General features: G+C 45.4%; 5 protein-coding genes and 2 long non-coding RNA genes across 12 annotated transcripts; 3 read left to right on the top strand and 4 right to left on the bottom strand.

The window, feature by feature from the left end:
• The first annotated feature begins 18,898 nt into the window (after positions 1 to 18,898).
• Positions 18,899 to 26,545, top strand: AMIGO1 (adhesion molecule with Ig like domain 1). The gene has a single exon (XM_079981966.1). The coding sequence runs from the start codon at positions 19,002 to 19,004 to the stop codon at positions 20,577 to 20,579; it is 1,578 nt and encodes a 525-aa protein (XP_079838092.1). The 5' UTR covers positions 18,899 to 19,001; the 3' UTR covers positions 20,580 to 26,545.
• Positions 26,546 to 44,747: 18,202 nt separating this feature from the next.
• CYB561D1 (cytochrome b561 family member D1) lies at positions 44,748 to 51,155 on the bottom strand. The gene is made up of 3 exons (XM_079981965.1): positions 51,005 to 51,155; positions 47,988 to 48,025; positions 44,748 to 45,332 (listed from the first exon to the last, which is right to left on the bottom strand). The coding sequence occupies exons 1-3, from the start codon at positions 51,138 to 51,140 to the stop codon at positions 44,835 to 44,837; spliced, it is 672 nt and encodes a 223-aa protein (XP_079838091.1). The 5' UTR covers positions 51,141 to 51,155; the 3' UTR covers positions 44,748 to 44,834.
• A 5,288-nt stretch (positions 51,156 to 56,443) lies between these two features.
• On the bottom strand, positions 56,444 to 79,021 carry ATXN7L2 (ataxin 7 like 2). 4 transcript variants are annotated; one of them, XM_079980287.1, is made up of 11 exons: positions 78,832 to 79,021; positions 75,014 to 75,082; positions 72,555 to 72,659; positions 70,260 to 70,464; positions 68,461 to 68,759; positions 67,321 to 67,403; positions 64,743 to 64,987; positions 64,039 to 64,231; positions 63,371 to 63,492; positions 59,706 to 60,582; positions 56,444 to 56,588 (listed from the first exon to the last, which is right to left on the bottom strand). In XM_079980287.1, exons 1-11 carry the CDS (start codon positions 78,971 to 78,973, stop codon positions 56,574 to 56,576), a joined length of 2,355 nt encoding a protein of 784 aa, XP_079836413.1. In that variant the 5' UTR covers positions 78,974 to 79,021; the 3' UTR covers positions 56,444 to 56,573. The 4 variants fall into 4 exon arrangements, with proteins under 4 accessions (XP_079836413.1, XP_079836412.1, XP_079836414.1 ...); XM_079980286.1 differs by having other exon boundaries at positions 59,706 to 60,585; positions 78,832 to 79,020; XM_079980288.1 differs by lacking the exon at positions 78,832 to 79,021 and adding an exon at positions 78,465 to 78,605 and having other exon boundaries at positions 59,706 to 60,585.
• Positions 79,001 to 87,075, top strand: LOC307218329. Of its 2 annotated transcripts, XR_013839905.1 has the most exons (3): positions 79,096 to 79,118; positions 79,923 to 80,040; positions 85,368 to 87,075. It is a non-coding gene; the product is annotated as an uncharacterized lncRNA (long non-coding RNA). The 2 variants fall into 2 exon arrangements; XR_013839904.1 differs by lacking the exon at positions 79,923 to 80,040 and having other exon boundaries at positions 79,001 to 79,118.
• Positions 87,076 to 90,216: 3,141 nt separating this feature from the next.
• SYPL2 (synaptophysin like 2) lies at positions 90,217 to 108,233 on the bottom strand. Of its 2 annotated transcripts, XM_079980537.1 has the most exons (6): positions 107,904 to 108,233; positions 107,636 to 107,707; positions 102,804 to 102,928; positions 96,672 to 96,876; positions 95,547 to 95,738; positions 90,217 to 93,675 (listed from the first exon to the last, which is right to left on the bottom strand). In XM_079980537.1, the coding sequence occupies exons 1-6, from the start codon at positions 107,970 to 107,972 to the stop codon at positions 93,547 to 93,549; spliced, it is 792 nt and encodes a 263-aa protein (XP_079836663.1). In that variant the 5' UTR covers positions 107,973 to 108,233; the 3' UTR covers positions 90,217 to 93,546. The 2 variants fall into 2 exon arrangements, with proteins under 2 accessions (XP_079836663.1, XP_079836664.1); XM_079980538.1 differs by lacking the exon at positions 107,636 to 107,707.
• Positions 108,234 to 121,165: 12,932 nt separating this feature from the next.
• PSMA5 (proteasome 20S subunit alpha 5) lies at positions 121,166 to 137,766 on the top strand. The gene is made up of 9 exons (XM_079980551.1): positions 121,166 to 121,355; positions 123,135 to 123,201; positions 127,357 to 127,483; positions 129,128 to 129,195; positions 130,403 to 130,510; positions 130,618 to 130,676; positions 133,323 to 133,425; positions 133,959 to 134,045; positions 137,487 to 137,766. The coding sequence occupies exons 1-9, from the start codon at positions 121,327 to 121,329 to the stop codon at positions 137,562 to 137,564; spliced, it is 726 nt and encodes a 241-aa protein (XP_079836677.1). The 5' UTR covers positions 121,166 to 121,326; the 3' UTR covers positions 137,565 to 137,766.
• A 213-nt stretch (positions 137,767 to 137,979) lies between these two features.
• Positions 137,980 to 141,914, bottom strand: LOC307218344. The gene is made up of 2 exons (XR_013839926.1): positions 139,595 to 141,914; positions 137,980 to 139,262 (listed from the first exon to the last, which is right to left on the bottom strand). It is a non-coding gene; the product is annotated as an uncharacterized lncRNA (long non-coding RNA).
• Positions 141,915 to 142,384: the final 470 nt, after the last annotated feature.

Below are 142,384 nucleotides of genomic sequence, written 5' to 3'. Positions count from 1 at the left end.
AGCTGGCTAAACACTGGCTGAAGGACCATAGGATGTACCCTCAGTGCTTTGGTTCTGCAAGCATAGAGGTAACATCAGTGGTAGGAATGGGGTGGTGATGTTTAATGCCAAAGAGAAGGAGAGGATTTTTGCTTTTGTTTTGGAAAAGGGGGGATGCTGCCACCACCACAAACCTTGTACCATGACTGAAGCAAGACATCAGGGCTTAGGAAATGGTGGCCCCCTTGCCTTCAAATTCATTGGTTAGTCAATTTCTGTGGACACACAAACAAACTGCATCCCTCCCTCTGTCCATGAGAATAGCAATTATGTTTGTTCTGCACCTCAGCTGTTTTTTGAGACTTAGTATAACCATACCCCATAATATAAGGAGAAAATGCTGGTTCAGAGGATATTTATAGAGTATCAATAGCTACGGCAAGGGCCTTAGTTTGGACTGGACCCATGGTCTGGAGGGAGGTTTACCTATCCCCCTGCCCCCCCCCAAAACTGCTGTTGATACTTTTAAAAACCATTTAGTTTGGACCTTTGACCGAGTTTCTGTTGGGGAGAAGAAATTGGAAAGAGCCCTTTGCCTGTTTGTTGGTGCTCACACAAGTTCAACTAGGGTGGAGAGCTAATGCTGTTGTCCATCAGAATAACAATAATAAGAGGAAGCATACATTATTTTTAATCTATAATGAAAGCACTTTGATACTTCGATTAACAGTTGCAATGATTTCCTCTTGCTCTTTGCAGTTCCCAGTTGCTCTTAAAAATACATCAGCGTGGGGGGGGGGGGACCATAGCTCAGTGGCAGAGCTCATGCAGAAGGTTCGAAGCTCAATCCCTGGCCTCTCCCATTAAAAGGTTTGGGTAGCACATAATAATAAGAAAAAAACCCTCTGCCTGACACCCTGGAGAGTCATTGCCAGTCAGAGCAGACATAATTGGGCTATATGGACAGGCAGCTTCCTGTGTAGATCAGTGCTAATTTGCACAATGAAAATTCAGAGAACAATCCTGAGACAACAGCCCTGCCTACATGAACAAGGAAACCCATTGTGTTTCACTCACAAGCCCTTTGCTGACTATCCTGGGTTATTCACAGGTCATTGTGCTTCTCTATGCCTTTGGTATCTCGCCATGGTCCCCTGGCCTCCCACCCAGTTTTTATTCTTTCTTAAAAAATGAGATGTTTTGGCTTTTTGGTTGGATGGGGGGATGTCTCTCTAGGGGAGCATTTCCTGTCCCCTCCCCCGTGTTTGACTTGCTTCTGGAAGTTTAATTTTGCCTATTTTGGGGGTGGGAAGAGCATCACCAGTTTTTCTCCAATGAAATGGGTACTTTGTGCTGCCCATGTCTGTTTCCTAAATATCCAAATGTGTCCCCAGGCTCAAGAAGGTTGGAAGACCCCTGCTCTATGGTATAGATACTACAAACTGCACCCACCTCTGCATTTCAGAGGAAGCAACCCTGCTGTTCTTAAGATTCATGATAATTTGCTCTGGGTGGAAAAAGAAGCACTTCAGCAGCCCCTGACCTTGCCCACCTTTTGGAATGTAAATAAATTTAAGGTTTAGGAAAGTCCAATAATTATTTTCTCAGGATAACTGATCACGTGAACAGGCCTTAGTTCCAGAGAGTACCTGATCCCAGAGGCGAAGGAAAGAAAGGGCTCATATCCTTGTCAATGAGGTTGCAAAGCAACTCTGTATGCTACTGTGCCTTTTGATCTCTTGTGGATATTGGTGTCTGGCTCATCCTGGAAAGTCAGTCTTGACCTTCTCAGCTGAAAAATAACACCCCTGCTGCTGGAAAGCAACTCTAGCTTACAAAAGAGGTTAGGGAGAGAGAGGTAAGCAGGAGTGGGTGCCTTTTTTACATAACAGGAATTATCCACACCCAAGCTGGATACTCCATTTAATTAGAATCCTGTAATCGGCAGTGATCATCCCCTTAAGCTTGTTATGTCACAGCTTGGTGGTTGGATCCCTTAAGCTTTACACACACACACACACACACACACACACACACACACACACCTAAAATGTTGACCTTTCATTGACTTCCAGAGATAGATAACTGAATAGAGTATCTAGATCCGGGTAGCCAATGTGGTACCCTCCAGGTGTTAATGGACTTCAACACTCCTGTCCCAACCAGCAAGGTCAGGGGTGAGGGGAGCTGCAGTCCAGCAACATCTGGAGAGCATCGCGCTGGGTATCCTTGCTCTAGATATGAGAACACTCTGCATTTGTGACTGATCCAGTCTGCATATTGCACATGCATGAGCCAAATGTATGCAGCCCAGTTCAAAGTTATTTTCTATAGGGTCCTTTCTGTGAATTGTAGGGGGGGGGGTCTGAACTGCATTTCTTTCTTTGCACACAGGGATCAGGTCCAACCATGGAAATTAATATAGATACTTTTGCAGGCAGAGGGAACTTCCACACCCACCTATCATTGCTATCTGGGCAGAGATTTTTAGTGCAAACCAGTACATTAGTGATTATTTCTCTCTCTGGATATAAGGGTGGTCAGGCCTAAGTCAAAGTCACTGCAAGGATTTATGGTAGCCTTGTGAAGATGTGGTTGGAGCAGGGGAAGCAAAATGAGGGGCAGCAAAATCAGACCTTGCTTAGATTCAATTTGTGGTGCTGTGCAACTCACAGGAATACCTGCATGGTAGCTATCTGCATTAATGGCTGGATGTGATAGCACTGGTAAAGGTAAAGGTACCCCTGCCCATACGGGCCAGTCTTGACAGACTCTGGGGTTGTGCGCCCATCTCACTTAAGAGGCCAGGGGCCAGCGCTGTCCGGAGACACTTCCGGGTCACGTGGCCAGCGCGACATCGCTGCTCTGGCGAGCCAGAGTCGCACACGGAAATGCCGTTTACCTTCCCGCTGGTAAGCGGTCCCTATTTATCTACTTGCACCCGGAGGTGCTTTCGAACTGCTAGGTTGGCAGGCGCTGGGACCGAGCAGCGGGAGCGCACCCCGCCGCAGGGATTCGAACCGCCGACCTTTCGATCGGCAAGTCCTAGGCGCTGAGGCTTTAACCCACAGCGCCACCTGCGTCCCTGATAGCACTGGTAGTGGTCTTTAAAAAAACAGACATCTTTTTACATGGCAGTTCCTATTGAAAGGAATAAGCTGTCTGTTTGAAGGACTGCATAACCTGTTCTGGTTCTAAAGGCATCTATAACAGTGGGAAGCAACCGTCAGCACAGACTGAAGTCCCTAGAGTGGATAAAGTGTAGAGACTTGGACGTGATGCTGGAGAACATCCAGTTCCTGAAAGAATTGCAGAGGGACTGTTGAAGCACTCAGTAAGACCCATTCTCAAGTTAATGCCACCACCAGCTCCCAAATAGATCTAATATACCCTAGAGAAGTTCAATACAGTAAACTAGTGGTGGCCAAACTCGGCCCTCCAGCTGTTTTTGGACTACAACTCCTATCATCCCTAGCTAACAGGACCAGTGGTCAGGGATTATGGGAACTGTAGTTCCAAAACAGCTGGAGGGCCAAGTTTGGCCACTACTGAAGTAAACACTGGGCATTGTTGCTTTCTGCATAGCTGACCAAGAGCCATGCCATTTTAGGAAGAACACAGCAGCAAAAACTTGTTCATTAGAGCTGCAACTTGATTTAAAGAAAATATATTACTTGATTAATTATGAGTTTTAATAAATTAACTGGTCATCCATTGAATGTGCATGTTAGTGAAAGCAGTATTTTTGAAACATACTTTCTTTTTGATTCTTGAATAATATGCACATATATCATAGTGCTCTCATTTCTGTAAGTCCTCCATTTTTTAACCATTGAAATCCACTGCCAATAAATCAGGGTACTTTTTAGTCTATTAAAATATGTAAATGATTAATCAAACCAATTGATTTATTAAACATCACCCTAATAGTTATGTGTATGCACCCAGGGCCCTACATTGAACCATCTTGGAGCCCCCAAACCCTCAGTCTTGGAATTCGCTGCCTTTCCTAGTTACCAACTGTATATTCCAGGCATGTCCAAAGTCCGTTCGATTTAATCCGGCCCCTGTGGCAGTATATGCTGAAATAGCTCAGTTGGGAGAGCGTTAGACTGAAGATCTAAAGGTCCCTGGTTCGATCCCGGGTTTCGGCAACAGTAGTTTACGTTTTAGGGGGTTGGACTCGATGGCCCTTGTGGTCTCTTCCAACTCTATGATTCTATGATTCTATGTCCTGGGGTAAAATCCTCACCAATCCTTACCATTCTTGATGCAGAAGCTTTTCAGCAGTTTTAGGAGCATTTAAAACAACAGCTTTGGTCGGCCCTCATACATGTTCACTTCATCAAATCTGGCCCTCTGGCACCCCTGATATATTCTATATGCAAATGTAGTGACTTCTGACTAAGTCTCCATCACCTGTAGAAATTCCAGCAAGCATGAGACTCAGTTTAGAGCAATGAGGTTTTCTTCAAACTATATGTACATGAAAACATAAATTAGCAAGGATCTAGAAGCAGACACAGCACCACGCAAACCTCCTACATTTATTAGCATTTGTTGTTCTTGGGATGAAGCAGCTCTGCTCTGGAAGGTCATTCTGGTTTCCTGTGGCTGTTGTTTTTCATTGCTAATGCTGCCACCCAGTCAATAAAGTGGAGCGACAATTCTTTCTGAACAGGGAGAAAAGAAGATGCCTATTTCTCTTTCCTTTCTGATTGCTGCAAAATAATTGGTGATGCAGGAAGAGCAGGAGGGTGGGGAGGCAGAGATGGAAAAATAGTGATGTTGTTGCTGGGGAGAGTTTGGTAGACTGGGCTTCTCCTTGGGAAAATAGCAAGCATTTGAGAAAGAAGGTTTTGCTGAATATAATTTTTGGGACCTCAAGGAGTGATTACGAGAAGGGCGGGCAGCCAACAGGCTCTTGCAGCCAACTATAGGCAAGATAAAATAAGTGGGGAGAGCAAATGAGTGGTGAAAGGATGTGGAAATGCAGAGGAAAGGAAGCATTATCATTTAGCAAGGACTTCAGGGCCAATTTGGAGCTAGTGCCAAGAGGAGAAGGTTGCAGTAGAGTAGTTGGAATATAAACCTGAACAGAGCTCAAATGAATTCCCTCCCGCCCTGCTCTTCCCCGCCCCTGGGCAGCAAGTCTCTCCTCTGCAAATACTAGTGCCGAATCTTATTCAACAGATTCACCAAGGCTCAGATGGTGACTATATATTTTTGTGTGTGATGTCAGTATTTGATTTGACAAGATTTGAAATTTGATTTCTATATTCTATATTTGACTGCTAATTTTGGGTATGAATCCTCTCAATCGTGTAAATCAATGGAGTCAGCAATGTCTGCATTGGTTTGCAAAGGGAAGGGAATATTGCACCCCTAGAAGTGGGTGGGGGAGGTTGAAGGGGCAAGGATCCTTGCTGTAATGGTGGGCCTGGGCCTCCAGCCCCCACTAGCAACGTATTGGCACGTAGCCTTTGCCTGGCTGCAAAAGACCAAAACAGAAGGGGGTTGTCATAGGAAGCTTAGAGGGCACACCAATCAGGAGGCTAAACAAGAACTGAAAAGTACTTTTTACACCAAGATACAACGCGGGTGGCGCTGTGGTCTAAACCACAGAGCCTAGGGATTGCTGGTCGGAAGGTTGGCAGTTCAAATCCCCACAACAGGGTGAGCTCCCATTGTTTGGTCCCAGATCCTGCCCACCTAGCAGTTCAAAAGCACGTCAAAGTGCAAGTAGATAAATAGGTACCGCTCCGGCGGGAAGGTAAACGGCCTTTCTGTGTGCTGCTCTGGTTCGCCAGAAGTGGCTTAGTCATGCTGGCCACATGACCCAGAAACTGTCTGCGGACAAATGCTGGCTCCCTTGGCCTATAGAGCAAGATGAGCAAGCAACCCCAGAGTCGTCCGTGACTGGACCTAATGGTCAAGGGTACCTTTACAACTTGGTTCAGAGGCAAGAGCTGTGACTCTCAGCCATAAGGAGACTTTTTGTAACTTTTGGGTCAGTCCAGTTCCAGATGTACGTTGCACAGAAGAGAAAATACCTCAGGAAAGGAGACTTGTGGCTTTGTGTTCCATCACATCAACCCGCAACAGCATTGTGAGTGATGGCTCTTCAAACACCTGCTTACCAATCCTTACCATTCTTGGTGCAGAAGCTTTGCAGCCGTTTTAGGAGCATTTTAAAAATCCTAATGCTAGTGTGAAAGTGGTTTTTTCCGGATTGGACAGGAGAGCTTGAGGCTGTGGTATTTTCCCCGCTCTGCCAGCCAGGCAGCAGTCACTAAGAAGAAGAAGAAGAAGAAGAAGAAGAAGAAGAAGAAGAAGAAGAAGAAGAAGAAGAAGAGTAGTTTGCATTTGATATCCTGCCTTTCACTCCCTTTAAGGAGTCTCAAAGCGGCTAACATTCTCCTTTCCCTTCCTCCCCCACAACAAACACTCTGTGAGGTGAGTGGGGCTGAGAGACTTCAAGGAAGTGTGACTAGCCCAAGGTCACCCAGCAGCTGCATGTGGAGGAGCGGAGACGTGAACCTGGTTCCCCAGGATTACGAGACTACCGCTCTTAACCACTACACCACACTGGCTCTCTAACTAACACCTAAATGACTTCCAAGAACAATTTGACAGAGACTCTCATCCGCTCTCCCACACATGCATTTCAGGCCCCTTTCGTTTTGTTTGAATGCCCCGCCCCCTGCCCATTTCTGTACCTTCACTTCTTCGCTTAAAAGATGGAGCTGACTTGAGGCCCTCCTTTTATATATACATGAGCCAGTACCTTTTTATCAACACCGTTTTACCCAGCAGGATCCTGAAAACAGATGACAGCAACCTAGTAACAATACAGCACTGCCATGGCAACCGGCTCCGCGCAGGAGGGGTGCAACAGAATCCTTGCTTAAGATGGGACTGAAGACCATTAAAAAAAAAAAAAAGTGTCACAGACAGTGACTGTTTAAAAAGGAACACTAAGCAGCTTAAATATTCAGTGATGGGGGGGGGGACCCTCAACCAAGTGCAGAATTATGGCATAACAGGGCCTCCTCATTTGTGAGCACCAGAGGCATTATCAGGCGTGGAGCAGGCAAATGATGAGGAGCCAGACACAGGGCTTAGAGCAGAATGGGCCTGTTTTCCCTCTAGGAAGTAAAATATACCTTGTGTGAACTGCGCTATTGCAAGAGAACCAAATGGCCACCTAGTAGGATAGTCTGAACAGAAGACAGTTTATCCAAGCAGAAATCCCTGAGAATGAATAAGGCGGAACTGCTGCCTCTAGTTTGAGGGTCGACAATGTGTTGACCTCCCACATGTTGTTGGATTACAACTCCCACCGTCCATGCTGGCTGGAGCAGAGGGGAGTTGCAGCCTGACAACAAACGATTGGCTACCTCTCCAACAGCGTATAAAATAGGGATGGGGAACCTGTGGCTCTCCAGACTTCAGATGCTATTGGACTCTCCATTCAGTCGCAACCGGCTTGGTCAATGGTCAGGGATGTTGGAAATTGGAGTCCAGAACCATCTGGAGGGCCACCGGCTCCCCATCTTTGCCACAGTTCAAGGGCACTGTGTTCCAGCTGCCTGTACCTTCTTTCAGAATATTGCTCCATTCCGTTCACTCTCCGATTTTCCACTCCCCTTGCAACATTCAGCATACCATGCCCACTGAGCATGTGCAACACTTAGTTCTCATTGCACCATTCTGAGGTTTCTTTTCTTCCTAGGGATTTTTCTCTACTTCTGCAAACTTTGCGATTTTCCCAAGCCTGCTGGTATATCTCATAGAATGTGATTCTATGGACCCATTCCAGCCAGGCAAAACCACTTGAGAGGGGCATGGAGCAGGGCTGGTGAGATGTGTAGCCTAGGAAGGGCAAAAAGGTCATGGAGCCAGATGTCAGATGAAGAAGCTTGGATGGAGGGTCATATTTGACTGCTGGGCCTGACAGTTGTGGACCTACTTTTGGGGGGCCCATTCACAACCAGCAACAAGGTCTGGCTAACCCACTGTCTTCAATGGGGTTGTTCCACAACAGACCACCACAAATTTTCCACGAGTTTCCATTTTTGGGTATTCACTTAAGTACTTTTGTGAACTCACTGTTATTTCTCTAGGGTCTTTACCTCTGTTAAAAAGGGAAAACAATTACATTAGTCACAGTAGAACAGCCAACATACTGCAACGCCAACATACCTTTACAACATCTGTGCTACCGACTCAAATTTGGGGATTGTTAAAATATATACCAAACAAATAAATAAATCAATTTGAGTCATGTGACTCAATTTGGGCCTGCTCAACTCCAAAATTTTAAGCAATGTGGACTAAAGTCTCTTCTGGATCCCTCTGGGATTGGGTCCCTGAAGCTTCTCAAGCTTCATTAGTTTCATAGTAGTTCAGTCCCTGGGGCCTGAATTTTCCCCACCCTTGGGCTACAGTAATATACATATGTACTGTAGTTTGGTCCTCAAAGGTAGAGCAAGCATAGGTTTAAATGTTGGTGGAGCAGTAGCTGCTCCATGCAACAAGTTCCACTGCCTTGTCCACGTTACACTGAATATTTTAAAAAAGAGCTACTCTTGATAATCACAAGGGGATGCTGACAGTCTCATACACACCCTAACCTGTTTATGCAGCCAGAATCTCAGTGGTGCTTAAGGATACACCAAATAAATTCCCTGTGCTGTCTCATGCTGGTGTTTCCTTCCCAGCAGGTTACACTGCAGTTCAGATTAGTTGTCTTCTAATACTCTGGATTCATCTGCTCCATGTAAAACCAGCCAACTTTCACATCCCAGTCAAGGGTAGCATATTTCCGTGTTTTTGATCACCAGGGGGATTAGCCGAGGGGTTGGGATGGAGAGCAATGTACTAACTCTTCCTCCTGTAATTTCTGGTCCCTGTTAACTTTACATAATCCATCCTCTAATCCTGCCTGCTGAGCTGCACTTTCTCCTTATCTGTCTCTAGCCACACACACACACACACACACACACACACACAGAGAGAGAGAGAGAGAGAGAGAGAGAGAGAGAGAGAGCAGAATACCTATTTTCTTGCCAAAAATGCAGCATACAGGAATAGGGATTCCTGTACAGAGATAATTAAAAAAAAAAAATAATACCTGCTGAAGTATTCAAATATGTGTCTGAACATCCTTTTCCCTACCCCGATCTTTTCACCTGAAAACAGTATTAAAAGAGAATGTCTTTCATTTCACCCACTTACACTCCTGAAATTGAATTAAAACTTGGGCCAAAGGGGTGAACCCTGAAGGATGCCTAACATGGAATTTAGACTGAAATGTGACTCCCAATATTGTGGATATTTTTATTATTATTGTGTTGTTGTTGTTGTTGTTGTTGTTTTAAATGGTGGTTGGCAGCAGGCTGGCCAAGATCCACCGTTGGCTCTGCCCATCTATTTATTCTCCACACCAGTAAAAAATGTCCCATGCAGCTGTGCTGTGGATGATGGAACTGACTCTGAGGAGGGAGCATAGAAAGGCAAAGCCTTCTCTCAGTGCTCTGAAACTTTAGCATGTCAGGGATGGCAATGCACAGGTCCCCTGGAGAGGCACAGCAGTTCTCCTCTTATCCCAACTCTCTGGCAGATTCTTTTGCTCCAGCTGAGTGGTGATCAGGGAGATAATTATCTCACTGTTATTTATTCTGTGCACTAATCAGGAGCCTGCTGATAACATAACACGATGAACAACAGGCAGAGCTAGACTCCCAGGGGTTTCCTTTGGTATCCAAACAGCTTAGAAAGCAGGAAAAGATCTACAGGGCTGGGATCCAAACCCAAAGCTTGGGGAGGAGGGGTAAACAGTCTGGGCTCTGAAGATAATGTGCCCTCCTATTCCTAAAGCTTCCCAGATGGCACCCCCTGTGCATTTCCCCCCACCCACCCTCAAACAGGGATGGATTTAGTCAATATAGATGAATGGCTTTCTCATCTCAGTTTGTTCTGCTTCACTGGAGGCAAATCCTCGCATTCAGGGCAGGCCTTAGAGAAAGTGACATTTATTAGACTGCAGAGAAGGGTGACCTTGAGAGCGGAGGAGAGATAAAGGGGTGGGGGGAGGAGAGAAAGGGAAAGGATGGGTTGTAGATGAATCCAGAAGAGGAGGAGGGAATAGAAATGGGGCATGTGCAGAGCCCCAAAGGAGGAGGTGCCAGGGAAAGAAGAAGGGTGGCTTCTGTGTAAAATGAAAGAGACAGAGAAGTGCAAGAGACAGTGAATGAGAAAATACAGAGCAGGGGGAGAAAAGCGGGAGGAGAAGGGGGTGGTGTGAAGAGCTGGAGAAGGAATATTGGGGTGTGTGGAAGAGGGGAAGCCAAAGAAGAAATTATGGGAGGAGAAGTGGAGGCCATCTCCTGGAAAGGAGGACACAAAGATCTGAAGGAGACAAGGGCTGGCGGGACCCCAGAGTTCTACTGAAGCTTTTAAACCAGAAAAATTCCTCTATACTGGGATGATTCACACAGTAGTATTTCTTGACCAAGTAAAAACAGTATCAGTGGATCTCCCATCCTACTTGGGTACCTTAAACCTGTGTAAAGCATCCTACTTAAGTACACAAAAAGAGCCTTGCTGGATCAGGCTGAAGGCGCATGTAGTGCAACATCCTGCTCTAGAAGAGACCAACCAGATGCTTCTGGGAAGCCCTGAAGCAAGTCCTGAGTGCAACCACACTTTCCGCACTTAGGATTCTGAGCAACTGGTATTCGGAGGCTAAATTGCCATCAGCATGGAGGTCATTGGGGCTCAAAGCCACTGATAGCTTCATGCATTTATCTGGTTGGCTAGCCTCTGTCTCAGCAGACAGTGGAGGAGTGCGCCTCCAAGCTGTTGGAGGTTTTAGTGACTTCTGAAGCTGTAGGGACAGGAGAGACATGTTTTGTTGCAGCTGGGGCAGATGAAGGCATCTGGTTGTGCTGCTGTAGATGCACCATGGCATTTCTTCTCTCTGCCCTCTTCCTAGCAGTCATTTCTCCTGTGGTCACTGCTATGGATGCACAACTTGACTGCCTGTCTCCAGGCATTGCGGTCATCTGTAATGGATTTCCACATGGCAGGGCTGATCTTGCCAGCCTTCTTGTCACATTGGCAGACATCTTTGTGGCGCAGAGTTGGTCAGCCAATTGGCCAGAAGCTAGCTCCCCATACAGCATGTCCTTGAGGATCCTGCCATTTATCTAATCCTCTTTTAAAGCCCTTGGTGTCCATCTACTTCCTGTGGCAGCAAATTCCACAGCTGAACTATGGGCTATAAGAAGAATTACAGTGGTACCTCAGGTTACTGACTTTTCAGATTACAGACTCTGCTAACCCAGAAATAGTACCTCAGGTTAAGAACTTTGCTTCTGGATGAGAAGAGAAATCGCGCAGTGGGGGCGTGGGGGCAGCAGGAGGTCCCATTAGCTAAAGTGGTAAAGGTAAAGGTAAAGGGACGCCGACTCTGGGGTTGCGGCGCTCATCTCGCTTTATTGGCTGAGGGAGCTGGCATACAGCTTCCAGGTCATGTGGCCAGCATGACTAAGCCGCTTCTGGCGAACCAGATCAGCGCACAGAAACGCCGTTTACCTTCCTGCCAGAGCGGTACCTACTTATCTACTTGCACTTTGACATACTTTCGAACTGCTAGATTAGCAGGAGCAGGGATCCAGCAACAGGAGCTCACCCCGTCACGGGGACTTGAACCGCCAACCTTCTGATCGGCAACTCCTAGGCTCTGTGGTTTAACCCACAGCGCCACCCACGTCCCTAGCTAAAGTGGTACCTCAGGTTAAAAACAGTATCAGGTTAAGAACGGACCTCCAGAACGAATTAAGTTCTTAACCAGAGGTACCACTGTACTTTCTTTTCTTCCAGCATTCCTCTTCATAAGATGGCTCCAAGCTCATGGGAAGAAATACTTCTCTTTCCACTTTCTCCACAATCGTATACACCTCCATCATGTGCCCCCATCACCCTTTTTCTAAATGTAAAAGCCCAAGGTGTTGCAACCTTTCCTCATAGGGAAATTGCTTCATCCCTTGGATCATTGTTGTTGGCCTTCTCTGAACCTTTTCCAGCTCTGGAATGTTCTTTATGAGGTGAGGAAACCAGAACTGCAAAACAAATGACCTCAAGTCTGAGCTCTGTTGGGGCAAATAATTTGTTTTCAAGTGGCTCAAGCTTTATTGAAACACTCTTGCTAAAATCTTTGCCTACAATTCCTTTATGTTTTGCCAACATCCTCCTGGGTCTCCTAAACCTCAGAACCACCCTGGAGGCTTTGCTCATAAAACTTTGCAGGCCTTAAGTCATCAAAATGGTTCAGCTGGAAGAACAAAATCAATCGGCAGATTTTGTGTTATTTGGCAAGTGTCCTGTCGTGGCAATGGGGACTGTGGGTTGCAGGAGGAGGGGGTTATGATACTGGGGGCTTATGTGTGGTTCATTCAAATGGTGTGCTTTCTTTCAGCTTGGAGATCTTTTTTCGTCATTCACCAAAACCTCTTTCTCATATTTTGGACTAAAGAACTTCTTCAGGAAGATTTGCAACTAAAAAGAGGACAGAGAGCCAAGGAATAGAGCGACTTCTGGGGGGGAAAGAGGAAGAGAAAGGCAGAGGTAAAGGAAAGTAAAGATTACCAGCGCTTAGTTGCAGGTGCACATAAGGGGATGCTCAGCAGACAAGAGTGTCTGCTAGTATCATGTGGATCACTTTATGTGAATGAGCAGCTGTGCTCTTCATTCTCCTGCTGCCTGTTCTCAGGCTCCAAACATCTGGTCTCAGAAGATTCACTGTTCATTCATAGCTGTGTGCATGCTGCATGACACTTTAGTATGGTCAGAGTAACTGCATGGCTGCTGTGAAGGTTCCACTGCTCTGATAGAAATTTAATATCCAGCACAGTTTGTGGTGTCCTTCTTTACCCCAATCATGAGTGGCACCACTGTATCAGGAGCTCTCTGATAGCCTGAAGCTCTATGTAATGTAACTAACTGCTCCTAGAAGATCTCCTAGTGATCCCATCATTGTCTTGGGTACAAGAAAGTGGTGTTTATTTACTTAGAATCATAGAAGGGAGTTGGAAGGGGCCACGAGTGTCACCTAGCCAACCCCCTGTGCAATGCATTAATCTTTTGCCCAACATGGGACTCAAATCCACGACCCTGAGATTAAGAGTCTTATATCCTACTGACTGAGCAATGCTAGCAACAACAACAACAAAAACAACAACAACAACTTATTTTTACTACCCCACCCATCTGGCTGGGTTTCCCCAGCCACTCTGGGCGGCTCCCAACAGAGTATAAAAAATGTGATAAAACATCAAACATTAAAAACTTCCCCAAACGGGGTTGCCTTCAGATGTCTTCTAAAAGTCAGATTGTTGCTTATTTCCTTTGCATCTGGTGGGAGGGCGTTCCACAGGGCAGGCGCCACTACTGAGAAGGCCCTCTGCCCGGTTCCCTGTAACCTCACTTCTCGCAGTGAGGGAACCGCCAGAAGGCCCTCGGTGCTGGACCTCAGTGTCCTGGCTGAACTATGGGGGTGGAGACGCTCCTTCAGGTATACTGGGCTGAGGCCGTTACAGACAATAGTTCTATATCTCTTATTAACAGAAAGTTTACTGGGTGGTTCACACATAAAAGTGTGGCTTATTGTGTAAGAACCACTCACGTTGCTTGTTCAGATGATTACTAGTGAACTGGATTTTTGGAACTTCCAGTTAATAATTCCCAGGACACAGCATGCGCACACAGGCAGGCATTAGCAATTACTGTACTCTTAATGCGATTCAGTCTTCAGCCCTCTAGTGCAGGGGAACCACTTCAATTATCTTTCAGCCGGGTGTTTCATTTAAGAAGATTATTTCATGGTATGCACAGCAGCACCGGTAGGTGGCATGCACATATATGCACATTTATCCGTTTAGCAGATTTATCCAGCAGTGGGTCATCGGAGCACCACCACCAGCTGTCTGTTGGACGGTGTGAGCTTGTTTAATTCCTCAGTCAGACACTCCATTGCAAAAGTCTACAAGGGGACAGCAAAGATTAGCAAGGATTTCATACAGGGAATCATCAGTCAACAGATGTGCTTCCTTATTAAAATATTTTTGGGAGTCCACTGGAGTGATTAGAATGAAGATAATCACCACCCAGTGTGAAGGACAAGCTGGGGCATTAGACTATGGCAATTTAAATACCCATCTTTTACAGAGACTGGGAATCTATGGTTCTCTCACCACTCTCTGCTCAATCTCCCATAATGGAAATATCGATTTATATATATATATGATTTAAATGTGCAACTGGAGATAGTACCACAAAGGTTTTGAGAATCTACTAATAATTTTCCTATTTAGAAGGGGGAGAAGCTATACAGTGGTACCTCTGGTTAAGAACTTAATTTGTTCTCATCCTGAAGTTCTTAACCCAAGGTAATATTTCTGGGTTAGCGGAGTCTGTAACCTGAAGCATTTGTAGCCCGAAGCATTTGTACATGCTGTACATGCAAAAACCTCTGTAGCAGATGCTGGGAGGAATTGTTACAATAAGAACAGAAGGAGAGCCTCCTGGATCAGGCCGATGTCCCATCTAAGTCCAGCATCCTGTTCTTACAGTGACCAACCACCATATGTCTGGTGATAGGACCATGTTAGCTGCAGCCTTAATCCCAGTAACCTGGGCTTAAGCCCTGCTGAATTCAGTAGGATTTACTTCTGAGTAGATGTAGCTAGGATGGGCCACACCCATGACAATGACAGGAGCTTCCTAAAATGTCCCCTTCCAAAGAGTGCCAAGGATTTTGATTTTTTAAAAAAAAGATTTTCTAAGAGACAACACCCAATATTGACACCAGACATTGTATATTGGAGGCTCTAAACATGGCAGCCTCCAACTATAGGCAGAGTCAAGCACCAGTGCAGCTTCCATAGTAAAACACCAGCAGGAAAACACATCTGTGGGGAGGAGACAGTGAGGTGACTGGCAGCAGCAGCCGCACCACACCACATGGGGCTCTGAGGGCAGCAGTACCAGGCAGGGCCCCAAGTTGCTGCTGGATAAGGTCCCATTGGTAACACCATGACAATAGCCACTAAAGCATGGGTAGGCAAACTAAGACCTGGGGGCCGGATCTGGCCCAATCGCCTTCTAAATCCAGCTCACAGACGGTCTGGGAATCAGCGTGTTTTTACATGAGTAGAATGTGTCCTTTTATTTAAAACGCATCTCTGGGTTATTTGTGGGGCATAGAAATTTGTTCATCCCCCCCCCCCAAATATAGTCCGGCCCCCCACAAGGTCTGAGGAACAGTGGGCCGGCCCCCTGCTGAAAAAGTTTGCTGACCCCTGCACTAAAGTCTGGCACCAAGCCTAACATCCACCATGAAGTCTGTCACTCTCCTTCTCTATTCGCCTTTTATAGGGCTTGCAAAACAACATCACTTCCATTTGACCTCCAGATCACCAGATCGCTAGTATATTTGCTTTATCCGTGTGGTTTATTTTGTTCTTTGCAGATTTTTTTGTAATTGTTTCATTTTTCTTGTACACTGCTCTAGGCAAACTGGAAAGGTGGCCAATAAATTACTTTTAACAAATGCATGATGAATAATAAATGCTGATGAAGGTTTCGTATGTGGTACAAGATAGGGCACCTGCTTTTTGCCTACTAGCGCTTGTATTAAATTCAGTTCAGAAGCTGTGGCAGCGAAAATTATTATGGTGAAGACCTGTCAGTTCCTGAGCTGGAATGGGAAGTCTCGATGTAATGAGAGAGAGGCCATTTCGCACTCTGCGCTTAAGTATTTTGTTTTGGTTTTTTTGCATTTTCAGCATCTGTAAATCAAATGAAGGGGCTTGGTTGACAAGAGCATTCCATTTTAAAATAGTTCACTTCTCCCATCTGTACCTTCTTAACAATATTCAGCCTTCATGACACATTCCAGACTAGAAAGGCATTCTCAAGAGTTATTTGTGAAAACACCCGGTGAGATAACACATATCTTCCTTCCTGCTATACAAATCCTGATGCTTTCAAGAGATTCTAAAGGCAGGTTTACACATTGCATTTGAGTACACACATTTACAGCTGTACGACACCACTGTGCCACTGTAGGCAATTCCACCACAGGCAGGAGGATCACACATGACACTTGTGTTTGTGTTTGTTGTCGCTCTGTCTTTGTTGTTTTGCATGTATGAAGGGACACATTTTGTACATGTATGTTGAAAAGACACAAAGTGAGAGGCAGGCCTTGCAACACCTTTTGGTCTCAAAACTACCCCCCCACACACCCACACCCTGGATTTGCTAAGTAGGGATAAAAAGTAGGCAAACACCATTTTAAATTGAATGCACACTCTCTCGGCTCCCCTTATTGGCTTATATAGTGTTATGTGCTTTGCAGTTTAAGCAAAAAACTGAAGAAAAGGGACAGGTCTGTAGCCCACAGACCTGGCAGCCCGAGGTTGACAATGTAAAAAAAGAACAGAAGGACTGAAAGGCAAAGATAGCAGCAAGGGATGAATGTAACTACAGATACGCTTTCTATTGTGGCTTGAAATGAAGAAATTACAGCCAATGTTAAGGTTTAGATTTGAATTGTAAATGTGGCATGCAAATCCACATTAAGCATCACTTGCAAAAACAGCCTTAACCCTTTCTCTCACCTCATCCTTATGCTTACCTGTTATCTAGGACGAAAATTCCAGGTATGTTTTAAATTATTTAGAAATAAGTGAACCCCCGGTTTGGATGGGGTAGTATTCCCCCTTAAAAGCAGATTTACTGCTTGGGGCAACTCTTGTATTGAATACTAGTGCAACCACTAGGGGCCAAGGTCCATTCAGACCCCCCCCCCATAAAAATATTTGAAGGGGCTGGGCCCTCTCAAAGTTGATGGACATTGCCATTCAAATGGTGTGCGTACACCATGTCATGTGATCAATTATGCAGAGCGGGGCTTACCTCCCCCCCATTTTTTTTATTCAAGTGTCATGCCTGCTTCTTGAATGCCTGCACGAAGCTTCTGCAGCCAATCGGAACCTGCGTTGGACGTTCAGGTTCCAAAGAACATTCGCAAACCGGAACACTCACCTCCGGGTTTGCGGTGTTCGGGAGCCAAAACATTCTATGCTCAAGGTATTTGACTTCCAAGGTATGACTGTACCTTGGATTCTTCCCACAAACCGGAGCAAGATTGCACTGCTCTGCTTCACAAGAAGCAGCTTAGTCATGCTGGCCACAGGACCTGGAAGCTCCCTGCGGACAAACGCCGGCTCCCTTGGCCAGTAAAGCGAGATGAGTACCGCAACCCCAGAGTCCTTGTGGACTGGACTTAGTCAGGGGTCCCTTTACCTTTACCTTAAGTGCAATATACAATATGACACTAGATGGTGATAGTGAGCCTTATGGAAAATTCAATGTATTTTTAAAAACGCTTTAAAAACAAGCCTTTTCAAAACGGTTTTTATATGTGTGTAGATTCCACCCCAGTAATTCCACGTTGCCCGTCGCAGCGCAGGCTTCCTGCGCTCCTGCAGCATCAATAGCTAGATCTCCTGCCGGGGGTTCCTTCGCTACCAATTCGCCGGTTAAAAGCCTGCCCCACTTCCTTGGCTGGGTAGCTCGCCTCCAACCCTTCGAACTCGCGCTTCCAGAGGCAGCATCTAAGCCGGACTGGAGGTGCGCTTCCCCATTCCTGCATTTCCCCCCACCGTCCACCCTCAATAAATATCATGTTTCTCAAAACAGTATCATCGCATGATTCAAACGACTCTGCAGCGGCTTTCTTTTCTGGAGGAGGAGGCAGAAGCAGCATCCCCTCCTCTAGCGCGCAGACGCGGCCTTGGCGAGGGGAGCGCTGGCGGCTCTCGCTCGTCATCTCTCCAGCGCCTGCCAAGGAGAGGTTTCCAAGCGGACCTCGGGGCCAGCAACGAAGGCGGGGAGGACCCGGCAGAAGGGCCAGGGGGCATCTTTCCAACTGGCCTCCCCTCGCAGATCTAGGGTGCACATCACCAGCACCCCCCCAGAAAAACACACACAGCTCCTTGCACGTTGCTATAGAGAGAGGGGTGTGTGCGTGTAGCAGGGGGCAGCAATCTTCTCCAGTAACTGTGTCTCGCGGGGCCAAGCCTCCTCTGCTGACAGGCTGTGGGTGGGTGTGAGTGTGCCAGGAGCTGGTGTACAGGAGGAGCATCGCAGGCTCTCATTGGACGCGCGCGCGCAGCCAGCCAGCCAGCCTCCCTCCCTCCTTGCACTCCAGCAGCCTGGCTGAGCCTTGGCTGGTGCTCCTGCTCGTCGGGCTTTCCACTTCACTGCCGATCCTCCCCGCACCGGAAGCCTGAGGCTCCGCCTTCCTCGGCATCCAGCACCGGGAAAAGCCCCCCTGGGCACTTCCAGCGGGAAGCGCAGCACTACGCCCGGCTGGGCAACCCCCTCCTCGCCACTTGGCGGCGGCGGCGGGGCTGCGCGGGATCCGTCCAGAGCAGCGGCTGCTTCGCCTTCCGACCCGATCGCGCTCTCGTCGGGCAGGAGAGGCCCCCGCGAGCCGGGATGGGCTGAGCGCCCGGGGAAGAAGCAGCCGAGAGGAGCTCGTGGGCCGGCGAACAAGTGAGTGGCCGGCCGGCTGGTTGGTTGGCGCTGCTGCTCGGGGAGGCTGTGCGCTTGGTGCAATGCAACACCGCGTGGCCGCCTGCAGGGCTCCGCGGCGGACATGCTGAGCAGGGGAGGAGCCGGCGGGAAAGCGCCAGGCGAGCTCGGCGGCTCCGCAGCAGGGCTGGAGGGAGCGGGCGCCGCCAGCTCGGCCTTCGCCTTCCGCAGCAGGTGGATCCCGCAGGCGCGGCTCCGGGGATGAGCCCCGCGGGCGCGCCGCCTCCTATCGCCCCGGTCAGCACGCGCTCGCCGCCGCCGCCGCCAGGGTCGGACCCTGCGCTCCCCCCGATGGTTCCCGCCCGCCTGCTTCTCTGTGACAGGGACGTGACCTTCCCTGGCTGAGCCTGACGATGTGGGGTCAGGATGCCTCGGTGCCCCGACGTCGCCTGGCGCAACCTTGCAGGGGCGCTCCTTGGCTGCTGGCGCTGCTGCTGAGCTTGGCCCTTGCCCGGAAAGGGGGCTCGGCGGCACACTGCCCCAGCAAATGCGTCTGCGCCAGCAACATCATCAGCTGCTCCAAGGCCAACCTGAGTGTCTTCCCCCATCCCCTTCCCTCGTACGCGGCTGCCCTGGACTTCAGCTACAACCAGCTGACGCGCCTGCGGGCGGAGTGGGCGCCTTCCCCGCTTCCCCACCTGCACTCCCTGTTCCTCAGCCACAACGGCCTTTCCTTCATCTCCACGGAGGCCTTCACCAATGTTCCTCACCTCAAGTACCTGGACCTCTCGTCCAATAGCATCCAGGAGCTGGGGGAGAACCACTTCAGCCACCTGGTGAAGCTGGAGGTGCTGCTGCTCTACAGCAACAAGATCTCCAAGATTGACCGGACGGCTTTTGAAGAGATGACCAAGCTCCAGAAGTTGTACCTGAGCCATAACGCCATCAGCCGCTTCCCCCATGAGCTGCTGAAGAAGGACGAGGGGGGCTTCCCGGAACTGGCCTTGCTGGACCTCTCTTGCAACAAGATCAAGGATATTTCCGTGGACGAGGTGAACAAGCTCCCGGCCTGGGTGAAGAACGGCCTCTACATCCACGGCAACCCCCTCACTTGCCATTGCCCGCTCTACAACCTCTTCACCCACTGGCAGAAGCGGCAGCTGAGCTCCGCCACGGACTTCAAGGAGGAGCTCAAGTGCTTCCTCCAGAAAGACAGCAAAACCATCAAAATCTCCAGCCTCAGTGGCCCAGGGGGCTTGAACTGCAGCGAGTTCAAGGAGCAAGTGCTGGAGGTCCATCGCGGGGAAGAGGTGATCATCAACTGCGACACGAGGCAGCGAGGGGTGGTGATCAGAGAGTGGCTGACCCCCCGCTATGAGCGTGTCCCCCAGGAGGGCGACAACAGCTCCATGACCATGCTGACCAACGGGAGCCTTCAGATCAAAAACATCAGCGTGGAGGACATGGGTCCCTATACCTGCTATGCGGTCAGCCAGGTGTTCAACGAGACCCTCTATGTGCACGTCACGGTCCACAACTACTCCTTGCACGGGACCCCGGACACCCTCAACACCGCCTACACCACGCTGGTGGGCTGCATCCTGAGCGTCATCCTCGTGCTCATCTACCTTTACCTGACCCCCTGCCGCTGCTGCTGCCGCAACGGTGAGAAGCAGGCCAGCCAGCGCGAGGACAGCATCAACTCCTCGGTGCTCAGCACCACACCCAACCACAACACCGGTGGGGGCAAGGAAGGGCTGAACCGGCACATGGCGCCTGGCAACGCGCAAGGCCAGAATGGCAAATGCAAAGCCAACAGCTCCCCCAAGCAGGCGGCGAAAGGGTCCCAGAAGGCAGAGCGGAAGATGTCGGATGCGGACTCTGTCAGTTCTGTCTTCTCCGACACGCCCATTGTGGGGGCCTCGCAGGGCGAAGGCGGGAGAGGATCCGGCAGGGATAAGGCAGGGGCTGAATTAGTGGGGCTGCTGTGATCGTTCTGGCACTGGGAAACAAGACGGAGGATGCAGCCACATCCCTTAAGGCATAACACTATTCTCTGGTACTGTTCTCCGACCTGCCACAGTATGTAATGGCGTTGCTTTGTTACTTTCCTCCTGTCAAGCCCACAGTCCAGTGTCAAAAACCTTGCTCTCCCAATATTGCTCTTGAAGCACAGTCTTTCCTCAGCCCTCCGTTTCTTTGGAATGACATGGTTTTTCAGATCGCCCTCATGGGAACCTTTGTGAGCATCTCAGCCACAGGCAAAAGGGTCCAGCAGACTTCACTAGGTTTTCCTGCATCCTGCTGTCGCTTTTGCTTACTTTCCCTGGGTGGGGCTTTCCTCCCAAGTCTCTGTGCAGGTATGAATACCAGAAGAGCAGCCCCGGCTCATCCGCTGCAGCAGAAATGGCAGTGTCACCTTCAGAGACTTAACAATATTAGGGTGGCATAAGCTCCCGTAGGTGGCAGCCTGCTCCATCGGATGTTACAAAGTGGGCCTAGAAACCAAGGTTTTTGTTCGCCTTCATGCAAATTAAATCACATTCATCTCCACAGTAGCTCCAGAGATGGCAGAAACCCCAATTAGCCACGGTATTGTGGGAGTGGGGTGGGGGAAGTTGACTTTTTAAAAATGGCTCAATAATATTTTTTTTATATATCTATATATATATATATATAAACTCTTGCTACAAACAATTATTTATTTATTTATTTTTACAGAAAACAGAGGTTCCCACCATTACCAGGCTTTTTCAGGACATAATTCAAATAATTTTTCTAGTAAGCAGGCAGACCTGTTTTGGAAACCTCTGCTCTCCCTTTTTCCTTTTTTTCTTTTGGTGGGACTATGACAGAGATAAAAACTGAATTTTTAAAGAAACATAGTAGAGAGGAGAGTTTAGTTACGCAGTCTTTCTTCACTAGGAAGCTCTTGTTAAAACATAAAAGGAGCTAAACCCAAACCTTTTAACCTTCGTGGCACCCAAATGCAAGAAGGGAACCAACAGCCTTGGGAGCTGGCAAGGTGGGATTCCTCGTCCCCACTCATCCAAAACCCATCCTGCTTGCTCCAAGATGCAGCAGAAACAAGAATGTGGTGTGGCATGTCCCAGATCTCCTGCTTTCCCCTCTCCGCAGCCTGCTTGGCAGATTCCCATTACTGTGGCCACCCAATGGGTCAAGCTGGGGGTCCAGAGCGCAGCTCTCCGTCTTTGCAAAACTTCAGCAAATTTGGAGACTGTGGGAGGCTATCTAGATCTTGGAAACCCCAAAGCCATTGGGCAGCCTCTTCACCCTGCTTTAGGAGACCAAGCGGTAGACAACCTCCAGGTGCTTGATGGGAGAAGCAGCTGAAATGAAGGTGCCGCTCAGCTCCCGTCAACAGCCATGTTTAGGAGCGTTTCCACCCAAAGAGAGGCCTTCCTGAAATGTGCATGTGCTGCCTTTGAGCCTCGCCCTGTGACATACACCACTGTATGTGACTCAGGCAGTGGGGTGTAGACGCAGCAGAGAAGAGGGAGAAAGACTGAGCATTCAAGATAAGTCTCTGTATTAAATATCTGGAATTGCACTGACTGTGCTCTTTGTGGGGCAGCTGGCATGATGTCACTGGAGGTGAAGCAATTGCAGTGAGAAGGTCCCTGTGCAAAGCAGGGGACTTAACCCTGCACCTATTCTCAAGGAATCTAACAGAGAAGGCTGAATCCCACCTGCTCTGTCCAACTCAGAATGCTCCATTGGAAATGGCTGGATTTGAAAAGCCATGTGGGGTTGCCAAGGATGGGGGAAGGCCCTTGAGACAGTCCCCTTGCAAAGGTTTTCCTTTGATCTGCATTCAGGCTCCATCAGTTTATCTGTTGGCTGAAGTGGGAAATGAAAGGGGAGAGTTCAGGGCTGGCGTGCAGGGGCGACACTATAAGCCATAAGAATGTATTGCACAAATTTGTGAATGGGTCCAAAGCAGCGATAAGTCCTGAAGAGCACAGCTCTGTGCTATAGCCATATGATCCCTGCTCACAGCCCTGAGGCTCATTGCAATCAGTCAGTTAGGGAGACGCCCAAGAACAACCAGAGCCCAAAGTGAAGATGGAAGTCAGCTGTCAGAGGCATATCTCCCATCTTAACCGACTCGCTCTGGGGCTTCTTGCTTTCTCTGGCATGTTATTGGCAAGGAGAAGTCCTCTAATTGAAGCAGCAGTCCAAGTGAGGTGCCTGCAAGCCAGAAGAGGGAGGAAAAGGTGAGGCTGAGGAATTAATAGAATGAGATGAATGAAGTGCAAGGATGGTGAAAGCAGGGAAAGTTTAGCAATAAGACAGCTGATTTTTATAAATCTGTGGTTGAATTCTCTCTAGCTCACCTGGAACTGTGGTAGGTTGCCATGTTCCGACCCCCTTGGTCCCTTTACAGATCTCTTCTGTCAATCTGTTTTCTGAGCAAAATCAGAACTGTTTTAGAGTAAGCAAAAGACAGGACAGAGTTTTCCCTGTGCATGTTTGCTGGATGAGGAAACATATCAACTAGGGCTGTTGATGTAAATACAAAAAAATTGATGACCTTGTACTGTAACAGTATAGGCTACATATTTATTCATGCTAGGACATTTAATAGCTGTGAAGCTCTTATACTTCTCGGGGGGGGGGGGCGTTCAGGGAACGTGAGAGCTCCTTTTGGCTACCTGTTGACTTCACTGCTGCTTAACCCCTTTGCTTCTTGGGCTGGAAAGATCCGTGCTGCAGATAATGAAAAAAATTCACAGATTGCACTCATAGCAGAAAGCTATCTGCCTTCCCCATCTGCAAGCTCTTATAGATGGGATGAAGGGAGAAGGGTTTGCAGCCTGAATGCCTACAGACCTCAATCAGCATATGGCCAAAGGGCCACAGATACATAGTGCAGATGCACCAGTGTCAACTCTCTCATGCGCACAACATGTATCTATCACATTTAATGGGGAGGGGAGGGGACATACAAAGTTGCCTCATGCTGGATAAGACCATCTGTCCATCTAGCCAAGTGTTATCCACTTTGGCCGGCAGGGATTCTCCCAAGGACACAGACAAAAGTATCTGATATCTGCTAATGAAAGATGCCAGGTATTGGACATGGGACTTTTTGCATGCAAGCCTATGTTCTCTTAAGCAGCTGCCCAATGCCCAGTTCTTGTCTACTGGAGATGGGGGAACAGAACGCTAACATGAGTTGAAGCGAGGATGGAAGCAGCCTATGTTTCAGTATGCACATGTGTGCAAGTACGAATTAGCATGTGTGGGTACCCACACTTTTAAACCCCTGTTCAGAACACCTCCTAGCCTCTAATGTTATGCTAGAAAAGCTTGGTGCTTAAGTTGTTCGAGTAGCAGGACTAACCTCTAGAACCTTTCTAGGGAAAAGGGACATGGACTAGTAGGATTGTCGTTGCATGGACAATCTGCTTCAGCAAACCCTTCCCACTCCTGTTCCTCTTTGAAGAGCCATAAATACCCATACTCGTTAATAGAGTAATCCCTTGTGATGCTTTCCCAGGATTCCTTGGTCCACCAAAGAGGAAGCAAAACAGGGACTCTGGGATATCCCCGTATCATTCAGCTTGATCTTGGCAAATTTACTTCTTTGTGTGGAAATGCCCTTGGCAGTGTGAGGCAAGGAGCCCAGAGTTTTAGGCACCACCTCGTGTGACATGAACAGCTCATACTGGGCTATGAACAAGGATTCATTGGGGTGTGTTGTAGGGAATTGTGCAGAAGGAAACCTTGCAAGTGTTGGTTGTCAGCAGCTGACATTGTTGGGAACTTGCTGAGGTCCACACCATTTCTTCCTTCTGAGCCTTCTGGCCCTACCACTCTTCCCCCTTGCTGTCACTGCCTGTTCTCCTGCCCACTCAGAGCACATGCGCAATGGGAAGAGGGAGCAGACGGAGCAGTATCTGCTGTGTGCCTTGCATTCTCCATCTGGGGGGCTGTGTGATAACAGACAAAATAGGCAGCAGGGACAATCTTGTCCAAGCGTATCCCATTCCCGAAACCCAGAGCTAGCACCATTGGGAGGAGATATTTCTGAAAGCTTGGTGCAAGAAAGCCACTGGGACCAACGGTCTAGTGCAGATGTAAGACTTCCACCCCTGAGCCCTGGATCCAAACCTCCCTCCCATCTCTCCTGTGCTTAATTCTGGTTTGGTGGTATTCCTGCACCATGAACCCTATCCCTGGCATTGCAATGCCATAGTGATATATAACAAGGTGCTGAATCCTAGCGAAACTAGTTCTGAGCTTTTCTCTCCCTTTGATTTCATAGCTGCCCTCTTCTGGTGTCCACCGGGGACTGGGTTGGGGACCAACGTCTTAAGAGTGGCAGGACCCCCATCCTATTTTGTGACCACTCAGGTCACTCTGTGCACCCTCTTGGTCAAAGCAGTGAAGAAAGGAGCTCTTTTTGCTCCTGTCCTACAGGTGGATGTTGCTACGCCTCATCACTAAGGCAACCTTTTTATTCCATCGAAACTGGCACAGTCACGAGTGGATGCCACCCACATGGTTTCCCTGTTGTAAGCTCTAGGCTGGGTGTTGAAAGGGAGGCTCTGCCTGCTCTGCACAGGGTGCCAGAACCACTCGCCTCTCAGCAAACCACCTGCTTGTGCCTGCTGTCTGTGTGCAACGTGCCACAGGGTCCCTGCTGAGAATCTAAATATGCTCTGAGTCCACACTAAGCTGCCAGGAGAGAAATATCTTCCTTCCCTTACTGGATAGGGCATCCAAAGGAGTATATATATTTAGTGGAGGTAAGAATAAGGAACACAGCTAGAAATAGCTCCGCTATGGTTGTGGGTACTGAAGTCCTCCTTAGGATCATGCACTGGGCCTGGTATTTACTTTTGTTAAACAGCATAAAGTGCTCAACCTAACTGAAAAGAATCCCTTGATGCCACTTCCTAGCTGCTTAAAGAGAGAGAATGTGAGTGAATTCCCCCCACTGCCATAATATGCAGTGTGCTCCTTCAGACAAGCAGAAAACAAATAGGCTTTCCCCCATTTAGTTTGACCTTCTGGCTTGCTCATTAATGATTGCCATCTTTGTGGGTTTCTAAGGCTCCTGAATGTTAGGCTATTTTAGAAGGTTCATCTATTTAAACCAAGATATGCAAATCGCTACCACTGGTTTCATTTGCTGTCGGCTCCTGCTCCCACGCCTGGGTCAGCTACCAACATTCCACATAAGCATCTTGAGGGGTTTTAGTTGAATGAGACTTCGGGGATGAGAGCTGCGCTGTCAGATCTGCAGTGGTCAAATGTGAATCTGCCCTGAATCTGTCTGCCCTACTGATAAGGTCAAATGTAGAGTGTCAGCACAGTGGGAAGAAGTCAAGCTGCACACAGCACAATCCTCTTTTTTTAAAGGAACCTTTGTATGTGCTCACCATTCCTGGTGCCTTAGGCAATGCGTGAGCATGACAAATGTGCAGTGCAGCTGCAAACATGCTTGGGAAGGGAGATGAAGGGGGAGTCTGGGGCCTAGATAGAATGGCTGGCAGCAGATGGTTTCTTAGGAGATTACTGGAAATCCCCACCCCCCACCCCTTTAAAAAAAATAATGGAGGGAGGGCAAGGCAAGAACAAGATTAGGAATGCATGTATTTACGTATGCAAAACAAAAGGCAGGCTTCCCACTGTTTTACTGCACTTTTCTGAATCCATACAGCACAGCAAAGAAAGCTCCCCTCACACCACCAAGAAAGGTTGCCCAATGCTTGTAGTACAGCATGGCCCCATCTCTCACTCCCCCCATTCTGTGGTTTGCAGGTCAAGCAAAATGTTATTCCAACCTGCAGAGGATGCATACATGCTTATCTGTTCCAGGCAGAGACAGCAATCCCAAAGAGTACCTGGGCTGCATTTCTGTTGAGAAGTCTGTACTCTCCAGCATAGACATAGGTGAAAATAAAACATGTTTTATGAATATGCACCTGCAAGGATCTGTCTCTTTTTTCCACCATTTTCCACCACCATGATGAAGATTGACTTCGGCGTTCTCAATCTGGGCCCAAACACAGAGGCAAGCCTTGGCCATGGATCTTCAGTAAACTTTCATCAGAATTAAACGTAGCTAAGAGGGACACTTTGGGACGTGGTTCCTGGCATATTGTGTATGGCACTGCAAAAAGAGACAGAGAGGAAAAAACTGCTAGGGTTGGGATTGTTCGGGTTTTTCCTGCACAATCAGGCAAAACTCTTTCAGTCGATGCTGCAGTCAAAATCCGCAGACCATGAGAGCTGAAAAGAGTAGGGTTGCAGGTCATTCACCTGGATATGATGTCTTTCCCTTTAAAAGCTCTGCAACACTCAAGGCCTATATGGCCGTTGCACCTTGTGTTATTAGATGGTTCTCTTCACCCACTCTCATACCTGCTATGGACCAAACACCAGGGTCCTCCTTGGTCCAAAGGCTGACTGCTCCTTCTGGGTGTAGATCTGGCATCCCTAGAATACATCAACAGTGACCCAGCACATGTTTTATTTTTTAGGGTCAAATGTGGATCTCATGGCAGCTTCTCTCATGCATGTCACACAAGTGTTGCCCACCAAGCCTCAGCTAGCAAGATCCAACACCACATACGTCCCAGAAGTGCAATGAATTTATAGAGTAGCCCTAAAGTATCAATGGCAGAGCACAGGCAATCCACAGCACGCCTCCCAGGTGTGGACTCTGAAAGACCTCTACCTGAGACCTGCTATCGCTTTAGGCCCATAGTACTGGACAGCTCCCCGATATCCTTGTTTAAGGATAGTGGGCACCATACTTCATATATCTGAACTCAGCTTACTGTGTGGCAAATCTGGGATTGCTGCCTATTTCTCTGGCTCAGTGCCCTTCAGAGCTGCTAAGAGAATAATTTCCTCAGTCACACTACCTCCACCGCCACCCATGCAACACCTGTTGACATAGCATAGAACTATGAGCAAGTAAAATATGGCAAGCTGAACCTAGAGACACAGAGCTAGATCTGGATATAGCATAAGGCCATGCAAAATCGTTTCCATTATTCAAAACGTGCAATCCTTTGAGAGCAAGAGGCTCATGTAGAAAGAAAACACCTGATCTAAGCGGACAGCAATGCTCACCCAAGGGGTGGCTGTATTTATTCAAGCATGAAAGACTATTGTGCTCGCCAGGGCTTTCCATCAGTAAGGTATGAGCAGCCACTAATGAAGTTCGTTCAGGAAAAAAAGCACTTCCTTTCCCCACTTGGCTGGACAGAAGAGATTGATCTGAGCAGACAGTAACCAATCTCGCTGAAGGGGCCACTCGTGCATTCATGGCTGGATGTTGCCATAGGCTAAGTTGTCAGCACATAATAAGGTATCATCTTTTTCAGGCATTTATATCAGGGAAGATAGTACTGTTGTATGCAGTGTGTGTGTGTGTGTGTACTGTGAAAATGCACCTCAACTGCACATGGCTAGGGGTTTCCATTGGAGTTGCCCTCATAATCTTAGGGTGCTTCCACACAAGGGCATTATACTGTAAACTTTCAGATCCAGTTTTTCTGGCACAACTGGCACGTGAACATTCACGTGCTCCTTTTCAGACACAACATTCATGGGCATTCTGCCACTTGACATCCACACCAGTGGGCAGAGCTGGATGGGATGTATCCAGACTGTGGTTTTTTGTTTCATCCTTCCATCCAACCATTTCTCTACCACCCTCCACTGCCTTTTCCTGGGCATGCACAACAGTGTCCCCACAGAAATCTTTAAAGAAAGATCCCAGGAAATGCATACGAGCACAGAAGCAAACACCAACCTTAGTTATTGTGTTCTGCAACAGGCAAAATGGACCTGTGAAATTCCCCTATGAGGAGTGGTTGCAGCATTCAGGATTTTTCAGTTTACCAAAAGAGTAAGAGGCGAGTCAGGCAATGTAAAAAAAAAATTATGCAAGGCATGGAGAAATTAGAGGAGTTTTTCCTCCCTCTCTCATAACACTAGAACTTGTGGACATATAAAGAAACTGAACTTTGGGAGATGCATGAAATACGAAAGTAAGTACCGTATTTTTCGCTCCACAAGACACACTTTTTGCTTCCTAAAAAGTCAGGGGAAATGTCTGTGCGTCTTATGGAGCGAATGTGTGGTCGATTGTTGGCTCCCTTTCTGGCCCCGCCCCCTTGTCTAGGCCTCCATTTTTGAATGTTCTGCAGACGGAGGCTGTTTGTTTCCCCAGCGACATGTGACTGGCTGGAAACTGTAGAAACGGCTCCCTTTCCTTTCCTAAAGAAGCTGCAGAACTTTGAGTTGAACCCCATAAAAACAGGATTTTTTTCCCTTTGCAAAGTAAGCTCAACAACTTTGAGCTGATCCTCAAAAAAGGGGGTTTTCCCCTTTGCAAAAGAAGCTGCACAACTGTGAGCTGATCCTCAAAAAACGCACAGAAGGCAGTGATGACTCACCACCTTGGAGAAATAGAGGATAAGGGTATCAATGACTACTAGCCAGGATGACTATGCTCCCTGCCTTAATGGCTGGAGGCAGCGAGGCTTCTGAATACCAGTTTCTGGAAGTCACATGGGGGAGAGTTGCTCTTGTGCGCTGGTCCTGTTCGTGGGCTTCCCACAGGCATCTGGTTGGCCACTGTAAGAGAGCAGGATACTGGAACAGACCTGTCAGCAGATCAATAGACCATTGACCTGATCCTGCAGGCTCTCCAAGGAGGGTAATGGCCGTTTCATTTCTAAGAATAACCACCTACCCCTTCCCCTAAGGTTCAAGGGAGATTGCAACGTTAAAGCACAATATGAAAAACAGTTCAAAGCAATTTACAGCCACAACAACAAGGTGGATCCTAAAAATACACACTTTGAGTGGGGAAAAACTAGGGTAGCAAGGCGCGTCTTTGGCATTTGCTGGAAGCTGTATAATGATGCTGCGAGATGCACCCCTGTGGGGAAGGAGTTCCACAACTTAGGGGCTGCCATAGAAAATACCCTCTGTTGCATCACCACGGTCCCAAGTCTCCGAGGGTGGTGGAACTAGCAATAAGGCCCTCTCCACAAAACATCTGAGGGGGTCTGTACAAAAGGAGGTGGTCTTTCAGATATTTGGGGCCTAAGTTATTTAAACTTGAAACACTAACATCTTTAAGCACTAACCTTTTTTGCTCATGGGGTGCTAAGGGTGCTTCCAGACAAACCATTTATTGAGCAATCATTCTGATTTGCTTTCAGAGAGATTAAACTACACCAGCTATCTAATATTGCATTCATTCTAATTCATTTGTGGGGAGTTTAGATGATGATGATGATGATGAGTCAAAGCATGTTTTATCACACTGCATTTCCCCCATCACTTTTCTTATCACAAAAACCTGACCTTTTGGGGAAGTGGGTTTGCTGCACAATCACCTATTTAACTGTGCAACTTGAATTTACTGGGGCGAGATTATATCCTACCCCTGCCACTAAAAAGGGGGCAGCCTAACCATCTGGAGCCTAGTAGAAATAAATAAATATAGCTCATGGCTTTCAAAAACAAGCCCCATGTTGACTTTTGTACATACACGTGAACAGACCCATGTGATGTGTGCACCATGGTTTCTGCAGTGGAGCCAGGTAGGTCTGAGAAATTAATGAAAAGGCATCCCAACGGATGAAAAGGTGGTTCAAACAGGACAAAGGAAGAGTGTGAAAACTTCACAGGTATACACAGATTGGAAGCATATATTTGCACCTAAGTTGGCACTAATGTATGAAAATTCCCAGCAACTGGTTCACTGGCTAGCTGCAAATTGATAGACAAAGACTGATGGAAAATAGATCACTGTAAGATGTCTAGTAACAAGGGCATTCTAAGAACGAAGCCAATAGTTTATTCATTGCTTTAAACTAGGATTGAGTCCCTGCAGAAAAATCCCCTGAGCTCATAGACAGGTATTAGAAGGGCTTTAGATTCATCTCCATATGAATGGGATAATAACTCTCAGTTAAAGTATTAAGACCTAATTTATCCTCTCTGACTGAGAGCTTTATGCTACCGCTTGGACTTTAAGACCGGTCAAGCCTTGCAGAGATCACTTGTGAATTAGAAAGCATTGACTGACTTCCTGTAAAGAGAATTAAGAACCTGCCCTTTAATGGTATATATTAGAATACAGTATTGTACCTAGAATTTGCCGAAACGTCCTCTGCAGAAGGCAGTAGAAGCTTGGCTAGCCAGCTTGCTTCTCAGAGACAAACACAGGTGTCACAAGGCTGCTGAATTCGTGAAGATGCCTCCCTTTTGTGATGTTTTCTGGAGCTAAATTCCATCCAAATATTTTATTCACAACCAATATGGCTCTGACAACGCCCTGCTCCAGGCACATGCTGATTCAGAGGAAAATTCAATTCACTGGTCCTTTCTGTGCAAGAGTGGAAAGCACATTCCCATATCACTTGTCATAATTATTCGCTAAAAGCCACAAACCCACCCGCAGGAACTTAATGGATACCCCGTGTAGATAGATTGTGATGAGTTGGTGTCCAGAAGGTTTTCTGTCTTCTATTCTAGTTGATCCAGAGGACCTAATAAATGGAGAGGCAGTGTGGTGTAATGGTTAGAGTGTTGGACCTGGGAGACAAGGGTTCTGTTCCCCACTTGGTCATGAAACTCACTGGGTGACCTTGGGCCAGTCACTGCCTCTCAGCCTAACCTACCTCGGAGGGTTGTTGTGGGGATTAAATGAGGAGGGAAAGAACCATGGACGCCACCTTGATCTCTTTAGAGAAAAAGGTGGGATATAAATGCAATAAATAAATAAAATGCATGCATAGATACCTTCTCAGAAACACATTACTTCCAGATAAGATACCGTAACTTTCCTCCGGGTGGCACTGGTGCTCCAAAATCCCCTTCTAAGGCAAAGCTTTTCAGCAGCTGTTGATCAGCTGGCAAAAATACTGAGCAAGAAAGTCACACAGATGGTCTTTCAACCCCACAGAAAGGGACATGTTTCTGCAAAACAGGCCACACCAGGAGGCAGATTGGGAAACAAAGCAAAAGTCTGAGGTGGCAGATAGACTTACTTGAAGTTTTTGTCACACTCCTCCTTCCCAAAGGAACAGTGAAAACACTCCTCACCTTCTCTAGTTGCAGAAGCAGGTTTCTTATAAAGAGCCTGACAGAGAGGCAGAGAAAAGGAATACGATAGCAGCCAAACACAGGTGAAGACTATCTATTATCTATGCATCTATCCATCTAAATATCTCAATATCCATCTAAATATCTATCTATCATCTCTATGTATCATCTATCTATCATCTATCTATCTCTCTATCTCTCTATCTCTCTATCTATCTATCTATCTATTGCTTTTCTTTACAAAATATAGCCCAAAGTGAATTACAAAATAATGCAAATATTAAAACCAATTAATAAAGAAAAACCAAGCAGAAAAATCCAAAACCACATTTATACATATAAAAGGCACATTCCACCCGCTGAAAGAAGTTGCAGATACCTAGAAACCCTACAAACTAAGAGCTAAAGGTCCGGTTAAATAGAAATGTTTTTGTCTGGTGCCTAAAAGTAGATCATAACAGTGCTAAATGTACCTCATTGGGAATAGCATTCCATAAGCGGGGAGCCACTGCTTCTCCCTCAGAATAAAAAAACCCAAAAGCTTGCTCTCTACCACATGCACACAAGCACAGAGATCAGCAAAGGTGTGGGACGGGACAACTGGCTTGACTGACATCCACAATCATGCAAACTTCCCATGGACACTGATCTGTGGAACTGAAAGAGGCTGCAGGAACATTTGCAGGCTTGTGGTGGTAACAGGTCAATGGCAGTCAGCTCAGGTTCCACACAGCAGCACTTGCCAGTTCCCACTGTTACCACCCTTGTGACCCAAAGCAATTATTTTTGCCCTGACTTGTATCCAGTTCTCTCATATGGGACAAACATGTATTTTGTACACAGTAATGCACTTCATACTTGACCCAGCAAACACCTCTGTCTTAAAAGTACAGAACATTTTGAACACACTGGTGAAACCTATTGGTATGAGAAATGGGATGGATGAATCCAGGGATTCCTGGTGGATTAGAGACAGACAGACAGACAGACAGACAGACAGACAGACAGTTGTAAATTGGGGGTGGGGCTAGGCTGTATGCCTGAGTCCCTTCTAATTCCTGGATCTAGCAAGGGTTAAAATCTAATGGAGGGTTGCGCTTCTTCTGATAGGAAATGCTCTGTGGGTGGGTTGGGAGACAAAAAATGGGGGGGGTTGGAGTTTGAGGAGGGTCAGTTGATGTGGAAGTGAGAAATGTCCCTATTTTCATCTGAGGCATGTTGGAGGGTATGTCACCTTTGTCAGGTATGCCACTACTTCCCCATCAGTTTCCAGTGATTTGGCCCTAAATCACCATGTTCCAGATTCCCTACTGACTGCCCCTCTGAATGAGAGCTACTTCCCCCTTGCCTTCAAAAGGCACACCAGTCAAAAAGCTGGGAGAGAGCATCAGGGAAGGCCGTGTCTGTAAATTCTGTGGAAGAGACAATCAGGTGGCCTTGGGCAGGAATTATCTCATTAGGAAGAGAGAGCAGAGAGGGGTCCCATCACCGGCTAAGAAAGCAGGATGCCCTGTGTGTCCAGAACTGCGTTTGAAAGGAAGGGAAGGCAAAGCATCTGAGCCAGTGCCCCCCTCCGCTTCCCGAACGCGGATGAAAGCAGCTCAGAACTCCCCCACGAAAGAGCAAATTCCTTCAAGTACCACTCAGGAGTCTACCAGGCTGATGAAAGGCAGGCAGCGCAGACAAGAGGGAGCAAAAGATCAAAAACACAAGAGGCCTCCCAAGCACCGCAGCTTTAATTCAGAGCTAAATGACTGAAAAGAAGCTAATGGGCAAGCACCAGTCACTTATGGGAAAGGCCCTGCTGAGCTCCATTGTCTGGCCATCTGTCACCGCATCCACCCAGGCTAACCATGCGGCCTGCTCAGCTCAGCTCCCATCTGACATCCTGCGATGGGGAGGCAGCTGCCAGGCAGGCCAAGGCCACAGAGAGGAGCAGAGAGAAAACAGAGCCCATTGCAGGGGTGCATGTGTGCGCGGTGGTGGGAAACGGAAATATCTGTGAAGGGCTGTGAGGAACATTGAAAACACAAAAAGCACTGGGTATGTTATTCCCTCAGGACCATGTACCCATCTTGAAAGGCTTCTGCAGCTTTTCTAAAATACATTTTAGGGATGACTAACTAGGGAACCAACCTAGCAGTTCGAAAGCACGTCAAAGTGCAAGTAGATAAATAGGTACCGCTCCGGCGGGAAGGCAAACGGCATTTCCGTGCACTGCTCTGATTTGCCAGAAGCGGCTTAGTCATGCTGGCCATATGACGCAGAAGCTGTACGCTGGCTTCCTTGGACAATAAAGTGAGATAAGCACCACAAACCCAGAGTCGGCCACGACTGGACCTAATGGTCAGGGGTCCCTTTCCCTTTCCCTTTAAGTAGGGAACATGTTTCATACAGTGGAGGGGAAGTAACAATCTTGCAGTGCGTTGTTCTGAAATGTCAGTCGCTTCACACAGATAACTTTTAGAGCGAAGAAACCGAGAGGGGAATAGAGCTCCACTAGCCAAAAAGGAGCTCTTTCCCAGTAGACTAGGCCTGGGGAACATCAAGCCCACGGTTCAAATGTAGACTGTGAGGTTTCTCTGGTCCTCCAAACTCTCCCCAGGCTACGCCCCTCACAGATCCTGCTTTGCCCCCCCCCAATGTTTCTGCAGGCTGGAGTGTGAATTTTCAGGCCACATTCAAGGTTCTTGTATTAAGTGACTAGGCTCTTAACATCTTGGGTCCAGGGTACCTCAAAATACCACCTTCTCGGTCACTGAGATCATTGGGAGGAGTCACTGATAGTGTTCTCTCACGGCTCAGAAGATGTACAGCTCATACCCGCGAGGAGCCAGGCATTAAGTATTGTGAGTCCAATTTTGTGGAACTCTGCCCCACTTGAGGTCAGACTGGCACCCTCCCTGTTCCGGCACCTCTCAGGTGGGCTCCATTGCCATTCTAAGAGAATGATGGAGGTATTCATGATGAGTTCCAGAACCTCTTTTCCTAGAAAAATCCATTGTTCATATCAATTGTTTCAGTGAAATTAAGCATGATATTCCCAAAATAAAAAGTGTTCATGACAAACTTTATCCAACAGGTCTTGTATCTCCAAGATGGCTCCATTATATCCCATGATAAAGAGTAGTCATGGCATTTGAATACAGGCAGCGACTGTTGCATTTTATATGTGCGCAACTGCACACACATGCATCATCCACACCTGAAAGTGATCTGAATAATCACAAAATGGGTGGGGCGGGGGCAGAATGAGGTGTTTTCAGGCTTTTTCAATGGTGTTTCAAATAAACGCACAGTGCCTTGGAATGTAACCCCTGCATAAATTGGGAGTTGCCTGTATGGTGGTACCTCGGGTTAAGAACTTAATTCGTTCTGGAGGTCTGTTCTTAACCTGAAACTGTTCTTAACCTGAAGCACCACTTTAGCTAATGGGGCTTCCTGCTGCTGCTGCGCTGCCGGAGCCCGATTTCTGTTCTTATCCTGAAGGAAAGTTCTTAACCCGAGGTAATATTTCTGGGTTAGTGGAGTCTGTAACCTGAAGCGTCTGTAACCTGAAGCGTCTGTAACCTGAGGTACCACTGTACTGTTTAGTGGAATCTCCTGCATGTTTCCATTGAGGAAAGCCTTTACTTTACCCAAAGGCTATTAGCAGTTCAAGACTGCTGTTAACACATTTATTTACTCTGCAACTGTGTTTGCAGAGAATGTATTATAATAGGTACCCCATATTAAAATGTTTCGTTTCTTCCTCCCAAATGTAACGAGACGTGTTTTCCTCATTACTGCCGGGACAAGCTCCTTGATCCAGCCAACAAAAAATGTAATATTTGCTTGCAATACAAGCCAGAGGACACAAAGGTTATTTTGCCCTGGTGGCAACAAGATGTCAAAGTTACTTTGCTGCTCGTGCTGTAAACCGTAAATTGGACAACTAAGTTCTCTGTAGTACCTGCTACTGCAACTGCTTCCGACACATCTGACTTGCATGAGTATTCAGGTTTGGAGAAGCCTGTACCAATTAACACAATTTATATGGAGTGTCTCTCACAACAACTGCAGGAGGATATAGCAGAGACAGAGAATCCAATTTCCACTGTGAATTATTTCTACTGGGATTTTTTTATTTTTTTTAAAAAAATGCTGCCTATAAGAAGCCTTTGCAAATGGCTCCCCCTTGTGGATTTTTAAATTAGAATCATGCACTGGGTGGTTCTTCTACTCTTGGGGATTCAGGGGTTAATATGGTTAATACAGTCAGGGGTTAATACAGCACTCTGGATTCAGGCAATGCTGCCAACCCTTGTGGCAGTTGAGGAGCACGATATATACATAATACTGCAGAGGCAGAGGCAGACATGCATTATAGGATAACAACACTAATGAGGTGGCAATAACACAATCTGCCATGCGTTGGCTCCAAGAAGATCCATTTGACACAGAATGCCCCCAATGGCTTGTGAGGGGCAGGTGGTGTTTTTCCTAAAGTTGTTTCCATGTGACTGTCAATCATGTTTCACGCGTGATCAGTTTTCAAATGCAGAGCCTCTCAGTGTGAGCTCTGGTATTCTACAAAAACGAAAGCACAGCTTAGCTCCATCAATCCCTACTGGAGAGTCACTTGCAAACAAATTGGTACCCGAGCTGACAGTTGCCCAGTGCTGCATTGTGTGGATTGTTTTTCTACCAGCCTGTGAAGTAGCCAGTAGTGTGGGGTCTTCCAACATTCCTTCATTTATTGAAGTGGCAGCTCTTCACATTGAAGGAAACCTCTTATCAGGTTTGCTTATCAAGCATCTCAGGGAAAGTAGCGTTAACAGCAACCTGATTTCTAGAGGTGGGGTATCCTGGCATTTCAGATTGCTAAAGTTTTAACCACTCCACCTCACCTTAAACAAAAAAAAGCACAAAAAATGTTTACCTTCAAAGATAACACCCCCATATTTGTTCCCTGCATTTTGGTAGACTTTGGCATTCTAGCATCTAGAACAGACATAGGCAAACTTGGCCCTCCAGATGTTTTGGGACTACAGTTCCCATCATCCCTGACCACTGGTCCTGTTAACTAGGGGATGATGGGAGTTGTAGTCTCAAAAGATCTGGAGGGCCGAGTTTGCCTATGCCTGATCTAGAACAAAGCATCTCCCAATGTGCCATCTTTGCTCAGATTTTATTTATATTCTGTTCTACTTAGGGTTATCCCCCAACATCTCTATATACTATTTTCCCTCATTAATGAGTTTCTTGTCTCAGCCTCCTAGCAACTTGCATCCAGGGGCTTTCATCTATCTGCTTTCTCTCTTCTAATCATTTGTGAGGGAGCTTCCTTCATTTGCACCCAACCTGGACTCTTGGCTGCTTTCAAGCACCTGCTGGTTCCTCCCTCAGCTATGAAGGCTGCTTTAACCTGGAAGGTGGTTCTTTTCAATCAAGCAGCCATTCCCATCTTGGTGCCCTCTAGATCAGGGGTCACCAAACCTTTTCAGCAGAGGGTCAGTCCCCTGTCCCTCAGACCTTGTGGGGGGCCAGACTATATTTTGAAAAAAAATGATGGTGCAAGAGCACCAAGAGCCCTGGTGGCTGCTTACCTGTGTCTTGCGAGCAGCAGGGGCTGGCGGTGGTGGCGGCGGGATGATGAGTGGCGCGTGAAAGGGCTCCGGAGAGGGGCTGCTTAAAATGGCAGCCGTTCAGGTACTGCTGCTACTGGCACCAACAAAGCCCAGCCCCCTTCCTCCTCTAGGCAGGGCAGGGAGAAGCCAGGAGGAGGGAGGGAAGAGGCTGCACTGCCGTGTGAGGGAGGGAGAGGGAAAGAACGCACGCGCTGGCAATCCATGCAGCGATTCCCGGACCATCTGCGGGCTGAATTCAGAATGCAATTGGGCCTGATCCAGCCCGCAGGACATAGGTCCCCAGATGTTGTTGGACTACAACTCCCATCACCCCTAGCTAGCAAGGCCAGAGCTCAGGAATGATGGGGGTTGTAGTCCAAGAACATCTGGGGACCCACAAGTTGAGAACCGCTGCTTTAGATGGTTTTGGATTACAACTCTCATCACCCCCACCCATTGGTTATGCCAACGGGGAGGTGTAGCTCAATCTGGATGGCACTAGATTGCAAAAGGCAGCATTCCTCCCCCCCCCCAATCCACCTGGCATTCTTTGCATCCTTGTATGAAATCCATTTCTTCTTAGATGGTCCATCTAGATTGGTCGAGTTCGCAATGCAATCCTATACATCTCTATGAAGAACACAAACTTGTTTCTCTAAGGTTAAGTTCGTTTAGGATTTCAGTCACAGCTCCAAGGGCTCATTTATAAAAAGATAACTGTACTCACACATACTCCTTTCTGCAAACCTGAATGTGTGCACTTATACATATTTCATACACACCTGCACACCTGAAATGTGTGCCAAGAAGGGTACACATGGGACTGACTTGGTCCTCAGTAGGACTTGTCAACTTAGTTGTTTCAGAGCACTCTCTCGAAATTCAATACAAAAACCATCGCAGTTACAGGCTAAAAATGCAGATGGGATAAAACGATAGAGCGCTCTTTCCCAAAGAACAGGTATGGCAGCTAAACGAAAGTGTGAAGCAGGGAGCTGCAAAAGATAAATATCAGAAGCAAATGTGCAAATCAGAGATGGATAGGAAAGAGCCCCTGGTGTGAGAAATAAGACACCCTGGTGTCAACATTACTATGCAGAGCGAGCAGAAGCTTGCTGGGGAATGAAGACGTGGAAAGTGTTTTGTTTCTGCTCTACTTCACCTGTAATCCTTACCCATTTTAGTTAAAGGTAAAGGTAAAGGTACCCCTGCCCGTACGGGCCAGTCTTGACAGACTCTGGGGTTGTGCGCCCATCTCACTCAAGAGGCCAGGGGCCAGCGCTGTCCGGAGACACTTCCGGGTCACGTGGCCAGCGTGACATCGCTGCTCTGGCGAGCCAGAGCCGCACACGGAAACGCCGTTTACCTTCCCGCTGGAAGGCGGTCCCTATTTATCTACTTGCACCCGGAGGTGCTTTCGAACTGCTAGGTTGGCAGGCGCTGGGACCGAGCAGCGGGAGCGCACCCCGCCGCAGGGATTCGAACCGCCGACCTTTCGATCGGCAAGCCCTAGGCGCTGAGGCTTTAACCCACAGCGCCACCTGCGTCCCTCACCCATTTTAGTTACTGTGCCGCTAAAGGAGAGTGAATTAGGGTTTCAGCTCAAACATCTATAATCAGAGGAGCTACTCCTTTTTCCACTTCCAGAGTCCTACCAACCTAATGCCAGCGGTGGCTGAAATTTGTTGCTGGTTCAGCAAGATCTAGGACTGTCCATCACTAACAAAGTTATTTTTTTATTTTATTTTTCTTCGACTTCCTCTCACCTCCCTTTTTGTATTCCACTTCTGTTACTTGTTTCAGCAAATCCTTTCCATCTTTCTCTATTTTTATCATTATGAATGTCTTAACATATTTTTAACCTTATTTTCCATTAATACTAAAATACTTATTTATACTTAACTCCTTATAACATTTCTGCTAAAGCCATAAAGTTTCATTTTCAAACACTCATTAATTTTACAATATTTCTATGTACAAACTTTAGACTTTCCCAATCTTCTACCACCATCTCTTCTCCCTGGTCTCGGATTCTGCCAATCTGTTCAGCAGTGACCCAGATCACTCAGGCAATCATCTTCTACATAGCAAAGGAAGCACTGCCTACAGTGATGTGGTGGTGATGCCTGAAGAGCAGAAGCTCAACATAATAGGCTCATAACAACAGACCCAAGGAGTGTCTTAAATGCAGGAGAGAGAGAGAGAGAGAGAGCACAGTGTCATCAAGGAAGGATTTTGGGGCAGAGGTTCAGAGACCCACTCAGCAGAATGAATCAGAATGGCCCTGAAATGCAGCAGGGCTGGCTTACCACACCTGGAAGGAAGTGAGTGAAGTAATACACACCACCAGCTAAAGAGGACTTTATGGGCTTATCCACACTTGGCCTTTGCCCCGTGCTTTCCAGGCACAGGTCTCCACTTTAAAGCTCTCCCCTAGTGCTCTTTTTTCACCCTGGAAACCAGCTCATTAAAGCTGATACACAACAAATGACAATTCAGATTTTCCACAGATTGCTGTTTGCTCCAATTCAGCAGTAAAGAGCAGGATTTTGTGCAGAAAGCTCAAAAAAGAAGAAAAAAGAAGAGTGTTCTGACATGGAGGTTTAAAGCGTGGACCATGCCTGGAAAGTATGGAGGAAAAGTAAGTGTGGAGAAGCCCGAGCTCATTCACTGATCAGAGCAAGGAGGGTCTGTCAATTGCCCTGGCACTCCAGCAGATGACATCACTCCTGCCCTGAAAAAAATCCCAGAGCTGTGTTCCCTGCCACCATTACATGCTAATTAGCTGATGAAACAAGTTGCAAAACGTTGTTTAGTGCTGAAAAAATATGAAATTCCTGCAAGATATACAGTGGTACCTTGGGTTACATACGCTTCAGGTTACAGACTCTGCTAAGCCAGAAATAGTACCTTGGGTTAAGAACTTTGCTTCAGGATGAGAACAGAAATTGTGCTCCAGCGGCACGGCGGCAGCAGGAGGCCCCATTAGCTAAAGTGGCGCTTCAGGTTAAGAACAGTTTCAGGTTAAGAATGGACCTCCGGAACGAATTAAGAACTTAACCCGAGGCACCACTGTACACAACCCTTAAGGAAAGACACCTAGAACGTATTAAACACGGTAGAAACAAATTTATTGTGCAAAATATTGACCAAATAACATGGTAGCCTTAGAAAATGACTATCTGTGTTTCATTTGTCTTGTGAATGTGCATAGAAAACCTATAACCTGTATCTAAAAGCTAGATTTGGATTTTACTTTTATTTCCTGTTTCCAATAATAATAATAATAATAATACCTTAATTGTCAATGTACAACCTGTGTACAATGAAATTAACCGAGCCTCCCTCCCCCCTGCCAAACACTCGATTTCATTGCACTATGTGTGCTTGTCGCTGTTTCCACACAGCTTCTTATTCAAACCACCAGTTTCTCATCGGGAAACCTGCTGCATGATGAAGACCACCCTAGTAAAGGTTTCTTCCTGGCTTCAAAATTGTACTTACTTAGTCCAATTCCACCACAAAGAATTCCCCAAACTGCAAATCCTGGCAGCAAGTGCGTATTCCCAAGCCTCAACCATGAATTCTAATTCTTCTTCTATTTTGGCGATCACTCGTAGCCGAGTAAGATTGTCTTCCATAAAAGCCTAGTTCCAGCTGCTTACCTGTGAGTCAGGTCAAGAAACCTAAGAAAGTAGCACCCTACTAATAGTTCCTTTAAATGAAAAAAGATATTGTGCCACATGTGACGGCACAGGCTGTAGCCTGGGTAGCAATGGCTGCTTACGTAGCAAAAACGCCAAGGCCTTTGAAAGGCACTAGTGGTCAGAGGGGAAATCTCAACAACATTTCTGAGCCATGGAGATAAACTATGCAGCTCCAGAATTTGTCTAACCGACCCCTGGGGAATTTTCTTAACCGACCCCAAGACAGAAGCAGAGGCTATTATAGATTCCGTTAGCTAAACTGCACACTTGTGATGAGAAAGCCTATTCACCCAAAGGACTGCATTGCCTCATGGAGCACTTTCTGGTGGCCACATGCTAATGGTGGGCAGGTCCAACAGGTTTGATTGGCAGAAATGACTGGCAGAATCCGAGACCAGGGAGAAGAGTCGTTAGAAGAAGATTGGAAGAAATTTAAAGACTATCTACAGAAATATTGTAAAATTAAGGAATGTTAGAAGGATGTTGGAATGAAGTTATGTGGTTTTAGCAGTAATGTTATAAAGGAGTATTTAAAGATGGATTATTAACAGGTGAGAATGTAAAGTTATAATATATTAAGATAAATTATTAAGATAAAAGTAAAAATGGAAAGGATTTGCTGAAATAACTAATTGAACTAGAATACAAAAAAGGGAGGTGTGAGGAGGTCAAGGAAACAAGTAAATGAAAGTTAAGATATGGAAAGGTTGACTTGTTTTTAATTGTTTTTACTCTTTGTACTTTGTATTTTTTGTCTCTTTTTCTTTTCTTTGTTTTTATTCTTGTAACTTTTTTTGAAACTTTAATAAATATTATTTAAAAAAGACAACAAAAGTTGGTCAACCTACCGATGCAACTTCGTACAATAGACTACATTCCAGCTATGCAAACAACAGGGTTTCTGCACTAACACCATGCCATCTCTGCATTCAGGAAAGCAAGGGGCACTGCCACCATTCAAAGGGACATTCTAGCCAGGCAAAAGCACCTGAAGGGCAGGTAAGAAATCTAATTTATCAACAACATGAATATTTGGAGAGCAGGAAATTGATGTTCAGTGTTGAGCAATGGGTATTCAGCACAGGCTTGGTGCTGCTTTTGAGGGAGAGCTTAGTTATTACAAGAAATGGAAAATTGTGGAAATTTTGTGATGGAAGCAAATGGGGTGGGGAGGGAGGTGGGGAGGGAGGGTTGTTGTTCACCAGAGAAGAGAATGCATGTTTTCTCTCTATATAGCTCACTATCAACAGAGGTGGTACATTAAGCCAAGTGTGAGATATGCCATTGCTGTAAGTACAGGAATAAAGGAAGTTGCCTTATACCAAGTCAGGTTATTTGTCCAGCTAGCTCCAGCTCAGACTAGCTTATTCCAGAAATCCTTGTCTTAGACTCTGTGAAAGGATTCTGTGGAACTGTAACAACCCTTCATGTGGATCATTGGACTCTAAGAACAGACAGGTGGAATAGATACCTATACATGTATACATGTATGGACCTTATGCATGAACTGACTAGAGAATGAACTGATCCACTGGGTCTTCTGCTTTTTTTGTTGAACTTTATGAGACTTCCATTGAAATCTACAATTTGATACAATGAATAGTATACCTTATTTATTCAAAAGTACACCCGGTTACGTCCTGTGTGTTTATTGAGTATGTTTCACGTAACCATAGGTTTGTTGTTGTTGTTTATCTACTCTGACTGACATCAGCTTTCCAGGGTCTTGGGCAGAAGTTCAGTCAGTAAAGCATGAGACTCTTCATCTCAGGGTCGTGAGTTCAAGCCCCACATTGGGCAAAAGATTCCTGCATTTGCAGGGGGGTTGGCTAGTTGACCCTCGTGTTCCCTTCCAACTCTAAGATTCTGTGATTTGTTGCCTGATCCCTTTATGTGTAGATGCCAGGGATCGAACCTGGGCCTTCTGCACACTCATAATGTAAGGTAAAGGTAAAGGGACCCCTGACCATTAGGTCCAGTCGTGGTTGACTCTGGGGTTGCGGCGCTCATCTCGCTTTATTGGCCGAGGGAGCCAGTGTACAGCTTCCGGGTCATGTGGCCAGCATAACTAAGCTGCTTCTAGCGAACCAGAGTAGCGCACGGAAACGCTGTTTACCTTCCCACCAGAGCGGTACCTATTTATCTACTTGCACTTTGATGTGCTTTCGAACTGCTAGGTTGGCAGGAGCAAGGACCGAGCAACGGGCGCTCACCCCGTCACAGGGATTCAAACCGTCGACCTTCTGATCGGCAAGCCCTAGGCTCTGTGGTTTAACCCACGGCGCCTGCCACTAATCCATGCAGCCAGTCTGTGCTGCTTCTCAGTTCCCAGCAGGGGGAGGCTGCCCTGCACATGCTTAGAGGTATTCAAAATATTTCCACTTTCTCTATTGATTCATTGACTGATTTTGGGCTAACCACTTAACCCTGCTCTTTTGTCTTCCAGTGAAGCAATGACCTCTAACTTCTATAACACATGCACACACATCATTCCTTAACAACAACCCAGCCTTCACCCTTAGGTTCCAGGGCAGGTTACAATTAAAACTTAAAAACAATTTGAAACAACTTAGGGTCACAGAAATAAGGTGGGTCTGCTTCCAGGGACAGTTCAATGTGTGGGATATGACCTATAAAGCCCTACCCAGCTGAGGTCCAAGCTATCTGCTGCTTCAGCTGCTTAAGCAACAAGGTCTAAGAGCACTCTCATGTTGAGTCATCAGTGGGAGTGATGGGAGGCAAAGCTCGTTCCATCAGCTCTGCTGAAAGACAAGCTCCCCCAGGCACCTCCTAGTCTTGAATGACGCCAGCTAGTCATTTTAAGAACTGGTGCCTGAGTTTGATTCCCTGCCCCCTTCCTTCCACATCCTTTTTTCCTTGTGTGGCATAGCATATTCTTTTTAAGATTGTAAGCCTGCAAGGCAGCGTCAAGGCAGGGGCTGTCTTGTTTTAATGGATAATATATAAGCCACTCTGGGAGCCTGGCAGGGTTTTGAGATCTTCGGGGGAGGCCCTTCTCTTGGTCCCATCACCCTCCAGGACAAACTTCGTAGGGACACAGAAGAGCGTATTGCCAATGGCTGCTCCCAGACTTTGAAAAGGTGGTGTTAATAATGATGATGATGATGATGATGATGATGATGATGATGATGGTGATGATGGTGATGATGATGGTGTTGCACTAGATGACCCTTGGTGTCCTTTCCAACTGTACAATTCTATGATTCTAAAAAGAAAGAAGGAACTGGTGAGGGAGTGAAGCACCATGAGGAGAGCACAGGCGTTGGACAGGTGAGGGAAGAACAATTCCAGAAGCACAGAAACCAGGTGAGTATAACTCATGAAGTTCCTAGCTTGTGGGTGGCTACACATCTAATTACTGAAGCATTTCAGAATCTAAGAAACACAAGAAACTATGAAACATTGCTCAAAACCAACCCCATTGTTTCTATGCAACTATTTTCAAAGACACAGTAGTCATGAAGTCCTACTGGAAACATGCAGACAGCAAGTTGTTGATCCTGTTTTCTGGAAAAGCACCCTAGATTCAAGCATGAGGCTCAGCCAAGCACTTGAGTCTACCTGATCAATGAGCTGGAAAATTGAATCAGCATATTTCCGGAATGCTGGAGTACTAGTATTAGCATGTACTTGACCTAAAACAAAACAAAACGTCACTTTGACAAAACATGGCGCAGCACATAAAACACAGAATCAGGTGTCAACAGAAGGCTAAATTCAGCTGTTATAAACACTAAGCATAGGAGAAAACAATGGGGGTGTGATATTGATTCCAGTGGGTTCTGATGGGATCCAAGACTCAAATGTACTGTCTCTTCTTACGAGTTCTAGTAATCTGTTTCACAATAACCAAAGCAGGACAGAAAGGTAACCCCAGGCAGAAGTACCAAGCCACCCCTTTAATCTGGGCCTGAAACCAGTCGGAATAAATGCCCAGGGCCACAGTGAAGGTGGCTAGCAGATAAACTATCAGTCCGTACGTCATGTGGATGAGCCGGAGGCGACCCACGGACGAGATCCTCAGCAGCTGAGGAAAGCGAAGGCAGAATCCACACAAGACCTGCCCACAAGCTGCCAGGAGAGTCAGGAGTCCCAGAACACTGTGCCAGGAGACCAGGTGTGGAAGCTCACTCCGGTTCTTGCTGGAGACAATGAAGGCCAAGCCCAGTGTGGCAGCCACAAGGGCCAGTGTCTGGGAAGTCCAGGGCAGCTGCACTTTCATTTTGTGGGAGCAGGAGCAGAAGAGGAGACCCTCTGGCGAGAAGATCAGGATGGCTTCCGTCAGGCACAGGCAGAACTGGTAATACAAGAACCCATTAGCAACCTAGCAGTGGAGCCCGAGTCACCTTCCCAATCAAATAATCTTCAAAATAACAAGCACAGAAGCACAGCCAAAGCTTTGGAACCAGTTATGTACTTAGTCACAGCAGGCAGTAAGCCTCTTCCTAACTGGCACCACTTCAGAGTGCAGACTGGATGGTTTTTAAGTTAAAAGTGGAGCTATACCCTACACCTTTCATTCATTCACCACTCAGGGCGGCCAAGTGTCAAATAATGCATGCTTGCAATGCTCCAATAGCTAGTAAACTCCCTGTACACTTATGACTAGCAGCTCAGGGGAAAGTATTCAGCTCAGCCTTCTCCCCTGTATGTTGTTTTTCCTTTATCCAGGTATGGGTGTTGATGATGGGGAGTGTTGTTCATTTTTCAAGAGCATTCAGAACACACTTCTCATTTGCAACCTGAATTGACATGGCCTGGTGTGGCAGGGGGAGCTCTTCTGCCAAGTACATAAATGGGTCTCATGAGTTGGTGTTATCTAGGGTGGCTTATAACGTACCAAGAAGAGTTGCACAGGGTTGGCATTGGGAGTTAGCACCACTGGGCATCTGCTGAGGCTGACATCCTTGTGCAGAGGAATGCTGCTGACCCTGAAGTTTCCTGGCCCAGGTGGTTCTCCTCCTCCTCACTGTCCCTGCTGGTTCACCTACCAGCAACATCCTTCCCTTGCTATGCATCCTCCCTTGGGGTGGTTGTGCAGATTGGGCCCTGCAGTGGAATAAGTCATTTTCCTCCAGCAGAGGAAGAACAGAGAAATGAGATGTACATCTATAGTGTATGCTTAAAAGCAGTTTTAATTTGGATTAACTATCACAGCTCCCTGAACACTGGGAAGTACAGCTTTACGGCAACAGCTCTGTAAAGGCATTGCTAGCACATAACATTAATCCTTTGCATATGCACTCACAGCACTGTCTACAGTCATGGTGGGCTTTCAGCCATACTTCTCTACATGCCTGAATTAGATGGCTGGGGGATCTGCATGAAGTGTGCAGCCCTACACATCTAGCTTTGCTCTTGAGATTTGTGGACATCCCACAGGCTGGAGAAAGAAACCAGTTTTTCCCCAGGACACTTTCTCTTTACTTCTTGGTATGCACTTTAGTGCTGAATCAAAAGAACAGGTCACTATCATACTGACCTGCCTTACCAATCCACAGCTTCTTTAAAAAGCTGCATAACGTAAGACGTTGTGGCCTTTATTTGAAATCCAAACGTTATTGGCTCCTGGCTGAGAGCAAGTTTTTCACAGAGAAGCTTTGATATAGGGCAGCACTTTCATTCTTGGCAATGATAGGCATATTTGACTCTTCAGATGCAGCATAACTGCTGAAGGAAGATTTAAGGGGCCAAGCTAGGAGGAGCCATTTTGCAACAAAAGAAAAGTTATTTATTGCAAGTGCATGTAACAGATTAGCTGCCAAGACTCTAGAATGGTTCCAGTCTGGGGTTTATTTATGTTACCATTTTAATCCCATCTTTCAGTTCCCAAGAAACCTCCAAGGTGGCTTGCAAAAAAATAATGCACAAATTAAACACAATAATTTACTAGAATATAGTTCAGTATTATGAGTACAGAGACTATCTGCTAGGGAAATGGCATGTGCAGTCTTAGGTTACGAACAGCTAATCACTTTTTCAGGAGAGTGGGAGGAGTTTCTGTCTAGTGGTGTCACCACTTGTACATATGTAATGCTGTGGGAAAGGGGAAGAAAATCTTTGGCAGGCAATTTGCTCCTTTTGTCAGAGGAGAGACATCTCTGGAGCTGTCCCCTCTTTAGCACATGCATATTATTATTATTAAAAAATATTGAAATAACATACAGAAAGCTTTGCAGAGTTTTTTCTTTCTTAAAAGAAGCACAAACACCAATCCGCTACAGCAGACAAAAAGAATAGGATAGGACAAAAAGAAATGTTATTGCAAGAACAATAACCTCCCCAACTTACCTTTATTCTGTTTGATAGCTTGATAGCTCAACACAATCCTGTGACATAATGGTTTATTTAGCACATACCCAAGAAGCACATGAAGGGGAAAAGTGACTCAAGGTCAGAAGTGAAAAGGCTTAGGGGGTTGGGGTGAAGTGACAAGGAGAATGATGCTGGCCATAGTATGTCATTGTAAAAGTGTGGGGGGGAACCACAAGGATGGGGAACATGTAGCCTCCCAATAGTCAGCAGGGTCACTGGCCAGGAATGATGGAAGTCCAGCAACATCTGGAGGGTCACAGATTCCCCATCTCCGCCTTAAAGAAAACCCCACTAAGCATGTGTAAGAGAGTCCTATTGGAGCCATTATCGCAAACGTGCTTGAAATATAGCCACAACGAAAACACACGTCCATTTAGAAGTGCTGGCAGAGCTTCTGGAGAGCATTTTGGATTTTAGCAAGTACCTCCCAAGGCACTGCAAAAACAGGTTTATCTGAAAGGCTCACTACAGGGATAAATTAATGCGTGCATTGTCAGCTGCGAAAGGAGGACAGAAGCCCTTCCACCTCTCTAAAAGATTAGAGTGTGTACACATCTCTAGGCTTTCTGCTATATTCTCCCTAGGCAAAAACAGACAACATTCCGCAGATGTACTGAATAAGCAGGAAGCAACTTACTGCTATTGACATGAACGCAGGGTGCCAGGAAAACAAACCTATAAGAAAGAGAGAAAATGCTTAGCCAAAACTGTGTTCCAGTCCAAAAACAAACATGACTTCAACAACAGATTTGATTGCAGCTGCCCCTTCAAGCTAGGAAGTCTGATCTATCATAACCACTATCCATGTATATTGTTCATCACTGCAAGTTTTCCAAACATATGGCATGTGGAAGGAACTCTCGTTAATGCTTCTTGCAAGAGTTTCAGATGAGGCGGTGTTTGCCATAGCTTGGACCAACCTGATCTGGACTTATCAGACTCACCTCAATAAAAAGTCAATACCTGTAACGGCAAACAAACTTTCCTGGTAGGCAGCTTACCCATGATGGCCACCGCTACTGCTCCCCCCCCCCCCCGCTATAAGCAACCACAAGGGAACACAAAATGAACTTTTAATTTGTGCAGGCGTAGCCAGAACCCTGTATCTGTGGACTGTGTCCCTTGAAGCATCCTTTGCAACAGTCGGGGATTCTATGGCAGAAGTGGAGGGCTTCTTAAAAAGTCCAGTGAACGTACAAAGACTTCTCCAACCATACGAAACTTTAGAACTTCTGCTCTATAGTAGGTGGATTTCCCCCTCATGTTCCTGTTCTATTAAGACTAGGGTTAGAAAGATGATCTAATTTAAAAGCTGGAAGGAGGAAAAGATTTTTCCCAATGGGCAGGCCTCAGCTCTTCCTTTCTAGTTCAGGAGAAACAAGGGGTGATATCCAACTAAGTTTTACCCAGAGTAAACCCACTGAAATTAATAAACATGGCTAAGTTAGGTCCATTGATTGTAACAGCAGTGCTCTGAATAAAAAACTTAGCTGAATACCACCCAGTCCTCCTAAGTTACAGCATGAACCACTCAAACTCAGTAGGAATCAGATTGTAATTGCATATTAATTGCCTTGTTGGTTTTAGTGGAAGACTTATGCATGTGCTTAATTCCAATAGAAGCTCTCCATTTAAAAGTGCTTAGCTGTGGTTGACTCATGCCCAGTTATTAAAAGCATGTATAAAAAGCTCAAACCTAAAAAAAAATGCCACACTATGTTAACACAGACAGACACAATAGGACTGCCGGATCAAAATTTCAAAAACAAGAGCCTGCAGAGATCTGGTGTGTCTGCCCTATAAAGTTCACTGAAGCTGCTGGATTCTGAAATAAGAAACATCCATTATGTACTATAGAGCTGTCATGTTCTAAAATAAGACTTCCAGCAGCCAGAACAGAAGATAAAAAACCATTCCAGACTTCACTAGAAAGGACTCACAAAAACACCCACACTGGCTATTAATAAATTACAAAAGGCAGCTATAGCATTTAAATGATTGCAGAAAACTAGGCAGAATATAATGCTATGTTAAAATATATGGGAACAAGCTTGAGTAGCTGTACTGCACTATGAAAACGGGCCAGACAGAGTAGCAAGCTGGGAAATTATGCCCAGAATTTTGGCTTCCCATTGAAGTAAATGGGACTGAATTGCTCAGTTAAAAGCTTAAGTCCAATACCTTTCATGAGGTTACAGTCATGGATTTTAGAGAGCCAGAACATGGATATTCTCGCTCTGTTACAATACAAAGCCCCAACTAGCTGTTGTATCCACCTCAAAATATTATGAACTCCTGTACTTCCATGTAGGAAAAGACATATGTATACAGGTATTGTCATATGCAACAGTCAAGCACATGCATTTTCCCTGCGTGTATACGAGCCACTGTGATGTAGTGGTTAGAGTGCTGGACCTGGGAGACTGGGGTTCTAGCCCCAATCACTCAGTCATGAAGCTCACTGGATGACCTTGGGCCAGTCACTGTACGTCAGTGTAACCAACCAGGGTTGTTGCAAGGTTAATATGGAGAGTCATGTATGCCACCTTGAGCTCCTTGGGAGAAAGGTGGAGCATTCAGAGGCCATAAATTAAGGTTACCAGATATTTTTTTCAATGAATCCAGAGACACTTTTCAACTTCTTACTAAATAGATGGATTTTGTCAGGGAACTGATTTATAAATCTGGGGACTGTCCCCAGGAAACAGGGATGTCTGGTACCCTTACCATAAATGGCTTCAGCTTAGCACGGACACACAATAATCAGTGAAAACATGCCCACTGTTGCTGCACATGCAAATCAATATGGGGGCTGCACAATTTTACATACAGCAAACTGTTTTTTATATATTATTATTATTATTATTACATAGGTTAATAACATTTAAGTAGCTCCACAAAGTGGCTTATACAAGGGTGTAAGATCTTTAATCCAACAGTTTTTGAGCTCATTGCAGAAATTGACAGGGATATCTTGAAGCAAGCTTGGTTGGGATTAGTGTTTCAGGTGAACTACTTAGACAATGTTCCATTTAGAATTACCTGTGCATTATTCAAATGTAGGTTGCACAATAATTGTGTCTGGGGGTTGTCTGTCCGTTCACAAGTGTGAAACTGCAAATGGAGCAACGACATATGGCTAAACTGCTACTACAGCCAAGCCAATGCTGTGTGCACATTTGTTCAATGCTGTTTCGGTGGTGATAGTGGCAGGTCTCCTGCCTGTGTGTGTAGTCGCCTTGTTAACATCCCTTCAACCACCCTGTCACATCACTTGCAGTCCGCTCATTTTTACATCAATCATCGACCTCTCCTTGCAAAGATCGTAGAATCCCTCGTGTGTGTAGCCTGGAAAGGTAAGGGGAACCTAAAGCTTTCAACTCTGCTAAAGCCAAGCCCATTACTTTCAGTGGGTCGACTCAGAGCAGGCCTAACCATGGAGGAAACGCAGGGAGCAGAAACTCCAGCGCAAGAGCCCCTTAACCTTGCGAAAGCGAGCCATCGGGTCCAGCAACTGGGTACCCTAAAAACGTGGCCGTGGCGCACGTCTTCCAAGGCGCATCCTGGGCCAGGAGAGGAACCGGTGCTCTTTCCACCCCCCTTCGTCCCGTTAGTTTGCCTTGGGAATGGAAGCGGGAGGGAGAGTCAACTCACGGGTGCCGGGCCTGGAGAGCAGCAGCAGCAGCAGCAGCGCGGTGGTGCCCAGCGCGGCGAGATGCGCCAGGACCCCGCAGCCCCGCCGCAGCCAACGCAGGGCGCGCCGCTCCGCGCTTGCCGGCGCGCCGGACATTGCAGCACGCTTCCGCCTTGGGCTGTTGTTACAGGCGGGGAAAGGAGCGGGCAGGGTGCGGCTCGCTGCCGGTGGCGACGCACACCTGCCGGGGAGGGAGGCGGAGCCCAGGCCACGGGGCGGGTCTCTCGGGGGGAGCTGAAAGGGAATCGCGGAAAGGGCCACTTGTGCTCACCCGTTTCGCCTTGAGGGAAGGCAGCAGAGGTGGCTCAGTCTCTCCCCACCCGCAACCCATCTCCATCATAAGGCTTCTAGGGGAAAGGGTGTCATTTTCGAGTAGGGTGGAAATTCCGCGATTTCTCACCTTAGGAAGGATAGAGTTGGAAGGATACTAGTCCAACCCCCTGCGATGCAAGAGTCCCAGCTAAAGCATCCTTGGAAGATAGCCATCCAACCTTTGCTTAAAAACCTCCAAGGAAGGACCGGCCTCTCACCTTCCGGGAGAGTCAGGTCCACTGTTAAACAGCTCTTACCGTCAGAAAGTTCTTCCTGGTGTAGCTATGCAACCATGGGGAGAAAGGGGGCTCTACTAATGCACTGCCCTATATGTGTGGTTGTTTCCAGAGGACCCAGAGCATTCAAACCTGATTTGCTTGCTAGGTGGGGCAGGCTCTATTTAATGAGCATCTATTCCGATTTGTTTGTGGGGAGGTTAGACAAAATTACAACAAGCAAATGTCGTTCCATACTTTTCAGTGCATTCTCCCATTACCAAAAGTTCAATTTTGGGGGAAGCGGATTTCCATTCTGAAGATACCAGAGAACTAAGGGCACTATTGTGGGATCGGTGCTGCTTATGCACATGGGTTTTTCACACTGTCCACGTGAGATTGCCATTATAAAAATGCCAGCCTGTACTCCCCCCCCCCCATTTTATCAGGATTTCCTCTTGTACAGAAATTTTGTTAAATAGAAATAGCCTGTTCTACAACTGTTCCACAGTGTTCCACCCGCTGTTCCACAGCGCGGGTGGTGCTGTGGTGTAAACCACTGAGTTTTGGGCTTGCCAATCGGAAGGTCGGCAGTTCGAATCCCTGCAATGGGGTGAGCTCCCATTGTTCAGTCCCAGCTCCTGCCAACCTAGCAGTTTGAAAGCACACTAAAAAGTGCAAATAGATAAATAGGTACCACTCCAGCGGGAAAGTAAACGGCGTTTCTGTGCGCCGCTCTGGTTTTGTCAGAAGTGGCTTAGTCATGCTGGCCACATGACCCGGAAAAACTGTCTGTGGACAAACGTTGGCTTCCTCGGCCAATAAAGCGAGATAAGCGCTGCAACCCCAGAGTCGTTCGCGACTGGACTTAATTGTCAGGGGTCCTTTACCTTTACCTTTACCTTTACCTTTACCTTTACAACTGCCCTTACTGCTGGTGTGGGAGTTTGTAGGTACTTTTTGAAGCATGAGGGCAGATTGTAATGTGTGTGGTGAAGATATAACAACACAAGAGGTATTGCACAAAACCTCTTTATCAGAATTGCAGTATAACTGGGTATCAGTCCTATGCAAGACCTCTGTATAAATGAAAAACAACACTGATGTTGCCCTTCCTGTTCAGCTCCTCCAAAGCACAAGCCTCAGTTTCCCTCATGGCAATACATGAGAACTAGGGATTGGTACTGTTTCTCCTGATGCACTTTTGTGTGTGTGTTTAAGGTCATGCAAGCAAGTACCGATTTATATGCATGCATGTGGTGGAGGGAAAGAGAGTAGTGATTGAGGGAGCAGTCAGGAAACATTGCACAGAAACAGGTCATCAAGGACTGCACACTGCTGTGGGAGAGGCAGCGGAATACATTTGAAAAATCTAAGGTTAAAAGAGGTGTGTGTGTGTGGCCATGTGTGGCATAGAAAAATTGAATCTTAATGACATTAGTGACATAAAGTCTCTGTCAGGAAGCTCCAGGCCTCAAATGGCACAAGTCTATGGTAAGAACAGCCAATCTGCACTTTCAAATACAACAGGTACCAGATACACCTGCAGTCTTAGCAGTTGTGAATGGCATAAATAAATTTAAATGGCTGGATTTTATTCACAACAAATACTGAAGCACAAGTCTAATTCTTTGCTGGTCGCCATTTTCATGTTTATTGCAGAAGTAGCCATTTAAATGTGTGCCGTTTGCAATTGACAACTCCACAGGTGTATTTTGCTCTTTAAACAAGGCTTGTGCCAGAATGCAAAATGCAAATTGTGAACCAGCTTTAAAGCCACAGCAGGGGAAATGCACAAAGGCCTGCTTCACACAACCAATGGGTGCATTGTGTGGGTCTGGGGCAGTTTGTCATGCAATGGAGGCTGCAACGCTTGGCATGTTTAGGAATAAAAATGCATGGGATCTGGCTGAAAGCACCTTGTTATTTTCCCCTCCATACTATGGGGAGAATACAGCCAGTAAGACACCAATGCATGGATGTAGGCCTGAAGTCCCCACCCTGATGCACATATGCACCACAGCACCTTCAGCCACTTCCCTTGTGACCCACTCAGCCCCCTTCTCAATTTTATTTTTAAAGCTGAGCTGTTTTTGTTTGGGGTGATTGTCTTTTCTTGTGGAGAGGCACAATGACTGCTGTTAAAAACTGTTTCATTTGTTTGGGGGTAGCTGAGCATCACCAGTCTTTCTTCAATGAAATGGGTGTTTTGTGGTACCCACAACAGTTTCTTAGATTTCAAAATGCATCCCTGGACCCAGAAAAGGTTGCTGCCTCCCCGACGAGGCCTCATATATCTTGCCCAACGAGGTGGTGAGAATTGTCTAACACTTCTGCACCTGATTAAGAGAAAAAGGAGACTGGTCTGCTTCTGCTAACCACTTGGCAAGGCAATAGATGGGCAGCTTCCCAAGTGCTCCTATGCACAGATACATTAAGTTGTCACTTGGTTAACTGGCCATCTGTCCTGCCAAGTGGAGAATCTTACCACACTTTTGCACCTAATCAGAAATCCTGTGGCCCTCCAGGTGTTGCTGAAGAACTACAACTCCAATCATCTGTGACCCTTGGGCCATGCTGACTGGACCGATAGTTGCTGTAGTCCCAACTATTCTGTGGCACATCTCACCTTGCCGTCCTTGGGGTGGGGGCAAAATGGCTGCTTGGCCACAGTGACTGCCCCATATCTCTTGACCATACCCTATGGCATTCAGCAGTGCCCCACAATGGCCAGACACCGATTGAAAAGCTGTGGAAGAGCTCTCCTTTGTCAGTTTACAGGTGACACTCAAATCCCCGATTCATCATCTCACATCACTTCAAAAGCCATAAAATGGCGTCCAGCAGCAGCCAGAACCAAGAATGTAGTGAAGGTGCTTCAGTAATACCCCCCAATGAGTTCTTTGGGCCTTGCATGTTTTTCCCAGTGTGTGTGTGTGTTTTACACCTCAGGATTATTACCAGCAGCTTTTCACCTCAGGGAGGCAGAGTAGGCACATGAGAGGATGGCTGTTCTCTCAGAATCAGCCCAATGAGGCCTAAAAAAGGCTATGTACACACTGTGCTTCCGTTCCGCTCCCCCCCCCCCCCCGCCAAGAATCCTGAGAACTAGTTTGTTAATGGTGCTGGGAATTGTAGCTCTGTAAAGGGTAAACTACAGTTCCCAGGATTCTTTGCAGAGAAACGTGCTTTTCATGTATGGTGTGTTTGTAGCCTAAGTGTAGTTTAAAACATGCCAACTGTACTACCGATAAATGGAGGATTAATATTTAGAGGAGGGGGGGTACCTGCCACCTAATAAGAGCATAAGAAGAAGCCCCTTGTGTTGGTGAAGAGGATGAATGTTGAAGTTGACTGTAATAAGTGGCTCTGGGCTTCACACATTTCCCATCCTTAATAAACAGCCAGCGTCCTGCCTGAGAAACCAGCATCTCTCCTTTAACCTCCGCTGCAAAATTAATTATTGCTGTATTTGCACTATAGGCACCAGCCACCTTGAGCAGTGAAATGGTGAAATATCAGGATACAAATTTAACTAATAAAATACAGTGGTATCTCGGGTTACAAATGCTTCGAGTTACAAACTCTGCTAACCTGAAGTAGTTACCTCAGGCTGCGAACTTTGCCCCAGGATGAGAATGGAAATTGCACATCAGCGGCGTGGTGGCAGCAGGAGGCCCCATTAGTGAAAGCTCACCTCAGGTTAAGAACGGTTTCAGGTTAAGAACGGACCTCTGGAATGAATTAAGTTCGTAACCGAGGTACCACTGTACTAGGAGAACCCCTTTGAAGGCTAAGCGGGAGAACAGAAGCTGTATTTTCATCCTTTAAAGTCCCGACATGCTGTCTGAAGACATTCTAGTACTTTGCTAAGACATCTGCTTCTCTCTCCTCTAGTCTTAAGAGAAGGAGTGGGGAGCTTTATTTGGCTTGAGGGACACATTCTCCTAGGTATTAATCTGGTCAGCGGTGCCCTGCGCAAGGCCAAAATTCCCCCTCCCCTGCCTTCCGTTCTGCTTGCTATGTGACAGTTGTGATGCCCTGTGACTCCCCCTTGGCTTCAGCGCCCAGCACAACGGAACCAGCTGTGCTGCCCTAAATCCACCTCTGAGGTATCCGTTGCCATCAGGGCCAGAAGTAAAAGTGGGCAGAGCAATGAATGATTTGCCTCTGTGCAGAAGGCTGGCTTACACACACACACACACACACACACACACACACACACACACACACACACACACTTTTCTCTCTAGCCAGAGAAGCAAGAGGCATTATCCAAGTTCAAGGATACCCTCCAACCAGGCAAAAAGATTGAATTATGGTTCAAAGCAGGGCCACTAGGGGTTTGGCTGGCAGCTAGGGGAGACCTGGGCCTGAGGTTCCCATTCCTGCATAATAGAAAGCAGGACTTAAGGGCCAAGGGAGACAGGGAGAGCCGCTGCGCAGAATCACAGCAGTGGTGGGATGGCAGAGGAGAAGCAGCACAGGTGAGCGGAGCAGGGATGCGGGCAATCACCATCCAGGAGCATGTGAAGAGCTGGGTTAATGCACCCTGGCCCCCTGAGCAGATTGCCAAGGGTGTCTGCATGGCTTCACCAAACCCTTTCAGCATTGGACTCCCACCCTGCCTTCACCATCTCATGGAGCACCCATTTCTCTTTGAACAACCACACTGCCAGAAAACATCCCCATTTCATTATGGGCATTGAAACGGCTCCCAGCCATTCCACCTGCAACCGCATTTACAAGCCACATGTTAGCTGCATTTCTATTGGTTTCCCTTGTGTTCAGTTTTCCCTTTCTCCTTCACATCCCACCCAGCCCCTTAAAAAAAATAAATTAAGCAGGAAAAGAAGAGGAGGAGTCTTGAGGTATTTTAGAGGGGTTTTTTTCCTTTAAAAAAATACTATAAAGTTATAAAAAAAGCAAAGAGGCTTTGAGTCGGACCCAGGGCAGAGTTCTCAGGCTGTTGGCTCCTTCTGCAGAATGCAGGCACTTGCTGTTAATGCGCTTTTGACTGCAAAAGAGAAGAGAGAAGAGAGGGTGTCAGTGCAGAGGGTGACAGTTTATGTAGCACCATTCACAGCAAAGTGTCTATTACAGCCAGGGCTGCAACCAGCACCTATCTGAAATTACAAAGAGCAGCAGCCATGCTTCTAACTTCATTAGAGGGGTATGTGACATGGCAACCTTTTATTAATTGGGGGAAAGAGCTTTGTATGGGATTGCACGGCACCATGGGAGCTACGTTGCCCCCCTCCACTGTCAAAGAAAGGGCGCCACCAAGCACCAGTTTCTGGGAATCACAAGTGGGAGAATACTGCTGTGCTCAAGACCTGTTTGTGGGCTTCCTGCAGGCATATGGCTGGCCACTGTGAGAACAGGATGCTGGACTAGATGAGCCTTTGGCCTGATGCAGCAGATGCAGGGTTAGATGTGCCGAGGTTCTAATAAAAGAACTTGGAAATTACAATTCCACGGATAGTGCAAATGGAAGCTATCATCCCGTGTGATATCCAGGGTTCTTCAAGAATGAATCAAAGCAGGAGTCCCATTTTAAGATGCATCACAATGGCATGCGAGTGATCTCTCAGCAGCTCCTTCCCACGTGGCTGCATAAAGCCAAGTGAGCAATGCCTGAGGGAACTAGAAAGGCCAGAGGCTGCTACAGCCTCCTGCTAGGCAAATTTGACAAATTCATGGAGGGTGAGCCTTCAACAGCAGGGATAGGGACTGCGTGGCCCTCCAGATGTTGGTGGACTCCAGATCCCATCATCCCCAACCACTGGGAGTTGTTGTCTAACAACATCTGGGAGGCCACACATTCTTCATCCATAGTCTTATCAACAGTTCTCAGTCCACCGGAAACTTCGCCTTCAGGGGTAATTTCTTGCTAGCTGCTAGATACCAGGGACAACAACCTTGGTCATGCCTGCTAGGAATCGGAGCTCCGGGCTACCTCTGGGATTGAAGGTCTTACGCCTCTGAATTCCGCTCCTTGGTAAACAAGCGCAGGAGAAGGCTGGTGCGCTCACATCCTGCTTGTGGGCTTCTCAGAGGCATCTGCTTGGTTACTATGAGAACAGAGCGCTGGACCAGATTGGCCTTTAGTCTGATCCAGCAGGGCTCCTGTGTTCTCGTGCTTTGCTTTGTACTCCCTCCATCACTACAGTTTCATTTCGGGGAATTTGGGGAAACTGTCCCTCTGAGCAAAACCCAAAGAGCCTCAATATAATCATCATATCTCCTTCCTAAACATTTCTACCCTTTATCTTAAAAGTGCTCCTAGCTGGGGTTTGCCATCTTTCCCTCCGCTCCCCACCCCTGCCCAGGAGATCTGTGTCCTTTAACTGCAGCTTAGCAAGAATTTATTCAGCAGGTAAAGCTAAATCAGTGCATCTACGTGCTAGGAAGCTGCTTAAGACTAAAGAAGTGGAGGAAAGGTGTCACTCTTAGCTAATATATTATTTCTCTTTTCCACCCTCTGCCCAAGCATTTAAAAGGTCTTCTATGCAGCTTGAATACTTCTAGTATTTCAAATTAGCTGAATAAAAGCATCAACTCACTTACCGTGCATTTATTTATTTTTACATAGGATACCGGTGGCCTCACTCCTAAGGCTTTGATAAAAATCAGAACTGGTCCACCAATGAAATAATGCTAAATCAATCATTTGCCTTTTAACTGATTGCAAATTTATTTAAATTTAATTATGTTTCCATGAAGCAATATTAGATGCATGTATTAATAAATGAAAGAAGTATGATATAACTGCTGAGACAGGTTTGTTACTCAGTGGTATAGAAATTTATTAAGTGCCATATAATCTAATAAACCAAAGCTTAAGCTCACTGATAGGAAAGCCTGCCTTTAATGGTTTATTTTTCACCCCCTGTTCCACCAGCATACCTGAATCAAAGCAACCACAAACATATGCATATACAACATCCCTGGGTACTTAAGATCTCAGACCCACAGATGGAAATTGGCCCTCACTGATCAATCAATTGAAGGTTTAATTGACTGAGGCACTGCTCTCTCTCACACACCAGGATACAGCTGTAGAAATTGTAAGAACACAAGAGCAGCTTTGCTAGATCAGACAGCTATCTAACCTAGCTGCCGTGTTTCCTGCAATGGCCACGTAGATCCCTATGGGAAGTCCATAAGAAGAACAGGGGAACAGTATAGCCACTTTGCAATCCTGTTCCCCAGCAAATGGGCTTCTGAGGAAGGAGGAACTACAAAGTCATACTGAGTAGAAGCCACTGGAAACCTTATCTCCATGCATTTGAACAAAACCCGCTTCAAGCCATCAAAGTTGGCTGACATCAAATATTGAGGCAGTTAATTATCCTGTTTATGATGAACTGTGCGAAGTACTTCCTTTTGTCTATGCTGACTCTTCCAACATTCACCCCAAATGTGGTTTCACCATAGATCTTTATAAAGGCGTTACAATACTGGCAGTTGTATCTATAACCTCTTTCCTAAGGAGCTCCAAGAAGGACCTTGACTTTTCCACACAGTGGCTGCACACTGGGCCAACATTTCCTTCAAACTATCTGCCACAGACCCCATGAGGAGGATGTTAGCCAACAAGCTACGAAAGGGAGCATGACGCAACAAAATGTCACTGCTGAACGTTCCTTACCCAACACCATTTTAAACGCACTCTCTTGAACACTACCCAAAACTTATCATATGGACTGCAACAGAGTTGGTGCGTGTGTTGCTATAAATTTATTAGCTTCTGGGGACCATTATATGCCATGTCATGGAGTTATGAAGCAGTCAACCTTGCAGCAGTAAACACAAGTGTGCAGACTTTGTGTCAAAACTCTGGCGAGGGAGAAAAAGAAGCCGACGCAATCCTTTGGAGGCAGATGATCCAGTGTGGGGTGGTGTTTAGAGTGTTGGACTGGGGCCTCAGAGACCAGGGTTAAAACCCCCCACAAAGTTATGAAACTCACTGACCATGGGTCAGTCACTGTCTCTCAGCCTAACCTACCTCAGGGGGTTGTTGTGGGCATGAAATGAGGAGGGGGAGAACGATGTTGAGCTCCTTGGTGGGAAAGCTGAGAGATAAAGGAAGAAGAAGAAGAAGAAGAAGGAGAATGTGCAAAGAACGTACCTTCAATGTGTTCTGCTTCTCCTCAAATCCCAAGGAGACAACTGGCTTCTTCCTTCGGACAGAGCCACCCAAGTCAGAGGAGGAAGAGGAAGGCAAGGGGGAGGGGGAGTGCCTGGCCTTCATCGGCCTACAGTAGGTGGCTGTATTCTTGCGTCGCTTGGCCTCCTCATCCGAGATGCAGTTGGCTTGCAGTGCCTTTGGCCCATTCAGTGAGGAGGCCCGGTTCTCCAGCTGCGACGCTTTGACTGGGACGTGGCCGGGAGCCCTGCAGTCCAGATGGCTGACCCTCTTAATCCTGGCTCCGGCCGAGACGGTTCCATTCAGGGAAAGAGTCGAGGAGGAGGAGATCATGGATGGCTTGGCCTTGGCGGGCGGATGGGAGACCTGGCAGCCAGCTGCCTTGCTCTTGCCCAGATCGAGGAAACAGGTCTGTTTGTACGGAGGGCTAGCGGGGGCCCCGGGAGACTGCTTGCGTTTCCGGGCCAAGGCCTCTGGCTCCACGCCGCCAGCCGCCGCCTCCTTGGCTTTGGAGGACCTGCTGGCCTTGGTCAAAGGCAACTTGCTGAAGGACGGCGAAGGGGTGTTGGCCGGGAGTGGGGAGGTGATGGACTGGCTCCCGCCCATGCAGTCCGACTGGCTGCAGGCGGCTGCAGCGTGGGGTGACCCCACTGCATAGTTCATGCTGTGGTGGCTGCGGCTGTCCCTGGAGGCCACGGTGGCTGAAGCCGTGCAAGACACCAAGGTCCTGCCCGGGAGGCTGTGGGGAAGGCTGCACACCAGGGAGGAGTTGCAGTTCTGAGAAGTGCTGGATGTGGAGAAGCCCAGAAGAACAGGGGGTGGTGTGGACAGAATTGGATGGTCAGCAGCGGGAGGGATCCTTCTGGTTGGGCCAATGAAAAGGCGGGGGGGGGGGGGGAGAGAGAGAGTTAAGAAGACCTGACTTTGGAAAAACCCCTCCAACCCTCAGCTCTTGTTCCTTTTGCCCTCCATGCTGGATCGTAAAACCAGAATCCTCATGGGCTCCCTTGTTTTTTCAGGTTCCAGATATGACGTCGCACCCTGCTGCTCTCAAATCCAAAGCCTCCCTCTTTGGCTTGGGTGGCTATCCTGTTCTAAACCCCTTACGTCGACACCTTCAAACACACGCATCCACGAGCACGCAGACAGCCACCACCCGCCCTCCTCTTTCCCCTTCGCCAGAACCTGGGTGTTTGTTTTCCCTTTGTTCAGATGAGTGCAGCCATCCATAAAGGATGCAGCGGCGTCAAACCCTGCAGCCCAGCGCCACCTGCTGGAGACGAGGGGGACCAAAAGCCCCGACAAAACACCACGACTACGAGGTCAGCCGGAGGAACGCAATGCTTCTCTCGGCAACCGTGTGCAGAGTGATTGATGGCAAAGCTGTGGACTGGGAACATAATTGCCTGCGCTGCTCTTTTTTACACGGGTGCTTAATAGGTGCTTAAAAGCACATCCACATTTTACGTCCATTTGCAGGGGGAGGGATGTCAAACGTGGATTTCAGCTGCAAGCATAGGCTCGCTTATTTTGGAGAAAGTCACAGTGAGCACAGTGGGGCTTCCTTCTTAATAAAGCAACATAGGATCTGGCTGCGGGGAGTGGGGGTGGGGGGCTTTCTACATTCCCATCTCCCCGCCACCAACCACACAAGAAGCATGCTGTTGTTTCTCATTTGAACTCCTTGGAGAAAAAGGAGGGAGATATGAATGCAGTCGTTAAGCTATTGCCAAGGGTCCAGATGTCCCTTCTCTAGGCACCACTTCTGCCGAAGAGATAAGGAATGGGAAAAATGCAGGAAATGCAAACACCCAATCTGTCACTTCCACTGCTCCAGCAAGTCCCATGTGGAATGCAGCTGGGAGACGGATGAACATTTGCCACGGGTGACAAACCTCAGGCAAGTCGTCCTCCACTACCAGGACAAACAAACCCTGAGCGTGGGTGATAGTGAATGGTTCAAAAAAGCCTCTGAAGAGACCAAATGCTCTTTTGCTGTAGCTCTAAAGCCCAAGAGAAGGGGCCATTGAAGCTCAGTGGCAGACACCATGGTCTGCACAGTCCCAGGTCCAATCCTTGCCATCTAGGAAACAGCCCTGCCTGAAACCCCAAAGGACTAAGGCAGCCAATCAGTGCAGAGTGCTATACCAGGCGAGATCAGCCCAGGATTCTGCCTCTGTGTAAGACAGGTCCCTATGTTGCTGCATCTTAAATAATGCCCATGTAAGCAGGATGCAGGAATGGGCTGGACCCTTATCTCCCTCACCCCTACACCCATGGGGCCACCCATCTGTCAGTCACCTGACACCTCGGTAATGGCAGGTGACCCATTTTCACCTGCGTGGTTTGAAATTAAAACGAGACAGGCATAAGCACACTGCGCGAGATGCTTTGAAGCCCCGACAGTTGGCTGGTTGTTGTGGCTTCAAAGCCCTGTGTGTGGCTTTTTGCAAGCCCTGATGATTGTCAGGGTTTGCGAACAACAGTGCATGGGGCTTGGCAGGCGGCATGGATCAGAAGTGCCAGCAACCCCCCTTTTAACCCTTGGAATACAATCCATTTTTTAATGTTGATTTATAAAGTTGCTGTTCTTAGCTCTTTATGCACTGGCTACTTCGTTGTTTTAGTATGAACCAGCCTGATAATCTGATGCAAAGGCAGGTTATGAAAGGAAAGAGATCTCAATTTCTGAATCAACTAGGTCAGTTGATTCCGTAACAGGGGATTAGATTTCTGAACACAAGGATGGGAACTTCTAGGTGGTGTTGGACTCAGAAACTCCTATCAGATCCAGACAGTGTGGCCTATCGTCAGGAGGTAATGGGAATTTGAATCCAACAGCATCTGGAGTGCCTATCAGAAGAGAAAAAAGGATAAACACATGGGACAGACATGCAAAGGTTGGAGGGGGGGGGACCACACTCCAACAAAATACCACATCTCATTGAAACACTATGTTTTGTAGCCTCCATTTTAAATATATTTAGACCTCACTGCTACCCTGCTATGGCCTGGTAAACAGCAGCAATGTCAGTGTCGGGAAGATAGCAGGAGACAATCGGGAGTTGATACCACAAACAATCATACAGTGGTACCTCTGGTTGAGAACGGGATCATTCCGGAGGCCCGTTCACAACATGAAAAGAGCGCAACTTGAAGTGCCGTATCTGCGCAGGTGCGCGGTGCGATTTGGCGCTTGTGCACATGCGCAAGTGGCGAAGCCCAGAAGTAACCCTTTCTGGTACTTCCAGGTTGCCGCGGGACATAACCTGAAAGAATGTAACATGAAGCAAACTTGTTTCTCTGAAATTTGGTTTGTTTTCCAGTTGCTTGTGCCTCAGAGGACTTTCTAGCGTCCCGAGGTGGGGTGGTGAAACAAACCATGGTTCAGAAGGGTTCACAGTAACACCAAGCCATAGCTAAAACAAACGAAGGTTCATAAGCCAATAACAAACCATGGCTTCAGACGTGTTGGCAGTAAACAAGCTGCTGGGCAGAGCTCGGATGATCAAAAAAACCATGGTTTAATAAACCCAATTTTAATCAGCCATAGCTTAGTGTTAAGCACAAACAAGGGCAACACACATGCCCATCTTCAGCCACAATTCATCACAGGATTTTCTCTACTCCCCCCTAGGATTACTTACTTCCACATGTGTGAGCTGAGATGTCTCTCCAGCATGGAACTGAGTGCAGAGCAGAACCGATCCAGCCGTCGACTGAAGACGTAACATCCAGGGCTCACCAACCTGCTTCCGAAAGTGCAGAACTGTTGTGGGGAGATGGAAGCAGGGATAAAAGGCATTAAGAATATTAAATCACGCAAACGGCACGTTCTGAAACCTCTTGCAAATGGGGATGGGCTGCTAACACCAAGAGAGTTGTTTCTTCTGCCCACCTCATCTCCTGAGCAAAGGAAGGCAAAACATCGCAACACACCCCCTTCACACCTGGTCTAATTGATATCAACAGAACAAGGGCAACTAACCTAATCCTGGACTGAACCCATAGGTAAGTAGCAGAGGATTTGTTTTGCATGTATAAGGTCACAGAGTTTAGACCTTGGTGTATCCAGTTAAAGAGATCTCAGAACTCAGGAATACATCTTCTTGGAGCCTTTGAGAACTGCTACTAAATGTCATTGGGTCAGATGGACCAGTGGTCTCACGCGGTATAAAAGCAGCTTCATTTATCCAAGCATCCGACATTCCCCTACCCTTGGCATTCTTCTTGCAAGATATGGGGCAAGCATTTTTCGCCAAAGGTGTAAAGGACCCATTTCACAGAGCCACACCAGTTTTAGCCTGGTACTTACCGCCTGGGGGCGTGGCGACCGCGTTGCATAATGGCAGTCCACCTTGCGGGAATCATCCACTGCGTCATCCTCACTCTCCTCGCTCGAAACCCGGCCGGTGCTCTTGGGTGCTGGAAAAGGGTAGAGCCCGTGGTCGACTTCGCTAGAGGTGGTAGGCAGGTCATCGGTCTCACTCTCTGAAGAAACCCTAGACCTAAAAGCAACACAGGAGGTCAAAGCCCTCTTCAAGGGGAGAGTTTCCTGAATCTGTGGCAGAGATATTACTGGCTTCCTTACTAGGACATGTATATGACTAGCAGCCATATGTCCCATGCTGCTAAGGAATTCTAAGAAACTTCAAAATTAGTGCAATTCTGAAAGATTCAGTCTGCCATTTTGATTGAAAATGGCACCCAACTGTATCCAAACAAACAAAAACCATCTCCTTGATCGCAGGAACTATTGTACGAAAACTGGTTATATCTTAAGAAGTGTCCAAATGTATGGCTAACAAACCACTTCCAAAACATATAGTAGATACTGAATATCTGAGGACAGAGTCTGCTTTTGCAGTGGTACAGAAGGTGGTACAGTGCCACCTTTTCTGAGGTCCTGTCCACATCTGTGGTTGAGCCAAAAAATATCCCAGGCAACTTTAATTAGAAAACTACCCAGTCAACTTCCTTCCCGTGCTTTACCTGGGACACTATCTGCCCTTGTTTTACCTGGAAAGTGCACAGTGGGAGTAGGGTTGCTTTATTCGGCAAAGAGAGGCGTTGGGCAGGACCAGCGATGGCTGTGAGAGTAACGAGGAGTCCTGCGAGAGTCGTTCAGAAGGCGCTTCCTTCCTCACTGGGCTCTTGTCTTTGGGGGACTCGCCTTTCCTGGCGTTGGCCTTTAGCTCGGCCACTAAGACGTCGAAGTCCTTGGCACGGCCCTGCACCTCACGGCGCTGGTGGACAGAATGGATCTGAGGCACAGAGAATGGTTAGAGGCATCAGCTGACAAGCGACAAGCACACCCACCGCTGCAGGACTTCACAACACTCGCTTATGGAGGTGTGACAAGAACAGGGCTTTTTCAGCCGGAACTTGCTGGAACTCAGTTCCAGCACATCTCACCTTTGCCATGATAAGAGAACAAGGCTGGTGTTCATGGCGAGTTTTGGCACCTCTTTTTCTAGAATAATAACACTGGACCAGAGCATGACAAAAGCAACAAGCTCAGAGAAGAAGTCCATTTCCAAGCCTATTTTATGAGAAGGCAAGCTCTGATGGGGGATGGGAGAGACTGTCACATGGCGGGTGGCTTTCGAATAAGAAATTTCCCCCATGATCACTAAGGTGCTACAATGGGGAAACTGGTGCTCTCAACCACTGAACATTTCAATAAATCCAAGCGGCTGGCTCTTAGACAAGTGCTGGATGAACCACTGGGCAGAAAACAAGAGCTCATACAGTTATTAAATTGGATTTTAAACAGGCCCACCTGGAATAAATCTGACTTATGGGTAGAAGGCAGCTGATCATCAAAAAGGTTAACATTATTTACAGTGGCTGCAGCAAAAGCACACTGTGAAATTACCCAGTGTTGTCATGGGGATGACTTGACACACTGTGTTTAGCTTGCTTATGTTTTGCTGTCCTGGCTACAACTTCTGCTATGCCTGGGTTTTACTAGTAACGCTTCATTATAGCACGTATCTCAAACTGCCCACCCAATTTCCCCTCTGCCTGAATCAAGTGTCCTGAGTGTTTGGAACAGAGAAACCCCAGTTCCGATTCTTCACATGGGGTAGCTGGCTGTGAGAATACAAAGCTGTCTATATGGAGCCTTAAGACTACCTCAAACAAGTTAACTTGAAGTTACAAAGTTTTCCACCTATATATGATACCTGGCTGCCTTCCAGAGAGAGATGAGAGGCACAATTCCCCCGGGGGAAATTCTCCTGAGCACGCTTTATTGCAATGTGCAGGAGCTGAGCAAGACCATCCTCAGTGCTCTGGCACAGCTCCCATTTATTTAAGAGCTTTCCAGGAGATTATACCTTAGGTGACTCTTCCCCAACCAGGAATCCTCCCGTTGTTGTTGGACTCCAACTCCCATTAGCCTCAGACAACACAGCCAATGGTCAGGGATGAAGGGAGCTGTAGTCCAGCAACAGCTAAAGGGCCATAGATTCCCTGTCCCTGGGTTTATAGCAAAGTATTTTCTGCTTGAACTTTTCTACAGAGCAGGTGTTGGGACACTGCTGAACTACAGTTCCCATCAGCCCTAGCAAGCATGGCCAATGGCCAGGGATGATGGGAACTGTAGTTCAGAAATATTTGGCAATCCAAAGGTTCCCCACACCTGCCAGTGAGAGTCAGGAGCTTCCACTTGATAGGGTGACCACTTCTTCTTCTTTTCTTTTAGAACCTAGTCTTGCTCCTATGCCTGACAGCAGCCAGAGACAAAGCCACAAAGCAGGCATCTGTGCTGGCAGACTGATGTTGATGGCACAGCAACAGGTAAGCCGTATTGCAGCACACTCTAGCCTTCTTGCAAATGCAGAAATCCTTCATTGGCAACTTGCTTCCAGTAACTCACAACAGTCTGAAGAGGAGGATAGGCAGCCCATAGGGCTCAGGAACCTGAATAAAGCTGGCAGACCAAGGGCAGCCAACTTTGTGCCCTCCAGATGTTCTGGAACTGCAACTCCCATCAGCTCCAGCCAGCATGGCCAATGGTTCAGTATGGTGGGAGCCACAGCCCAACAACATGATGAACATCAACACCCAGAACTGAAGCTATGCTTGCAGCAGGGGACGGGCTATGCAGAAAGGCCTCTCTACTTTGGAAAACCACAGGCAGTGGTGGAGCAAGCCGATCGGGCGCCTGGGGCGGTGCATGTGCTCTGCGCCAAAGGGTGGGGCCAGCCACCCACAGGGTGAGGCGAAGAGGCAGGAAGCTCCGTGGGGCCTCTAAGGAGTCTGCCTGTCTCCTCCCACTCATCAGCCCTACAGCTGAGGGAGAGGTGGAAGGTGGACCGTTTGGGGCAGCGCGGAGCCTGCAGGCCCCGCGGTGAGTGCCACCCAGCATTTTGTCACCCCTCTGAGTGGTGACACCCGGGGTGAACCGCCCACACCGCACCCCCCTTCCTCCACCCCTGACCACAGGCACTCTAGCAAGGTGTGTTGACCAGGGAGGCAAAGGAACAGGCCCATGGGGCAGGGGGAGCAAAGGCTGGTCAAAACTCTTTCTTATGCTGAACTACTCTTTTGCCCCCATTTCATGCCAATTTCATCACATGAAGCATCATACCTTGCAGGTCAGTAACCGAGTGCAAACCTTCTTGGTTTCAGGGTTCACCACCCCACACTGCCTGTTTAGGTCACATTCTTTCCCTGTGGGAGCAAAACACAGAATTAAGATGCAGACGGGAAAACAGAAGGCAAGGCACTCATCCTGCCCCCCCTCCTATGTTTCCTGAGGCCTGGTTTTATGCCTTCCCCCTTCCAGTGCCTCAGCTTCCCTCTCATCCTTCAAGGAAGCCCTTATTCAAAAACACCATATTTCAAGGAACTCTTGACACCTGCTGTCAGAATAGCACAACAGGTTATTTGTCCAACAGTATTTCTTTTCCTGCTGCTTTTTAATTTTATTTTATGGGCATCCTGTGAGGAGTTGTGTCTTTAGCAATTACTACTTCTATGTGGGTGGCTCTCTTCTTATTCAGCATTTATTGTCCTGAGAAGACAAACACTTTGGGGTCGTAAGAAAAAAAAAGATGGCAGGAAACTCCTCTTCCTGTCTCCCTTGGTCAACAGAGCCCCAAGTCACAGACTATGCACAGTGTTCCCCTTCTTCCCAGTCACCTGGAGGCCAAGTGCACAAACCTGGTCAAGAGAGGGATCTGACATACTGGCTATGCATACCCAGCTTCAATTTGAAATGGGTCGCTTCCCCTTTAAAAAGGGGGTGCTACTGGGTACATACACCTGGCCAGAGACTATCAAGCTGGCAGCTTGGCTTTCTGCTAACCCTTTCCCCCGCTCTAGGCACCCAACGAAGTAGCCCACCCAATAAGGGAGATCAATCAAAAGCATGCTCCAGATAAAAGAATCCAGAGATATGAGTCTGGTGCACTTCAGAGTCCAATGTAAATGTTCTATCCTAGTCCTCAAATACCTCTCTGGGGAGTAAACCACCCTTTCTCCCAGCGGAAGCTTGGAAGAACCTGGATTTTGGGGTGTGGCATGCCCAGTCAGTATTCCCTTTGATGCCCACTCTTCCAGAATTTAGGAAATTTGGAGATAATGTCATGTGCAGAAATGCTACCAAACTGTTTGGCGATATCAGAAGCCAGGCCTGCTCTGCTGTGAAATGGAGTACAGGAAGGAACCCCCTATGCCTTGGCTAGGCAGTATGTTGCCTCCAGCTACAGGATACTACGGTACTCACGCGGCATCTTCTTCAGAGATTTCACAGCACCAGTCTCTTTCTCTCCCAAGGCAGGAGCATTCTCCATTTTCCTGCTCAAGCTGTCAGCGGGTATGATGGAGTTGCCACTGGCCTTGGCTGACGTTAGGGGTTCTTTCGGTGACGCCACTAAGGAGGGCTTGCCCAGCATCTCTTTTGAGCTGGCAGAAGACTGTCTAGGGGTGGCAGAGTCAGAAAGCTTTGGGGGGGCCTTGATCCCATCACTGTCTGACTTTGGAAGGCTGGAGATCTTCTCTAGGTTCACAACAGGCACAAACAAACTGGAAGAGCGCAAAGCAGAGCCACAAGTCAGAAACGTCGGAAAAATTCGTCATCTCCCACTTCAGTTGACCAAGGTGACACTCTTACATCTTCATCGTATTGGGTTCTAGCTACACTACTAACAGTGTCTGGAGGAACATTAGAAGAAGCTGGGCTGATGCTCCAAACATGAAAACTGGAGCCTTAAGATGCCAGCCAAACAGACAGAGTGAATATAAGGAGAGGCAAAGACAAGAAAAGAGCAGGTGCAGTTTCCACATTGGTACCACATGAATCTTGGAAGGCACCAACAGCCAAATCTCACAGGTCTTCCCAGTGTCCTGCAACAACAATGTGTCTGGCCATCAGCAATAGACCAAGATGAAGAAAGCAAACTCTGAAGTGCCTTCAGATCATTCTTCCACTAACATTGGCAAGGAGTAGTGGACATTGAAGGGGGCTCCTTTAAACTTCAGTGCAGCCTTTAAACCAGGATTACTCCACTGTGGTGGCCACCTGACCTCATGAGACTCTAGAAATAAGACTGCAGTTCCCTCAGTAGCAAGACCCGACCCTATAATTAACTAGTTAAGTTTGTTTAATTCTGCCTTGCTTTCCACGACAAACCTAGAGTCACTAAAAGTGACTAAAACCATCAAGGGGACAAAAATCGGGAAAAACAGATTACAGTGGTACCTCGGGTTACATACGCTTCAGGTTACATACGCTTCAGGTTACAGACTCCGCTAACCCAGAAATAGTGCTTCAGGTTAATAACTTTGCTTCAGGATAAGAACAAAAATCGTGCAGCAGCGGCGCAGCGGCAGCAGGAGGCCCCATTAGCTAAAGTGGTGCTTCAGGTTAAGAACAGTTTCAGGTTAAGAACGGACCTCCGGAACAAATTAAGTACTTAACCCGAGGTACGACTGTATATTCCTTCTCTTGCTTTTCAGATTCTTTTTTTGTTAAATTTGTTATTTATTGTTGCAATTTTTAGTGAAGTTGTAAGTGTCTCGGAGAAGGCATTTTAATACAAACAAATAAATAAAATAACCAGATGCAACTTATCAAAATCCATAAAAACGCTCCCCAAATATAACCTCAGTAATAGGATTCATTCAGACCCATCTATGTGTCTGTGCACACACACTAAAAACTACTTCTAGCTTCACAGGTCTAGAGGTTAATTTAGCCCTTATCTTTTTATACAAAGAACAAAAAGTAAAACTTTAGCATCCCTAGATAATAAAACTTTAGTATCCCTGGAGCTGCATGTAGATTTCCCCGTAGCATCTTACAAAATGGAGAATTACAGCAGGTTGCACCTGCCATTCTGAAGGGCGCAATTTCTCAAATACCTCTCCCCCAGCCACCCCAGTAAGCACAGCACAGCACTGGGATGCTTCCCCCAAAAGCAATGGAGTGAGATTCCATACAGCCCAAGAAGAACTGGTTGGGCTGTGCTCTGTATCCTAAAGCTCAGAAAGGTCCCCTGCCAACAAACCCCAACCCCTCCTTACCAGAGGTTGTCCTTTGACATCTTGTCTGTCCTCTCAGGTGTGTGCTGGGCTTGACTGAAGGAGCCCTGGGACCTCTCCCGCCAGGACTTGGTGGATCCATGACCTCCACTGGCAAGAGACCGCCCATTGACCGCATGGCACTTTTGTAAATTTGAAGAGGTCTGCACCCGGCCATAGAGCTTGCTGGGAGGTCCATGTCGTCTCTCTAGGTGGGAATTAAGATGCTGTTACTGAAAATATTGCAATCAACTAGCCAATGCGGGAATCCGGATGGCAGCCATCATACTGCAAATGGCAAGTACTGGCCTGGAGTACAGAAATGGGAAGCAAAAGCACCCAATTTATGGATTTTATTCTAATACGAAATTTGGAGGGTTACTATGCAAATAGTGCTCAGTGCCAAATTTGTGATCCCCTTAAGGTTTCATGGGCAATGCTCCAGAAGCCCCACACTGTTATTAGAAAACTGTATCCACACCTCCGTCTCTCCTTTCTGTTGGGAACTTGCTGAACCAAAGTTAGTGGCTACATCCAGAACTTCACATTTAGAGCTTCCTAGCTCCAATTTACCAAGTCATGCATTTTGGAACTAATCCTTTCTGCACCACAGAACTGTGAGAGGCGGGCTCCAAAAACACATCCTTCCATGACCTGCTCCAAAGAGTGGGTAGCAGACAGCCAAGGAGCTACTCTCTCATATCGCCATTTCCCACTTAGGGAGGCCCATAACCTGATCATAGTCAATCACCAGGAAGTAGGCACAGGGTCCAAAAGGGGGCAATCAGGACCAGCTGGAAATCTGCCTAATCTTAGCTGTCACCACCATCTATGTCTTGCTATTCTGTTCCTCGAGGCCTGATTCATAAAGCCCAAGGGAAGTTGTGGAGGCAAATAAAATAAACACAGTTCATTTATATCCTGCTTCTTCTCCCATGATGGAATTCCAAGATGGTGTGGATAGGGTTCCCTCATCCAGGTGTTCACCAGGCCTAGACCTGCTTGGCTTCAGCAGAGCTGCGGCATCCTGCACCTTCGAGCCATGCCCAGCCTACCCCACCCTCTTGGCAAGTTCCTTGGCAGGAGGTCAAGACTGTCCATTGCCTGCCCCCCTGATCCGTAGGGTGAGTCGCTAAAGCAGTCCATCTCCAGCCCCTCCGCTCTCCCCGCTTCTTGCTCAACAACTCCTTTCAAAGGCAGGCGGATGGCCTTGGACAATCCCAGCGAGATTACTGCTCACCCCCCCGCCCCCGCCCCAGGGCACCAGGCCAAAGGAAAAAGTCTGGATACGGACAAATCATTCACAGATGGTGGCGAGAGGAGGTTGCCTAATGTTAGATTTCCTTCGTTGTGCTTTAAGAACTTGGGAGGAGAAGCAGCTAGAAAACAGCTGGGCCTAAGTCACTAGTGTAAAGGCTGAAGGGAGAGAAGTCTGTTGGGAGGATGGGACGGAGGAGAGAAGCAACAAATGGTCCGTTTAGAGCAGAAATGACCCATCTGCAGGGCAATGGTTTTCAGGCAGAGATCTCTTTGCCAGATCCTGTACCTGTTACCCTTTATGGCAGCCTTCCCCAAGTCGGTGCCCTCTGGACAGGTCCTTTCTATGCCCACTCCCCTGCTGATGGGAGTGCTATGCTAAAACATCCAGGGGGCGCTGAGTTGGGGAAGGCTGAGTCAACCAGAGGTTCAATTTGAGACCTTCTCCCCAAAGCATAAGCTTGTGGCCTGTCTCCTTTCGAGATGGGACATCACAGGAACATAGGAAATCGCCTCAGACCGAGTCAAACCAAAGGCCCATCTAGCTGTGAATGGTCAACACTCTCACAGCCCTACCTGAAGATGCTAGGGACTGACCCTGCTCAGCAGGCAAGGCAGATGCTCTACCCATGAGCTAGGGCTCTTCCCCGCGGCTCAAGTGTCTCTCCATTCTTATGTTACCTGATGTGTGTACAACCCTTTCCTAACTGCCTCCCCACATTCTTTCCCCAAACACCAAGGGCAAAGTTGTGACATCGGAAGCGACCCTAGCATGACCAGAATTCTGCCTTTCCGTTTCTCGGGCTGCTTGCTGCCCTCGCAGCGGCTTCCTCGCTGGTTGAAAAGAAATTCAAGGGAAGACGACCTTCCTCTTCCCCCACCCCGCCCCCCATTTTCAGGAGGAAAACAGAAAAGGGCCTTTCAAGCCCAGGCACCACCCACTGGGCCGGTGCCTGAGGCAGCAGCAAGCAGCCCTAATTCACAGCTCTCCATCCAGAGGCCACAGAAATTCAATTGGCAGTTTTTGGCTGCTTCGCTTACCGCAGTGCTTCTGAAAGGCTTGAGGTTTGACCACTTGGCCACAGTGGTTACACACCACCAGGTAGAACTCATCGTGAGCTGGGCAGTGACCAAAGATAGACATGTCTGAAAGGACAAGAGAGGCGAGTGATGAGAGAGAACCCTGGAAGAAGCCCCGTGAAACTTTGTCTGTTCTTCAGGCTCAGAAACACTTCAAATAATAGCGGCAACAACACCCCACCATTAATTCTGACAAAAGATGGAACAAGAAGAAAAGTCCGCCATGTAGCTTAGAAAGGAAGAGAGCTGAGAGGCACATGTTTGCATCCCTGCCACAACTGTCTGGTGCGGTGGCACGAAGCATGCCTCACACTTCCATCCTCAGTTTTCCCAGCTGCAAACTGGGAATAAGTACCAGGCTGCTTGTCATGCAGGATTGAAAGATCAAGGAGACACTGACTGCAAAGCAGGTCATCCATTCATAATGCCAGAATGAGCTTTTATACAGACTTAGACCATTGTTCCATCAAACAAAGCCCTCTTTGGCTGCCTCCCCAAGATTCTTCAAGCACAGATACAAGGAGTTTCATACTGGGCTCTTATAAGAGCAGAGCATGTGGTATATTACTGAGCCAATGCAGCACCTAGATGTGAATTGGGGGAACCGCTTGACTGGCAGCCCAACGCTCCAATGGCACTGAGCTGCACAAGCAAAGATATACACAATTATTTTACATGTGACTTATGTCAAGACTTCTCTGCGCAAATGGCTGTCTAGTTCAGAGAACAGCCACTGGGCAAGGCAGCCTCCCCCATCCAGCCTGCTGGTTTAGGCACAGCCCACTTCTCCCAGGCCTGAGACGTGGGCTCATGTTTTAGCAAACACACACAAAAAGGCAGCAGAACAATCGCTTATCCTTGGGTGATGGGGCCGTCACACGCTCCAACTTTGTCAGGAGGCAGCCCCACCTCCTAGCACAGCTGGGGTGGCAGAAAAAAGGGAAAACAAAGAGACACAGACAGGCTGGGAAGCAATGAAAAAAGACCGAGGGCAGCAGGGCAGGGGAGGGGAGCTGTCGGGAGAGACGGGGAGGGGCAAGGCTCAAACTAACTATGGGCTGAGAGTGAGCGCAGAAAAGAGCAGGACTAAAGCCCAGCAGAAGCTCATCTGGAAACTCTGGCTTGGGAGCTCAGTGGAAAGGACAGGTGGCAGCTCACATTTCCAAGGGCTCTGCCGAAAAAGCCTAGGGAGGGAGTTAGTGTGACCGATTTCATTTAGGAAAAATACAGGCCACCATGCAGGGGTCCCACAAAAGACCTGATATCCTTGGGGAAGCCGACCCTTCTTACCTTCTGCTGCAAGCAGGACCTTCCATTTGAGTCTCCACCCTGCCCCCACCACCCAAGACTTGTCCGAGAAACACACACACACAGAGGAGACTTTCTGATCTCTTGGTTGAGGGTAGACAGATGGTGGCTCAGGGTCTTTCCCCCCTAACAATCATTAAGAGAGAGAAAGAGAGTGGAATGGGGAGAGTCAGCACATCTTCACCCGTCCTACTATATTGGAGTCGCACCTGGAATCCTTTCTTTGTGATGAGCTGGTGAGCATGTTTTACTGGTGGCCAGAGCACGGCTGATATTCCAGCTCAGGAAAGAATTTGGCCAGTGCGGCGCAGACAGAAACATGGTGTGGCTCTTCTCTGCCACTCGGCTCATTTGCACAAGTCCATCAGCAGCTATTGCTCTGTACCAACTCTGTCTGCTTTTTGTGGCACGTGTGGTCTAAGTCATATGGGCTGATCAGGAGGGAGGCTGTGGGCAGGAAGGGGTGGAAAGCCAAGGGCTTTTTGTTCTGGACGTCTCTTAACATCATGCTGCTAGAAACCATGGAGGCAAAGGGTTCTCAAAGCAAAGAAACATGTATGTGAAAGTTACGCAGCTTTCGGTTATCCCGAAATGCTTGCTAAATTCCTATAACTAAATGTTGGGTATGGGGCAGGGCTGCAGAGGATCATGACAGGACTCAAGGCAAAGTCCACAGACTCATTCATGGGTCATGGAAGATGCAATGTATTCAAGTCTAAGCTTGGAAGAGTATGAATTTCCCGATGAACTACGAGAGACTTCATCCATCATATTCCAAGACCCAGGCAAGGTTTTGAGCTGTAGTAAGGTATAGCCAGACTAGCTCTTGGGTCCAGAATGCCAGTCCTTGGTGGCATGTGCAAATGCAGCTATCAAAAGGGATAGTTGTCTTCTGCTTTTGTTGGGATGCTTTCATCTAAGGGTCACTTGCTGTGTGAGAATGCAATGACTGCTACGCCAGACACACACACACACACACACACACACACACACACACACACACACACAGAACTCCCAGCTGCCCTTGCACTTCTCTCTTCTGCAAAGCATTCACCAGACACAGGGCAGAGGTCTCTACAACTCAAGTCAGACTCAAAGAAGTCTGTTCTTACCTTCTTTAATGAGGGTCATTGCATCCAGCTTCTTGCTCCCATTCCTACTGTTTTCTTCCACATCAGACCCTAATAGATACATAGAAAAAGAAATCCCATCAGCAACACTAATAACCCTTTGCAGATCCATCATCCAACAAAGCTATTGAGAACCCATGACATCTAGACACATTAAGATGAATCATTCTCTCCCCCCCCCTTACCACATGATTCGAAGTAACGCTTACATAGAAGCAAATCAACCTGAATGCAATGAGACTTACTAGGAAGTAAGCATGCTTAGGACTGCAGGCCTTAATAGGCTTGAAAAGAGCTCAGGAAAAGAATCTATTCCAGTCACAGCTTCCTCAAACTTGTCATGTAGTGTTATGTAGGTCACATTGTGACCCAGAACAGAGAAGATCCATCTGCAAGCTTGAGCAGACAGGACACTAGGACCAGGAAATCTGTAGATCAGGATTTCCCCTCTTCGAAACCCCATAATAATAAACACAGCATGCATGGTCCTGACCCCTTTGAATTTTTTTACTATACATGTATACAGGCTTCGAGGAGGTAGGTGCAGAGGTATTCTATTTTATCATCACAACAACCCTGCGAAAAAAGGTTAGGCCAAGTATGCAACGTGCCCAAGGTCACTCAATGAGTTTCATAGGGGAGCAGATTAAGAACAATCATTTCCATTTGCCCTAAAACTCCAGGTCTTAAAAGTTGCCAAGAGAACAAGGATCCCTAAGAATCAGTTCAGCTAACATGGCAGATGTTCCAGGGCTTCTGCAAACATACAGTAGTGGACTTGCTGAGTCTCAGACTCCACTGCCTGCTGCTTCAGCAGAACTGCTCTGCCAATCCGTATCAATCAAGAGGTGTTTGGAAGACAATGACAAGCACACAGCACCATCCCCTGACTCCTTTCCAAAATACAATGTGCAGGGTAGAAACATGGCTCTCTCAACTCCACTTGAGACTAGCTGCTTTACAAACTCTTGTTTTCCCATTTCAAAGGGTGGCATTCAAATATCCACGGCCCACCAGAATTCTGTACATGCCCAGGTGTATATGCACGCAGAAAAGGGGAACACTTGCATGACAGGGGATGAGAGACAGCTCTCTCTATTCCATATACCTTTCACATGAGCTTTTCTGCTCTGCTAGTTGAGAACACAAAGCTTCAAAGAAAGACGTCCCAAGATGGGCTTTGAAACGGAATCACCAAATTCTGAGTTAAAGAGATACCCCTGGTTTTCAGTTCCGGAAGCCAAATCCTTACCAATGCCAAATTATATTATAGTTTCAATCACAACATCAGTGATATTTCCCTGGAAACATGTTAATGTTGACAAGCTTTTCATTATAGCAGAACCATTTTCTTATTATGCTGTGTTTGTGTGTGTAAGCAAATGCCTAGAATGATGTGGTTTGTAACCTAATCCCAACATGCATATAAGAAATCAAACACATGGGATTCAGAACTAATGTCCCCCCCCCCATTCAGCTTTCACCAACCTGGTACCCTCCAGATTTTTGGACTACAACTCCCTGTGTAGTCTGGGGCTGATGGGAGTTGTAGGCCAAAAATCTGGAGGGCATCAGGTTGGCAAAGGCTGCCGTAACTCCTTCTGTCTGCGCATCGACCTGAAGCTCACAGACATTCATGAAATGCCTGCAAACTCCTTGCGATGCACATCAAATGCTACCAATTGTGGGGAGGGATCTGGCACAAGGGGCTGATTTGTCTCCAAATTAACAGTGTGAAAGCAAGTAGCAGAGCTGGTCCCCAAAGTCCTGACTCCTGTGCTTTAACCATGACATGATACTCCACTTGCATTTAATAGATTTCACACCACATGGTGCCCTCACAAAGACAAGATGTACCTGTTACAATGCATCAACTCTTTCAGCATCAAAATACAAAACGGAAATCCAAAATAGCTGTGCGTTTTTTTTTATTTAAAAAATTGCATTGACACCAAGAACATTAATCTCCCTCTCTCTTTTAAAAAACAGGAAAAAACCTAACTGAATTAAAACGCACATACAATTAATCCGATACCACAACCTGTCAAGAGACAGGGTGGGGGCAAAAGGTGGAAACTAAGCAAGCTCTCCCCCCCCCCCCATCTACGAAATCCTTACCATTCCATATCTATTAGCAATAAATAAATAAAAACAATCCATTCAGACAGCAACAGGAAGCTGTCTGCAAAGGACAATTTACAACCTGCTTCTTAAATCCCTGAAAACACAGGAGTCATTATGTAAACTCTGTTGGAGCTGGAAGTAGATGAGGAAACATTCGAAGCACTAACTATATCAAGTGCAAAGGGAAGATAATGGAGGGGGATGGGAGAAGCTCAACAATATAAAAAGCATCACCAGGGACAGCTCCGTTGAGTCTCACCGCCCCTTCTAGAGTCTGCCATCAGGCTGCACTTGAGAAAGTCAAACATTCTAGGGAGGTGCTCCCGAGCGGTTTCTAGGATTCCAAGGACAAAAATCACAAGGGGCCAATCCATCCATCCACCATTTTCATACAGATATACCACCACCCCCTTAGTAAAGGAGGGCAACAGAGCAAGGGACAAGACAGAAGGGGGGGGGGGAGGAGCATAGGGATGCTGAATCAGGATGTCAGGGAGGAGGATGTGCAGTTTTTCGAGAGAAAAGGGGAAATCCTAGCGAGTGGTAAACTGAGTGGCCAGGTCAACAGTGCAAAACAAAAAAGAGCTTTATGTAAAGGACAGAAGAGAAGATATAAGGAAGGCAAAGCAGATGGATGGGCGGGGACCAGTTTCAAAGGCCTAGGCACAGATCCTAATGGAAATGGAACAACTTCAACAAGAGGAAATCCAGAAATGCAGCACAGCTGGGGGAGAAGAGCAAACGGTGAGTTGCTGAAAGCACTTTGAAAGGAATCAGTTGAGGAAAAATGTAACAGGATTTAAAGATCAAGACAGATGGGAAAATGTGGTTAAAGGGGGGGGGGGAGAGAAAAAGAAAAGTGGTCAGGGGTCACCTAGAAGATGATCAAGACCCATCAGGGATATCATACTATCCAGGGAATCACAGAAGATCAAGAAAGCTTGCTGCCCACAAGTGTTCCAGTGGCACCTCAAAAGTGCGTATTATTTGGGGAAAACAGAAAAAGTGAATATGTGGAGATCAGGAAGAAAGAATGCCCAGGTGAAATGGAAGCAGTCGACATGAGGGCTCGAGATGCACGAGAGTCAAGGCGCAAATGTTAGGAAACCTGGTGAGATCACTATGTAATAAATAAATTATAAACAGACAAGTCACGCAGCCTTTACATAGCATGTTTCGGAGACAATCGTGGGCTTGATGACAGAAGAGATCAGAAGTCCGGGGAATCTTGCGAATATGGCTTTAAAAAACAACACACACAAAAAGCCATGCTCGTGTAATAAGGGATCAAAGTAGGAACGAGAAGCACATAAGGAGCTGGGAAACGCGTGGGACAAAGATCCTGCCTTGATCACAGCATGCCCCTGGCGAAATCAGGCTGGGGGAGAGGGGATCCCATTAGGGGGATCGAGAGATCCTAGGAAACCCGGTCGAAGCGGCAGGAAAAGGAAGGCAGGCTCCACCGGGCGGGAAGCGAGGCGGCGCTAGGACCCGGCGGCTCCTTTGTTTGGGGCGGGCGGGGTGAGGGAGGGGGCGCGGGAGGAGGAGGGGAGGCGAGGGAGGGAGGAAGCTCGACGGCGGCGGCGGCGGCGGCAGCAGAAACGGCGACGGAGGGTCCCCTGCTCCCCGCCGCCTGCCGCCGCCTCCGGGCCCGCGGGCAGGGCGGGCGCGCTCACCTGTCTCGGCAGCGGGCGGCCCGGCCCTCTCCACCCAGGCGCTCCAGCTCTGCCCCGCGAAGTCATCGAGATTCGGCAGCCGCCGATCCACAGCAGCCATTGCTGCTGCTGCTACCACCGCCGCGCGTCCACGCACCGCCATCACCGCACGGGAACGCGCAGCCCTCCCCGCTGGCCGCGGCCGAGTGCGCAGGCGCCCCGCGCTCCACGGGAAACGTAGTCCTCGCAACCCGCGGCGCGCTCGCTCTGCGCATGTCCGAGAAAGGCCAGGGGCGCGAGAGTGGCAGGTTCGAATCCTTGCCTCCCTTCCTCGGCCTTCCCGCCGTCCTCCGCCGCCAGCCATTTTAGCAGGACCGGGAGCAGAAAACGCCCCGAGTTGATGCCCGGGCTTCTGAGCCTACGCTGGAGTCTCGCCCCGAGAAACACAGAATAAAAGCCAAATGGAGCAGACCGAAGGGTCTCGCAGTCTGGCGTCGCTGCCCACAGCGGCTGCCAAGTGCCTGCCGGGCATGATCAGCATCACACGCTAATCCACGGAGCTATCCAGCTGATGAGGGCAGGACTCCGATGTACTGCCTCTGACCCTGGAGGTTCCGCTAGCTGCTAGAAGTCAAGAGATTGTTCTAGCGGTCGGTAGTTAGCTAATAGCAGAGCCCTACTGAGTTTATCAAATTCCCTTTAAAGGTATGTAAGCTAGTAGCCATTTCTCCATCTGGAGGAAGCCGATTTTGTTTGTTTATGCATTGTGAGAAGTGCAGGATAACTCTTGCACGCATTTAACTTGCGTGCATTCAGCTTTACACGCTTGGCAAAAAAATAATAAGAGGGTGGAGGAAATGACTTTGGCAAGCCCCACCCACCATTGAACCCAATGTGTTTTGACTACTTGTGATTTTAGCTTTATGCACTTGCCCCAGAATGCAACCCTTACATAAGTTGAGAGTCGTCTGTACCCCATTTTGTCCGGCTTGAAATGAATCTACTGCCAACCACTGTTGTATGACCGCAATTTCTAGCAGTAAGAATGTAACTCCGCTACTGGATTGGTCCAAAGGTCCATCTACTAGGCCAATGTTTTCTTCTCATGGTAGCTAACCAGATGTCTATGGGAGGGCTGCAAGCGGAACACTCTCCTCACTTGTGATTTCCAGAAGCTGGTATACAAGAACATACCATCCCCAACGCTGGAGACAATATAAAGCCATTATGGTTAGTAGCAATGAATGGCTGTTTTCCTCCACAAATTTCTCTATGTCCTCATTTAAAGCCATCACTACATCTTATGGGAGTGAATTCTATAATTTTAACTATGTACTGTTTGAAGTTCCTCTCAAAGAGAAAAACTGCTCTCAATCCACTTTCTCTACATCATGAATAATGTTAGAATCATGTGCCCACCACCCAAATCCAGTCACTTCCCCCTCTTCATAAACCAAAAATACCCAGGCACTACAGCCTTCCTCATGAAGGTGATGGTCAATCACTTGTTTCAGGTATCTTTTCTGTACCTGTCCTAGCTCAAGGATTTACGTTTTGAGATGGGACCATCAGAACTGTACACTGTTTGAAATACAGACAGGTAATAGCTGGCTGCTTTGTTTTCAGTCCTTTTCAAGTACTGTAATTCTTTGCTTAGAATATGCTTCCTTCCTCTCATAGGACTCCTTTAGCCATAAAAATGCTTTGCATTTCTTCACACTAGGAGGGTAAAGATATATGCAACATAAAATATATGTTGTAGACATGCAGTTCTCTCTCCCACACATAAACATGCTGGGGACATGCTGGCGCCACACAGTACATGGTAGTGTAAAAGTCCCTATGCATAGCAAGACAGTTTATATAGGGCAGGTGAATTATGTTGCTGGGAGCTGGAGAGGTGTGGATAGAGCAGGGGTCAGCAAACTTTTTCAGCAGGAGGCCGGTTTACTGTCCCTCAGACCTTGTGGGGGGCCAGGCTATTTTTTCTGGGGGGGGAGAGAATGAACGAATTCCTATGCCCCACAAATAACCCAGGGATGCATTTTAAATAAAAGGGCACATTCTACTCATGTAAAAACACGCTGATTCCTGTACCGTCCGCATGCTGGATTTAGAAGGCGATTGGGCCGGATTCGGCCCCGGGCCTTAGTTTGCCTACCCATGGGATAGAGAAACAGCAATGACTGAAGATTAAGGCACTTGTGAACGCCCCAATCCTAAGTGCATTTACTCTGAAGTATAAGTCTTGTGCAGTTAAGTGGAGTTTACTTCCACATCAGCGCTGCGGGACTGCACTGCAGCCAGAGCGTGCCTGCCAAGCAAGGTGCGCGCTCAGAGACGTCTTTCCCATAGAGCTTAGTGGGCGCTGCACCACAGCGCCGCCCTCTAGGGGCGGCCCAGCGAGTGAGGGAGTTGCGCGGCTTTGCCTGCGGCCTCCCTTTTCCCTGCACGCCGGAGCGTGCAGCTTGCCTCCCAAGCCCCGAAGAGGGTGGGCGGGAACGGTTTCGTCGGGGAAGCTGAAGCCTCTCCCAGCAGCTCCCTGCCAAAGCTCCCCACCGGCAAGCGAAGACCCCGCCTCTCCCTTTTCGGGCGGCTTCCCGGCAGGCAGAAGGGAACTCCAAAGCGTTTGCAAAGACTCTCCTCCTCACCCAGGAGCAGAAAGAGCTGCTTTGGCTGCTGCCCCTGCGACTCAGTCCATGCTCTTTTCGGGAGACCCAGCTGAACTCTGAACGAATTATTTCATGGGTTTGGCTACCCGCCCCCCCAGACCCGTCCTTAGCTGTGCCCAAGTGCACTTTTATTTCTCCCTTTAAGTAGCGTGGTGAAATGCAGCGGGCTGCAAACGCTCACCCCGCACGCTGCGTGTGTGGTCGTGGGCAAGGACAATCTCCTACTGTAACTGTCCCGCCTCACCCACCCGCCCACTCACTTCGAGGGGATCAGGGAAGCCTGCGTGGGCGGGAGGAGCGACGCTATTTCTGCCCCGGCTCAGCTTCCTGACCCCCCCCCTCCTCTCCTCTCCGTCGCTGGGTTAAATGCCCTCTCCTTCCTGCTTTCCTCTGTCCCCCTTTCTATCCAGTAAAGGAAGGGGTAGGTTCCCCACCCCACCCCCAGCTCTTGCCTCTCCTTCCCTGTAGTGAAATCTTGTGGAATTCCCAAGTTCAGGTCAACAACTCTGGGGAACCTTTCCTTAAAAAGGTCAACAACTTTGGGGTCCGCGCCCCCCCTTAAAAAGGTCGACAACATTCTGTTCCTGAGAGCACTAGGCCTGCTCAGCTGGTCTGGATCTTCTGCCACAGAGACAGAAGGCTCCCACGGGTATGGGAAGAATTGCAAGCCAGGGAACCTTTTGCATCCCTGAAAGCTTTTCCACTGCTCCACAGACTTCCCCCCCACCCACACGTGTAGATCAATATCTTGCGTGCCAGCCAGCATCCTCCCGTCCAGCCTGCACAATGAATTCATCCATCACTTTGCTCTTTTCCTAATGAATATTTTCTCCCTTGTAAGGGTTGTTGCTAAAGTCTCTGCATGGCAATATTTCTCCTTCAGGATGTCACTCTGCTTAGGAGGCTGTGGTAGAGTTTAATAACAGGGCCTGCTGCTGCTGCTCCTTGGTGATTTTTCCCTCTCCCAAATCCATGCTCCTAACCCACCATCTCCCCCACTTCAGTGCCAATATTTAAAATAAGAGATATAATACATCTCCTCTGTGAGGTTTTCTGCCGTTAAGAGGTTATTATAATGAATCAAGATAGGCTTCAAAATGCTGTGGAATGCCAGAATTACATTGCAGGGAAGGTTTTCTTGCTTATATGCCTATGCACACAAGGTGCAAGGAACTGCTCTAGGTCCCTGCCCTTCTTACTAAGAATGCATATAATGCTGCATTTTGTATTACCTCGTGAAACTCAAAAGACAATGCTGTTCAGTACAGATGTTATTTCGTTTACGTCTTTTGAAGGCACCCACATTCTAACAATGGGGTTAGCCTGCAGTTAGGCCTTTTAAACAGCAGTGGGAGTCACCTGCGGAAAGAACAAACTGAATTTCTCTGAAGAGGGTTTCGGGGGATGAAGCACATGGTCAGAGTTCATAGCAAGCTGTGGGAAGGTTAACATTGTAACAAATGCTTTTAAAAATGTGCCACACAATTTAGAGATGGTGATAGTGCAGCAGTTTGTTAGACACTCATGCACGCAATGTTCTCTGGCCATGACACAAACCACATTATAATAAGGGGGGGGGGGACACCCACATGCATTGTAGACCTTGGAAGTTCATGCTATAATAAATTTGTGATTCTATAAGATGTCCTCCTTTGCTATGAACCACAACCCCTCAGATTATTTTGTATTGTGATTTCATTATGGTTTGGGGTTCCCTGGTTGCTTTTCTTGTTGTTAAAGTTCATTGTGCTGTCCGTGTCATATTTATTCTGTAAATGCCAGTCATTCAGTTTGGAAAATTGGAAGGAAATTGACACATGGCAAAGGACACCCTAATTGTTGGGATTCTTTTGTTTGTTACGAGGTTATAATAATGATTTTATTGCATTAGCCATGCGGCCATAGCATAATATACATAGAAATAACAACATAAAATGGGGGTGGGGAGATAAAAGTGTATGTCGTCCTGGGCGAATACTTTGAGAAAATGGGGATAACAAAGGTAACAGGGGATTTAAAACATCGAGTGACAGAGAATACAAAAAACAGGTTCGATTGTGCGGCGTATCGACTACATCTGTGGTATTGAAGAAGGAGTTGGTGCCGCTTTCCTCTTCATCATCTCGGTAATCCAACAATCAGAATCCTGCAGAAGAAGGGACACTATCCAAGGCTGGATTGGGAGATGAAGCTTGTTCACGAGAGGAGTTAGAAACCGAGGTTACGAGGTTTAAAAATATTTCACACAGAAAAGGCAAACACATTGTCTTTTTTCTTTTCTGCCTAACTTCCCCTTGATGTTTTAAATTTATATCCCAACCTTCCTCCAGGGTGGTTAGCAACAAATGATAGAAACAATAACAATGTTTTAAAAACTTATTTTATTGGATGATGTGAAAGTGTGCTTGATTGTACGAGAGAAATGCCTGCTAATGACTGTTGAAAAACATTTGTACATAAAATCTGTGGATTTCTTTCTGATAATCAAGCTGTAAATTATCAGAGTAGGCAATAGGAAGCGTTTCCTCACACAACCCATAACAAATTTGTATAGCTCAGTTGGTTAGAGCGTGGTGCTGATAACACCAAGGTCACAGGTTCCATCCCCATGTGGGACAGCTGCATTTTTGCAGGAGGTTGGACTAGACAATCCTCAGGGTCCAACTCGATGATTCTGTAACTCACTACCACCATATGTACTGATAGCTTTAAAGGAGAGTTACATAAATTCATAAAGGAAATGTCTCTGAGTGATATAAAGCACCAACAGTAACTGGAGCTTCCAAGTTCAGAGGCAGTTTAGTTTTGAATAGAAGATGCCTGGGGAGAACAGTTGACCTTCATGCCCTGACCGTAGCCTTGACTCATGGAAGCATTTGCACAGCCACTGCTGAAATCAGAATGCTGGAGAAGAGGGACCATTGGAATGATCCAGCAAGTCTCTCCCTCTGTTCTTATGCAGTACCCTGTGCCTGACGGAAATAAACTACACATTCAGGAACACAATCGGATAGGCCAGATTGGATTACTGTAATGCACTCTACACGAGGAAGGTTTGAAACGTAAGAGCCCTGCTGGATCAGGCCAAAGATCCATCTAGGTGCACTCAGGTCCTCCTTGCAAATTTCCCATAGGCAACAACAATCGCCCCACTTGCAATTCCCAGCAGCTTGTTCAGAGGGATATTGACACTAGTAGTAAAACATAGCTGTCATAGTGAGTAACCCTCAATAGCATTATCCTCCATTAATTTCTCTACTCCTCTTTTAAAACCATCCAAGTTGGTGGCCATCAGCACATTGTCTAGGAGCAGATCCAGTTTAACTGACTGTGTGAAGTACTTATTTTGTCTGACCCAAATCTTGCATCCTTCCACTTTATTGGATGCACCTGGCTTATAGTATCATGCAGGAGACCAGATATGAGCAGAACATGCAAGTCAGCATGTTAACCAGAGTATCTAAAGCATCACTTGAAGCTCTTCCCCAACTGCCCCTCCTGTAAAATACATCATGGGTGGACAAAACAGGCCAGAGCCTTTTGGTTGAACTGCCAGAATTTGGAATAGCCTCCCAAGAGAGGCCTACCTGGCTTCATCAGTTTACCTTTCAGCAAGCCTTTTGGGATGCTGCATTTAAACAAGATTTGACTTTTTTACCTGCTTGTTTTTAGTGATAGTTGTTATTATTTTTTAAATTGAACATGTTCATTTCCCTGATTAATTCTCATAGACAGGCAGGATATAAATATTGGAAACAATATAAATAGGACAACCAGGAAATTTCCTAGCATGCCAAACTTCATGCTAGGGATTATTATGAAAGGCACTGACACTGGAATTAAATTGCTAGTTTTGTAATGCCTTGAAATAAATCTGCCCTACAGCTAAACGTGGAATCCTGGTCACTCCCTTGCACAAAGTTGGAAGATGACAAAATTATCCAAATGGAGAATTCATCCTCAAAACAGCTACTATCCTATACACACCTACCTGTGTGAGTATAAACCATAAAAAAACATTGGGAGTTACTGCACGATTGTAGGCAGGTTTTTGTAATTAGCATTTTGTGTGTGTTTCCTCAGGATGGCTTCTGCTACACTATCTGGCCCTAATGTGCTATAAAAGGGAACGTTTATAAATCTTGGGTACAGAGCTGCAATGGCACCCCATGCAGGCATTGGACTGAAATTTCCCTAAGTGCACAAATACAATAGGAGACCAGTCCCCTGTGTTTCGTTGCTCCACTTTTTGATTTCCTGATAATATTCTGAAAAGCAAACTAAGATAATAACACGCCTTGCCACTGTTGACACAAGCTCAAACTGCCCCAGGTTTAAGGAGGCAGGAAGAGATACCCATCAGCACACAGGATGTTGCAAAGCCACCAAGGAAAGCAAGATATATTTTTCTTAGTCTTTAATGGAAACAACCTCAACGGCTTAAGCATGTAGAAAATAATACTGTCAAGTTCTCCTTTCCTTTCTTCTTCCTCCTCCACCCCCTTTTCTTTGTTTAGGAAGGATGATAATACAGTTGTTGCATGCTGGAAACTGTACATTGTATAACCACCAAACAACAACAACAACAAAAACCCCAAACCAGAAATGAAAGCAGAAACAGGATATCCTTTACAATGAGGAACTTGCAAGAATCAAGGTTAGTGTTATAGAGTTCCTCAGCAGAACTCAGGGTTTTTAATGCATTGCTCAGATTTTGATTTTGCCCCTTCTGGAAGAAGCTCATGGTGCCAATAATGGTCTAAATGTTCTGGAGCAGCAAGGACATGTCAACATCTTCACTTTTTAAGGCACGGATAATACTTTCAAAGGCCACATGAACGTACAGGAGGGCAGGCATCTTGTTCCTTTCATGCTGGCAGCTGTATAAACAAAGCCTGATATTCATTCTCTAAATATTAAATCAGATATATTTAAGTTCACAGCATTTGAAAAACCTGTAGTTCTTTTTTTTTATTTGCCTTCTTGCTTCTGGGTGTGGCAGGTATGTACACAGGAATACGATCATCAAGATTATTTTCACAGGGTTTAAAACTACGTAATTTTATATTAAAACAAAAAAACTCCAAAAGCTCAAGCTCTCAGTTGTTTATAACAAGTGCTAAAAGGTGAGCAATATTTTCTAGGTTAACTGTTAATACATGGGGTCAAAGTAATGGGACAAACCCTTAAAGATACAACTCCAAGACACATCATTGTACTCACAGAAGATTTACCTGATAATACACACATTCAATCAAATCAGTACTGTAATAGAATGGCCACATACAAACAATTGAAATTGGATAAAGCTATCATGTCAATTAAAAAATCCAGAATATAAAAAGTCTCTCTCATTTTGTTCAGAAAATCTTTTCCTTTTGTCTAAAGTTTCCATTATTCTAAAACTTCACAAGAGCAGCAACACCCTATTTACTTATTTACAGTGCTTTTTTCTGGGGGTACACATACCCCTAAACATTTTGTGAATCTTTGTACTTTTGTCCATTTACTGTATTTATTTTTCCCAGTTTGAACTATAAAATGGTGCTTTTCTTGAGTCAAAATGACAGTACCTCTAAACTTTTTTTTTTTTTTTTAGAAAAAAGCACTGCTTATTTATATATTAAATTTGTATATCTGAATCATGGGTGATCCTTCTTGACAGTACATTGAAGATGATGAAGACTTGTATACTGTACAATAGCAGCTAATAGGAGCTGAGATATATTAGGCATTTCTAATGGGACCAGGCTGATGTTTGTGACTGAACTTGGGATTGTTTGATTTCTAAACTAATGCTGCAGCAATTGTTTACCTTTGGATTTTTTTTTACAGACTTGATAAGCAATTGCCAGTTGCAATTGTATGTTTATATATGGATATTAAATTTAAAACAATCAGGCTAGATGTGTATGCATTATCGTTGCAATCATTTGTGTATGCTGTACAAATAACATGCCCCCTTCTTTCAAACAGCAATGCTGCTCCAAACTAGTTTGTAAAAATGAATGTGGGAATTTGAGCAGGGAAACCTGGGCTGAAGACCCAGCTCAGCTGTGAATGCAGCTGAATGGACTGTGACATGGTCATAATCTAACCTAAGTTCCCACATGGAAATGAAGCTGACCCAATAGAATCAATATCAGAACGCATTTCTTGTCAATGTGCCAATGAGACTCTTTTTGTTCTCATTATTCAGTCATCGTTTCCCCTTGACGCTCCTGGCACCACAGGAGCGAAATTAGCCGAGGTAGGGAAGATCTCTAAATTTCTCTGGAAAGCAACAGGAGACAGAAGATGCAGTAGAACACAGCATTATGTGAACCATTTTGCAGGGAAGCTGATAACATACATGATGCCTATTTATGCCGCAAGTAAAGGAATTTGGCATCTACAACAGCATCTGTAAAATCCTTCAGAATCCTTAAAATTTCTTACCTAAAAAGAAAAAGAAAAAGCAAGTTTCTAGTCCTCATAATACCGATCGACTTAAGAGTAGTTATGGATCTGCTGGTGAGCCAGAAACCAGAGGTAAAATTGGTTGAGGATTTCACTTATTTTTACAAACTTTCTTGCCCCTCTCTTGTTACTTTTCAGTTGCTCTGAATCGGTTTCTCCTCTTTCCCAATTCTATATTCAGCAAGAGAGGGAAAGAAATAAAACAGATTTAAACCTATTTTAACAAAGCAACAATATTTATCCACTTCAGTATTTGTAGGCGTTTTCTCGGTTTCATTTTGTGTGTGTGGAAAAATCAGTGCAGTGTAGTACAGAATGTAAAGACGTTGGTTCAGATCTCCTCACTCAGCCTTGATGACCCTTGCCTTGTCTTTCCTTCTCTCCCACCACTCTATGCCACCGAGTTATTGTAAGGAAAAGAAAGGATAGCCTTTCCTCCACGTATAGGGCCAGTGCCGAGGAAGAGTAGGACAGAAATCTGTAAATGGCTATCTCTTGTTTATTCACCTCTCAGATGAAGTTCTGGTGGCTTTTGAAAATCTCTGGATCTGACTACTAAAATCATTCCAACATAGTTATCAGTGGAAAAAGAAATTGTGCTTTCAGCTGAGTACAGACAGTTATTTATCTAGAAGAACAGGACCTATTCTTCTTTACCACTATTGCAGTACTAGCCCTAGTCCAGCATTGAAAACTCATGGAAGAGCTGCAGGATGCACCAGTCAGGGAACTAGACAATGAATTTACTGTCCCCCTTGGAACAAGAACATTCCTAGGAAACTCTTTACTCCACACAGAAGCAACTAAGCCCAGTGCCACCTAGTGGCTACCCTTTATAATGACACTATTCACATGACAACCATACAAATCTAAAGGGTGCATGGGAAATGCCTCTCTGCAAGTCAAAAAGACACCTGAAGTGGTTAAAGTAGACTGCTGCAATCAATTTCTAGTGTAGTCAGTTTCACATCTAAGAAAAATCTGTATTTTTTCTTCTTTCCAATGAGGATACTCAACTCCCATTCAAAAACAAACCCTTCAATCTTTAAATTTCCCAAATGCTCTGGACATGGAAAAAGAAAGGATGTGTTATTTATCATGGATTCTACTCACTAAGCATCCCTATCAGTCACACATCTATCTACTGCATCTATCTAATACTAACATTTTTGCGGGTTGCTGACCTCTCTGTAAGCCAGCTTGGAGTAAGCGCACTACTACTCAGCAACCTACTAAACTAGTTTGAGCAGGGACTATGATGGGACACAGATTAATGGGTGGCATCCAAATAAATTGTGTCACAGAACTTCCTCTCTCCTTCCACAGATTTGCTTGGTGGGTCCTCTAAACCAGGGGTCAGCAAACTTTTTCAGCAGGGGGCTGGTCTACTGTCCCTCAGACCTTGTGAAAGGCCGGGCTATATTTGGAAGAAAAAAGAAAAAGAATGAATTCCTATGCCCCACAAATAACCCAGAGATGCATTTTTAAAAGCAGGACACATTCTACGCATGTAAAAACATGCTGATTCCCAGACTGTCCGCGGGCTGGATTTAGGAGGTGATTGGGCCGCATCAGGCCCCCAGGCCTTAGTTTGCCCACCCATGTTCTAAACCAGCAGTTCTCAACCTGTGCGTCCCCAGATGTTATTGGACTACAACTCCCATCATCCCTGAGCTCTGGCCTTGCTAGCTAGGGGTGATGGAAGTTGTAGTTCAACATCTGGAGACCCACAGGTTGAGAAAGGCTGCAAACCCTCTGGAGTAGATTAGGGGATGGTGTAGCAGGCATGTGGTGGAAGATGAGGGAGGGGGAGTTCTGTTGCACACGCATAATGACTTAGCTGGATTCAACCAAATATATACCACAAGCAATTGCATGCCTACAATATCACTTGTGGGTCTTTATTACCTATTGTCAGCACAGAGTCTTAGAAAAGGCAGAAATCATCTGTCAAAGAGATATGAAATGTTGGGATGTGCATTTGTTCTCTTACATTAATATCACAACCTTTCTTCTGTTATGGAACCCAAGGCAGTAAATGCATGGCGCCTTCCAGGCAATGCCCAGACCTACACCTTCAGACCATGTCATATGTTGGTGTAATGTATACAGTGCCACCTGCGGTTGGTGCAGAAGAAATGAGGGCTCCCAAAAACCTTTCATGCAGCTGATAGCCAGCATAGCAATAAATAATCAACGAGATAACAGTATTTTATGAACTGGGCTGCAAAAGAGATCGAAGTAGAAACAGAAGGCAAGGACAAAGAAAACCAGCCCAAAGTCAGCTCTCCCTCAGAGCAAACTCTCTCGACACTTTATTAGAACCATACTAACGATCATCAGGAAAGGAGAAAAACATGCAACATACCGCCACTAGAAGAGGAAATGATTGAGAGAACTGGGAGACCATGCCCAGGGCTGCTGGTCTCTACTCCACATGGTGGCATTTTCAGGACAGGACAGAGTATATTTTTGGCATTCCCTTAATTGAGCATCACTAACCACACCACTTCTCACACTGAGCTCTTGTACAGATTCCACACCTGCTCTTTTCTCACCCCTACTCAAAACAAATGTGTGTGGGAATCATAGGCCACAAAATGCAAAGCTAGTACAAGCCGAGACTGACCCTTCCCCTTCTTCCAATCACAAGTTCTGCTGGTCCCCAGTCATCTGCTTGAAGTCTGTTTTGTGGGGGCTCCATCACAGAGGAGGGATGTGTCATGTCTAATACGCAGCTAGGAGTCTGAGAGAGTTAGTCATACAGGATAACTGTGGTTTCAGTGCATCGGGTGTATCCAAAAAAAGTAGAAAACCCACAAGGGTGTGAAATATCCTGCACCTGCTGTCTGTTCAGCTGCTCCCAACAGCCCTCTCCTGTGCTATGCCAGATGTAGTGCTACGAGGCTACCCTATATATTATCTCTCTTATACATAGATTTATAGATAAATACAGAGAGAAACAAACTCACAGGAACCTGGGCCATGTGGAAAGTGATTTGCATGATCAATGGTATACAATTACCATTTCTTTTCCTGGAACTATTACTGAGGCCTTTATTCCTGCTTCTAGTATCCGTCTACATAGAATATTTCCCATGTCTGAAGCAGCATTCTTTAGGCCTTGCCCACGGCTTAGACACAAAGGTCAGGTCTTCAGCTGGTTTGCACCACACAATGTCAATTTATACTGGCTGAGGACCTTGGACAAATCTTTAAGAAATTAGAAAATATCCCTATAAGACACAAATGTGATACAAGATACACGTATCCCAACTTGGGGAGATATGGAGGGTTGATCTGTTTGTACACTCAAGGGCTACAGTGACTGATTCTAGGACTTGCTGTAATGGTCAGTTATGGAAAACACTACCATGCCAGACGCTGAATCCTAAGCCTACTATTATGGAGTAGTAGCTTGTGGCCAGAAACATGGTGTGAATGGTGATGTTCGGTGAGTGGTTTTTAAAAAAGAATCACTGGGAAAAGTCCTCCTAAAAGACAGTTGGACTGAAAACTGGAGAAAAACCGCCCTCCTACTAGCTAGTCAGCTTTCTTTTTGTATTGTACCAGCCCTTATGTTGCAAGAAAATCTGGACACTGCAACACAAGGGATGATTGTATGCTTCAGTCTTTGTGGCTTGACTGCAGACATGCCAGAGGATTCCATAAAGGCTGCTATTCTGTAATGCTGGGGCAATGGCAATAATTAAACTAGGGAAGAAGAAAATTACAAAATGTACAAAGAGGGTCTTCTTAGCGTAGAGGTCCCACACCTCATGAAGCACCATTTTCCTTCTGCAGGAGAGAATTCCTCTCTCTCAGCACAAGGAGGACAAAGAGAATAAGGAAATAAGAGAAAGTCAAAGACCTAACAAGGTCTGATATGAAAGATTTAATCAGCATAGAAGAACTCACCCTGCAACCTGCTGCACCCCAACTTCCCAAAAAACTAGTTTTCCCCATCCAATATTAGACACATGGAAGCACAGGGATTTAAAGATTTGGGGTGCTTCTTTTCTATTTACTCATATAAGTTTTAGAAAATAGGCAACTAGTAGAGTTTGGAGTAAATGGCAGGCCAGGCTCCAGTCCCTTGTTTATGTCACCGGCATGATCAAGAGAGGGAAGAAAATATGACAGCTCTCTTCACCTGAAAGTATCCGCTTCATATACGCAATAACAAAGTTTCTATGATTTAAAAATGTCAGATTTAATACTGTCCTAAACTGGTGGTCCCATCATTTGCTAGAGGGACATCCAGGGATACTGGAACCTTCCTTAAAGATTCTCATCTTCACTTGGAGGCCTGGGATGCCTCAAGCCTCCATCAGAAATCTACAAGCAGCTGCCTACTGCCAGACTGGAGTTAAAACGGGCATTGGCCCGAGATAGTGGCATACATTAATTCACTGACAAACAATCCACACCACAAACTTGACAGCTCATCTGTTCCTGTTACCAGAGTGTTCAGAGGCCAGAACTAAGGTCATTAACCACACTATTCTCAACAAAACAACAAGTTGTACAGAATTCCACCCTTCCCCTGCATCTTTGTCAACCAGAAACGAATGCCCCAAGCCTCTTGGGCCCAAGTTTTATATCAAACTATCCTAGAAGCTGAGAAAAATTCCTCTAGGTTTTCATATTTAAAAGTTTGCATTTTAAAAATAGAACAGGACCTCAGAAGACACTGAAACAGGTAACCAGGGTTTACATCCTCTGTGTGGGGAAGGGTTTGCCTCCACTATACACAAAAAAACACAGGGAAATGGAGACCAAAAGCTGCCGATCAGCTCATGCTGGTGGGAGTCAGCACTTGTGGCTCAATATGGACATAGTATACATCTGTGCATGACCTGAGAGGAAAAAAATAAAGGCACCAAAACTTTGCTGCTCAAGAGTGAACAACCCATCTGTGGGCAAATGGCAGCTCCAGCTTTTATCCAACTGAATTTAAGAGAAGCAGAGAGATATTTAGCACATTCATATCCCACTATGCAACAGAGAGAAACGCAACACACTCCTTCCTTCAATTGTATGAAAGTAAAAATATTCCCTTTGTATTTCTCCTTTATTTTGTTGCTAAGCCAGGTGGCATATTGCCGCTTCTGCTTCTATTATGGCTGCAGAGTCGAAGGTGTACTTACTCTCAAAGGTGCTTAGATGTCCCAGGTTCTGTAGCACTAATGCCTTGGTTATCTCTATGCTGTTATCCAAATCTACCTGCATTTCTCATTATAAAGTGGTCAAAATGGGAAGGAACAATGCCACACACCCTAGGACTGGTAGTAGCCAATGTTACAATGCACAATAATATATGTTTGTAAAAAAAATAATCTGAAGGCAGAAAAGTTTTTTTTGGTAACCATGTACAGTTTGTGTATCTAGGACCACAAGAGGACCCCCTGATTTCAGCCAGAGGAAGGCATTCCAGAATAGTCAGGAGAGAGAGATGCCAGTATGACTATTGGACAGCAGCAACAATTGGCAGAGAAGGCGTATTTCCTGCCCTGCTGTGAAATGGGATGAGCATGTACGTGAGACAAGGCACTGTTCCTGGTGGGGGAAGAGGAGGCTTCAGGAGTGAAGGAGGAGAGGTTCCTTATTGCTTATCAACAGCTCCTTGTTCAGCAGAGCTTTCCTTGTTGGTGGTCTGAGCATGCCAAGGGGTCTCTTTAAAAACAAACCAGCAGTTTCCAGCCCACAGTATAAAGTTGACAAAACCAAACAGCTGAGAAAGAAAGAAAGAGAGAAGTGCAGAGTTAATGTAGAAGCACTTGTAGCCGAGCTATCTGAGCAGACTGTATGTTGTAGAGGAGTGCAACCACTCTGGGCTGGAGCCAAATAATGAGGCAAATTGGGTTGATATGGAGCTCTTTTAACCCTTTCGGAATCAAACTGCGATAGCAATAAAATGCCCTGAGCTGGATTAGTGTGTTACAAAACCTCATGTTGCTCTGTTTTTCAGTGCCCTATATGCCTATGTTTGTCTATGTTTCTCTACTCTAGGTCCTTGGGCTTTGCAAGAAGCGAGTTTGTCTAAATGCTGACCTTGGAGCACTGAAGAGCTGTGGATGTTTTTGGTGGTTTTGTTGTTGTTAAAGCAGAACAGTGGATTTTTTAAAAGTAAGTTAGACTCCGTTTCACACACACGTCTGCTGCTCTGTTTGTGGCGGGGGGGGGGGGGGGGAGTAATCCGGAGCTCCTCAGCACTCTGCAGGAAGTATTAAGGACAGCCTCACCTTCTACCTCCTATTGGAGGACATAACATCCTAACACAAACAAGCACTGGGAAAGCTAAGCTGGCCAGTGTGAAAATGCTAATATTTTCATCAATGTACAAGCAAGAATATACACCATTTGGCCACCTTTTCATTATTTTAAGGTATGAAAGAACAAGAGACAAAATCACCTCCCACCCCCAAAAGATAACTAGATTTTGGTGTTTTAGCTGGCCTTATAAAAGCATTGCCCTAGTATGGCGTATGCAGGAAAGTGAAACCCTTTTACTTTCCCTATAAAGGCTGCTGGGCCTGCAGTTTGGTAGACTTAATCCACTCTGGAGGGGCTCCTGTGCTTTCATCTGCTTCTGCCAAAAGGGGAAAAAAGTTTATAGCCATTTTCAGATTTCCCATAAGAGTGAATGGGGAACACAGAGCTCCATTTTATACAGAGCAGCATAAAACCCGAATCACAGTTTGAAGTGGATAGAGAGACTCAAAAACAGATCCTAATTGTTTTTATAAGCAGTTACAAAGCAAATCTTAAGGCCCATGCAAAAACTTAGTATGCTCACGTGTTCTTCCTTAATGCCCTTTAATTTTCTTTTGTCTACTTCATCACTTTGATCAACAAAGAATAAAAAGTCAAATTTTTACTAGTTTTCAGTAAGTGTTTGTGAACAATGGTGACTGGTGATTCTCATCCACATTTGTGAAGGCAAGGACCAAATGAGGTCAATAGTTATTTTAGAATCAATTAATCCATTAAAAAATGGCCTTGAACAGATACCCTGTCTGTTTGTCTGCTCTTCAGGGGCTGAAATCTGTAGTTAGGTCATCACTAAGTTGCATATATTTTAGGCACTGCTGTACTCCATCACATATGCAATTTAAACCAGCAACCACTGTACTAGTACTTATTTAAGTACAGATTTGACAAGACTGTTGCCAGTGCTATAGAAAACTGTGAAATGCCCATAATTAAAAAAGAATCAGGAGCTTTATATTCAGTACATGCAGACAGGCTGTTCTTCATTGGTGTGCACATCAAGAAGGGCAAGACTTCTGAAAGATGTACTTGGGAAATAAATATACCAATTGCATTTTTTTTTTTAAAAAAGGTTAAGATCCATTAGTTAGTAGCTGTTTGTTGTGTCATTATACATTATGAACAGAATGGAAGCTGAAAACTGCACCTACATCACTATTTGTAGCTTTAAGTTACTCAAAGGGTATGAATGTATGAAGTTATGAATGTGTATGAAACTAACCGAGCTCTATTAAAATCAGTGGAGCTACACTCTATAGGTTCCAATGCAGCTGAAGCTCTGCCTCCCCCCCCCCCACAACCACACAATATTGCTCCCCAGACAACTCTTACCACAGAGATGTTGGCCAGGCCCATAGAAGGTGTGGCCCCAGCATTGCATACAGCAGTTTTGAGTTGACACACTGACATGGCAGCAATGAGACTGGAAGGCCGCGTAGCTCCTTTCACATCTGACAGACCTTTGCCCCAAGCTGAAAATGCCACTAGCCAGAAAAAGGTAAATGAGACGGTCACACAGAAGTCCTAGGGGGAGGAAAAAACAGAGAAGACCACAATGGCTCCATCTCATAGAACAGACTGCCCTCCTTATTCCACCCAAAAGATGCAAGCATTGAGGGCCCTCGATGTTGGGCCATTGCTCCGTTCCATCTCTCAGGCCCTTCACATGGTGGGTCTACATGTGCCAAAATAGCCGCATCCAATTTTTCCACAGCCACCTAAAACACTCTGAAAGGATCTGCAAGCGATATGGGGTCATCACAATTCAAGTGGCTCCATGCAACCCCTAGGGGAAGGAGTTTAATGACAGCATTAGATAGTTTTTAACTAGTCTTTGTGCCACTTAGGGGGGACGGGAATGCTGTTCCAACTAAAGAAGGCCAAAGATTCCACCCTAAAATGAGGGGTGACCAAGGAAGGTTCCTGTACATTAAATAGTTGGGTAGAAGCAGGATTACCAGAAGGCGCAGCTTGTCACGTTACAGCACTGCAGGAAAATACTTGTACAGTGGTACCTCGGGTTACAGACGCTTCAGGTTACATACGCTTCAGGTTACAGACTCCGCTAACCCAGAAATAGTACCTCAGGTTAAGAACTTTGTTTCAGGATGAGAACAGAAATCATGCTCTGGTGGTGCAGCAGCAGCAGAAGGCCCCATTAGCTAAAGTGGTGCTTCAGGTTAAGAACACTTTCAGGTTAAGAACAGACCTCTGGAACCAATTAAGCACATAACCTGAGGTACCACTGTATATCAGGCACCGTCCAGATCCACTCAGTGCATAATATGGTTGTGTGAGCTGCTCCTCTGGATTGTCCCAAGGATAAACTGAATTAGAGAGTTTAGGGAAGCAGTTTTTAGGGAGAGAAGTGTCTCTTATCCCAGGAGCGTTTTAGACACTGGTTCTCTGGGGTTTAGGTCCTGCATCAAAGAGCAGAGGACCAAAGTGAAATCTTACCGCAAAAGGAAGCTTCTTATTTTCTTTGTAGAGTGAGTGAAACCGTAGATAGACTGCCAGAGCTGCCATGGTATACAGGAAAGAAAAAACACCCAAGGTCACAAAGAACTCAGCAGGTGCTGAAAAGTCTCCCAAGAGATGCAGCGTCCTTTTAGCAGTAGATCCTTCAATACAGTCTGGCATATCAAATGGAACCTTGTACAACCTGGTCAGGATGAAAAGGAAAGAGAAAGAAACATGTTTGGTACGACTTAGCACATCTGGTACAGAGCTACCTCTGACAAACAGGGGTGAGGGTTGAGACAGATGATAGCTTTTAAGCGAGTTAAAAGTAGTTGAGATTTATTTTGCCCTACTCTTCACTTCAGGTCAAATAGATTGTGCAAGGTTTTTGAAGCAGAACAAAACCCTGCAGCACCTGTGTATCAAAGTGAGATGAATGCACACACCAAACAGCAAACAAACCCCTTTCCAAAGTTCCTGTAGCTCTCTGGGGGAAAACACCTCAAATCAACAACCACAGCCTAGCTCCAGCCTTTCCATGATAGAATCATGTCACTCTTCTCATTGGGGAATAAAACCACATCTGCATCTTTGCTTATCCTAATCAGAACACACTTATCGTAAGGCCTGATGACAGGTGGTGTCTTCTCTATATGGCTTGCCGCGATAGTACATTTCACCCTTACTCTGATGGAGCAAACCTCTTGGGTACTGATACAGCTTTCAAAAAGATACATGTGTGGTAGAGATGCTTTGAACAAGACTTGATGACTTTAACAAGTCATTTCCTAGAAAGAAAGATAAGTAGCACCTCTCTGTTTTTAATTACATACTTGAGCTTTGGGGTACACTCTGTAGGTTTCCTCTAAAAGTATTAAACCAACTTCCTACCAAAACAGATACAAGGTGGAAACATCTATGAAAGACGCCTCTTGTCTTGAAACTTACTGGGACTGTTCTGGCAGCTACCACTTTGCAGGATCAGAGTTTTTTCCACCTTCTGCTTTCCAAAGACTCAGCTTTCCAAAGCAGTGACTTTGCTGATGCACAGAATTGCAATTTTCATTTCATGGAGAAAATTGGTTGGGCTGGGACTTTGTACAAGAGTAGTACAAATATACATACCCCATCTTCAAAGAGACCGTATATATCAAGCGCATGGAGCGCATATTAGCTGTTTGGATATAATTTTTGGTCACTAAGAAGAGCTATTACAGTTCTCCATCTAGCTGCTATCGGGTGGTATAACACCAGCAGCTCTCTACATTATATAAATAGCCTCTAGCCTTTTCCCACATGTGCCATTTGAACCAGGCTGGCACTGAAGTCAGAAGTTCTGTAGCTTGAGCCCTCAGCAACAGCTTCCAACATAAAACTGTGTTTACTGACATTAAAATCAGGAGGTTTCCACGTTGCAGACAAGAACTATAAAGCCAATCTGCTTATCTGCAGCAGATCAAATGTTTTGCAAGTTATGTGAAGCTATTCTGCTTATTTTAATAAGCAAGAGCCCACAGAAATCATCTGATAATTTAGAGGGTAGAAAAAGGCAGCTATGATTCCACTGAAAAATGCAAACTTACCACGGGGCTTAAACAGAGAAAAAATAATGTTTCCAAGTCTGTCTAATCACTATCTTTTTATGTTTAACATACCTCTTAGAAAAGACATTGTTAAGCTCACAGGTTGTAGTTTAAGAAGGATCTAAGGACTTGTCCAGATAGTAATTTAACCATCAACACCTAAGTATATAGGGCTCCCTGCAATGGAGGCATGGTCATGACAGAACAGGTGTGAATCCAACCCCCCCCCCCATCCAAAAGGTAGCAGGGTTCTGTGATATACTAAAACACAAATAATAATCTAGAAGTCAAGCAGCAAGAAGAGCTCAGAGAATGAGAGCAAAAGCCTCCTTCATCTAAAGTGCTTCTCAACTCATACACAACACAATTCATTATTCCAAGAGACTATTCACCAGATACTTCGTTCTGTGTTTTCTCTGTTAGAACCACTACCACTCCTCCCCATTTGTTCTTCTTGTCAAAGGCATCTCAATAGACTTCACAGACTTGCCTCTATTTATAGCTATCAGATGTTGGCAGGGAAGCAAAGTTGCAGAGATAGAACCATGCTCATATCCTACATACACTGAGTGTAAGATTGATTTCATTCTAACTTTGGCCATGTCTGTACTCATCTGACAAGTCTTGTGGTAGATCCCTAACATACAAATCATTTAGTATTGCTAGCTTCTTACTTTCCAAGAAAGGTAATCTCCTGATTTGGCATGGCAAAAGGACCTATGAATGTCCCCCACAATCTCATCCAGTCTCTTGTTTTTTGCAGTGGCATTGAACCCCAACACCACGTCGACTAGGACTTAGCAGAACATAGACAGTGGAAGGAAAAGAGGAGAGCAAGCAGCAAAAAGGAAGGGAGGGGTTATTGGTTTGTGTACATTACTGTCTTGTCTTTATTATGCCTTTTGTGCTTTTATCCTGTATTTTCATGCTGCGAACCGCCCTCAGATCTACAACTGAAGGGCAGTATACAAATTTAATAAATAAAATAATTTTAAAAACATATTTCACATGCTTATACAGTGGTGCCCCGCAAGACGAACGCCTCGCAAGACGGAAAACCCGCTAGACGAAAGGGTTTTCCGTTTTGGAGGCGCTTCGCAAAACGAATTTCCCTATGGGCTTGCTTCGCAAGACGAAAATGTCTTGCGAGTTCCTGCGGGTTTTTTCCCCCTTTTCCCCCCCTTTTCCTAAGCCCTAAGCCGCTTATCAGCTGATCCGCTAAAAGCCGCTAAACCGCTAATAGCGCTAATCCGCTAAGCCGTCAATGGGCTTGCTGCGCAAGACGAAAAAACCGCTATACGAAGAGCCTCACGGAACGGATTAATTTCGTCTTGCGAGGCACCACTGTATGTCTCTCAACAGATGACAGATGCATCAAGTCAGTTGCAGCTTTTAAGTTTGCTTTGAAGGGCATAACCCTCCTTCCCAAAACAAATCACAGGGCACTGAGAATTTACAAGTACAGTACTGTCCATTCAGCTTTCCCTATGCACAATTAGGTCCTCCAGCAGTGATTTTGAAGGGGTGTGTGTGTGTAAATGACAGTCAGTGTGGGGGTTTTGCTTTGGATTAGTTCAGAAGACAAATTCCTGCTAGACTCTGATCTGCTATTCCTCTGTCCAGCAGTTATTAGCACAGAGATTTTATTGTGTCAGGTGCACCCATTCATTTAACATTTATTAAACTCTCCAATGGTAATGCCCTTAGAAAGCTCCTTCCTTATCATTTCAGCCCTGAGCAATCAACCCAGTATCAGTGGAAATACAATATAATGCATTTAATAATAATAATAATAATAATTTATTATTTATACCCCGCCCATCTGGCTGAGTTTCCCCAGCCACTCTGGGCGGCTCCCAATCAGTGTTAAAAACAGTACAGCATTAAACCCACACACACAAAAAAAGGAAGAAGGGGGAACTCAAAACACAGTTGAAACAACACTGGCTAGAGCTCCACCTGAAACAGAAGTCCAAGGCCAATGTAATCCTCCAAGAAGTGTTGGTGTGTTGGGAAGAAAGCATCCTCATCTCCTCCTTGGTGGCATTGCAGCAACAAAATTGACTGCAACCAGGGAGTCTCAGGAACCTGTCCATTTTAAATAGCTATGCTTGGACAAGCGGGAAAAGGTGATACTTTCCTTAAAGGGCACCTAACGAGGAAAACAGGGGAGCTGGTTGCACTGTGGTTTAAACCATCAAGCCTCTTGAGCTTGCCAGTCATAAGGTTGGCAGTTCAAATCCGCACGATGGGGTGAGCTTCCATTGCTTTGTCCAAGCTCTTGCCAACCTAGCAGTTTGAAAGCATACCAGCACAAGCAGATGGAGAGGTACTACTGTGGTGGGAAGGTAAATGCCGTTTTTGTGTGCTCTGGCACTCATCAGTGTGTTCTGTGCACCAGAAGCGGTTTAGTCATGCTGGCCACATGACCTGGAAAAGCTGTCTGTGGACAAACGCCAGCTCCCTCAGCCTGAAAAGCGGAGATGAGTGCTGCACCCCATAGTTGAATTCAACTGGAGTTAACCATCCAGGGATCCTTTACCTTTACCTTTTTACCTGAGGGGAAATGCCTGGGACAGATGGACTCCTCTGATATGTTCTGGTGTCTTGGGGAAATGGGGCTGCCCACATTCAAAACACAACAAGGAATTAGGGGAAATTAGGATATGCCCAACAGGGAATTATGTTAAATATTAAACTAATCACCCAATTCTACAAACTCACTGCTTAGAAGCAAAAACATCCCAATTAGTAGTGTTCACTCATGAGGTTCTTTGCAGATCACCAAAAATGGCACATTAACACATTTTCTAACTTATCTTGCAATGTGACAAGAATTTCTCTTCACTGCTAACATGGCTGACAACTGATTTTGTCAAAAGCCTATGTCCAAAAAGGGAACATAAAATAGGTAAGCGTATGGCAGTCTCTTACAAGTGGATAGAAGCTGAGCCCTATGTATCTAAGGGTGCCTTCTCCCTTACATTCCCATTAACAGAACTATGTTCTACAGTATCTTCTTGATGGCAATATCTGTTTACCTTATGATGCTCACATAGATGAACATGTCAGAAAAACTAACAGTGTCTTTCTCTGGTTCTCTTAAACAGTATATTTAAAAACAAAAAAAGTCATATTTGAACTTGCAAGGAACAGGTCTGATGCATTCTGTAACTACTTTCTTTTGTTAGCTTCCAAACAATGGGTGAGTTATAGTCCATATTAAAGCAAATATATATTCTATTTCATTGCTGATGCTTTTACTGTATTTGTTATTTGCTGTTACTAAATGTGTTGCTTTAATTAATCTGCATTTTAGTGTTTGTAAGAGTGGTGTGTAAATGCTTTGATTGGTTAAATAAATATGTTACTTCGCATTAGCAGAACGATTCTTCTGTGAGCACATTCCTACAACATTGGGGGTTGCTTAATTTAGGAAAAAGGTCGGGGAGCAGGACACACAATAGAGATGTATAAAATTAAGCACGGTGTAGAAAAAGCCGAGAGAGAGAGAGAGATTTCTCTCCCTCTCTCAGAATACCAGAACCCAAGAGTGGCTTGCCTGGTGGGGCAGAGGCAGAGCAATGCTGCTATGTAATGGCAGGGGTGAAATGGCAGCAAGGTCATGGCTTGTGGACAAACCAGAAGAAGCAATTCAGGGCTCCTCCTGGTATGTCCTCACAACCCCAACCTCACCATCTCATTCCTACCGGTAAGTGGCAGTGACGCCACTGCCAGCAGGCTTCTGCAATGAAGAAGATCTAGAACAAACAAAGATCTAGTGGGAGATCTAGTACAAAGTAGCCCTTCCAATTCTGAGTCACCAACTTAGATAGCTTTGAAAGAGGGTTAGGCAAATGCATGGAGGATAAGGCTAGCAGTTGCTTCTAGTAGCAATGGCTATATGCTACTTCCAATATCAGAGGCAATATGCTTCTAATTACCAGGTAATGGGGGTTATGAGTAGACAAGGGCAATTATGTGTGTGTCCTGCTTGGGGACTGAGTGAACAGAATTGCCCCATGAGATGGTCTTTTGGTTTGATCTAGCAGAGTTCCCCTTACATTGGAAGGACCCGAAGAACCATAAAACTAGTTGCATACACCCCAAGGGGGACTTTGTGTCTGTGTTTCCATATCGGTGCCCCTGTATGTTGCAGAGCAATCCAGTTCTAAAATCAAAGCAATTTACAAAATTGGTTTGAGGTGTTGCGTTGGGGGCGGTTGTTCAAGGTAAATTAGGGGGAAATCCTATTAAGCCCTTGGCATGCCTAACCCCAATAAACCACACAATTCTCTCTACCCCCCCCCAAATATGTTTTGAATCATTTCCTAAAAACCCAGAATTTTAGTGTTGGGATACTCTGGAGGTTATCCAATACAAGCAGAAATTTTGTAACTAAGTTTCATTTCTTCAGGAAGCTTTTCCAAACACAGGCAATAGGAGGTGCTAGAAACAGAATCATAAGCACCATGATGTATTTAGCTACAATGTCCAGCTCGACATAGTATCTCCTAAATTAACAATCAGTAAGACCCCCATTTACCTGAAAGGATATCCAAACTGCACAGTGATAGCAGTTGTCTCTTTAGGACTCTCATTGCATTTCACAGTAGCCCCTGTTTCTGCACTGAAAGAACCACAGGCTCCAAAGGCAAATATGGCAAAGAGCTGGAGGAAAAAGCAAAAGAGTTTAGAACTAAATGTGTCCTAGTTGGTAGCAAACAGTGGCACAGGCTCTGGCATCATGCAGGACAACAGATCTGGCATCAACTGCTATGAACTATCCAAGACCTAAAAAAATCACAATCATCCAGGCTTGTCTTGCAAAACATTAAGATCAGCTCACATGCAAGCCACAATGATAAATGCCACAGTCCATGTGCAATCCATGTGCAAAGCTAGCCAATTAATGGGGGGGGGGAGAAGCAGACAACATATTACTTTTCATTGAACTATTCATCTTTAATATAATACAACCCAAGATAGTTAAATATGGTTTTTTCGTTTAAAAAATACACTTCTCATCTGGGTGTGTTATCAGTAACCTCCACAGTACTAAGTACCTCTCCACTACAATGACAGTAACAAATAAATGTCAAGCTGGATTATGCAGAAAACCAGGTTGTGCTAAGGTTCTTAGGTAGAACTTACTGGTTTAAAGAAAATGAATCTTGGGAGTTTATTACTTTCTACAATTATCTGGTACAACAACTGAAAGAGGTCAATTTTTATAAAAATTAAAAGTAATTTGGTCCAAGTTCACCACCAAACTATATACCAAAGAACAGTTGTTCTCTACATGTTAATAGTTTTTTATTATCAGTACCATTAACCCAGAGTTAAATACAATCAGCTCAAAAGCAAATGCCAATGCATTACAAAGCAGAAGTCTGAAACTTAAAATCTCTCTAAGGGTTATTCCAGTTTAGCATATCATGCCAACCAAGAATATACATGCACCGAGATCAGTATTTTGTTTTGCTATTAGGCCCAAGTATGTCTACATACCGACACAGGCCCATACAAAACTAGATTAGGCCTTTTAAGATGCTTCAGCATTACAACAACAGCAAAAAGAGTCAGCACTTGCCCCTGTTTTGGTGTATCGGTGCTGCATTATGACACCTAGGTGGTACCAGTGGACAACAGGCCCAGCAACAGCTCAGTTGATAGGATCAAAGCTGCTAAAATCATTGCATATAGCATTCTTGAGAATTAAATGCTCAAACATGAAAGGCACTTGCAGGCAAGGGATATAGCTTTAGCGCTCGTCACTCGTTGCACCACTACAGCTGAAGAACTTCAAAACTCGGCCGTCCAAATACAAGTGCAGGGAAAATGAAACCTATGTGAAATCTGCAAACAAATGAGGTGGGGGCCAGAGCTGCAGCTGTTCATATTTCGGACTATGATGGGAGCATAAATAAAAAATAAAAATAAATTAATAAGGCATTATTATTCCACAAGGGAGCAACTATTTTCCATGACCTCTGTTTCTACACTTGTTCCTGCCTTCTGAAAAGCCAAGAGGCCTGGTCTAGTGAGTTTGGGCCAGAGACACTTACAGGAAGTGATCACTATGCCATCCTACATCGCTGGTAGAAATTGAATGAAGCGTCAAGCTAAAACGTCATCGTACAGCAGGAGTAGGCAACCTAAGGCCCGCGGGCCGGATGCGGCCCAATCGCCTTCTCAATCCGGCCCGCAGATGGTCCAGGAATCAGCGTGTTTTTACATGAGTAGAATGTGTCCTTTTATTTAAAATGCATCTCAGGGTTATTTGGGGGGCCTGCCTGGTGTTTTTACATGAGTAGAATATGTACTTTTATTTAAAATGCATCTCGGGGTTATTTGTGGGGCATAGGAATTTGTTCATTATTATTTTTTCAAAATATAGTCTGGCCCACTACATGGTCTGAGGGACGGCGGACCGACCCACAGCTGAAAAAGGTTGCTGACCCCTGTCCTACAGTCTGTTTACTAGCCAGTCACATCAACCGACTCCTCCCTCCAGAACTATATAATCCTATCTAAGATGTACATTCATTCAGCAGTTCATGACAGCACTACAATACTCATCGAAGTACTGTTTCCATTATTTCCAGGGGTGGAGGGGGAGCTAAGACCAAGCTGCAAGCATAATTGACTTAACAAAGTAAGCAGCAACAGTCCAAATGCTGAACTGGTGTAGATTTGAACTACACCCAATTTGGGCCAAATATGTGGAAAAAGTGTAGAAAGAAATAAGGGACTGAACTGAAAACAAAGGCATTAAGGGATATGGGCCCTGTTTCTACTGAGATCCTGCCCTTTGTTTTCCAGGTCTATAAATTGGCAGGACACATAAGAAAAAGATTTTATATAGGATGGATAATGCTGCAATAGAGCAAAACACCATCTTCACCATACCATCACCACAACAGATGGCCTGATCAAGCCATGCACAAATGCTTCCACACTCATTGGGGGTGGGGGAGGACATGCAAAAAGAGATCCTAACACAGCACAGGAGAACTACTTATTTAATTATACCATGCTCCTTCAGGAACTATTTGTATTATTATCCAAGCCGCATAATTGGATGCTACTAAGGCTATTTATTCCATTCAAAGAATCCAAAACCCATTTTAAGATCTCAAGTCTAGTGCTTCCCTTACTCTTTTTTTTAAGGGGGGGGGAGCCATCAATGGATGCCTCTCTCTTTTTAAGTCACATACGTTTTTGGCCTATGCCCCAAAATGAAAACCTCTTAAGACTGATTTATACCACCATTCCCCCCCCCCCCCACAAAGAGGCAGGTAGGCGATAGAGACTTAGTGAGCTATAGAGTTGGCCAGACAACATAATGGAATGTGAAATGTAATCTGTTGCTTATAGGGAGAAGAGCCATATTCACAAAAATCGAGGTGCACACAGAAATAACCAAGTAGGCAAATACTGCACATCGGAGAAGGCATGAACACTAATACTGCTTCACAGAAAGCAAGTCATTGTGTTGTCATTAGTCTTTGATGCTGCATTGTTCCCATGATCCACTGCTTTAATCGGCCAATTTTTTCATGAGGTCCCCACTGATGCAGGTATGGGAAGCTACCAGGTATCACTGGACACCAGCTCCCATCAGTCCCAACCCACTCGGCCAGTTGTCAGAGATGATGGGAGTTGTAGTCCAGTGACACCTGGGGACAGTCTGGAGAAACAGGAAATGCTGCCTTGCCCTGCCTGCCCTTGGCACTGCCATACCTGCTGGAACTGGTGTTGCTTCTCTGCCTGCCCTCCCACTGGTGTAGAAGCGGTGCCAGCACTGGCACCAATTTTGGGTGAGATCTCACCAAAATTGCACAAGATCTTGCACTCTCTGTAAGATCTCTTTCAATTTCAGCCAATACCAGCATCACATCTGGTGCCTTGGTGGCTCCTGCCAGCTGAGGCAGGTGCCTCAGTCTGCCTAATAGCAGAGCCTGCTCTGTCTGGAGGGCAACATATCTCCCATCCCTGTCCTATAGCAACACCTGTAGAGTCAGAACTGTGCTGGTTGGAGCTGATGGGACTTGAAGTCCAAAGCAGATGGAGGACACCAGATTGGAAAAGGTTCTCTTATGCTCTTCAGTATTTATGATGTGTCCACACTGACCTTCAACCTATCCAAGACTGCACTTTCTTACAAAATGGATGCCAGCTCAGTTCTGTTTTGTTAATATCAACCCTCTGCCTTTGATTTAAGTATTGTCAGCCGTTGAGTGGGGACATGGGTGGTGCTGTAGGTTAAACCACAGAGCCTAGGACTTGCCGGTCAGAAGGTTGGCGGTTTGAATCCCTGCGACGGGGTGAGCTCCCATTGCTCGGTCCCTGCTCCTGCCAACCTAGCAGTTCGAAAGCACGTCAAAGTGCAAGTAGGTAAATAGGTACCACTTCAGCGGGAAGGTAAACAGCGTTTCCGTGCGCTGCTCTGGTTTGCCAGAAGCGGCTTAGTCATGCTGACCACATGACCCGGAAGCTGTACGCCGGCTCCCTCGGCCAATAAAGCGAGATGAGCGCCGCAACCTCAGAGTCAGTCATACCATCTCCTTTTGGCCAAAAGGGGGTGGGGGTGGGATCCACTTGAAAGACCTGTCATGTTGTGCCAACATGTGCATTTAGTGAAAGTAAATGCAGGTTCCATGTGTTACAACTGTATTGTGGAGCTACTTAGGAAAAAGTACATATCTTAGAGGTTTTCTTTAGGTACATATCTTTAGAGGTTTTCTGTAGGTGAGAACACGGGCTCTTCCCTTTTCAATAAGACATTTAGCTCTAAATAAGGCTCATTCATTTCTCATTCTTGCAGGGACAGAAATTTGGGCATTTTCCTGGCCACCCATTAATCCTAGGGAAATACCCCGAGCCCCTCCAACCCTTGGGCTCCAAACTGGGTACTAAAAAAGACCAGGGCTTTTAAGCTCCCCTTGGGAAGCCTGAGAAGAGAGCGAATCCGTGAGCTCAGGGACAAGTTAAGGCGCGGTATGTGCAGGATCAGAACTCCAGAAAGGTTAAACCCGCCCGAGTGAAATGTGAGCGCTGCTAACGCCAGCTCCCATGCATACCCCAGTCCACGAATCCAGACTCCTTGCACATAGAAGGGCTGCCTTAGAGGGCAGGCACTCGGGCGTCTCCCTCCCTCCCGCCCTCCCTTCCTAAGTCTGCCCCTGCACGCCGCCTCCGGCTCGCAGCCAGAAAGTCGGCTCGCAGGTGGGAGAACCGACGCACCCTTTCTTCAGCTCCCCCTGATCTCCAAGGGCCTGGTCTCTCAGCGCGTTTGCTGGACGGCAGCGTCACCTTCCTCTCACTCGCACCCCCCCCCCCAAAAAAAAAAGTTGCACGGGAGGCCGAACTTACCCACTCCAGCACCTTAATGAATCCCAGGGGCTCCTCCAAGCGGCCCCAACGCAGCCCCAAGAGCAGCTGGGCCTGGCGAGGGAAGCAAAAAAGGGGGGGAGGGGAGGAGGGAGAAACAAGGGCAGGGAGTTCAGGTCAGCCAGGAGGGAAAGCCCAAAAGAAGAGGAGGAGGGGAAGGGGCGTCGGAAAGAGGAGAGAGAACAATGCGGGGGAGGGAGAGAACGGAAGAGCGACGGGGAGAGAAAGTAGCCAAGAAAGGGCGCCCTACCACCGGGCTCTGGGACTCCTTGTCCGCCGCCGCCGCCGCCGCCCCCCTCTGGGCTCTGGGCTCCGACATTCTCGGCGAAGAGCTGCTGCTGCTGCTGCTGGTCGTCTGCACGGCAGTGGCTGCGGGGAGCGCGGCTTCCTTGCTTCTCCGCCGCGCGGACGGAGGAGTGGTCCAGGCGAGGGGAGCCGGGGCTGCAGAGGCGCCTGCTGCTGCTGCTGCTCCCTCCTCCGCGGAGCTGCGGGGAAAAAAGCCCCGTCGAAAGTCCTGTCAAACTCGCAAGTGGAGGCGCGGGTGGGGAGGGGGAGAGGGAGCGCGTCACGCGGCGGCGGGCGCACATGGAGCTTGGCGCCCCCCCCCCCGCGGGCTGTGGGCGGAGCCTCTTGCCTGGCGGCTCCGCCTTCCCCCTCGAAGGGACGGGCGGCGAAGGCGATCCGGACCTGCTCTTAAGTCTTTCTTAAGCGGCCTGGCTCGTCTCGAGGGTTGGGACGTGCCAGTGGGGCTTCTTGACTGACAGCGCAATCCTAGCCATATTTGTGCAGGTGTAAGCCCTGCATAGCGGGCTGGACTAGATGACTCTGTGGACCCTTCCTTCTCCTCCCTCTACATGCCCCTCATACCCCTCAAATCTGCTCTGGGTTTCCCCTAACCCTCTGGAGCAGATATGGGGAAGTGTGGGGACAGATGGGAGGAGGACAGAGAGGGGAAGTTTTGTTGTAAGAGCCAAAGTCCACTTGTGCAGTGACTTCATTGGATTCATCATTCAACCCCATGTTGTTTTTCTAGCAATAAGTATGTAACCCTGGAGAAGTGACTGGTGCCCCATCTAAGAGGCTTCTCAGTTGTAGGTAGTATGGTATCTTTAGTCACATAAATGTGGCAAGCTTTTGTGTTCTCTTGAACTCTTCAACATGGAAGATGTTGCACAAAGGGGGTGGTTTTCTTCGTCCCACGACCTTGTGTTACATCTTGCCCAATGAAGAGTTCTGGAAAACTCAAAAGGATGCCATGTTTTTGTGCCTTTGGGGTTAGTCCTAATAAAAGGTAAACCTAACTACGGACTTTGCAGGGTGTATTTTTTTTTATCATGGTCACCTGTGTCTTTTATCTCCCAAGGGAGGTTCAAAGTGGGACTGAATCCAGTGTCATTTCGGCGTCAATCCTTTTATTTGCCCAGGTATTTTAGGTAATATGTTCTCCAATGTTTTACTTTGCTATTGTATCTCTGCTGCTATTATTTTTTAATGATTTTTAAATATTTTTTTTAAAAGGTTACTGTTAAAGTTTTTTTGCATTTATTGCAGTTGTGCTTTTAAGGTTATTCTTAGCCACTCTGGGCAGTTTTGCACCTGAAGCGTGAAGAAGAACAGAATCTTTTACAGAAATAAAAATAAACATAATAACTTGAAGATATGTGGGTCCTGTGTGACAGATGGGAAACTAATACACATTTATAGTTGTGATTAAGCTATGAGCAGTGTGACATTAAATATGTTAATAAGATGAATGGGAATGTGCTTCACTCACACCATACTGGAGAGTGCACATCTGGATGCACATCTGCATCCTCTCTGTGTTCAGCACTGCACATCTGGTTCCTTATCCAGCATCAGAAACCTGTTTACACAGATCCTGAGACAGCAGAGGGAACAGTGGGCCTGAAGCCTGCTTCCATGAATGGACCTCCTTTACTTGCAATAGGTGCCTGAGTTTTTCACAGCTACAACTTTAAACTAACCATCCCACACCCGGGATGGTTCTCCTAGCACAAATGAAAGGATAGTAATGCCAGCAAGAAGCTAAAGCTTTTTAAATAAAAGTCCTAACACCTAGATCTTCACGTTTCTGATGTGTACAGAATTTGTACCTACTTCCATTTGGCTGACATTATGTTATCTGCGTGTCTAAGGTTGCTATCTTTTTTCCTAGCAGCTCTCCTGAGCATTGACAGTGGTGCCTATATTGTGCTAGTAAAATTAAATTCTGGAAATATTTGGGGAGTGAGATGTTGCATAATGTATGGCACCTAAAATGTCAACGTGTGTCTTCCAAGCATTTTGATGCTCTGATTCTGCACAGCAGGCTGCCAATTCACAACAGTGCTATGAATCTGTTCATTTAAAAATCAAATATGCCTATTTCCCAGCTCAAAGGTTTTCTGGGAGGCCTAAAAAAACATAAACTTAACATTCTAGTGTAGCAAATCCAAAGTTGAGCTTCTGAGCACCAACTCAGCTTATACAGCTTGGTATATTTTACAAAACCGTATATGACAGTTCAAAATATAGTATTTGAGAATAAAGCTACCAGAGGAATCTTGCCATTTAGCAGGAGCCAACCAGCCTGCCAATCTGGTCTCTCTCCAAACGGAGTTAATTATTTTCTCCCTGATATCAGCTCATGTCATTCTATTAATAAAACAGCAACTTCAGGCCAGAATTTGATTGGTCAGTTCATTTGGACTTTATTTTCAGAGGTACTAAGCTGGTGCTGGTCGGAGCTATGGTTTGTACTCCTGTAAAAATGAAACCTTAGTTTTCCAATTGCACTCTGAAAAGATGGGGCATCCAGCCTGGCATTGCATAAAGCCACTATTTGGCATTCAGAATACCCAGGGTGCATTTGCTGATGGACACTTATTAGATTCAGAAAACTGTGACATTTAATCTTGTTAAGGCAAGTGAGAAACAGTGGCTGCTCACAGTTGCGGGCAAAGGACATCATAAAATACCGTATCATAGTTAGTGGAATCTAGTTCTTTCTATAGCTGGCTGTACATAAATGCATGAAACAGGAAGTTGCTCTTAATCTCCTCATGGAACTTTGAAAATAGAGGACAGTTACCACTAATGAACGCGGCAGGCTTTTATACATAATTCTCATTTTGGCCTTGTTCCCACTGAAACCCCTCCATTCCCTATCATAACTGACAGAGCAGCAGATGTGGTCAAGCTGAGACCATATTACTGTTTCAATCAAGCGCTCTCAAATCCACACATTCCCTGATCTAAAGAGGATCTATCTAGGGTAGTCACATTAGCAAGATCACTCCTGGTAAAAACACTGTTCCCTGACCAATGCACTCAGGTTTGTCTTGCTGTATGTGCTACTTACTATGGATTTCCCTGAGATACATCATTAGCATCCAACAGAAACTTAGATTGCATGTCACATTAAACCATGGCTAAAATAAACTAAAGTTTAATGTGAATGTGCTACGGCATGCTGCTATCACAGATGTTTCAGTCCTCGACTGCTCCTCTTGACTACTTATTTTCATTATCTTGGTTTTTCCTACCATGTGCTCTCCATGCCATAGGGAAATTGCAAGACTGAGTCAGTGTGGTGTGAAGTGCATAAGACTTGGGTCAAGAAGACTTACCTTTAAATCCTTACTAGGTGACACCACTCCCAACTTAACCTACTTCATAGGGTTGTTGTGAGGATGAAACCGGGGTGTATGTGTGTGTGTGCCATGTGTGCTGCCCTGTGCTCCCTGGAGGGAGGACAATATAGAAATCTTATATAAAGAGGGACAATCAATCATCATTCCACTCCTGCCACCATTTTGTGCCAGGAGGACAATTGATTTCATGCCCTAGTACAGAGGATTTGCACAGGTAATTTGCATATTGTACTGGTTCATATTTACCACAGTCAAGTGCTAATGCTACTGATGCCTGTCATGTAAAACACTAGCCCAGTATACATACAGTTGGGCCATGGAAGAGAACAATGATAAAGTGATTGAGGCAGATTTGAGAATTACAGCACTTTCAGAATTCAGCTCAGTAGCCCAGCTAGCAGCTTAGTACAATCACAGATATTATTCCCATTCCTACCCTAGCACCTGGACAGCAGACACAGGTACACAAAAGCCACCTGGTCAGTCTTACCCACTATGGTGAGTTGCACTGCATTTCTATTTAAATTATAGCAATCATTTCTAAACTTCCATCTACACATAATGCTATGAGTTTGGGAGTGCCAGACCACTATAATCCCTAGATCTAGCTAGTGTTAGAATTTAATTAAGGCTTGGGGCTCTAAATTGTGTGCATTTTTAATCCCTGGATTCAGCAACTGTTAAAAGCTAGTTAAGCCAGGTTAGTTTCCCATGAAGTGATAGCCTGGGAGATGGGCCACTTAGAGAACAAAGCAGCAAAAGGACTGTGTGCCAGACAGCCAAAGGATGAGGCCCCTCTCTCAAGAGATAAAGCCAGAGCTTAAGAGTACAGAGGTAGAAGCAAAGTGAACTAGAAGCTTAAGAGTAGAGAGTTAGGCATTGTATGACCAAGAAGCCAAGCAGCTGGCAGAGAATGATGTATGATTTCCATTTGAATCCAAAGCTGTTGTTATGGCAGAAGCGAGACCTTCTTGGAGTGTTGATGCTGTGAACCCTTCCATCATAGGCTCACGTTGTATATATGTGTAAATAAACCATATATCACAGTCTCCACTGTGCCTCATTCCTATAAGGAAACACAGACCTGGGTGAATGCCCTGGAATCTTGCACCGCTCGGAGACTGGCAGTGGTGTGCAACAGTATAAATCGGCGTTGTGCACATGTTATGCAAATTTGTGTCCTATTGTGCCCACCCTGCTTTATTTCCAATTGTTGCACTTGCCAACAATTATGCACTCACATCTTGTCCTCTCTGTCTTAAGCTGCTCATTCTGAGAGGTTACAGCGGCAGCCTCTGGTTCTGGCACTATCAAGGCACAACTGTCTCCTTGCGGGGATCCATGGGCTCTCACTGCTCTCCCGATTCCAGAAGGATACTCCATCTTCACAGCTAGGCAAGGACACACATCCAAGCAGGCTTTTCAGAGTTCAGCTCAATGTCATCTCTAGAAGCCAGGCCTACCCCCAGCTGCAGATTTTGGCCCAATGTCCTCAGAAAGCCTGGTTTAGGCCCAAAGCCTACACTATCATCTACTAGACACTGAACAGGCCTTCCTTAATGGGAGGAGTTTCTTTTGGGGTATTCCCCTTGCCATATATGGTGTGGTGCTTCTACCACAATTCCTTCAGCATCAGAGAAGATGCAGTCAAATTATGATGACAGTGATTATTAACAATAAGCAACCATGAGCATCCTCCTCAGCCCAGCCAGACACAGAGATGCCTGACCTTTCCACACCTGAACAGCAGCTTTATTCACCCAAGAATGCATGGCCAGTTTGGATTGTCACTTTTTCTCTGGATGGGGCTCTGTTAGCAAACTTCACTTTGTGCAGAAATCAACATGTTCTAGTTACTTTCATGTCCATGCTGGGAAAGGTTGCTTGTGTTTAAGTGGTGCCTGCCAATGTCAACAGATTTTCAATCAGAAGAAGCAGTTTTATGTTAGGTCTTGCCTGTCTCCATAGCAGAAGCTGGTGAAAAAATATTTTTCTCTGCTCCAGAACTGCTTTCGCCTCCAGAAATACAACAATAAAAACCATATTTAACTGTGAAAGAGTTGCTAGTTTACAGTTCTTCTGCCTTACAACATCGTCTACACACACTGGAAAATTTACCAATGCCTGTTTACCTGAAGGATCAGCAACATACATAGCTAAACTTGCTTCAAAAATTCTAAAGCTTTTTACCAGTAACTAGGAATAAAAAGCAAATACGTACATCATATTATGATTGCCAGTAATAATATTTTATATGTCACAGCTGCCATCCTTGGCTCCTTCAGGAGGAAGGGCAGGATATAAATTGATTGATTGAATGAATGAATGTATATATGAATAAAAAGAATAAATAGCTATTATGTGACCCTCTTTGGTAAACTTTTATCCCTTCCTTTCAGAGAAGTTGAAGATGCCTGGAAGATGTGTCTTCAAAAACTCATGACAGACGGGGCTCTAGCAAGTCTCCTTCAGACTGGTGTTTTATTGCTGGTATATTTGGCCTCATGGTCCTGACACAATCTTCTCTGGAGATCACTAATAGCCGAGTAAGATTGTCTTGCATGAAAACAGTCTTAACAGTGAGTCCATAAGTGACTGTGGAGGCCAGTTCTGGATCCACACATCCTTCCACAGTGGGGACATAGGTTTCTGAGTGGGAGTTGATCACAGTGAGGGTTTGCCAAACGTGCCTTCCTCTTAGCTTGTTTCTCCTTTTCGATCTGAGTTTGAGCACCTTCAAAGACCATGACACCTTTGGTAAAGGCTGTTCTCTAATTGGAGCACTCGTAGGCCAGTGTTTCCCAGTTATCAGTGCTTACACTACATTTTTTTATATTTGCCTTGAGAGTGTCCACCGGTATTTCGCTTTCTATTCTTAAGTTGGGAATAGAGTAGCTGCTTTGGAAGACGATAATAATAGTGTATTAGTGGTGGATTTCGTCTCAGTCAGTTTGTTCTGCAATGCTTTCTCAATGTTGAAGGGGCTACAGACAGACACTTTTGGCTACAAAAATGTGGCCAAACATAAAAACATTAGTGATATAAAAAGTTTGGGGATTTCAGCAAGAAGTTACAGGATATGTACTGAATGGAAATGAAGCAGCATGATCACTCCAAAACTGTTGCGAGAGCAAACTATATTAAAAGCAGGATTGCATATGATTGGCCTGATAGCAGCATGAGCACAAATAATCATGAATGCAAAATAAAAAATGAAATCTGGAAGGGAACTCAGTCCATGTGTACCCACTAGTTAGTGTGGGGTTGAGACTAGTTTTCAGGTTTGTATATGTGAGGTAGAGAGAAAAGGTTTTGGGGGCGATACAGCATAGTTATCGAGAGAAAAACAGATTTGGGCAATGCGGCTGAATGGAAGAAGGATCCTTAGAGAGGCGCCAAGTGGATTGATTCTGCTGGACTATAGTAGATGCTGATTTACAGACTATATTTGATTTTGCTTCTTTGAAAGCCACTTAGGTCCATCTTTGATGGAGAATAGTGGGGTGTAAGTTGTTAAAATAAAAATAAAATTGTATGCTGGGCTGCCAGGCCATTATTTCCCTCACTGTTTGTATTGTTATGAATTTACAGCAGTGGTGGAGGTGGGGACAAGCTCCCCATAATCTCTTCACTGAGTGAAAGATCAGAATTTGAGTGAACTCATACATTCCTGAACTTAGCAAGGACTGAGAATAACAAGAGCTAGCTTCCTCATGAGGCCAGCCTGGGATGGTGAGTTGAAACCATGGTGCTGATGGCCAGTCATTAGCTCCTCAATGGAAGTCATCAACCAGGCAGAAGCTCTACCAAGCACAGAGGGAGGTTGTCCAGATAACAAGGTTTGATGTCACCACTGGAAGAGTGGGTGTCCTTTTACAACAGAGGTTTGGAGAGCAGGGGTTTCTGAGCAGCAGGAACTGAGCAGAACTCCATGCGGGGACTGAAGGGAAATAGACATATTGGTTGGCAGGAGCAGGCTGCTGCAGGGAAACACAGGGATGGTGCTTAGTATGCCTCTGAATCCAGTGCTGCACTGCAGGGAAGGACAAACCTCTCTTGGGATGTAAATGCTGTGAACTCTCCCTCTGTAAAACTCAGGTGTATATACCGTATGTGTGAATACACTATATTTCTAAGACACTGTAGACTCAATTAAGTCTTGATTTGCCCATGGAAATACAACCCTGGTTAAACCAGGGCCAAGACTCCTGGAATCTTGTTCAGCCACTCAGCCCTCAGTGGATCCACCTTTTCCTTTGCCATGGTCACCACTGCTCTCTTCCTTTGGATCCAGTCTACACTGCTGTCTGGATGGAAAGGGCAAGACCGCAGTTCCTTTCTTTTACACTTATCACTGCTTACATGCTTGGAGAGGAGGAAGACATCAAAGAGGAAAATGAACAAGGCCAGAGAGCTGGCAGCGGGCTCTCTGCTGATGTATGAGCCTCAGCAGGTGCCCATTCAAGCTGACCACTGATGCCAGCCCTGAACAAAATATCATAAAAAATATAGTAACACCTAGAGTGTTCTCTCATTCAAAAGAAACTAAAACTTGTAAATGTTCTGAAATTTCACACAGCTTAGGAAAGTGTTGTGTGTTTTGTGTTTAACATAGTAAAACCGTTTCATTGCAGAACATCTTAATAAATAGGCAATTGTGAGATTGAAACAACAGTGATTACATCCTTGTCACAACCACACTCCTAGGATGGCTGTGAACCACAAACCCTTTAAACTGAACAATTTGAATTTGTCAGCCTTAGATGATATGTTGAAGATCACAGGATCTAGATTGTGCACAGGCATTAAGATTGGTATAGATTCTCAACATAGGAGCCAACTCTTAGGGGCCGAGGTTTCTTCCCCCCCAGTTGATGAGCATTGCCATTCAAATGGTGTGCATGTGCTGTGTCTTGTGTTGGATTAGTGGGATGGGTCTTACCTGTCCCCTCCAATATTTTATTCAAGTTGGCGCCCCTGATTCTCAAATATTATTTAAAGGTCAGAAAAAGTGAATCCACATACCGTATTTTTCCTTCTATAACACGCAGATTTTTTCTCCTAAAAAGGAAGGGGAAATGTCTGTGCATGTTATTGAGCGAATGTGTGGTCCCTGGAGCCAATTGGTGCGAGGGGAGGCAAAAAAAATCAGGCAAAAATCAAACCGCGCGTCTCCTAGAAGGGAAACTTGAAAAGAGGAAGCGGCTGCTTTCCGGCATTCTGCCTCAGGGTCTTACTGCCCACCCATCTCTGTTTCCTTGCTGTGTTTGCTCAAACGGAACAAAGAGCAGGGAAAGCCCCTCCCCTCCAGGCAAGCAGAGGGGAAAGCTGAAAACATGCAGGAGGGAGAGAGAGAGAGAGCGCGCGAGCTGGCTGGCTTGGGTGGGTAGGTGAGGGAAAACTTTTGCCTTCCTTTCCTCCCTACCCCTCTCCTGCATTCTTAGCCAGCTGCTTCTCTGCACACCCCTCCTGCTCCTTGTCCCTTCTGTGTTTTTCCTTCCCTCCCCACTTAAAATGTGGTTAAAAAGCATGGATCCACATGGATCCTCAGGATCTTTGCATTGGGTCAGCCCAAATTCACCATCAGATCACATAGCATGTCCATGGCTACAGCCTGCCCCCCAAAAATCACGCACCCACTGTTGCCTGGGGCTGCAATGGTGCAAAAACGTGGTTACAAAACATGGATCCACATGGATCCTCAGGATCTTTGCATTGGGTCAGCCCAAATTCACCATCAGAGCACATAGCATGTCCATGGCTACAGCCTGCCCCCAAAAAATCACGCACCCACTGTTGCCTGGGGCTGCAATGGTGCAAAAACGTGGTTACAAAGCATGGATCCACAGGGATTCTCAGGATTTTTGCATTGGGTCACCCCAAATTCACCATCAGATCACATGTCTGTGGCCACATCATGAAGCACAAAAATGATACATCCACTGTTTCATTCAGAATGTTTTTTCCCTTGTTTTCCTCCTCTAAAAACGATGTGCGTGTTATGGTCAGGTGCGTGTTATAGAGCGAAAAATACGGTACATCTTTCACTTGAGTAAATATTCTAGAGTACAGAATGTTAAGGAATCCTCCTGAAAAATAAATGTTTGAGGTTAGGTTGTGTAAAAAGGTTTCATTTTTAAAAGCACATTTGAGAATTGAGAAAGGTTTGCAGAACAGTAGCTGTGTTAAATTCATAGCAGCAAAACCTTAGGAGTCCTGCATTACCTTTATTTACTGTGGAATGAGAACAGGATAGCCATAGCATCAATTATAATGCCACCATTTTATTATTTCAATTTGCTCAATGGTCAGGACTGAACACTTACTTCTTGATTCCCCCCCCCCAATGAGGCACAATGACAATTGCTTGCTTAATTGAACAGCAGCAACCCAAGAAGGAAATGAAAGTTGTTGCTGCTTTAATTTAGCAAGTTAAAGCAGGTGCTTGCCAGCATATTTAGCAGAATATGCTAGGTTCTGTTCCCCACTGGGCTATTCCTGCTCTCTTATTTGTAAGACAAGGAAACCGTAACTTGAAAAATAATGAGGTGTGATTTATAGGGCAATCCTATCATGTCTCTATCCTGAAGCTCAATGAGACTTACGCTCAGGTACACATGTCAAGAATCACAGCCTCAAACTCACATCTTTCTGCGCTCAAACATTCTGTGTACAGAGAGAGTACAGTATATAGCTATTTCTGGGTCACTTGCTGCACTGTCTCAGAACTTGGTAGTAGGCTTAGATTGTTATTAATTTCCAGGAAATGTGGCAACCCTACCCTGACTTTACTCTAGGACTTAGTATAGGACACAGAAAGTCAGCGACATACCGGTACATCTATCACTCCCTTTCCTAGATCTTAACCTCTTTTTGCAAATGCAGCTAGTGTTCTAGGCATCTTCTTCATACAGTAAATTTAATGTTTGGCAGACACCCTGGACAGCACAGGGTTTTATTATAGGCTTGTATGTAATGCAACCTGAAACCCACATGTGAGCCTCCTTCTCTTGAATCGCTATTTAAGCCTTGGACTTTACACCTCCAGCATATTTCCTTATGTGATAGAACAGAGTCCTCCTTCTCTGCTCTACTTATGGCTGGCTCAGCATTCCTCCTATATTTAGGGAACTTGGGCCATGAAATTAATGCTTGGCTTTAAAAATAGGATATTTTAACATTTTTTAAATGGTGGCTTGTCATTTTGAAATGTTATTTGCAAAGACGAGCCAATTTTACTCAACAGAAGTGGTATAATATGCCTTGTTCTGGAAGGTATGCCTATCTTACCAGGGGGTCCTGTACTACAAGGAAGATCTGGATTCATTATCTGGATTCAGCTATGCGCTTGAAGATGTTGGTTTGATTTCAAGACAGTGTTATTAGCAGAAAGGGGGGTGGGTTTCAGAAAAGGTCTTGCTGTGTAACTTCAGCGAGAGAAAGGAAGGGAGTCTTTGACTGCAAACCTATACACACTTTTCAGGAGCAAGTCACATTGAACTACCAGGTTACCATGCACCACATCAGCCTACAAAGCAGTAATTTTCAAATGGTCACTTGGGATCCCATTATGGATCGGTGGCAGATTGCCAGCTGGGCAGGTTGCCAGCAGCAGGAGTTAGAACACGATGGCACAAGAAACTCCGGGAGGAGTTCACGTTATGAGACTGAATAGATGGGTTCCACACAGAGGTAACATGCCATTTGTGAGTTCTCATGCATAGGTCACCACATACACATGGTGAAGTGTGTACACATTGGCAGCACGCTGGACTGGATGGACCTTTGGTCTGATTCAGCAGGGCTCTTCTTCCATTCTTAACATGTAAGTCCTACTATATTCAGCAGAGCTTATTTTTGCATGTATGTGTGCATTAAAAGAAAGTGGGTGGTGCATGAGGTACAGTACTAACAGAATAGGTATAGGAGAACTGGTATCAGGCACCGTGGGTTTTATAACCTGGACCACTAGCACCAGTTCCCTAATCCTAGCACCATTATCATAAAACGAAAGTGCAGGTACCAGTACCTTAGTCTTGCAAGAAGCTTCATCTGGGGATTATTATTTCTTAAAAAATGTTGAATCAGGTGACCCACAGGCTCCAATGACATCCTTTTCACCCATATTTAACTTGATGGACCTCTCCTTTTTGAGCAAGCTGTTGTGAATATTTTATCTAGGATCTCTTTGCTTAGTTCTAGAGCACTGCTGCAAAATGTAAGGCCATTGGGGGTCCATAGTGGGGGATCCCACAGCATCCTCCTTATACTATTTGTGAATTACTGAACTGTTATCCAGGCAAAAAAGCAACTTCCTTAGCAGGGGCAAGGGGCTGACATAACAATGGCTGTGTTACCACATGCCTCAACAACACCAGCCCGCCCGCCAAGGTATCTGAAATTGGTAGGTGAAGGTAAAGGACCCTTGGATGGTTAAGTCCAGTCAAATGTGACTACAGGGTTGCAACACCCATCTCCCTTTCAGGCTAAAGAAGCCGGTGTTTGTCCACAGACAACTTTCCGGGTCATGTGGCCAGCATGACTGAACCACTTTGGGCATAATGGAACACCATGAAGGAAACCAGAACGCATGGAAACAGTGTTTACCTTCCTGCCACAGCGGTACCTTTTTATCTACTTGCACTGGTGTGCTTTCGACCTGTTAGGTTGACAGGAGCTGAGACAGAGCAACGGGAGCTCACTCCGTCGAAGGGATTCGAACCGCCAACCTCCTAACCGGCAAGCCCAAGAGGCTCAGTGGTTTAGACTACAGTGCCACCTGCCAAGGTATGTGGTATTGACCATTTGCCATTATCAGTGGAGAAGGGGACCTGAATCAATTGAACTTTAGGTGCTGCTGTTGTGGGAGCTGTTTTGGCATGTGTGGAGATTTTGTAAGGCAAAGAGTAAGGGACTTACTTGCTGGAGAGCAGCCAGAGCATCCTCAGGTTGAGTCAAAGGATGGGTGCTGATGATTGAGTGCAGCTGTCTTGCAGATACAGGATTTAACAGTCATGGTGAGGGGCATTTTAAAGTCTCCGTCTACTGCTACCTTTGGCATTCTCTACCATACTCTTCAAACTCTGAGTTCTTTCAGTGAACTATGCCTGTGGCCCTTGAATTCAATTTTCCCAGCTTCCCAACTGTGGATCCTTCAGCCTCGCAGAGTCCTTGAATCAAGATTAATTTGAGTATGCTATTACAGCTGAGTAGATATGGGAGGGGGGATATCCAGGGCTGGCAGACTATCATAGCTCAGTGACACAGTACAGTACTGTATCTGAATAAGTAGAGCACATGGATAAAGTCCCAGTTTCACTCCTTGGCATCTTTAGCTTAAAATACATTAGGCAGCAAGGCTGGGAAACACTCTGGCTGGGAATCTAGAGTTTTGTTTTAACGCGATTTGTATGCTATCTTTGTTTTTTGTTTTACTTGTTGCAAGTCGCTTTTTCACTTTTCACTGTGAAAAGCGATGAATAAATTTAAATCCAAATCATAATAAGACTGCCTTTGTCAGTCGGATGGATGAGTTTACTTTGCCAGTTCTGGGATGGATGGATTTACTGATGTCCCTCAGAATAAGCTTGTTCCTTATAAGCGTTGAGTAAAAACAGCATTTTCCTCGTGCACTACAGTTGCACCTTCCGATCCACCGCTGCTTCTCCTTGTTCTTCGGAGATTTCCTGTGGCTGATAATGTAGAAGGAAGGGCGGGCCTGAGGTCCCTCCACAGACCATGGCAACCATTAGCCAACCAGGGCTCGGTACGAGTGTTTCTGAGACCAATAGCACGACGGCACCGCGAGAAGTCGATTGGCCGGCGAGCCGCAGCGCGTACGGCGTGACGTTCAACGCATGCGCGGGGCGACAGTGGCTTGTGAAACCGGGTGCTGTGCTGACAGGGCCGCAGCCATCCCCGGCCTAGCGTGGGGGCTCGAACTCGGACCTGCAACTTCCGTGCCCCGCGTGCGCTCAGTTCTTTTCCGGTGCAGCCGCCGCCGCCGCCGCCGCCACCAACATGTTTCTCACTCGCTCGGAGTACGACAGGTGAGTGCGGGTAGGATGTGAGGGAGCGCGGCCTGCGCCTAGTCAGGGGCTGAGTCACTGCGGGGCGGCCTGTCTGCTTCAGCCTTCGGGTGCCGGCTAGAGGCGCCTTCCCTCAGGCTCCCCCCTCCCCCTGCGAGGGTCCATGGAGGGCGGGGATGCGGGTGGCCTTCGGGAGTCTCTGCTCCCCTCGACAGACTGAAGCGCCTCGGGCCTGACTTCCAACCGAAGGGCTTGAGCACAGTCGCCTAACCCGCCTCCTGCCAGAGAGGAGATCGCGGGAAGCGCCATCATCACGCTCGCTTGAAGGCAAGTCGCCTTGGAAGCGGCGTGGTCTTAAGAAGATGCCGATAAACTTGGGGTGCCCGCCCTTGTGCTGCTCAGTTGCAGTAGCAAGTCGCAAGTTGAGGGAAGCAACCCCGCTCTCCTCTTCTGGGCTTCCTTTTTCTCCAGCCAGGTGGGAGTGGAGGACAGACACTTATAAAGGCTAAATTGGAAAATTCTGTCCTGCAGAAGTAATGCACCGGCTACATCAGTAAGAGAATGAGTGTTACTGACTCTGCGCAGGTTTCCAATTATTTTTACTAGTAATGTAGGCTGATCACAACAAACCTCCTCTTCCTGTTGCTCCCCATCCCCTCTGCCTCCAGGTCCAGTTTGTCTTAAATATGCATTCTCAGTGATAGGCAAGCATGAGTTGTGAAGGGGCTTGTGTCCCTTAAGTTGTATGCTGTTTAGAAAAACATAAACAAAGTTAACCTTGTACTTCAATGCTGGCAAAATTCTTGATGTGTTCCAATCTATAACTGACAGAACTTGTGTTGTGCAATGGTAGCCTTGTATTATCTGAACTGTTGCAGAGGCAAGGCCTCAGCAAGTTTCCTTAGTCATAGTGATGGAGTCTTCAAGCTTTTGCTTTCAGTTGCACCGATTTGACAAAGGTTATGAATGATTCATGCTCAATAAACTGAAACTAAACAACACTTCTGTACTTATAAGACAGTGGGCAAATTAACTTATGCAGAACGTCTCAAATTAATTTGTTGAATCTTAGATAACATCACACAAACAGCTAGCAAATGAACACCGCTCAGTTCCCTGTGATACTTGGGGATTTACAGTATCAGAATTTTCCTTGGGTGCACACTTTACAAAATAAATTTAGTTTTAGTTCATATTTATTTCTGACTTCAGACTCTCAAGTGCCAAATTCTGGCTTAAATCTCCCCCCCCCCCCCCGGAAAATTGGTTGCAGCTTGACAAACCTGCAAGATGAGGTTGAAAGGTACTTTAGGTACTTTTGGTTTTCCCCAGGTGAGGTTGGTGGCCTCTCATTTATGCAAGGTAACACAGAACATTTTTGGTTATAGAAATCACAACTCACTTTAAATGATTTATTCTGCCTTTAAAACCCACACTGGCCCTTAGTAGATTTTGCTATAGATGCACAAGCATTGTTGTAGATTATTATTTTTTGTTCGAAAACTGGAACGCTCACTTCCGGGTTTCAGTCGTTCAGGAGCTGATTTGTTTGGGAGCCAAGGCGTTCGGCTTCCAATGTACGACTGTATTTAAACACTTACACACCTGCCCACTCACTGAAAGAAGCATACCTAGTTATTGCTTCTTACAGGATATAGCTCCATTTACTTCTGTTTGTAAACTTCCTGACACTTCCAAGAGTCTGACTCATTTTTTCAGGTTGTGATAGTAGGAACACTTACTTTTGAGTTACCATGCATAGGATTATGTTCTGAGTTTACTTTTTTCTTTCAATTTCAGGGGTGTGAACACTTTTTCTCCAGAAGGAAGATTATTCCAGGTGGAATATGCCATTGAAGCTATAAAGGTACAATAAGCACTTGAGTCTCTTCTGTAAATACCACCTCTCAAGTCTGTTGGTGTGATGTGAACAATGGGTTAAATTATACAGTGCATGGTCTCATGTCTTGAGGAGCATACCCCCCTGGATGTTTTGAGATAAGAGTGCCAGGTGCACTGGGTTACCATAGCAACACCAGCAAGCTTAAATGTATGACTTGCTGATTCATTCACTCTCCCATTGGTTCAGGAAATATGCCTACATGTAGAGATGGGTATAATAGTCTCTAACACATTTCTTTTATTACGGCCTTCTCCATGTCAATGTCCTGTCCTGTTAAATGATTTGTTTCTATCACTGTCTGACTCAGAATCAGTGAGAGTCAGGGAAAGAGGCTGTCGGTTTTACACAGCAGTTTTAGCTAGCATGGTGATAGTGTTAATGGATCTCTCTGTGCGCATGTACTTTGACTGCAAAGACCAGAAGAACGGTATATAGTAGATAATAGTGTTTAGCTTTGTCTTATATCTGGTGACAATAAACACTTCGTTACTTTGAATCAGTGTTAGGAATTCAGATATATAAGCTAATCATCAAATGGCACCTTAAACCTAGGTTATGGACACCATCATTTCTATACCACTTCATATTTTAAAGAAAAAATCTCAAAGCGGTTTACAACACATTAAAGCATCAAGTAAAACTATCCAGAATAAAACAAATTCAAGCTTCAAGGAAAATATTTCAGATCCTTGTCTAAGAGACATTTTGCTTTCCCCATATTTATTTACCTACTTACTTTTTATAGCTGCCCCATAGCAGAAGTACTCTAGGAAGCCCGTGTGGTGTAGTGGTTTAGAGTGTTGGACTAGGACTTGGGAGATCACGGTTCATATCCCCGCTCGGTCATGAAGCTCACTGGGTTACCTTGGGCCAGGCACAGCCTCTTAACCTACCTCACAGGGTTATTGTAGGGATTAACTGCGGGGTGTGTGTAAATCATGTAGTCCTTGGGATATAAATGTAATAAATAAGCTCTTTTGCTTAACTGCTTAAGAAAGCTGGAGAGGCTAGCCAGCTGAAGATGTCAGTTGCCAACCTGGCATCCAGAGAGCTCCACATGGTTGCACTTGGACCCGCACCAGTTGCAAAATATGCCTGGCATCTGGCCAACTTCTAACACTGCTTTGAACTGTGTGAGAGGGGAGTTTTCCCCATAATCAGGGAGGAAGCTGTTCTGCTGAAGACTCTGCTGGGGCTCCCACATACTCTGCTCATAAATCATACTGATTGAAGTGTGGTGAACTACCAACTACCAGATGGGCAGGATATAAATAATAAAGTATCATCATCATCATCATCATTATGACTTCCGCAAGTCATCAACAAAGTCTGGATGGGTTGAATGGGGAATCTCAAAGCCGTAGCTGCGGAGTGAGGTGCAACTTTATTTGAGCAACTTTATCCAAAGCTTGTGCTGCTTGTTCAGATCACAGAAGTTTAGATGTTACAGACTGTGAGCAGCTGTGCTTGCTTTGGTTTTGTTGTGCCTAACCTGGTGTTCTTTAATTGTATTAATCTGCATTAAATTTGAATTTTTGTAAAATGTTAAACTCATTAAGACTACAATCCTATACATACTTACCTAGAAGGGAGCAGGTCTCATTTAACTGAGTGGAACTTACTTCCAAGGAGACCTGAATAGGATTGCACTATTAAGTCAAGCAATAAAGTTGATGTCTGTATACCTTAGATGACGACTTCTGTGTACAGTACACTTAAATTAAATGGGTAGTTCTTTCTATCATGCTCTGCATGCAACTAAATTTTAAGAAATCAGTAATTATTGTCCCTTCTAAGAACAAACACAATCAGACTTACTTAATGTAACTTGCTATTCTGGATCCACTAGTCCTTGCAGTGATGGGCTGTATTGGGCATTGGAACCAGTACAATACATTTGTGCAGGCTTATTAGAATCCGGACACAACAGTTGTGCATTCATCATTAAGTATCCCACATTTACTCTTAAATATGCTTCCATCATTAAGAAGAGAAGCATTAAAAGATTATGGTAATGACAATTAGTGGCTTTAAGAGTCCAGCAGGGACTCCCTGTGGCCAGAGCAAGTCTTAGCTTTTGCAATCCACATGTCTTCAAACACTGTTCCCAGTTCATTTCTGCTCACTGCATTATCAGTAATCCTTGAGTGCTTCTAAGTGTGCTATTTTGCAGTTCAGACAGAGAAAATTTAACTTGTAACATCAGTAAAGAGCTTATCTTAGATAAGCCACTGTTTTCTAACTAAAATGTATTTGTATAAAATATTTGCATTGCTTTGCGTAATTATAATTTTTTGCAGTAAGCTAAAGACCAGTTCACAACAATGCCCATGTTCTTTCTTTGTGTTAAGACACATTTTTTCATACTTTGATTTCGTAATTTAACCCATGTGCATCTGTACTTACTTTTGTGCCTATTATTGAGTTGTTATGATTGTTCCCTGTTTTATTTATTTGTTTTGTATAAATGAAATAAAAAAATCTTTATCAAAGGGGGAAAAGCACCTCTAGATGATTTAGGCCCCAAATACCTGAAAGACCGCCTCCTTCCCCACAGATTGTCTTAGGTGTGGTTATCCATGGATAAGCTCTTGTTTGTTCCACCATTTTCAGAAGTTAGAGGGAGGGATCTGGGAGAGGACATTCTTTGCTTCAGTCTCTAAGTTGTGGAATTCCCTCTTCATAGAGGTGCACCAGGCACCTTAACCATTTATTTTCAATTGTGTGCTGAAGAAATACCCTTTTACCCTGGCCTTTGACACTTGAGATACAGTGGTACCTCAGGTTAAGAACTTAATTCAATCCAGAGGTCCGTTCTTAACCTGAAACTGTTCTTAACCCGAGGTACTATTTCTGGGTTAGCAGAGTCTGTAACCTGAAACGTCTGTAACCTGAAGCGTCTGTAACCCAAGGTACCACTGTATATGTTTTAGGATCCCCTCTAGTTGTGCTTGTGATTTGTTTTAAGTATTTTTAATGCTTCATTTTATATTGTTGTAACCCGCCCTGGAACCTTATGGTGAAGGGCAGATAATAAATTGAATAATAATACATATGTAGGTAAAACTTGTTTATAATTTTTTCTGATATTCTGAATCTGATTATCACCAATTACCGTATTTTTCGCCCCATAGGACACACTTTTTCCCCTCCAAAAATGAAGGGGAAAAGTGTGTGCGTCCTATGGGGCGAATGCAGGCTTTCGCTGAAGCCTGGAGAGCGAGAGGCATCGGTGCGCACCGACCCCTCTCGCTCTCCAGGCTTCAGGAAGCTATCCGCAAGCCTTGCAAGCCTGACGGGAGTTCCTGCGGGCTCACAAGGCTTGCTGGCAGCAGCCTGGAGCCCTCCGGAGGGCTCCCCGTGCTTCGGGCGAGTGTCTGCAAGCCTTGCGCGCCCGGCAGGAGCTCCCGCCGAGCGCGCGAGGCTTGGGGCGGCAGCCTGTTGCCCGAAGCACAGGGAGCCCTCCGGAGGGCTCCTCGTGCTTCGGGCGAGTGTCTGCAAGCCTTGCGCGCCCGGCAGGAGCTCCCGCCGAGCGCGCGAGGCTTGGGGCAGCAGCCTGTTGCCCGAAGCACAGGGAGCCCTCCGGAGGGCTCCTCGTGCTTCGGGCGAGTGTCTGCAAGCCTTGCGCGCCCAGCAGGAGCTCCCGCCGAGCGCGCGAGGCTTGGAGCAGCAGCCTGTTGCCCGAAGCACAGGGAGCCCTCTGGAGGGCTCCTCGTGCTTCGGGCGAGTGTCTGCAAGCCTTGCGCGCCCGGCAGGAGCTTCTGCCGGGCGCGCAAGTCTTGGAGCGGCAGCTTGCCGCCCGAAGCACGCAGAGCCCTCCAGAGGGCTCTCCGTGCTTCGGGCGAGTGTCTGCAAGTCTTGCGCACCTGGCAGGAGCTCCTGCCAAGCGCGCAAGGCTTGGGGCGGCAGCCGCGGCTGGGGGGGGGAATAATTTTTTTTTATTCATTCCCCACCCCAAAAAACGAGGTGCGTCCTATGGGCCGGTGCGCCCTATAGGACGAAAAATACGGTATGTACGTTGAGATGTGCATCTCTTAAGTATATAGATCAGATACACTAAATATAAAAGGTGGTTGGTAGTACTAATCTTTTCCTCTTCCTTTCAATTTTTTTAAAAAGCTTGGTTCCACAGCGATTGGAATTCAGACAGCAGAAGGGGTTTGCTTGGCTGTGGAGAAGAGGATCACCTCTCCACTTATGGAACCCAGCAGTATTGAGAAAATTGTAGAAATAGATGCTCATATAGGTAAGGGTCACAAAATCTCACATATTTCTACAGTAAATCGTAGTGTGTGATGCAGCATGTACGTGAATAAAACCCTTCCTCTGCAGGTCTCTTAGTGAGAAATTATCCTGTAATGCACACTACAAAGTTATGTGCAGACTTTATTTGGTGGGGAATTAATATTTAATGGTGGCAGTCACTGGTTTTCCAGGCTCCAGGCCAGCAGGACATAGTTGCAGAAGTAGGAAGCAGCAGCTGTAACTTGCTTCTGGTTGACCTCACTAGTGAAAGTGTGTCCCCAAAATTAGAACTTGGAGGGCAGGGAATTGCAATGTAAACGCTTGATCCTGAGCCAGCTTCTGTGCTGGAAGCTCAGTGATTGGATCACTAATGTTAGCCTGTCCTCTACTCAAGACAGTTTCATGCATAGGCACGCACACACCACAGTAGAAAGCTAGGGTGTATTCTTAAATACATTACATTTTTATACCTCCCTTTCCTTGTGTTTAATATTAATATCATCTCTTCAGTATGGATTTTTCCCCAGTACACTATTAACTTTTTTACTGTTCACAGACAATTGTTTGTGTTTTTAATCAACTCTGAAGATGTAACACTGGTATTTTCATATTTCTAGTAGCACATGAAGGCAGTGTTAGAAACTGAGGTATGAAAGCTAGGCACTAAATGTGCCCATAGTTATGGGCAGAACTATGGAATGTCTAGGCACACTTCTTAAATAGCGAGAATATAAAGCTGAAAATGAATGCACTGAAGCTAAAATATTATGTTCATTTAGTCCTTCCCCTGCCCATCCCCCCTAGCATTCTTAAGAGCAGTGCTTTTTTCTGGGGGTATGCAGGGGTATGCAAACCCCTAAACATTTTGTGAATCTTTGTACTTTTGTCCATGTATTGTATTTATTTCCCCCGATTTGAACCATAAAATGGTGATTATCTTGAGTCAAAATGAGAGTACTCCTAAACATGTTTTTAGAAAAAAGCACTGCTTAAGAGGGCCTCTTCTCTAGTCTTCAGAGAGTAGCTGGAAGTGGGGAGGCAGCAAAAGGTTCTTTCCTTCCACTCTGCAGTTTTAATCTGAAATCTTAGGCACAGTATTGCGCCCAGAACTCAGAAACTGCTCACACGTATGCAATTCCCTGTTGCAAAATGCTGCTAGAACAATAGGAGTTTCGAACACTGCATTAAAGTGACTAACACACTACTCTGTACTATCTATATTTGTGAGCATTTAACTTCTCATGGACATGGGCCTGCTTTGTGTATCTGAGAAGCTAATGAGGTTTTAAAATAAAAATAAATGCCACTTTGTCAGAAAGCCGAAGGATTCCACATATAGTTTGGCTTGCCATCTTAAATCTTTGCATTTGCCAGTTAAACCAGAAAAATATGCAGTACCTATCCAGGGGCTTTGACCTTTTGGTCAGATTTCAAAGCATGAAAAACAACAACAATTTTTGATTGAAAATGGGAGTTGACAAAGCGTCTTTATTCAGGACAGACAAAAGGAAGTACTTCTTCACATGGTGTATAGTTAAACTACGGACTTCATAGGGATTTTAAGTTTTTTGGGAAATTGAAACTTTTTTTTTACTTCTTGCAAATTGGATCCAAAGCTGACTAAAGTTTGTGTATCTCTTTACAGGTTGTGCAATGAGCGGTTTAATAGCTGATGCAAAGACATTAATTGACAAAGCAAGAGTTGAGACACAGGTAACATTTAAATGTTGATCCGTGTTGCATCTCTCCCCTCCTCCTTTTGTTAATGTCAGTCATTTATTAGCAGAACATGGTGATAGAGTTGAATATAGAGCAACTTTAATCTCTGTCTTTATCTAAGGAATAAACAAAATTGAAGGTTAACTTTGAAAGGTTAGCATAGGGTTTTCTTGTTCTTCCTTGATCAATATATTATTTCCTGTTTTCCCTGAATATTAAAAGAGTCTAAGATGTAACAGGGTAACCTATCATTGTGTTTTTGGAAGAACCTTATTTAATATGTAGAAAATACATACACTCTGAAACAATCCAACACTATTCTTTCCCTCTTTGTTCTAGCCAATGAGCTCCATCATTTTGCTCAGGTGGTGGTATAAATCCTTTCTAGGTAGTTAAGAAAGATTGAGGGGCCTTAATTCCCCTAACTGCATAGGAGTCACCACTCTATGAGTGACTTCTCTGTGGCTGAGATGATGTTTAAATGGTCCAACCAGAGGATGCTGTGGTTGGATCTTTATACTCTCCCAACCTGTATAGGAACTGTTTATGAAAAACAGCTCCCAGTGGCTGGAGAGACATTTAAAAGCATCCTAAGAAAGTATGTGTTGTAAATCTTAGAATCATAGAATTTGTAGAGTTGGTGTACAGTATCTTGCCTTCGTCAGATAGTTGGGCTATATTATACATAGGTGTTCTAAGAGGAGTAACCAGCTGGTGGCCCATGAATCACATTAATTCTTTCCCCAATTCCTTGTGACTCCCTAATGGCACCACAATGAAATTGGCATGTGAAACTTTTGTGTAATTCTTCCCTGGTAAGCACACTCTCACTTTGTTCTGTTCGGAGATACACATTATTGTTACTTGGGGAACAGTGCTGCCTAGAACAAAAGCCAGTATTTTAGGACTCTAGTGCATAATGAGAGAAGATGCCCCAGCAACATGAAGTGTCTTCTCAGGATTGGCGTTAGGGACCATTTTAGGATTTTAGCTTCTGGGGGGGGCAGCATGCTGAGCCCTTCTTAGCCAAGCTGCTTCCATAGAGTGGGGCCAATGACTTGCAAGCTCTCCAAGCAGAAGAAATTGACCATTGCTCATTGTAACAGTAAGATCCTTTATTTGATTTTTTGTAAATTTGCTCTGAGTGTGTGTGAAGGAAAAACTCTCATGTTACAGAGTTCAACCTGCTCTTTTGTCTTAGAATCACTGGTTTACATACAATGAAATCATGACTGTAGAGAGTGTGACACAGGCCGTGTCCAACTTAGCATTACAGTTCGGAGAAGAAGATGCTGATCCAGGTGCTATGGTGAGTAGGTGCTTGTGCCAGTTATATTCTGCATGCACATCTTTGGCAATTGGCTTACCCAGTTACTCAGCCATTAAAGTCTTGATCCTTCTGTGATTATGTTCCAGTCAAGGCCATTTGGCGTGGCACTACTCTTTGGAGGAGTTGATGAAAAGGGACCACAGCTGTAAGTTGCCCGTTACTTCTTTCAGTCTGTTTTCTTTGTATGTTCAAGTGCAGCGTGTCTACCTGTTGTGCAATTGGTAAGAAATGGGGTACCCTTCTGAAAAAGGGGGGTATCTGCCACCTTGTGAGATACCGTGTCAGTAAATAAGTGGCAATACATTGGATTGATAATGCAAGATGATTCAGAATATTGCAGCAGCATCCTAGCCATATTATGCTAGCATCTGTCATAATCACTAAAGTTTGAATAGCGGTGAAAAGCTATTAGGCAGAATAGAAACGATAAATGGCAATATTATTGATGCAGGGTTGGAGACTATTACCCTGTAAGCTGCTTTAAATATATTTTTTCCATCGGTGCAAACCAGCTACAATAGTGCAACCTAAATACGTCTGATGCAGTTCAGTAACTCCTTATGGTGCAATTGTGATGGACAGGCAGGATAACATGATGAATTTTGTCACAGTCAAATGTTGGCTTGGGCTACCATATGCCATTGTAGTTATGCCTTATCTATAAGATCGGGGTGCAAGGGAAGTCTACTCCGTTCCTGTTCTCAGAGTTGCCTACGTGGCACATTGTTACACAGAATGTGACACTTGCATAAATCCCGAATGTTTGAACATGTAAACATTCAGAGTGAATAGGGGAGTATGCAAATAATCTTTTCTAAAGTACTAGCAGAGCTATTGGTAATATAATATCTGTAGTCTGCTATGACATTCCTTAGGTGGGGTTGGGAGAGCATTTGTAACCAGAAACTGTATACTTCAAAGCTGCAAGCTCTTTTTAAAACAGCAAGCCTTCCTCAGTTTTGTAGGAGAGAGAGCAGTATGAACAAGGGTTGAGAGTGTGATTAAAACAAAGGATTACGTGCACTAAAAGATAAGGGAGTTGCAATCTAAAATTGCAAAAAAATGTTTATTGAAACATTTTTCTTAATTAAATATATGGAACATGTATTCAAGATCATTTGCATATGCAAAACATTCGCAAATACTGCTAGGATTAACCTGAAATCAGAATAAATCTGCAAAATAATAATTGTCTGATTATCTTTCAGTAGTCATCTCAAGCAGATACCCCAATATCTTTTGTATTGTATTTTACTGTATCGGTCAGTTTGTCTCTTGATAATCTATTAGAATTGCAAGTAATACCTTAAATACATTCTCAGAATGGTTGCACATTTGATTCTGACTAAGACTTGAGTTTTTTGTACTCTTCTCTTCCCTTTCCCACCCATTGCCTCATTCCCCATTGTTAAAATTATTTTTATGCCAGTTCTTTGCCATTTGTTTTGTTTTTTAAAAAAACAACTATTTAAAGACCATGAGTGGTTTAAAGTGCAGTCTGTTCTGTCTAATGCTATAACAGATTGAATTATTGCAGGAATATAAGTACAGTTGTCTGGAGTTTGAAGTCACCTCCATGGAATATTCATCTTCTTTCTCCCATTGAGGTGTATAACATGAGAGACTCCATAGCTTCTTTGAAAATTTTGGTCCACATAACTGCTCTATCAGTTCTTGTTCTGCCATTTCATGTTCTGTCCATCATTTAATTTAACTTATTTGGGAACATACATAGAGATCCTTCAGGCAATTCCTTAAACAGGCAATGACCTTTTAACATCTAATGAATCAAACTCCAGTCCTGTGAAAGCTCATACTCTTAATTTAGTTTGTGGTTTATTAGTTAAGTAAATAGTTGGTCTTTGTAGCTCCTTAAAGAATAACATGGCCCTGAACCAGAATATGCCATTTGCACGGTACCTCAGGTTGCATACGCTTCAGGTTACAGACTCTGCTAACCCAAAAATATTACCTCGGGTTAAGAACTTTGCTTCAGGATGAGAACAGTAATCGTGCAGTGGCAGCAGGAGGCCCCATTAGCTAAAGTGGCGCCTCAGGTTAAGAACAGTTTCAGGTTAAGAACGGACCTCCAGAACGAATAAAGTTCTTAACCCGAGGTACCACTGTATATGCTCTTTTGGAGGGTTCTGGGACTAGCTATTTGGAGCAGGATCAATTGCTGGAGGAGAGCCAGGAAAGGCCAGTTTCTGTGCAGAACACCACACAATTCTCTATAGATCAAAATAATCCAACTATCGAGGTTTTAATACTTTGGCTGCCATGCATACCCATGACTGGTTTGCATGTAACTCTAAACTATGTGCTTCTGTAAGTCTGAGCAAAACCTTGGGCTTGAGGATTCCCCTCTCCTCCTCCTGTATGGCCGAGAGGAGAAAAAACACAGAATTAAATACCATTTTTCCTAATAGCTTTTTATGTTCAAATTAGGAAGCTTGTTTTAAAATAAATCCTGTAGTTTATTAAGCAAGCCTGCTTCATAAACCATGGTTTGACTATGGTTTGTGTTGCAGTTGACTACTTTTTTTCAAGCCACAATTCCTACTTCATGCATAACAAGCCAGAAATTGGTAAATTAAATCCTTTTTTCACCCCTCCTCCTTGGCCATGTGGGAGGAAAGAATGCTCAAGTCTAGGTGCTGCTGAATCACAATAGGTCAAGTTTATAGACGCCTCTTAATCCTTGAAGTATCATGCTTTACTGTGTCTCTTCTAGAAAAGTTCCTTGTCCCATTAATTTTCTACTCATCCCCCATTGCCTCTTCTTGTGTAGGTTTCACATGGACCCTTCTGGGACGTTTGTACAGTGTGATGCAAGAGCAATTGGATCAGCTTCAGAAGGTGCACAAAGCTCTCTGCAAGAAGTTTACCACAAGGTAATAGGATGAGATCTGAAAAAAGCAGATCTTGATTTTTTTGTCCCATAAAACACTCTTTACTGCAGTTCCCTGGTGGAAGAACAGAAGTAAAAGAGACAAGAATGACAGTTCTGCAATTGACACGTGGTCCCTAATCTTTCTGTTATGAAGGTGTAGTAAAGCAGCTGGTGCCTCCTGATGTAAATGGAACACTACATTTCTCAGTTATAAAGTTATTCTTACAGTAGTAAGTTGTGGGCAAGTATGGACAAAGATTTCTATTAATACTTCTCTAACAAAGGATTAATAGCTAATTCCATACCAGCTCTTCATTCTAAACCACTCTGTAGAGCAGTTATTCTATCCAGGCATTCATATACAATGTCATACCAAAAAGAACAGGAAAATTCTTGTGTGCCATTACAAACCTCTTTTAGCTTTTGCTAAAACAAGCAGATTGTTTGCTATATGGAGACAATCTTAGTATAGAGATTTAAAGTAGTCATGTGTGCACCATGTGTTCACTTAACTTTCATGACTTCTCTTTACAGTCAATGACACTGAAAGAAGCAATCAAGTCATCCCTTGTCATTTTAAAACAAGTTATGGAGGAGAAACTGAATGCAACTAACATTGAGGTATGTATTTTGCTCTTTTGATAAAGGCAAACATTTTCCACCTGTATCTACAGTATGGAAACTACAAGGCATTATGTCCCTTAGCTAATAGCTGCTTCTTCAAAGGGGATTCATGTCTTTGCATAAGAACATAAGAGCCTGCTGGATCAGGCCAGTGGCTTGTCTAGTCCAGCATCCTGTTCTCACAGTACCCAAACAGATGCCTTTGAGATGCATCTTTAAAGATCTCATACTTATAACTGCAGCTTTGATAGTTCTGACACTCTTTAGCCTTGAAGTGAGAGTTCTTGCATCCCTTTGCCCAAATAATAGCAGCCCTAACTTCTTATCATCTTGGTGCCTTTTGACAGGCTCTTTAGAATTGGTCACTACCTTGGCGCTTCTCTCAATTTCTATAACTGAATTTTATAGAAGCTAGAGACCATTGCTGTGGGAATGAATGCCCTGATTAAACTGTTGTGGGATTCTGGAAATTAATTTCCTGGCAAGTTTTTTGAAAGTGAAAACAGAACTCAGAGTGTTGTTGTTATATATTTTAATACCCTGCTTTTTCCCTTGAAGGGACCTAAGGCAGCTAGTTAAAATCTTATGTGGTGAGGACTTCTAGAAAATGTTTTATACTATCTAGGGAACATGCCTGTTTGCCATCATGCACTTTCTTTAAGAAGGAAGTTTCCTTTGCTCAGCAGTGCTTTCTTGGCACTCAAGTTTTAGATGGAATGAAAATTGTGTGACTTCCAAGGTCTTTCTGTAATAAGATCTGAAGCAATGTTAAATCTCTAGTGTGAGTTTTCAATACAAGTTCAGGGAGCAAGTTTTGTGTGCACTGAGGGAAAACTCGGGCTCAGAAGCAATGTACATTATTACGAGTTGCAAGATTCAGGGAAGCCTCTATGCATAGAGAGCTATGTGTGAGTGCTTCCCTTTTAGATGCCCATGCTAAGGTGTGGGTGGTGGAAGCAGGGCTGTGGCGGGGAGGGGGGGATGCTATGCAACAACAGGGGGTGGGCTCAAAGGTACAGTACCTTTTTACACACTTTGCCCCTTTATGTGAGTAATGCGTGATCTGGGTCCTAAGTGTCTAGTATTATGAGAGGGGGAGAAAAAGTTGTTTAGCTACACTTAGCACTTCTCTTTAAATCTCTGGTGTCCCCCTTTCGTAGTCTGCCCCTGCAATTAAAAAGCATGAAATGCTTTAAAGAATGTGCTTCTGATCACATCTAACATGGAGTGGAGGCGGGGAGACTTCTGTATTTTTAAAAGTAGTTCTGTGGACTAGAAGGAGAATAGCTCAGTGGTAGAGCATCTGCTTTGTATGCAGAAAATCCTCAGCTTGATCCTGAAATTGCCAGGTAGGGCTGGAAATGTTTCCTAGCTGAAACCCTGGAGGGCTGCTGCCAGTCAGCAGAGACGATACTGAGTTAGATGGACCAATGTTCTGAGTAGGTAATACAGCGGCTTTTTACATTCACATTCTAACCTGCCTTCACTGAAGAAGAGAAATAGAGTTGAGTGTCACCTTACTCTACTCCTGGACATCACCCAGCAGTTTTCTTTAAAAAATTAAATGCTCGTGAACAGAATTGGGCCCTGAAGGACCCTATATCATGATTAAGAGGCTATCACTACCATATTCTGGAATATTCTGACCAACTAGGAGCAAAACCACCACAAAATCATTCTTTCAACTCACAGCTTGTTCAAGTGACTGAGAAGGATATCACAGTTGATAGTGTTGAAAGTTCCTGATTGTCTAGGAGTTTCAGCAGGATCACACTCACAGTCTCTGTTTTTCAGCATAGGTCATGTACCAGAGTGATCACGGCAGTTTCTGTTCCAAAGCTGGGCTTCAAGCCAATTAATAATATTGGTTTCATCCAGATGTTTTTGGAGTTGCACCACTATCACCTGCCCTCAAGAAGGGTTGTTAGAGGGTTATTTCTGTAGTATGTAAACAACATACTGTACTGTAAAAGGTAAAGAAAGTCACACCTTTCTACAGTCATACAATTTTATAATTCATTCTAAAAATGAGCCTAACATGTTTCTTCATAGAGTTACTGAGATAATGTGCTTCAAAGTGCTTCACATACAGTATTCATATTAGGCAGTGGTGGCATTGTTGAAAAGCTGAGAGATGCAACAGACTTAAGCTTGTGCAATGGGACTTCCTCCTCCTCTTTCCTGTAGCCTCCTGTGCACCACCAATATGTTGCAGAGGGTTGGGGGACCCTCTGGAGAAGATTTGAGGGACATGAAGTAGAGGTCCCATTCAGAACACAACTCGATGCAGACAGCATTGAATACAAACCTTTTGACAACATGGAAAACCATACTCAGAGCCTACCTGATTTGTTTGCATGTATATATATATTTAAAAAGAGCCAAGCTCCTTGAGCCATCTCTTGACTATGCTTCAGTTCATACATTTTGAAGGGTCTGCACCGCCTTTGTGTGCTGGAGATTACTGCCATCTCCTTTACAATGGGGATGATGGTTAGTGTGAACCGGGCCCTGGAAATGCCCAGTAGCATGGAAATTCAGTTCATATGACTCTTCCCACCCCCTTTTTAAGGGGTGGAATTACAAACACTGGATTCAAGTGCTTTGGAGAAATGGGTTGCACAATAAAAGCCAGTACTATTTTTCTAGAAAAAGAGGTGCCAGAACTCACCATGAACGCCTCCCATGCTCTCTTAGAATGGCACCTGAGAGGTGCTGGAACTCAGTTCTGGCAAGTTCCAGCTAAAAAAAAGCCCTGATAAGAGCTATCATGCTCATTTTGATAAAGGAGCAGCTGAATCCAAGCATGTTCAGTAGAGGCTTCTTGGTTTTGCCGCTGCTACAGAGAAATAAAGTACATTAGAAATTCCACATACTCTGTCTCCCAGAAAATAAGCTAGTATCTTATATTAAGTTTTGCTCCCAAAGATGCGCTAGGTCTTATTTTCAGGGAATGTCCTATTTTTCCATGAAGAAGAATACAATACACATTTATTGTCTAATTGTGAGTCAGCCAGACTCCGTCAGGGCAGAGCGAGCAGTAGGTGGCGGCACGGGCTCCCTGATTTAAAGAGACCTTGCACTGCCTGAACAGCTCCGGCTGCGCTGCGGCCAATCAGGGAGCTGTGCGGCAGAGCCCACCGCTACGGTCCAGAGGAGTCAGACGCCTTACGGTAGCTTTGGGGGCCTTATGTTCGGGGGAGGCCTTATGTTCGGGGGATGCCTTATATTACAGCGAGAGGCAAAACTGGAAGGAGGTCTTATTTTGGGGGGGATGTCTTACTTTCGGGGAAACAGGGTAGCTGTTCAGGAATCTGGTACGTGTTCGATTGGAACAGTCCATGAGCCAAAAGAGTTCAGTGATCTGTCTGCTGTGTCTTGTGCTATGTCTTCTTAATGTACATAAGCATATGTAACCTTTTCCCCCTGTCCTTGCAGCTTGCAACAGTGCAGCCTGGGAAGAAGTTCCACATGTACACAAAAGAAGAACTTGAAGATGTCATCAAAGATATTTGATGAGGGAGAGAACCTCTCCAAATGCCTCATTCCCTGATCACAGCAAACTGATTCTTCAGTTTTTTTCCAGTGCCCGTAACTTTATTTCAGCAGCAAGTATGCCTGCTCTTAAACAAAGGCTCAAAATATTTTTTACAGTTTCTGTACATATAAAAGATCTTCAGTAAGAGGAAACTAGAATAAATCATTTTGTTACTCTTAATGTCAATTCTTCTATAATAAAAGTTCTGGGGTTGGAGGAATGGTTCAGCTTGGTGCTGGACCAAACTGGAAACGTTGCGACAACAAGAGAGTGGAAGTACAATATCCCAATGAAAATTCAGGGCTGCCTTCTCTGGTGCCTGTTACTACAGTAGTATTTCAGAATGTGACTCTTAACTTCAGTTGACTGCTTATTCAGTTCATTAAAAAAAAAAAAAAACTAAATCACCTCCCATCCTGACAACAGTGACAAACATCACTGATACAATATGCTGTGGGGAAACATTTTAGACCCCCAAATCCCTTTTTCATACTGCAAGATTGCACCTGAGTAAGTAGCACAGTTAAAATACTAACTTTCTGGGCATTTATACTATTCACTACAGTTAAGATTTCTGTATAGTACTTCACTTACGTGGGGCAATTTTCTGATACCTTTCTAATCTAACATTACTGTGCTGAGCTGTCTTCCTTTTCTGGGCAGCATTCATAATCAAACTCCCAGACATGTAGCCTTCAAAATCCACTTCTGGAGCTCCATTTCTAGACATTCAAATGGCATAGCTCCCTCGTGTGGGAACACATGTTCTTAATGAGTCAACAGAATTTAGCCGCTAGTGAATTGATCTAGTCTTGCACCTTGTATCTTCCTATGGGAGAGGATATGCTTTTATCCTAGATAAGAACTGAACTGTCAGACAAATAGGCCTGCCGATTTCATTTTTTAAAGTTTTGGTTTAATAAACTATCTGGTCTGACATGCTTTTTAGATATTTGATACTGTGGCCAACTGGCTTTATTTTCACTTTAGAACAGGAGTGCGTGGTAACTTTGTGCCATGCCCTTGTTCATTTCTTTTTGTTCTAATGCATATCAGCAAGGCTAGAGTAATCTAAGCTGCTGTGATAACAAACAATGCAATATCAAACAGGTTGGGTAAAATGGGAAATTGTAGGATTACTTATTCATGAAAGTTAAGAATTGTCTGTCTCATTTAACAGCTTGGCAGACAATATTTGCCTAGCAGTCATTGGTACTTACAAAAATATTTTGCCAGTAATGAGAGCTGTAATTGCATCCTGAACACAGTATTGCAAAGATTAACACAGAAATGATTGTGTGTGCCTTTAGTGGCTCTACTTTGGCTGAGCAGAAGTTAATGGTCTTAATGAGCAATAAGCAGAAAAAGGACAGGCCTATGCTGGGCTAGGTAATGACCTGCGTAGCAGGTGGCTAGTCTGTTTGTGCCTTCTGCTTATCTATAAGAATGGATACATCACAGGATAAGCTTGAATGGGTGCATTTTAAAGCCTGTTTGGAATATAGAACTGATGTTTTTCATCTAGCGTTTGCTCTGTGCAAAAAGGAAAACCTTCCCTGGCACTAAAAACAAAGGCTTTTTATATTCTGCTTTAGGCGCTGTTGCTGGTACCAGAGACCATGTGATCATACCATGATTTCTCTCAAACCAAAAAGCAAGACTTTGTTCTCATCGGTCTTTCTATGACCGGAAGTGATTCAATTTTTGCCTACTACAGTCAGATCTTGAAAAGTGTGTCTCCTTAGCCCATGAGAGACTCTGAAAGTAAATAATCTGTAATGTAGCTGTAGGTATGCCTGCCTGCACATTTCAAATGCAAACTAACATGGGCAAATAAGGTATGAGGAGGCTCACTAATTTTTGAAACAATTATTTTGTCCTTGGTCCAAGGTCAAATACTGGACTCTAACTGATCTAAATCACATTTTTATGTGTACAAGATGCTGAACTTTTCCATGGTGCTTTATTTCCTAATTTTCCTGGGTCAGCTATTGGTTGCCTACAGGACAACAAGTACTACTTCCATATCTGGAGGATCTGTTTCACTATATGCTCCAATACACATGGAGGGTTTATTGTACCTGCTTTCTATTTTGACAATTTTTAGATACATCATATTAGGTGTCCATAGCTGATGCTGACCAAACCAAAACACCTGTGCCAAATTGTGCTTTCTATAGTGTATAGTTTAATTTAGTTGCTTGTACAGATGCATTTATTCTGTTGCCATAGGTTAAAGCAAATACATCTGTTCAGTTAGCGACATTATTTGATCATCAGCTGATTTTTGCATAAGCTGTTGTCGAGAGGTACCAAAATACTTTGGATGTATTGAATATTATTAGAATATATATATATCCAATTTTTGTGCCCTTCTGCATCCACCATAAGTATTACAAGGTAACATTGCCAAAATTGCACACTTTTAGTCTTTATGACCTTAGATACTAAGGATCTGTATTTCAAAGTGACTATCCTACAAAATATAAAGTATGAAAAGTGGCCATTCTAAATAGTGATCTGTGGATACAACCAGCCAACCCCAACTTGGTCCATTAAACTCTGTGGCTCACAATATATAGTAACTGGGATGCTCCATGTCTGGGTGCAACCAAGAAGTCTCTGAACTGTGATTTCATGCGTTGTCATCTTTAGAAGGTTGACAGGTATTTTCAAAGATAATTGTAATCTTTGTTCTTCATTCTTTTTCAGTCTTGTTTTTCTGGTGATACTGTTACAGGAACATTTTAAAAGCCTTATTTTAAAATCCTCATTTTAAAAAATCCATTTCCTGATTTCCTAACAGTTCTGGAATATTATTACTACTGCTGCTGCTGCTACATAGGTAGTATCTAGCTAAACAGTTCTGCTAGAGCAAGCACTTTTGGCTTCCTTCTCCCTCATGGCCCATAAATCTGTTCTAGGAGGTTGGGGGGGTGGACCCACAAGAGAAGTGCTACTGGAACTGTTTAGTAGGATATTGCCCTATGTAATTAATATTTCCTTTGCAACTCAAGGTTCTCCAAGGTGACTTTACAATGCAATAGAGTGCAGTGGCATTGCAACGGTAGTTTCCCCTAACTTTTCCTCCCCCCCCCCCCGACTGCCTCCAGTGAGCTGTTGAGTAAAGGCAGTTTGTTCCTGGTTGTGTGCTTCTTTCTCCATCCACCTCCCCACCCTAGGACTCCAGATGCAGCAGCTGTACTTACCTGGTACATTATATAATTGTGTATTTCTTTTCTGGGGCAAGTGATCAAAATCCTCAGAAGATTACCATCCTATAGCGTGGCCACTTGCAACCCTGATAGGTTTGGAGATTTGGTGGCAAAGTTCTGAATTGTCCAAATTATTTGTCTCTAGCGTTGACATTCAGAATATACAACTGTTTTCTTTGGTTAATTTCCACTCTTTTTTGTCCATAATGCTATGTAATACTTTATGTGAAATAACTATACACTATTTCAGCAACTTGTGGTTCTTCAACTCTTCCCCCTCTCCCATGAATTCATGTTGCAATGCTTCTGTTATGTGATGGTTTCCTGTTCATACTCTGAAGCCTTTACTTTCTAGCTATTTCTAGCTATAACACTTGTTAACCCATTGTCTGCTAGGAGGGCTGCAGTGTTCCTGGGTCTTCAGTTGTGTAAAAGAAAGGAGGGTCAAAGTAAAGTCTGTAGATGCTCCATCTGGCTATCCAACTACTTAGCAGCACTCTACTTCCATTCCTGCAAACAAGAGTAGACCTAGTAGATGAAGGTTCAATAAAGGCATCTCATGAAGTCTGTGCCTTGGTTTCCTCTGTGACTTGGATTAAGGATACCTTACTGTCCAGTCCATTAAAAATAGTATTCGGGAATGCAAGGATTTATCATTTCTGATAACTATCATTAAGTGCTCAGTTTCTAACATCTTTGTTTGTATGTAACCTTAAAACTTCATTTTGCCTTCAGTTTGAATTATATATGGTGATACATGATCCAGCCAAAATAAGCTTTGTTCAGTTTGAAGGAAGTTTTAATTAAGTACGTACTTTTCCGTTGTTATTAATGGAGGTGGAATGTACTTAACTGTGTTTAACTGAGTGAGGTGTGTTGGCAGTTTACCAATACCATTGTCCTAAAGATCAGGCTTTAATTATGTGGAGTCACTACTTACGCTACATTTTGAACTTGGTTGCAGAAAATACATATATACTGCATCATCTGTGAAGGGCATCTGTGTCATGAACCATTGCTTTTCTTTAAAGTACTCATAACTAGGTGTCTGCCTGCCCTGATACTTTTGTGATGGCTATTTTGATGTATCTGCATTTTTGTTAGTAGGACACATTATACCTTCAGTACTGTGAGAGCAGTATAAGGAACATCATGTGCCTGTTTGTGTTGCTCGTTAGCAAAATGCCATAATTGCCAGCTCTATGGCAATGAGGAGTGAAGAGAGAATAAATATTTAATGTATCCTTTGCTCTGTTCCAATACTAGGGCTTCACACATTTAGTCAAGCCATTTCTATCATTGAAAAAAGGAAAATGAGGGAGAAAGGGTGTTCAAAATGTTCTGTGTGTGCTTTTTTGACTCTGGGATTATGCTTTAACCATACTGCTGAGACAATGAAGTAAAACAAGCATCATGGAGGAATAAAGAACTTGGATCCTGGATGCACCAAGATAGAATATACTAACTCTCAGAGCAGCAACCCATGTTAACCTACTGTGGAAAAAAATATACTCTAAAATGCTTGGGGCACTCTAAAAACTCTAAAGACACACTCTAAAAGCACAATCTATCCACTTCAGTCA

The sequence above is a fragment of the Podarcis cretensis genome (genome assembly GCF_951804945.1).
Source record: "Podarcis cretensis genome assembly, chromosome: 6".
NCBI lineage: Eukaryota > Metazoa > Chordata > Lepidosauria > Squamata > Lacertidae > Podarcis > Podarcis cretensis.
Note: the sequence above shows the minus strand (reverse complement) of the source record. Positions and strands in the feature narration are given on the sequence as shown.

Excerpts from the sequence above, each read along its gene's own strand:
- AMIGO1 (XM_079981966.1), top strand. The coding sequence starts at position 19,002 with ATGTGGGGTCAGGATGCCTCGGTGCCCCGACGTCGCCTGGCGCAACCT.
- CYB561D1 (XM_079981965.1), bottom strand. The coding sequence starts at position 51,140 with ATGTCCGGCGCGCCGGCAAGCGCGGAGCGGCGCGCCCTGCGTTGGCTG. Across the intron at positions 48,026-51,004 it reads GCTCTCCAGGCCCGGCACCC|GTTTGTTTTCCTGGCACCCT; the intron begins GTGAGTTGACTC and ends TCTTTCTTATAG. Across the intron at positions 45,333-47,987 it reads CTGCGTTCATGTCAATAGCA|TTCTGCCTGTGCCTGACGGA; the intron begins GTAAGTTGCTTC and ends TTGTATTACCAG.
- ATXN7L2 (XM_079980286.1), bottom strand. The coding sequence starts at position 78,973 with ATGGCGGTGCGTGGACGCGCGGCGGTGGTAGCAGCAGCAGCAATGGCT. Across the intron at positions 72,660-75,013 it reads AATGACCCTCATTAAAGAAG|ACATGTCTATCTTTGGTCAC; the intron begins GTAAGAACAGAC and ends TTGTCCTTTCAG. Across the intron at positions 64,232-64,742 it reads TCCCACTGTGCACTTTCCAG|GTCTAGGGTTTCTTCAGAGA; the intron begins GTAAAACAAGGG and ends TGTTGCTTTTAG.
- SYPL2 (XM_079980537.1), bottom strand. The coding sequence starts at position 107,972 with ATGTCGGAGCCCAGAGCCCAGAGGGGGGCGGCGGCGGCGGCGGCGGAC. Across the intron at positions 102,929-107,635 it reads TCATTAAGGTGCTGGAGTGG|CTCTTTGCCATATTTGCCTT; the intron begins GTAAGTTCGGCC and ends TTTTTCCTCCAG. Across the intron at positions 93,676-95,546 it reads GCCTGGCCAACATCTCTGTG|CTGTTTGGTTTTGTCAACTT; the intron begins GTAAGAGTTGTC and ends TTTCTTTCTCAG.
- PSMA5 (XM_079980551.1), top strand. The coding sequence starts at position 121,327 with ATGTTTCTCACTCGCTCGGAGTACGACAG. Across the intron at positions 121,356-123,134 it reads ACTCGCTCGGAGTACGACAG|GGGTGTGAACACTTTTTCTC; the intron begins GTGAGTGCGGGT and ends TTTCAATTTCAG. Across the intron at positions 130,511-130,617 it reads ATGCTGATCCAGGTGCTATG|TCAAGGCCATTTGGCGTGGC; the intron begins GTGAGTAGGTGC and ends ATTATGTTCCAG.